The 139,620-nt window shown below is 42.3% G+C and overlaps 10 protein-coding genes and 3 long non-coding RNA genes across 54 annotated transcripts in view; 6 read left to right on the top strand and 7 right to left on the bottom strand.

Annotated features, from left to right (window-relative positions):
- Positions 1-6,439, top strand: part of znf462 (zinc finger protein 462) — a 28,801-nt gene extending 22,362 nt beyond the window's left edge. For all 3 annotated transcript variants that reach the window (XM_037264977.1, XM_037264975.1, XM_037264976.1), the window contains exons 5-13: positions 1-157; positions 961-1,079; positions 1,209-1,409; positions 2,331-2,559; positions 2,627-2,781; positions 2,909-3,129; positions 3,379-3,712; positions 3,792-3,921; positions 4,105-6,439. The exon at positions 1-157 is cut by the window's left edge. In XM_037264977.1, coding sequence (XP_037120872.1) covers positions 1-157; positions 961-1,079; positions 1,209-1,409; positions 2,331-2,559; positions 2,627-2,781; positions 2,909-3,129; positions 3,379-3,712; positions 3,792-3,921; positions 4,105-4,684 — 2,126 coding nt within the window. In that variant the 3' untranslated portion in view covers positions 4,685-6,439. The remainder of the gene's footprint in view (positions 158-960; positions 1,080-1,208; positions 1,410-2,330; positions 2,560-2,626; positions 2,782-2,908; positions 3,130-3,378; positions 3,713-3,791; positions 3,922-4,104) is intronic.
- A 1,138-nt stretch (positions 6,440-7,577) lies between these two features.
- rad23b (RAD23 homolog B, nucleotide excision repair protein) lies at positions 7,578-11,238 on the top strand. 2 transcript variants are annotated; one of them, XM_037265980.1, is made up of 10 exons: positions 7,578-7,787; positions 8,326-8,407; positions 8,706-8,785; positions 8,936-9,162; positions 9,238-9,287; positions 9,684-9,811; positions 9,903-10,023; positions 10,087-10,214; positions 10,418-10,594; positions 10,781-11,238. In XM_037265980.1, exons 1-10 carry the CDS (start codon positions 7,722-7,724, stop codon positions 10,892-10,894), a joined length of 1,173 nt encoding a protein of 390 aa, XP_037121875.1. In that variant the 5' UTR covers positions 7,578-7,721; the 3' UTR covers positions 10,895-11,238. The 2 variants fall into 2 exon arrangements, with proteins under 2 accessions (XP_037121875.1, XP_037121876.1); XM_037265981.1 differs by lacking the exon at positions 8,326-8,407 and having other exon boundaries at positions 7,584-7,787.
- On the top strand, positions 7,794-8,282 carry LOC119131492. The gene is made up of 2 exons (XR_005099677.1): positions 7,794-8,056; positions 8,149-8,282. It is a non-coding gene; the product is annotated as an uncharacterized LOC119131492 (long non-coding RNA).
- A 1,002-nt stretch (positions 11,239-12,240) lies between the features above and the next one.
- On the top strand, positions 12,241-13,294 carry LOC119131363. Its single transcript, XR_005099644.1, has 2 exons — positions 12,241-13,024; positions 13,085-13,294. It is a non-coding gene; the product is annotated as an uncharacterized LOC119131363 (long non-coding RNA).
- Positions 13,295-13,459: 165 nt separating this feature from the next.
- On the bottom strand, positions 13,460-19,794 carry klf4 (Kruppel-like factor 4). 3 transcript variants are annotated; one of them, XM_037265737.1, is made up of 5 exons: positions 19,719-19,794; positions 17,981-18,089; positions 15,516-16,350; positions 14,999-15,169; positions 13,460-13,981 (listed from the first exon to the last, which is right to left on the bottom strand). In XM_037265737.1, exons 2-5 carry the CDS (start codon positions 18,065-18,067, stop codon positions 13,806-13,808), a joined length of 1,269 nt encoding a protein of 422 aa, XP_037121632.1. In that variant the 5' UTR covers positions 18,068-18,089; positions 19,719-19,794; the 3' UTR covers positions 13,460-13,805. The 3 variants fall into 3 exon arrangements, with proteins under 3 accessions (XP_037121632.1, XP_037121630.1, XP_037121631.1); XM_037265735.1 differs by lacking the exon at positions 19,719-19,794 and adding an exon at positions 18,183-18,431; XM_037265736.1 differs by lacking the exon at positions 19,719-19,794 and adding an exon at positions 18,183-18,431 and having other exon boundaries at positions 17,981-18,085.
- Positions 19,795-20,758: 964 nt separating this feature from the next.
- Positions 20,759-42,818, bottom strand: LOC119131547. Its single transcript, XR_005099683.1, has 3 exons — positions 42,714-42,818; positions 40,090-40,215; positions 20,759-20,923 (listed from the first exon to the last, which is right to left on the bottom strand). It is a non-coding gene; the product is annotated as an uncharacterized LOC119131547 (long non-coding RNA).
- Positions 42,819-60,629: 17,811 nt separating this feature from the next.
- On the top strand, positions 60,630-65,217 carry LOC119130924 (alpha-synuclein-like). 5 transcript variants are annotated; one of them, XM_037264902.1, is made up of 6 exons: positions 60,630-60,772; positions 61,093-61,247; positions 63,109-63,138; positions 63,504-63,646; positions 64,624-64,695; positions 64,768-65,217. In XM_037264902.1, the coding sequence occupies exons 2-6, from the start codon at positions 61,127-61,129 to the stop codon at positions 64,780-64,782; spliced, it is 381 nt and encodes a 126-aa protein (XP_037120797.1). In that variant the 5' UTR covers positions 60,630-60,772; positions 61,093-61,126; the 3' UTR covers positions 64,783-65,217. The 5 variants fall into 5 exon arrangements, with proteins under 5 accessions (XP_037120797.1, XP_037120802.1, XP_037120801.1 ...); XM_037264907.1 differs by having other exon boundaries at positions 64,624-64,684; positions 64,766-64,937; XM_037264906.1 differs by having other exon boundaries at positions 60,679-60,697; positions 64,768-65,154.
- A 392-nt stretch (positions 65,218-65,609) lies between these two features.
- Positions 65,610-71,504, bottom strand: nop14 (NOP14 nucleolar protein homolog (yeast)). 2 transcript variants are annotated; one of them, XM_037264884.1, is made up of 19 exons: positions 71,388-71,504; positions 70,753-70,935; positions 70,367-70,501; positions 70,149-70,290; positions 69,738-69,886; positions 69,527-69,664; positions 69,099-69,221; positions 68,830-68,961; positions 68,431-68,752; positions 68,131-68,261; positions 67,988-68,073; positions 67,775-67,910; positions 67,439-67,540; positions 67,170-67,326; positions 66,944-67,097; positions 66,707-66,854; positions 66,349-66,467; positions 66,116-66,271; positions 65,610-66,038 (listed from the first exon to the last, which is right to left on the bottom strand). In XM_037264884.1, exons 2-19 carry the CDS (start codon positions 70,933-70,935, stop codon positions 65,942-65,944), a joined length of 2,610 nt encoding a protein of 869 aa, XP_037120779.1. In that variant the 5' UTR covers positions 71,388-71,504; the 3' UTR covers positions 65,610-65,941. The 2 variants fall into 2 exon arrangements, with proteins under 2 accessions (XP_037120779.1, XP_037120780.1); XM_037264885.1 differs by having other exon boundaries at positions 66,944-67,094.
- An 849-nt stretch (positions 71,505-72,353) lies between these two features.
- Positions 72,354-86,647, bottom strand: add1 (adducin 1 (alpha)). Of its 16 annotated transcripts, XR_005099561.1 has the most exons (20): positions 86,495-86,647; positions 83,915-84,126; positions 83,467-83,629; positions 83,220-83,371; positions 83,067-83,147; positions 82,827-82,976; positions 82,580-82,723; positions 82,414-82,512; positions 81,919-82,092; positions 81,503-81,847; positions 79,097-79,192; positions 78,931-79,023; positions 78,245-78,331; positions 77,567-77,723; positions 77,080-77,310; positions 75,819-75,905; positions 74,772-74,805; positions 74,341-74,356; positions 73,744-73,797; positions 72,741-72,757 (listed from the first exon to the last, which is right to left on the bottom strand). XR_005099561.1 is itself a non-coding variant. In XM_037264887.1 (19 exons), exons 2-18 carry the CDS (start codon positions 84,110-84,112, stop codon positions 73,746-73,748), a joined length of 2,325 nt encoding a protein of 774 aa, XP_037120782.1. In that variant the 5' UTR covers positions 84,113-84,126; positions 86,495-86,647; the 3' UTR covers positions 72,621-72,757; positions 73,744-73,745. The 16 variants fall into 16 exon arrangements, 14 of the variants coding, with proteins under 14 accessions (XP_037120781.1, XP_037120788.1, XP_037120782.1 ...); XM_037264887.1 differs by lacking the exon at positions 74,772-74,805 and having other exon boundaries at positions 72,621-72,757; XR_005099562.1 differs by lacking the exon at positions 74,341-74,356 and having other exon boundaries at positions 72,708-72,757.
- Positions 86,648-89,395: 2,748 nt separating this feature from the next.
- prrc2b (proline-rich coiled-coil 2B) lies at positions 89,396-104,100 on the bottom strand. 15 transcript variants are annotated; one of them, XM_037265027.1, is made up of 32 exons: positions 103,924-104,100; positions 102,176-102,354; positions 101,888-102,062; positions 101,700-101,802; positions 101,480-101,543; positions 101,264-101,407; positions 100,853-101,178; positions 100,654-100,778; positions 100,409-100,572; positions 100,024-100,111; positions 99,760-99,892; positions 98,707-99,037; positions 98,448-98,632; positions 97,993-98,197; positions 97,696-97,912; positions 95,600-97,591; positions 95,351-95,505; positions 95,148-95,263; positions 94,928-95,069; positions 94,775-94,854; positions 94,599-94,710; positions 94,423-94,484; positions 94,251-94,337; positions 93,861-94,053; positions 93,462-93,559; positions 93,259-93,377; positions 92,942-93,182; positions 92,681-92,866; positions 92,432-92,511; positions 92,262-92,346; positions 91,917-92,126; positions 89,396-91,124 (listed from the first exon to the last, which is right to left on the bottom strand). In XM_037265027.1, the coding sequence occupies exons 2-32, from the start codon at positions 102,288-102,290 to the stop codon at positions 90,957-90,959; spliced, it is 6,501 nt and encodes a 2,166-aa protein (XP_037120922.1). In that variant the 5' UTR covers positions 102,291-102,354; positions 103,924-104,100; the 3' UTR covers positions 89,396-90,956. The 15 variants fall into 15 exon arrangements, with proteins under 15 accessions (XP_037120922.1, XP_037120919.1, XP_037120920.1 ...); XM_037265024.1 differs by having other exon boundaries at positions 94,423-94,710; positions 95,600-95,638; positions 95,717-97,591; XM_037265025.1 differs by having other exon boundaries at positions 94,423-94,710; positions 95,351-95,502; positions 95,600-95,638; positions 95,717-97,591.
- Positions 104,101-104,597: 497 nt separating this feature from the next.
- On the bottom strand, positions 104,598-109,580 carry LOC119131275 (inactive phospholipid phosphatase 7). Its single transcript, XM_037265572.1, has 2 exons — positions 108,738-109,580; positions 104,598-106,445 (listed from the first exon to the last, which is right to left on the bottom strand). The coding sequence occupies exons 1-2, from the start codon at positions 109,261-109,263 to the stop codon at positions 106,057-106,059; spliced, it is 915 nt and encodes a 304-aa protein (XP_037121467.1). The 5' UTR covers positions 109,264-109,580; the 3' UTR covers positions 104,598-106,056.
- Positions 109,581-110,161: 581 nt separating this feature from the next.
- On the top strand, positions 110,162-114,858 carry fam78ab (family with sequence similarity 78 member Ab). Its single transcript, XM_037265573.1, has 2 exons — positions 110,162-111,141; positions 113,199-114,858. The coding sequence occupies exons 1-2, from the start codon at positions 110,798-110,800 to the stop codon at positions 113,722-113,724; spliced, it is 870 nt and encodes a 289-aa protein (XP_037121468.1). The 5' UTR covers positions 110,162-110,797; the 3' UTR covers positions 113,725-114,858.
- Positions 114,859-118,619: 3,761 nt separating this feature from the next.
- On the bottom strand, positions 118,620-133,066 carry nup214 (nucleoporin 214). Of its 3 annotated transcripts, none has more exons than XM_037266271.1 (36): positions 132,874-133,066; positions 132,082-132,277; positions 131,507-131,661; positions 131,049-131,247; positions 130,897-130,967; positions 130,764-130,827; positions 130,579-130,682; positions 130,102-130,208; positions 129,961-130,027; positions 129,738-129,861; positions 128,798-128,956; positions 128,322-128,712; positions 128,083-128,219; positions 127,913-128,001; positions 127,636-127,725; positions 127,371-127,520; positions 127,142-127,300; positions 126,424-126,527; positions 126,174-126,347; positions 125,856-125,944; positions 125,698-125,781; positions 125,299-125,613; positions 124,970-125,137; positions 124,537-124,648; positions 124,266-124,338; positions 123,940-124,012; positions 123,761-123,836; positions 123,635-123,687; positions 122,046-123,488; positions 121,887-121,951; positions 121,651-121,816; positions 121,433-121,585; positions 120,212-120,383; positions 119,024-119,172; positions 118,917-118,950; positions 118,620-118,766 (listed from the first exon to the last, which is right to left on the bottom strand). In XM_037266271.1, exons 1-36 carry the CDS (start codon positions 132,913-132,915, stop codon positions 118,730-118,732), a joined length of 5,844 nt encoding a protein of 1,947 aa, XP_037122166.1. In that variant the 5' UTR covers positions 132,916-133,066; the 3' UTR covers positions 118,620-118,729. The 3 variants fall into 3 exon arrangements, with proteins under 3 accessions (XP_037122166.1, XP_037122167.1, XP_037122168.1); XM_037266272.1 differs by having other exon boundaries at positions 123,940-124,009; XM_037266273.1 differs by lacking the exons at positions 123,635-123,687; positions 123,761-123,836; positions 123,940-124,012; positions 124,266-124,338; positions 124,537-124,648.
- Between the last annotated feature and the right edge of the window lie 6,554 nt (positions 133,067-139,620).

Raw genomic sequence — 139,620 nt, 5'->3', positions numbered from 1 at the left:
CGACGGGGGGCCACCCATGCGCCCAGTGCGACCGGGTCTTCATGTCCATGCAGGGTCTCCGTTCCCATGAGCGGAGCCACTCGGCCATGGCCATGATCATCAGGGAGGACAAGTATAGCTGCCAGTACTGCCATTTTGTCTCACCCTTCAGACACAAGTGAGTGGGAGCAACATTCCTATTGCAAGTTAAACAATCTCATTTATGAGTTATTATTTAAATATTTTCAGGATTTGGTTTAAATTTTAAGAAGTCAATACGATTTGAATTTTATGAAAATATTTTGATTTGGATTTTAAACTTGATCTCAATCATATAAAAAATGTAAACAATCTATAGAAAGTGTTAATTTCCAGGTGTTAAATATAGATGGATTTTAATTAAAGTTTGGAAAAAAAGTCCTATTCATCTTATACCACTCACCAAATGTAATATAGTAATTACTAGCAGTAATTTTTAATGAAGGATTCGTTTCAGCATCAAGTGGATTTTCATCTGAAATGTCATGGCTATAAATGACATCCATATTGAACAAGCTTTTACTGGTCAAACTAAAAAAAAAACAAATATTTCCTGTTGACCAGTGTTATAAGTGTTAATGCTGCCACAAAAACATTCTGTCAGTTGAGGGCTGGATTTTTTTTTTTGGTCAGACACTCAGCGATCTGGACTGAGAATCAGGTGTAATCCCTGCTGAATACTGTGTGCCCTGACCTAGAAACAGGCTGCACTCCCATGCCACCTAGGTAGGCTGGCATTCAAAACACAGCCAGCTTCCCCACAGGACCTCCCACCAGGGGATTGTGGGTAGATAGATGAGTTCCCCCTCGCCTCCTCCACCTCAGCTCCCCGTTCTGGAAAATGCACTTCAAAACCATAGCGATGCTTGATTCCATTTGTTTTATCTTCCATCATGTTTGTTTTAGTTGAAATGTTCTCTTGTCTCTTCTTCTCATCACCAGTCTGGACAGACACATGCAGTCACACCACGGCCATCACAAACCCTTCAAGTGCAAACTATGTCCCTTTAAGTCTGCCTACGTGAGCCGCTTGAAGAGCCACCTGCACAAGGCACACACTGGTAAATATACAATTGTCGCAATACTATACAAATAATAATATTTGCACAACTAGCGGCCATTATGTTGGGGATGTTGTCCACTTAATAAACAGTTGACTCAAATTGACACCACCGTATTGTATTCATCAGGTGAGCAGTACACGTACAAGTGCTTGTCCTGCCCCTTCTCCTCCATGACCATCAGCCAACTGAAGGAGCATTCGTTGCGAGACCACGGCGAAGCTCTAACCCTTCCCAAACTGCGAGCCGCCACGCAGGCTGCTCACGCCGCCCTCAGGACCCCCACCCGACCTACCACCAATGCGGAGCAAAGCCTCTTGACTCCGGACGGTATGACATGTGGGAAGGATTGGCGTTCGTAGATTGTGATGGTTCCTAATGTGGCAGAGAAATTCTGCAGATAGAACGTGCACTTCAAACTCAGAAATATCCTCAGGCAAAAGCTGTCCACTTCAAGGACAAAATCCCTCTGAGCAAACTCGGCAATGTTTATGCTGTGTAGTGTAGTGCAATGACCTCTGGTGTACATTGGAGAGACCAAGCAGCTTCTAAATACAGTATATTAGCAGTGCAGGAATTTTGATATTAAAATTTTTTTCCTCATTAATACTGCATATTTTTGCAAAAAAATATTATGATTCCTGTAGCAATATATCTTTGTGCTGAACAGATAGCAAGTATTGAAATGTATGATAGATCCTTATCCCTGCGAAGCATGCTCGATTCATGTGTTGAATTCCTCCACCTTAAATGCAAAAGCAAGGAAGCATTGTAAGAGTGAAGCGAAACCACAAAATATTTTTCCTGCATGTTTCGGCAAACTCCTGAGTGCTGAACGGTGGGTTTTTCAGGTAGATATTCTATTAGTGTCACGGTGGCTTATTTATTGATGTGTCTGAGCCTCAAAGTAGGGCGAGAAGATGAGCCCGCTCGCTCACATAAACACTCTTGAGAGAACGAATGAAGCACGTGCGCGTTTGCTTCGTCGCCGCTCTCCCGCACTACCATTGATTGAACACGCAAGTGAGATGTATGCATGTGGCTGATATTTAAAATGAGTATTAGGCGAGATTATGTGGCTTGTGAGTTCATTTGTTACAATGGGTTATAGATTAAATCCAAATGTCTGCCAATCAAAAAGTCATTGCCCATTATGTTAGGAAATAAAGGCTCATTTCTTCATTTCATTTTAATTCAAATCCTAACCTTTGTGAGCAGCATTTAATATCAGCGATTATGCTTATTTTTCAGATACCTCATATTGGGAACCGAGTGACGTCCACCAGCAGCTCAGCCACTACCAGATCTCCTCTCGCAGTCACACGTCCTCCGGGGATAATCGGCCCGACAGCATCCTTACCTGTGAGTTCTGTGAATTCAGCTCAGGCTACATGCAGAGCCTTCGGCGACACTACCGGGACCGCCATGGAGGCAAGAAGCTCTTTAAGTGCAAGGACTGCTCCTTCTTCACCTGCTACAAGTGAGACGCCACTAAGCTGACTCATACATGTTGGAGCTGATGTGAACAGAGCTGCTATTGTTCTTAGGAATACGTTCACCTTACACGTGGAGGCGGGCCACAACAGCAGCAGCAACAACAACAACGCGCAGGAGGATGTCCAGAAAGACCTTCGCTGCCCTCTCTGTCTCTACCACACCAAATACAAGAGCAGTATGATTGACCACATTGTCCTACACAAAGGTACACAAGCTGTATTATTATTATTTTTTAAAACTAAGACACACCACAAAGGGCTCGTGCCCAAAATTCTAGTGACCTCAATGATTAAGCAGATCTACTTATAGTCATGTGATTTTCTTTCCACCAGAGGAGCGCGTGGGTCCGCTGGAGGTGAATCGCTCCAAGCTGTCACGCCACCTCCGGGGTGTGGTCTTCCGCTGCCACAAGTGCACGTTCACGTGCTCCAGCGACCACGCCCTGCAACTGCACCTGCACAAGCACGAGCTCAAGCCCTACCGGTGCCAACTGTGCTACTACGACAGCCGCCGCCGCAGCCAGCTGGAGGAGCACCTGCGCCTCGAGCACAAGGTGAGGAATGTGAGAAGCCAGGCCAAAGCTTTAGCTTTGCGGTCTTCCACATGCAAGGAATGAAAAAGGAAAATCTTACTGAGAATTTATGCATGTATGATTTTTGCAACCTTGTCAAAGTTTTTTTTTTAATTAAATTTCTGAAGAGGCTATCTTTGGCGGCTGAGAAAGGGAAACAGCCAGGGATGATCAATTACTCATTCTTCCAGTGGCATGTCAAACTCAAGGACACATTGTGGCTGCACTTAGGTCATCCGGAACTTTGAGCTGATGGGCCGCGTCAATTTAGACCAGCTGGAGATGATGGAGGAGCAGGAAAACAGCAGCAGTGATGAGGAGCCGCAGCAGCAACAGCAGCTGGAGGAGGAGGAGGATGAAGAGCAGGAACAGGGCGACAGGATGGAAATGGCGGTCGACGAAACCGTGGCTTTGGCGGAGGAGGATGAAATCATGGAGGTGGCGGAGAACCCGAGAGAGGAAGAGAGAGGTGTAGTGGATGACGAGCGGGAAAACAGCATCCTAGAGGAAGAGCAGAATGAGGAGGAGTTCCAAGAGATGGAAGAAGAAAGGCCTGCACACCAAGGTTCCGTATTAAAACATATTTCACAATGAAAGTAATAACATCAATACCAAACTGAGGCGTCTGACACTTTGTTTCCCAGAAATTCTTGCTTCTCCAACAAGCAGCAGCAGCAGCAGCTGCTCTGGAGAGAAGCGTATTCCCTGCGAATTTTGTGGACGCTGCTTCACGAACAATTTGGAGTGGGAACGTCATGTCCTTCGGCACGGCATGTAAGTATTGAAATCTTTTTTTTCTTTTTTTTACCTATTCCGATTTTGAAAGATGCATATCGTGAATAGTAAAATGACCTACCTGTTTTTTCTTTTAATATACACATATAAGATATCACGTGCGATTCAGTGTGATCTTCTACCACCATACAATTCTAGTGTAAATATTATTATCTCCTACAGGACGGTGACTAATAGTCAACAGGAAACCAGCACAAACTCCAACATGGAGGCCTCTGCCCCAAACTCCAACACGGAGGCCTCTGCCCCAAACTCCAACACGGAGGCCTCTGCCCCAAACTCCAACACGGAGGCCTCTGCCCCAGACTTCAACACGGAGGCTTCTGCCCCAGACTCCAACACGGAGGCCTCTGCCCCAGACTCCAACACGGAGGCCTCTGCCACAAACTCCAACACGGAGGCCTCTGCCCCAAACTCCAACACGGAGACCTCTGCCCCAAACTCCAGCACGGAGACCTCTGCCCCAAACTCCAGCACGGAGACCTCTGCCCCAAACTCCAGCACGGAGACCTCTGCCCCAAACTCCAGCACGGAGACCTCTGCCCCAAACTCCAGCACGGACTCTGCCCCAAACTCCAACACGGAGACCTCTACCCCATCCTCCCTCTCTTCCACCTTTGTTGACACCGGACCAGAACTTTCCGTCAACCAAGACGAGGATCAAAACACGACTCTTTCGCCGGGTCAGCGCACGGATGATGGGGAGCCGCCTGATGCCAAAAAGGATCAACAGTTGGGTTGATCCAATTGGGATTTTTGGAAGTTAGGTTAAAATAGGATGTTAAAGGAAGAAAAAAAAAAGTGAAAAGCTTTTACGAGCTCACGCATCATTAGATTGTCGGTTTAGGTTGTGCTGCTTTAAAAAAAAAAAAAACGCAAAAAAATGCTGGCGGTCCCCTAGGACAGATTTTAATATATTGGTAACCAATAGTGAACTTTATTGCTGACATTCTGGTCAAAAAGTACAATGAAAGATGCCACCTATCTATATACAAATTTATTTATAGAGAATGTTGCCCCAAAATGATTATCCAAATTGAGCGTATTTGAAGCACCTTTGACATAAGAAAAAAAACACAAGTAAACAATGTAGAGAGCTACCTTATCTTTGTCCCATTCAAACCTTGTGTTAAAACGTGTAGGAAGGATCGCACCTTATCTATTTTACTACTAATCCTCATTGGTAGAAACAATTTTGTAGCGAGTTGCTGTTTTCAAATCAGTTATAATTATCATATTACGCAATAGACTTCAGTCCCTAGTTGTTTGGACTGTACTGTTTATAACAGTTGTTCAGTTATTTCATTTAAGTTATTTTCACCCTCCACCCCATACTTGTCATTTATGTGCTTTTTTCTTTTCACGGCTAAGGAAGAAAACAAAAAAGGCATAGATTGTATTTGTGTTCAAAGTTGCTGCTCGAACGCCCAAAAGCCTTATTACAAAGAAACAAAATATAGCAATCAGATTTTTGTCAAATGCCCAAATTAGCGATGTTATCGGAAGAACAATGAGCACGTTTGAGAGCACGTTTGAGAAGTTTTATTGTGCATCACCCAACTAGCTTGTCAAGCCTGCTATGTTGCGCTGCTGTGGATGTCTTTTCCGTTTGCGGACAAAAGGGAACTCCAGCTGGCATCCGTGTACAGAACTATTTGTTACATGTTTGAAATGTGTTCTTTCGGAAAGGATACGCTAAAACCTCCCCCTTTTTTTAAAAAATCTTTTAATGTCCTCCCTAAAAGAAATACAGTAGTTGAATTGCATCAGAACCATCTTAAAGTCAACTTTTGCTTCAAGCTACAAGACACTGTTACAGCTCTGATACTACCGCCAGAGGTAGAATATGGCTGGGTTGACATTGTATGTTCTTTCCATTCTTACAGCATAGCGGCTTCACAAGTCAACCCGTCAATCCCTTGAGATGTGGTTCCCGCTAATCCTCGACATTTGTATCAGTCACCATGCCCGTACTTGGCTAAAGGCGGGAATATATAAACCTATATGTGCTTCTCTTTTACCCGACTTAATCGTAGCGATCGGGTCGGTGCAGAGTTCTCATTTCCCAGTTGGACCTCCTCTCTTTGTGAAAACCAGATACCGGGACAATCTTGGAATCTGAGGCCCTTGAAACTTGATTTTTTTTGTGATTCTGTGATGATCTTGAATAGTTTGTGAATCTCCCTCACTGTGTGATCGCAGTCTGGTTCTGACTGTAAAAAAAAAAAAGAAAAGAAAAAAACCCCAAAGTTGAGTCCCTGCTGACAACACACTGGATATATACTTTGTACATATGTTTTTTTTCTTCTATCCATAGGTTTAATAGATTCTGTCCTTCTATGCCTTCTTGTTTCAATCTAAATCCCTGATATGGTGGGTTGTGATCGTTGCCTAGGATGATTGTTTACAATTTGATTCCATGTTATCTCTGGATATTCTGTACATATTGTAATTCATTGTCTTTTTTTAACTTGGTAATAAAGTTATCAGATAACTCTTCATCTTGTTTAAGTGCATATGTAATCTAATAATATGCTTGCTGATTTATTTTTTTGGGATGGGGTCGGGGTTGTTGAGACACATGCTCACATTTGATGTCAAGTCTTATTTCCAGATCGCAGAGGATCAGATTTTTAATCTCCCGCTTTACTGCTTCAGACAAGGGGCAAAGGAGGACATGATGTGAGGGTGTGCCAAAACAGGCGAGGGCGAAGATGAAATCTTACCACTGAAAAAGGAGTCCAGATGGATAGAGGTTTATAAAGATTGACAGATTTATGCGTTCTTTGCATGTGTGACTTTGCATGTGACAGATCAGCGATTCTCTGACCACTGGGCACATGTAGGACAATCAATAACAGACACATTGTTATGCGTGAATGGTTCTGACTTGATTCCAAGCATAAAACAAGAACTAAAACTGCTGATGATAGTAGGTTTGTATTTAATTACTCCAAACCTAAAAAACACTCCTTGCCCTAACAAATACCTGGTGCAAAATGGCCATTATTACTAGTACCCCCCCCCTAACAGTTGTTTACACAGAAGTAGTATGTCAAGCATATTTTTTTATATACGAAAACTGCACCGGGTGTGACGTCATCAACATGAGCAAAATGGTTTGTTTAAACTTAGTGGCTTTAAACAAGTCTGAATTTATTTGGGGTTTATTGGCTTAAGCGCACATTACGTGCAGACTAAGAGCCACAGCAACCCCCCAATGTACGTATTTACACTTTTTGTAATTACACAGCGAGACGACTATTTTGCTGTCTTTCCAGTTCACTCAGAGAAATGAACCAAATACACCGCGTTGACGTCACACTCCAAGGACCTCTAAAGAGCACACGCACAGTATACGTCACGAAACTTAAAGAATATTGTATAAAGACTTGCGAGTCGTGGTTATACTTTTGCCTAAGCAAAGATGAGCACATGAGTATTTAGATGTCCCGGTGCAACAGCGGGTGTTGAACGCAACAGCCCATTCAAAAAAATTGAAAGATAACTGAATAAAACGAAACTTTAAAGGTTTTTATTTAAAAATTATATAATTCACTCATACCGAGCATTAACAGATTTTATTCACGCTTTTATGTCAATTTCAAATTTGGCATAGAAAACCACAGAAGAAGAGCGCATGAACCGTAGAAGAAGAGTGGCGCCAAAGTGCCATGGCGGCTGACAGTTTGTAGCGTGACAGCAAAAGCGCCACAGAGTCCTGCAAGTTTAAAATATCACCTTTGCACCGTGTTTGTGGATTTAATTACGCCGCCATAATGCAGATCACTTTGAAAACTTTGCAACAGCAGACGTTCAAAATCGACATCGACGAGGAGGAGACGGTAGGACAAACAACATAAAAATCATGTCATGCGAGGTTCATGGAGCTAGAAGCAATGTTTCTTTTACCTTTTTGTGTAAACCGCCCTTTTGTATGGTTTAAAAAACGACTGGTGTCCATCAGGACTTTAAGAAACAATTTATCTACGTTTTACCTCCGTTTAGTGTACTGGCTGAAAAGTCATCAATGCTTAGTCATAGCCCACTACTATTTATAACGTGAACAAAACCCCAAACTAAACTCTCCGCCATAATGAACTCGATACAAAACGTTGAATTTCAAGCGACTATATGATATAAATGGTACACTCAATGTAATTCTACATTTTACTAACAAATGAGAGGCTATCTAGATGACAAGAGAAGAGTGACTTCAAGTTAGTTTTAGGTTCGAAGACTCCATGTTGAATGAGAGTCTTTTATGGCTACAAAGTAGTTTGGACCTTGTATTATATGCCTTTAAATGTTGTGGCTGGGCATATCCTTTTGTGTAAAAATAATAATAAAGCGACAATTTAATGTGTCATGTTTCGCTTAAAGGTGACAACATTAAAAGAGAGGATTGAACAAGAGAAGGGCAAGGACAATTTTCCTATTGCCGGGCAGAAACTCATCTACGCTGGTACTGTACTGTATCCTGTTTTTACCGTATTTTGTCCAATCACTGTTAGAAATGAATGTATTTTTTTTATTGTTATTCTTTAAACAATAGCTTGCCATACCTCAATATACAGTTGTGCTTTGAGATACAATTACTCAGTTGGATTGGTTGTGTATCTCCAAAAAACATCTCAAGGCACTCCTGTACAATAGACGTTTAACGAATCAACAAGAATACGTTAAAGTAGAGTATTTTTTTTTTTTAAATCTCCAAATATGGTTGAAATCATAATAACTTCTGTTTACTTTTTGCCGCATAGGTAAAATCCTCAGTGATGACTCTGTCCTCAAGGAATATAAAATTGATGAAAAGAACTTTGTGGTCGTCATGGTGACAAAGGTATCACAGCACCTTTGTTTTTCTCAGTTTGTAATAATAAATACTGGTCAGCAGGCCAGCATAGTGGGTTGGTTTCCTACCACATTCCAAAAACAAGTGGTATAGAAAGGGATGGATGTAATGTGGTGTTGTTTTTTTGTCCTAATTAAGCCTAAAAAGGCCCCTTCTGCAGCTCAGCCGTCACCAGCCACATCGACACCCAGCACGGCGCCTCCTCCTCCGACGCCGTCGTCAACTGCCTCACACAATCCAACCGAGCGACTTCCAGCGGACGGACAAGCCGATGCAAGGCGACCTGCCGCCGCCGCTGCTGCTGCTGCTGCTGCTGCTGCTTCAGATACGGCCGCCACGGCCGTTCCTGTTCCCCCCTCAACGGGGTAACTGTGAAAATGGCAGTAATTTCCTGGCTTTTGTGGCATTCATGATCCTGACTCATGACAGTCTGCTTTCAGGGTCTGGGAGACGTTTGGCAACTTAATGGACGAGGCAGGTTCAAATGTTGGTAAGTTGAATACAAACGGTTACATGATGTAGGTGGGTGTCTATTTTGTCTAGAATTGAAATAAAAATCCCAGTGAAAGCCAAATGTCAGCATCAAAATCACATGAGTTTAAAGAACCACAAGAACCAAATCAAGGTCTGTTTTTAGCAAAAAAAGCTGGACAATACTGGACCGGGTTGAAAGTCCCTACAAAAACAGGAAGTACTACGACTATTCTCGTGACACATAGCACTCGCTAACTTTATACAAGAGCAGCGATACAGTCAGTAGAAGTAGTTGATGCATGTTGACATCAAGCATTAGCCGTCTCCCAAAACAAGGTAGAACATTTAAGTGAAGCCATATCATCTCCAATATTTGAACCAACCACCAAAGTGTGCTTTGTTGGCGTTGCAGTGACGGGCTCGTCGTATGACTCCATGGTGACGGAGATGATGTTGATGGGCTATGAGAGGGAGCAGGTTGTGGAGGCGTTGAGGGCCAGCTTCAACAACCCCGACCGAGCCGTGGAGTACCTGCTCTCGGTAAGAGCCGACATTCGGTCGACAAGGCAATCATCCGACTTTGCCGCCCTGTTCAGTTTCCATTTCAAAAACATCATGACTCCTTCTGAAGGGTATCCCAGGCAGGGACCAGCCTCGGGGCAGAGGGTCCGACACGGCGTTGAGCGGAGCGCCAGCCGGACCAACGGGAGACCTAAATGACCCGGACAACATGGGCGCCTCACAGGGCACAGGTAGCTCAAGTTGTAACACAAACGACTTCATGTCCAATCCTAACATAACGGTTGTCCTGTCAGATAATCCGCTGAGTTTCTTAAGGAATCAGCCGCAGTTCCACATGATGCGCCACCTGATCCAGCAGAACGCATCACTGCTTCCCGCTCTGCTGCAAGAGATCGGTAGGGAAAACCCAGAGTTGCTGCAGGTGAGGTTCTATGGGCTCATACAAAAAATCCCTGTAAAAGCCAGAAAATGACCATATATTGTAAAATGTGAGCCGCTGTTTATACTATGACAAACCATCACCTACATTCCAATAACAGCCATTCTGTTCTATGGATACCGGGTACCCTTTTCCTAGTTTGTGTGGTGGCGTTCCAAAAAGAAAGTTAATTTCCCCTGCCGCAGGAAATCAGCAACCACCAGGAGCACTTCATTCAAATGCTTAACGAGCCTCTCCCCGAGTCACCGGGACCCATGGCCCAGGACTCTGGGAGCTCCGGAGGCGCGCCGAGCGACCCGCAGAGCGGCAGCAACATGAGCTACATCCAGGTCACCCCGCAGGAGAAGGAAGCTATTGAGAGGGTGAGGACAAGGGGGCGGGGTTGGAATTAAACAAAAATACTATGCTTGACTCAAACTACAAAAGTGATTAACTTTGTTTTTGCATACAGATTTTGCGCTTTCACAGGAAGGCATTGTTCCACTTTGGCGGTTCCACAAAGCATGTTAGAATATAATTACTGCATATCCCATTTGTGTGTGTTGCAGTTAAAAGCGTTAGGCTTTCCAGAGGGACTGGTCATCCAAGCCTACTTCGCGTGCGAGAAGAACGAGAATTTGGCTGCCAACTTCCTTTTACAGCAGAACTTTGATGACGATTGAGAGATGACCAACTTGTGCGCTTTTGTTTTATTTCTTATGTTTGATTGTCTCTATTGAATATAAGCCATTTGCATCACCTCAGCTTCCAAAAATGATTTCACCATTGAATTGATTAATTAGTAGTTAATCTTTTTTTATTTTCAAATAATTATATATTTTTTCTGTGTAAAGGAAAAGTATGACTTAAAATGGCTGTAAACTGTACACATACCCAATGTCTTGTTTTGTTTTTTAAATGAACCAGCTGAAGTTAAGTGCTTTACACACATAACAATACTTGTCTTAATCTAAAATAAATTTCCCATGTGCACTCCTGTGGGTGCCCCCCCATTGCAACAATTTAACCAATTTGTTGCTGTTTCATATTTGTTTGATTGTCACCTCCGTGCTTCCTCCACCTACATGTTGGCAAGAAGCAACATGTGCTAAATGCGTGAGTGTCATACCCATGACCCTGAAGTGGCCTGTAGACCTCATAGATGTATTTATTTATATTATATTTATATATTTAAATAATTAAAACGTCCATGAGGTGTACTTAATAGCAGGCCACTTCATTAGGGAAAATTCTTGGTAAAAGCTTAACTGCCCTCACCTCACCTCCTGATTGGCTGTTTCCTGTGTGACGTCATTCACGGACATTTCAATAGGAACACTAAACGAGGTAAAATAAAACCTAATAAATAAATAGGAAATAAACCATCCATGAGGTTTAAATACATAGAAAACAAAACATCTAAATAAAACTTCCATGAGGTGTACCTAATAACAGGCCACTTTATTAGGGAAAATTCTTGGTCAAATCTTAACTGAAACTGGAAAAACGACCCCCTCCCCTCACCCCCACCTCCTGATTGGTTGATTTATTTGTGACGTCATGAGTTGTACCTAATAACAGGCCACTTCATTAGGGAAAATTCTTGGTCAAATCTTAACTGCCCTCACCCCCACCTCCTGATTGGCTGTTTCTTTTGTGACGTCACTCACGGACAATTCAATAGGTACTCTACACGAGGTAAAAACAAATAATAGCTCAAATAAACAGTCTATAACACAGGTGTCAAACTCAAGGCCCGGGGGCCAGATAACGTGAACGTGGCCCCTGTTCCCTCATTAAGTGCACCTGTGGCAAAAGTTGGGCTCCTGCAGGACGTGAAAATGAACTGATCTTTTCACTCAGGTGTGTTTAACGAGGGTAACTTTGAAAACATATATATTGGAACGCGGCCCCCATTCCCTAATTAAGTGCACCTGTGGCAAAAGTTTGGCTCTTGCAGGACGTGAAAATGAACTCAACTTTTCACGCAGGTGCGTTTAACGAGGGTAACTTTGAAAACATATTGGAACGCGGCCCCCGTTCCCTCATTAAGTGCACCTGTGGCAAAAGTTTGGCTCTTGCAGGACGTGAAAATGAACTCAACTTTTCACGCAGGTGTGTTTAACGAGGGTAACTTTGAAAACATATATATTGGAACGCGGCCCCCATTCCCTAATTAAGTGCACCTGTGGCAAAAGTTTGGCTCTTGCAGGACGTGAAAATGAACTCAACTTTTCACGCAGGTGCGTTTAACGAGGGTAACTTTGAAAACATATATTGGAACGCGGCCCCCGTTCCCTCATTAAGTGCACCTGTGGCAAAAGTTTGGCTCTTGCAGGACGTGAAAATGAACTCAACTTTTCACGCAGGTGTGTTTAACGAGGGTAACTTTGAAAACATATATATTGGAACGCGGCCCCCGTTCCCTCATTAAGTGCACCTTTGGCAAAAGTTTGGCTCTTGCAGGACATGAAAATGAACTCAACTTTTCACGCAGGTGTGTTTAACGAGGGTAACTTTGAAAACATATATATTGGAACGCGGCCCCCGTTCCCTCATTAAGTGCACCTGTGGCAAAAGTTTGGCTCTTGCAGGATGTGAAAATGAACTCAACTTTTCACGCAGGTGTGTTTCACGAGGGTAACTTTGAAAACATATATTGGAACGCGGCCCCCGTTCCCTCATTAAGTGCACCTGTGGCAAAAGTTTGGCTCTTGCAGGACGTGAAAATGAACTCAACTTTTCACGCAGGTGTGTTTAACGAGGGTAATTTTGAAAACATATATATTGGAACGCAGCCCCCGAGGACTGGAGTTCGACACCCCTGGAAGCTAGGGTTAGGGTTTCAAACAACTCGTCTGATTTGAAACAAGTTACATTGACGTCATTTTAGCATGTTAATGTCGAAAATAAAATGAGAATAAATGAATAAAAATTCCACTGATTCTTTATTTGAAATACATTTTATTATACCGTAAAATACAAAACATTTAATAAAACAAAGTTTTTTTTTATCTACAAATGTACAAAGATCAAGATTATATTACATTTTTTAGTTTTGGCTATATAAAAACAAAAACAACCCCTTTTTTTTGTTCAGAGTCACTCATTCCATTATAAAAATAGGGAGGTTTCCTTATAAATTATTGCACTATGCGACTTGCAGTGCATTCTCAGATTGCCTTCACCACTCCAAAACCTGATTATTGAGAGAGGGGACACACTAGAAATATGGCACTTTGTCACGGCTTCTTTGGTACCTTTTTTGGGCAAAAGTCACTGAGCACCAGTTAGTATAAATTAATTCACACAGCACCTGAGGTGACAGGTAAAATGTGAATATGTATAAATATAGCTAGGTATTAATAATACAGTGTCATTGGCAATTTAATGAAGGTCTTTGGAGTATTTCCATGTGAGATTCCAGTTGCTGGTCCTCTTTGAGTTTGGTCACATAAATAAAGTTGACTTCCAGTTTTGGGTCCCGTTCCGACCTACGTTCGCAGGTCTCGTCTTGATTGTCTTTAGCTGTGAACGCCACAGCATGTCATTTGAATGTCTGTGTTTTGTAGTTTTGTTTTTTCGCTTTCCTCCTCATAAGTGTCTCTTCATGTGGAGGGCCAGGTGGTCCGATCTGGAGAAGGCCCGATCACATTTCTGGCACTGGAACGGCCGGTGGCCTGTGTGCTTCCTGTAGTGGCGCGTCAACTCGTCGGAGCGTGCAAACTTCCAGCCGCAGCCCTCCCAGTCACAATGGTAAGGCTTCTCTCCTAGTTTTTGGGACACACAAAATAGTGTATTATGTCAGGGTTGTCCAAAATTGTTGAAAAAAAACCCCAGGAGCAATTTGCGGCCTGTGGCAAATTTTCTCTTCACAATATTCTAAATTATAAAATTAAACATGCATCATAGAAGCTTACGTGTTTAATGTTACACGACTACAAATACAAATTGTGCACGACGCTGTCACAATTGCAGTAATAACTATAAAATACCACTAGGTGGCGGTATCACCATCAAACGTCAAATTCCCTGACCAGTTTGACAGGTGTCTTTAAAGCCTGAGTGTTTGCACTTTGTTTTTAAATTTGTTATACGGAGTTACTTTCTTTTTACACGATCAGGGCAGTCAAGAATGTTGAAATACGACTTCATAAAGGTTTACGATGGTAATGATCCATAATGTGATACTGCAATAACTTGACTTGGAGGGCTTTTAAGTGTTTAATTTTGCTTTTCATTTAATTTTCTCCCTGCTATTTCAAAACAAAAACCTTGTTGGAGCCTAATATATTTAAACCTTTGTTGGTACACGGCATATAATATAACCACAAATGGTTGATGGGAAAACTTGTAATTGAGCTGCAAAGGCTCAACTCAGCGTTTGTTTTGGAATAAAACGCTTGAAACTGTAACCAGTAATGTGTACTGCTTGTACAACAGTAAAGTACACAATATATTTTTAATCTAAAAAAAAATTCAAAATGCTCCCCGTTTGATGACTAAATGAAAAAAAAATTATAACTACATCAAGATCACCAATTGAAGTAGTTATGTGTTTGTATGATTTTTATGGAGTACAATAAGTTCTATCCACAGTGTTGCCGCAGAATAAAATACTCCTTTTTTTGTCAGAAAAACAACACAGGTTCATTTTTGTTCCCTATCATAATTTTCCAAAAGCAACATTTGGAGATGTTTGCCTTTTATTGGCTATACTACAGCATCAAGGTGTTGTGAAAGCATCTGAGAAGTACTCCACAAGAGCTCTGCGTTGGACTGCTTACCTGTGTGCGTGCGGTGATGCGCTTTGAGGTGCGAGCTCTTGGTGTACGTCTTCCCGCAGCCGACGTAATCACAGGTGTGCGTGGCGACGCGCTTCCGGGGCCACGAGCGCCGCCCGCGCTTAGGCTTGGGCTCCTCTGGTAAGCAATCACCGCTGGAGACCATGAGGGGGTCTGCGTAAAAAGAGGAGATTTTAAAGCAAGGTGGTGTACGTACAAACTACAGAGAGATCCAGTGGAAAACAAGTCATAGCCATACAAGAAAAACAATACGTTTCATTTGCTTCACATCTGGTCTGGTTTCTGCAACTCTACGATTAAGAGACGGTTCCACGTCCAAGGCCGTGGCATGTCGGTTTTAATCCCTTTCAAGCGCTTGTTTTAGGCTGTAATTACAACCCACCATGTTGTATAGGCTCTATTTAAAAAAAGATTTCTTTGACAATCTGGTCTTTGTTAGTGTCTGCATTTCTTTCCTTCCGACTAATGCACGGACGTTGACCATGGCGTGAGTCGCTACCTTGGTACTGCTGCATGGCGGTGGGCTGAGGGTAGGCGGTGTATCCCTGCGGTGAGCTGTGGTGGTATCCGTGGGGAGGTAGAGGAATCTGAGCGTGAGGGTGGCCCAACACCTGGTGCTCACGGCTGAGGGGGTGATCTGGGGAGAGCGACGAGGACGAGGACAGGCGGCCGCCACCCGTCATGGAGGAGCGACCCCCGTTTCCGGGAAAGCCGTGTAGCTCCAGCTGGCCAGGCCGCTGCCGGTGCAGGTCCATTGATTGTGAGATGGTACAGTTACTAGGGGCCTCCTGCTTTATCCGGTGGCACGTAAAGGGCGGCGACGCCCGTGAAGAGGGGCGGTCTGGCGCTGCGCTAACGCAAATCTTGGGGCTGTACTGCCCCAGGTCCACCGTGGTCTTGACCACGAACTTGCCGTGCAGGCTGGTGGGGTGGAGGTACGCCGGGTCCAGTTCGGGTCTCATGAGTTCCGCCACAAAGCCCCCGGACGGCGAGACGTCACTGATGTCCGGTATGGTGTAGAGCAACTCGGCTGAGCCCTGAGGGGACGGCGGCAGCAGCGGGTAGGAGGAAGAGAAAGAACCGGGCGAGCTGGGTGGCAAGGCTTGGATGGAACCGCACGCCATGACATCGTCCTGCTGTTGCTGCTGCTGCTGTTGCTGCTGCTGGAGCATGGAGTTGGACAGAATGAAGTCATAGTCCAAGTCCAGGTCAGGCTCACTGTCTTTCTTGGACATGCTGGGGCTTGTGGTGCAGGTGGCAGTAGGATGGTCTGGGTCCGAGCTTCCACTTGGCACGCTGAGTCGCTTAAGATGGGACAGCTCCTCCTTCCATCTCTAAAGGAAAGTTACAGAGGCATTAATGAGGGGTTAGGGTTAGGGAGCCGGTTCCCAGACATAACTCTTTGTTCCTTTTCATGAATCAGACCAGTTGCTGACCTGTAAAGCAAGTGTACAGTAGGGAAAGCCATTTGTGTACTCTTAAAGTACAACAATCTACCTCTTCCTCCCCGAGAGGTATAAACCTAAATTGTTTTCAAGATTCCTCATCTAAAAGTATGTATATTAGATTTGGTTTGGGCAGCTAGCTTTAGACACTGGTATCAAAGTTCCATGTGGATAACAGTTAATCTCTGGAGGTAGTAGATAGTATAAATCGATAAATCAAGAGATTATACCTGTCAAAAGTACAATAAGGTCCTGTTATCTGAAAGTCTAAGTCTAGAAATGCATCCAATCGGGTTGGAAGTTCATTTTGGGTCAGCCTCTTTCCTCGAAGGTCGAATTTGCTACCTCATCAGTCTTGATCATTTGAATCCAAGGTGGCGATCATTAAACTGTTCCAGATCCAAAAAATTGTCCTAATACCAACAGTTAGACGGTAGAAATGTATTTATAGGTAAGATGGCTGAATGAAGCACTAGCCTGCAAACTATCCCAAAAATACATCCAATTGGGTTTGAGTAGAGTTAAGTCCAAAAGTACTTGGACAGTAAAAAACAGACTTTCAGCTTTAATTTCAGATGTTTTACATAAAAACAGTGACAGATGTTTTTTTGGTCTTTTGGATAGAAAGACTCCAAAATATGAAGGCCATCAATGTTGCCAAATTGCCATAAGCATAGTCTATTGGCTTGAGATCAGGGTCATGACTTGACCATCGATCAATATCGAAATGTTTTGAAAACATTTTTCCTTCATAATATGTTGTGTCATTATCCAGAAAAATGGTTTTAAATCCATCTCACAGTTCAGAATGACATAGGATGAGGTTTGCTCTCCCCTTTCTATTACTGCCTCTGTGATACAAGTTGATATTTGTTGTCATTCCAGAACATGTCCTTTTTCCCCTAAAGGTTTAGTTTAATCTCGAGATTTACAAGTAAAAGTACTCATATTTAGGTAAATAAATAATAAAATAAATAAATATTTATATAATCCCCAAAATTAATTTCGGAGCAGATTTATCTTAATTAATGGTCTATTCAAATTGATATTATCCGGAATGACAAATGTTTTATGAATGCCATGCCTTTTAAATTAAAGCGGAACTGAACGTTTGCACTTCAATGATGTACGTGTTGGTTGTTTTCAGTCCAATTTCATTGTGTACAGGACAGGACATGTTGTTAGTATTTATATATTTGAGTACGTTTGTTCTTTACTACTTTTTCCAGTTTTATGTAAAAAAAAAAAAAAAAAAAAAATAATATATATATATATATATATATATATATCATAAAAGCATTTGTGGATATTGTGCAATCTCGTGTAATAATTATGATCATTTTGGCCATTACTGTCATTAGTGTTCTCATAAGAAATTTAAACCATGCTATAGTTAAATAAGTTTGTGTCACAGGGAGTGAGCTTCTTTTGTGTTTTGGATCTTGCAGACACTTTTATAAGAAAAGCGCAACTCCTCTAGAGTAGATTGTTGTACCCATCAGGTTGTCGTTGTACTCACTAGGTTGGTACTTACTATGGTTTTGGTCTTGACAGCGGGGCTGGTGAAGGTGGAAATGGATGGCAGCAGGGTCCCTCCTAAAGCCATCTCGACGTCATTTGGAGGCTGCCTACAGATAGACGACAAAACAAAAAATAAAGTGCCGGTCCTGATGTTGTAAGTCCTTGGTGGTGGTCTTAAAAAAAAGAAAAAAAAAAGTCACCTCATTCACGAAAAAGTTCTGATCGAAGTTGCAAAATGTGAGGATTGTTAAAAAAGTAGCCCCGTTCCGCTGTGTCAAGACATACTGCGAAATAAGAAGTCCCCCACGCGTGGGTTACTGATTATTTTTGTTGTGGGAAGACACGAAGGCGCCGGCCGTGTTGGTGGGGGCTGGGGGTTGGGGGGGATTCCCTCGCTGGCCACGCGCAAAATGAGCGGTGGCAGCGCGTCTTGGTGCGTGTGGACTGGGAGCTGCGCGCGGAGTCGTGTCTCTTAAAGCGCCGACTGAGGCTCCACCCCGTCGCCAACGGCAACCGGGTCCAAAACAAGAGCAGCGCGAGGCTGCGCGTTGTTTGTGTTAGCAACAGTTACCCATGCGCACTTTGCGCTTGGTCTTGTGAAAAGTGGCTGAAGACTTGTAAAAAGTTATTCACCGGAAGAATCGTTTATTGTGTCAAGGAGGGTCACACGGTCGCTTATTTATTTACACGTTTACAATGGGGCGCCATAGTATGGTGACTTTACTCGTAAGCGATGGCTGCCTCGTTGCATTTCTTCTGTTTGCCTTAAGAGGGGACAAATTCACCCCAGCCTGTTCACGTTGCGATTTAAAAAAAAAAAAAAAACATCGATACTATTCAATTTAATGTTCATTTAACAATATGGCAAAATATGGCATACTCACAAGAGATGTCGTTTATTAAATGTATCAATGCGTGTAGATACAGGTGTTTTTTTTAACCTGGCAAAATTGGCTGAAGAAAGTTTTCTGTGGCCAACCAATCAGAGGGCAGAGAAATGCTGACGCCTTTGAGGTCCAGTGAGGTGATTTGCATCTTTGAGTCTAACCCTATGCGAATTTAGTTTAGGTTACATGGGACAGCAAATAAATGCTGAAATCTCATTGGACAAAGAAAAAATATCTTACGTCTATATACAGTACTACCAAAAGAGACAACACGAACTTGTCTAAAATGTCGTAAAATTGATATTTGATACTCACTAGTGGAGCTTGAGGTCTGTGGGGACCCTGGACCGCCACATCGCGGGCCAGGCCAGATAATTGACTTTTGTCAGATTTTTCTGTAATTTTTTTCAAGACTTTTACTGTCCCCCATAAAAAATATATAAATATTTTTTTATATAAAAGGTTTTTTGAAGAATTGTTTGGCTTTATAAAAAATAAAATAAAAAGCATGTTTAGCGGACCCCCGGAGATATCCTTGCCCCGCCCCAAGGCAAACATCCTGGCACTGCCAGTGTTGACACTTATTGTAGCCAAAAATCACCATAAAATACTGCTGGTTATTACAGACATCGTTTTATTTTACTTTTTATACACTTCTTTCCATGTTTCCAACCACCTTAAAAGACAATGCTAACTTGTCATTGGGGTTTCTTGGAAATCAGAGAGTCATAGTATCGCTTGGGTATCGATACTACATCAGAAGAGGAAATTTCTAATTCCCACCACCTGCAACAACACAAGACTAACTCGAATCGCGAGTTATGAAAATCTGTCATGAGAAAAACTCACCCGGGCAGCTATCACAATGGCTGTGAGCGCTTTGCAGTGCTGCGTTTGAACTGGTTTTGAAGTGCTTGTGTTTGCTCAGAGCTAGAAAGCTAACACAAGCCTCTTTCTCTCTCTCGTTCGCTCTCTCTCTCTCACCCGATCGTCTTTTTGCGACACAATTACAATTGGCCAAGTTTTGAGAGCAAACAAAACTCTCCGCCACTCATCCTGCTTGCATCAGGATCTTGTCCCTTGGGCATGTCAACAAACTGCCGTCATTCCAACAGGACACACTGGAAGTGTCAATGTAGTTTTTTTTTTTTTTTTTTTAAGATTACCTGAGTGCATGCTCCTTTTTTTTTTTTTGTTGGCCAACACATGCAAGACAGTGGTGGGAAAGAAACATTTTGTGGAAGAGAAAACATATCCCGCGGGGATACACACGATCTATTAGGTAATCTGTCTAAACATCCCATTCGGATGTCTCCTGTAAACACAAGGCAATGGCTTTATCCTGGAGTACTCCCCAAGCTAGTTCAATGTGGGCTACGGCCATTGTAGCCTGCTTCTTTATGTAGCCGGATAATGCAATTTTTGAAAATGATCCATGCTTAGCATGGCAATAAGAAGCACAGTGGTGAGGGGGGAGAGTGAAAAGAGATAAAGACTGAGAAAATGACACCACTGTCTTGCTGTTTTCTATCCTCCTTTCAACACAATGAACGAAGGCTTAGTGTGTCCTGCTGAGTAAAATACAACGGAACTGTGGCATAAAGTACTATTTTCCGAAAGGAACTATCTCCTTAAAGTCAAGAGTTCAAACCCAGCGTCAGGCGTGATGTCACACGTTACCTCACGTTATTTTTAGTATCTTTTAGGGTGATTCATTTAATATTAGTAGAGCTGATAAGTGATATATATCCAAGCGCTTCACATGGCCACTGCAACTCCTCGCATGAGATGACGGCAACAATTGCTTTCAACACAAAGCAGTGTGGCCTGATAATTTTGAATGTGACACCAGCAGCTTACCTCCTCTGATACTTTTCCCGGCATTCACAGTTGCGAGGTCCTGGGTTAAATGTGCTGGGTTTTCTCCAAGTACTTTGGCTTCTTCCTCTTTCTTGAAAATATGCACGTTAGGGTCTTGGAAGACCGTACGCACGGTTCTTTGTCTTTTTTGTGCCTTGCGATTGTGACCAGGTTGTAGCCCACCCCCAGTTTACCTGCAAATGGGATATAAAAGAAGATGTCAAAAAAAGACGTGTATATAGCTCCACCTTTGTCATGAAAGTGTTTCATTGTTTATAAGCCTTGACACACATCAGGAATATGGCTTTATATTATCTTGCCTCTGTAATTAATAAAGGTTTCAACACGATGGCGGATTAATTTCATGGGAGAAATTCTTTTGAAATTTTACTAACTTCCTAGGGCGGAGTGTGTTTGACATATATATTACTATTATTAATAATAGCTGTTGTGACAGTCGACGTTATTTCATATGTTGTATAAATTCTTTAACCAAATCCAGTTCGCATGAAACAGTTTGCTGCTTTTTGAATGACATGGAATTAAAATCAAAGGATGAGATGCCATTTTAATTTGGATTATTGATCTTTGGCAGAAGTCACATCCTGGAAAGTAGTGGTCATGAATGAATTGTTACAAGATGATGATTATATCAATAATCCCAATTGGCCCAAAAGAACAAATGCGGCTTGCTTCATTAACGGGTTGATTTATGTTTCTTGTTGTGGTGCCTTGGCTCTATCTAACTTTTGGAATTCCGGAGCCCACCCAGCATGAATCATATTTTAAAGCACAACAAGCCAAATATTGATCATAAATTCACCACTCTGACGAGAGCACTGCGCAGGAATGAGATGTGGAGAGATTGAGATCATAACAGTATTATTACATTTGAATTGTTGCATTTACTATTACTCTTCCGACAGATTCATCTTTTTTTGTGGCCTAAAAGCTTTGCAAATTTGGCATGGGTGTGTATCCTGGCAAAAATGCATCTATTTTGGTCTTCCCTGAGCGATCCCTTCAAAATTTACTCAATGGCACCCCTGAACTGAACAGGAAGTCAGCCATTTTAGTTTGAAGCAGCCATTTTAGGCGAATACCAGGACTTGCGCTTTGGCAAACTCCTAGACAGATTGGTGTTGCTAAATGGCCACGTTTTTCCTTTTGCTTTTAGCGTCTAATGTGTCCAAAGGATGGCGTCAATATTGGACGATCATTTGGAAGATTTGTTGTGGAAAAGGGGGCGCAAGGGCCCTGCTTACGGCTTTGATTATTATTATAGTGGCATGAATAAGTTAAGAGGTGTAACATTTTCCATTCATTAGCTGTGACATGACACGAGCGCCCTTTTATCACATTATGTTAGCTCAGGTGTTAGCCATTATACTAATGCTCCCCGCTAATGCTTTTGCAGGTGAACTGTAAACAGTGTCAGTGGTCACCGAGTAAATTTGAGTAGCGGCAGATTAGGACTGAAGATATTCAAACGAGCGTTGCAGGGCCACTCCAGTCCGGATGCCGTTCAGTAATTATTAGAAATAGTTGTCATTCTTGCACTAATTCCTGAAAGCCGAGTCATGCCCCCTCCGCCACGCTATGTAAAGTGAAAAGAAAAAGTGTTTTTTCTACATGACCAAAATGGTTTTTAATAGTCTCTTGACTGAATAAAGAATTCAGTCCCCGCCTCAAAAAACTCAATGTTGTTTCTTTTTTTAAAAACCACTTTAACCCCATTGGAAATAAATGGATATATAAATAATCCATTGCAGGAATTAACTGTTGCCTATTTAACGCTCATTCAAGTGTGAAACTAAGTTAAGCACTGTAAAACTCATTTGGCAACTATCCAATCACCCTTTTTGATCAAAATGATAAAACACTCATTCTAATTGAACTTGTTGGCCTGTCTGATGCCTTTAAAATAATTCTCTTACATTTTGTCATTTTGGTGTGTGCGTGGTTGACTAAAACATTTCAGGAAATGCGCAATTAAAATGTGGAATGACTTGTGTCTGATGTGCGAGCCATATGAACGAGGTTTATGGTGGACCACAAGGTGCTGTCACGTCTAACTGACTAAGCGCTGTGGCTTCCGTTGGCATTGCAGGACGTCGCAGGGCGAAGGAGCTCCCGCCGGGCCGCCGGCTGTCCGGCCTCTGCCTGCTCCGGGATTCCTCGTCTGTCTTAAATATGCCGGTTATTTTTAACTGCGGACGTCACGGATCCCAGCGCCGCCCTCCCCCTCTCCAATCCCTTTCTCTGCTACATTAATGTTTCCTCTCTGCCAGGAGGGGAAATGAAGGGGGAGCAGCACTTCCTGGTCACATGACACAGGCCAGGCAGCAGGAGGAGAAAGTTTATGCAGGCTTGGACTCTCTCACCGGGCATGTTTGCGATGCATCATCGAGGGAATGAGGGTACATCAGCAGACAGCGGGGGTGTGTGGAGACAGTGGTGATGATGGTGGGTGGGTGGGAGGGATGGAGGGAGGGGATGTGGCCAGGATTAGAAGCCTCTAAAAAGCAAAGCCCCCGCGACTCCAGCGAGGCAAACGCTGTCTGTCGGACGTGGGAGAGTCAGGGACTTCCCATGAGCTCACCTTATTGATTCAACTTGGACGGCATCAAGGCTCACGGAAGTCGCAGAATTGATTTTTCTACGACTTCCAGCCTGCTTTAACCTTCATTTGTAAGTGAGAGTACTTCCCGTTCCTCGGCAGTGCTACGACACTCATCTCAAGGTGTGCCGGGATTGACGAATCACATTTGGGCCCGATTAACATGTTTTTCAGGCCAGTGATGATGAAACAAAATGCAATCGGCCAGGGAGATTTCTCTAAATCTGTGGACGCTCAAGTTGAAATGTGCCGCAATAGTAATGATAACAACGATGAAATATGTTCTTTTTCCAACCATTTTTTTTTGCCACACTGGCTGACTTCCAAGTTGTTCTAATTATGAAACAATTGGTCCCGTAGGAAGTGATGTCAAGCGAATACATTTCTTCCAGGCTCCAACTGTTATTTAAGCTTTATAAACTGTACAGCCGATGTTTTAGGTCATATAAACATAGTTGTGGCAATGGTTAGCACATACATGTGCTCCACAGCTGAGAGGTCACAGGTTAGAATTTTGGCTTGGGCCTTCTTGTGTGGCTGTTGCTCCCGTGGTTGTGTGGGTTTTCTGCAGAGGCGTCAAATCCAGGTCGAGAAAGTAGAAACCTTGCCAGTTTGGTTTTAGAACCTGGATTTGACACCTTTGGTTTTCTGGCCGCTTTCCAGCCACCTCCACATCTAAAGATTTTAATGAACGTGATTCTTTCCTCATGAGGGAATTCAATTTCTTTACTTCAGCTCTATGCTTTTTGCAGCAAAGCCTCGACAGAACTCAGGAAGATCTAAAAAAAAAAAAAAAAAAAAAACTTTGGATGATATTTTTTTCCAAGTCAGCATCTGTTTTGACACAAAAAGTGCAAAAATGTTTGGATAAACTATGTGAGTGTAGATAAACATCAGGTTGGCTGGTTCGCGCCATTCTGGGCGTAGTTCTGCACTGACGTTGCAGTTACAGAAATAAACTTTCTTCAGTGGCTTACACGCATACCACTAATTAGCCTGACCTTTAGCATTTTCTCACCCTCCAATCAAGCTCAATAAGTATTCAATTATTGGATGTCTCTAAAAGATTACCCAGAGTGATTATCTTGTGGTGTGAGATGTGTGAAGAGCAAGTATTTTTTCCCGCCATGATCTGATGAGGAAAATGCGAGGAATGACAATAGTTGATGTTAGACCTCTTCAATATTTTTGTACGTTATCAACAAGCGAGCCCCGAGCTCCTTGATTGTGACGTGAAATAGAACGATAGCCAGTGAGGAAACGAACCAAACATAAATCGAGGCGCCGGAACAAAACTTCGCCTTAAATTGAGGGTCCCCTAAATTAACGACCCTTTACAAGCTCATTAATGGCTTCTCTCGCCAATTCAAGTCACCGGCTAACAACAAAAACAGAAAACGAGACAATCACATGAGGCCTCTTTTAACATATCCAGCCATGTGACTTGGCTATCCGGCAACTCAATCCGAGCGGCGCCTGAAGCCAGCAAAGCGGTTATCGTTCGTTAAATGTTGCCATTATTCTTCCCGGGGCCAGCATGCATGCTTCCATTCAAAAAAAAGTTTCCTCCAGAGCAACATATGAACAATCCAATTTGAAAAAAAACAAACGATGTTAAAGCTTGCCAGTAAAGCGAAACCACAGCTTTATGACGTTAGCAAGGTTCCTATGGAAACATACGAGGATTCAAGTTGTGCTTCTGCAAGAGATCACAATTCCCAGATCCAGAGGCGGGCTGATCAGGTGTCGACGTATTCCCGATGCAGCTCTGCTGTTACGTTTTGACTTGATTGATCGGAGACGTTGGAATTCTGGATAGTTTTTCCAGCTCCAAATCATCTGCGGACCATCTCCAAGTGGCATTATGATATGCTGACATTCATGTGATAATTGTTGTCAGATTGCGGCCTGCGTACGAGGCCCTGCACGTTCCAGAGCAGGCGCGGCGGACTTGCCTGTTTTCCCGTTGGGAGAACTTGGGAATGTGTGACCTTTTTCATCTATTCCCATTTTGTTCCAGGTTTGTCTGGAAACATGCCGGCAAATTGGGGGCGACCACTCTTGGGGATGAGGTGGCACGTGGACAATAACAACAGAAAACGTGGGTACGTAATGGGAACATGTTATGAAAATTTGACTTCCTAATTGCTTGTATACAAATAGTTGAGTCCCTGGAGTGACTGCCCGCCCATTAAGTGTGAAATTACATAACCAAGTCATCCAGGCCAGAATATTTGCAGTGCATGCTGATAACTGGGCATTTTCCCTCTTCTAATTAAAGTCAGCAAAAGCGTGATTATCCTCAACTGTCTTAAATATGCTATATGTTATTTTTAACTGCCTCATGAGATTTGAATGCGCTCGACAGTTTAATGTAAAATTCCAATTCAGGCTTAAAACATTAGAACCCAAAATGCGCAACTATTAGCTACTCCCGAAGTGCACACGCTGAAGTTAAGGGGGGTCAGTGTGATTAAAGTTTGCTTGGCACAGAGTGCCCTGAAAAAGACTGATTTCAACAGGACTGTTTAGAGTGTAGGTAAAGTGTACTGCACTCTAATTTACTTCACTGGTTCTTCTATATCAAACAAATTTCTTAGGTTCATTTACCTGACATGTTTCGGCGGGTTCTTCCGCCTTCATCAGCACACTCTAATTTGTGCACATTTTGGTTATTTAGACCAAAGCATGTCAAACGGATATTATTAAGACACCAGGGACCTGCTTTAAATGGTTAAAAATAATGGCAGAAATAAATACTGTCTCCTTAAATGTGTTGATGCAGCAGAAAGATCTACAGTTTAGACCTTGCAATAAATCCGACGGTCAATAAGAGAGCCGAAACATCAACAATATTTCTTCCAACCACTAAGGTATAAAGATTAACGTTTTCACATAAATCTGACGTCTAAATCTTCACTTTTCATTCCCCCGTTCCATATTTATTACAGTACAGTATACCTTCAGTAATGGGCTAGCGAGCTCACTTTGTACGTAATAGGATATGGCATTTTGCGGTAACCTTAATCAAACTACAAATTATCTCAGGCGGATGGTCCCCGCTGGAACGTTGAGCAAAAGGCAATCGCTTGACAGGCTCAATTTAAGTGATTGCCTCTCCGCTTTGACGTATTATTGACATCATGCGGAGGAGGAGGATAGGGAGTTTTAGGGGGGTTTTGGGGGTTATTCAAACCAGATGGGCCACCAGTTAGTGAACTCAATCGTGGTGTCGCAGAGTTTTGGCTCAAAGAAATACTTAAACATGGAATACAATGTCGTAAAATAGACCTTCCTGGCGCAACCTATACCACTTATAATCATTTGATACTTTTCCAACCGTCGTTTAAAAATGTGAAGCTAATGAGAAAATATATTACAATGTTAGGCATCCTGATCACTACGGAATCAATTATTTTTAACAGAAATCTTTATCCTGATTTTAATTAATATTTTCCTTGCTTATTGAAAAAAATACGACATCATTAAAAAAATACGATTTTTGTTTTCCTTCTGGGATTGACTTTATTTCACCTAATGTCAAACAGGCTTTTTATCGCTTAACTAAATTTTCCTACAGTTTTATCTTAAATCAATGTTCACAGATATAATCAAACATTTGATTTCTTTACTAATGTGAAAATAAGTTTTCCCCTTTAACAAAACAAAGCATATGTATAAATTAAAATTTTAAATATTCAACAATAGTCACATCCTAACCCATTCCTGCTCTCACGTTCTTTTCTCATGCAGCGTTCTGAGTCAAGATGACTAACATGTCACTCTTGCAACCTGTAAACGGCCATTATCTTTGGAAATGTTCAGCGCAACAGATTTTTGGATTGCCTTCCACTGTGCTCCTTTCTGGTCATAATAGTGAAACAATATCATTGTCATTCGTGACTTTGTTGAAAATAGTGGCTTAAGGGATTGAGAAATTCACTAAATATAAAGACAAGACACAAATTTGGCAATTCTGACGATAAACTTGCTCGCGGCTATGTTTTTAGTGAAGTTCTAATCATCAGCGGATGTGCTTTGAACTACGGAAATTACTAAAATACATCGTACAGACTCCACACCAATAAACCCAGTTTAAAATCGATTAACTGCCAGCCCGAGATCTAGTCTAGTTAGAAGTCTACTTTGAGCAGGGTTTCATTTTTATAAAAATAAAAGACAAACTTTAGTTTGGCGAATGGGCCAAGGTGGTTAGTGGGTAGCAGTTAGCAGCGGCAGCGAAAACCCTGATAATAAATTAAAGATGGGTCATAGCGGTGCATCTGATGCGCTGCCTTGTGGCTGGCTACCAGCGCCTTCGGGAAATTTGACATGACATCTCTCTTATATTTGCATGCTAAATCTTCCAACGCTAGCCAGGGACTCGGGATTGCTTAGCTTAGCGTTTGGCGCGGCGGCTCCAGACCACAAACAAACCAAAACTGCTCGAAAAACTCGCCAGCGTTGTCATAGCTAATTTGGAAAACTGCATTTGAACGTGTTCAAAGGCTTTGACGGCTTTTGCTACGGTTGCCATGTTTTGCAATGTTGATGCTAGGCTAAGCTAACAACAACTCATCAATCTTTTAATTTTGAACTTTCATGTTAAAAATGTCAAACTATCGCTACTGACTTTTGAGTATGAAATAAATTAAAAGATCACATGGAAATCATTAGCACTGAATATGCAAATACCATCAAAAGACAAACAGATGGAAGAAGCCAAGCACAAATCAATATAAGTGTAATGCAGCAGTGAATTACAGTAGAAATCTCCTCGCTCATAAATGTTCATAAAACACGACAAACCCATGGCAACCGTTACCAGAGTTGGCCATCGACTAAAAAAAATAAAAAATAAAAATACAATTCATCTTTAACATGAAGGTCATGACAACCCTTGGAAGATGTAAAATTATTTTTTATTATTCACTCTAGAATTGGAGACGTTAGTCATTGTTATTCAGATCATGGAAACTGATGCAACAAGCATGTGACATCAGTAAGTGAACAGGCGTGTAAAAGAAATATTTAACTTGTGCGTGGACTGTTTTATTAATAAATATCAACATTCAGTCATATTAACTTTATTGCTCTGTTGCATCACACCGGAGTGACTATAGCATGCTGTCGAAATCAAAATCAGAGCGATTACAGGACAGCCGATGTGTATTGTTGTTATTGTGTTATGACGACGACATGCTAAATACTGTACATGTGGCAGCATAGTATCTCACAGCTAGCACGTCAGACTCAGGTTCTGGGCTTGAATCCTAGGGGTTTTCCAGGTACTCTGCTTCCTCCCACATTCTAAAAAAACATGCCTGGTAGATTCATTCACGAATTGAAATTGTCCGTAGGTGTGAATGGTTGTTTGTCTATACTGTATGTAGCCTTAATAGTTATGTTGGATCTGATGCTAGTATTGAAGCAATTTTGTCTTTTAGTCATTTTGTTTTTCAGCGCCACAGCAAAGTTCATACAAAATTACTACGTTACGTTAGCTCTGACGTTAGTTAAGTGTTGGAACAAATATCCGAGACAAAAACGAGGACGAGTATAGTTGCCTATTACTGACTGTTACACTGATTTTAAGTTGTGATTTTGCAATGAGCTCGCAAACTATCATCTCTTAGCATCATCACTGTGCTGCTTCACTGTAACTTTTACTTGTAAAAGATTTATTTTTTTTAACACCAATTACGGTTTCAGTTTGAGTGACACGTAAATGAGGATAATTACAACGGAACACATCCAATGTTTTCTCATGTTACTATTACAAAAAAATCTATGCACCTGACTTTTAAATGACGTACATGACGACGTGACCCCGTCGCACTCGGACGTATGCAAGCTCACGTCTTCGTTCGACGTCTTCGGGGAGGAAAAAGTGACGACGTGGAGATGTGTGCTAGCCGGTGTGTTAGCGTAAAAACACTCTGGCTCTGTGTGTGTGCCACGAGGGGAAAAATACAACTTGTTGTTTGTGTTGGACCCTACGAATGACGCTGTCACTGCGTTCGGAGTAAGAAAAAAAACGAAGGCGACTATTTAAAGTACTGGACGCGCTATCAATGGAGGCTTTTATTCATGGCTGCCTTTTATTTGGGCATAATGAGCGTCTTTGGGCTTGTTTTGTCGTGATGGACTTCAGGAGTTTTGGCAATGCAAACAAGCATGTGCGAATGAAGCGTCATTTCCATCACCTGTGTTGTACCACATCCTACGTACGAGTCCGCTTCAAACACCTTCCAAGGTATTTTTAGAAGAAAAAAAACTCTGCTTCATACGTCAAACCCTTTCAGCTCATGATGGATTTAAAAATACATAATAATAATAATTAAAACTGCGAGCAGCATTTTTTTCCTGGCGAATCGTCAAAATGATCATCAAACTTTGACATGATATAATTTTGGGCATGGGTCCTTAAGACTTTTTTATGCGTCCTGTTATGATAGGTATGGCCACCCAATTTTGTGTCCATCAGTGAAAGAGGTGTTGGGGAGACTAATGTTTTTTAACCTTTTAACAAGAATCCTCAAACTAATCATCTAATTTTGCCGCTGTGCTCCGCCCACATTTGGCCAGGCAAAACTGAATTATCTAAAGTACCTGTTTTTGATAGACGTTTAACTGGATGAAAGTTTTCAAATTCATCCCATATTCTCTGTTTCAAATAAAAATAGTCAACTTCCTTGTTCAATATGTCTTGGGGTCCTCTGTTCTGTTATGATCAACACGGTGAGCAAGTTTTGTGTCATTCATTAAAATTGGCGTCACAGGTTTATTTTTCTAACTTTCCGAGAATCCTAGAACTTTGACGCCATACATGCGCCCACATTCGGTGGTGTAGGCAAAGAAAGCGCCACAATTAAGCGTTGCCCATCTGTCTTGTACAACTGCTTCCAAGTGGGCCTCATTTGCTTTATTCCCAATAGGACTTCATCAAGTACGAGCCCTGGAGTTTGTCTCAAAAAGCTGCTTCAAATCAAAATGGTGGATGTTTTGTTTACTTTTTAATGTATGAGGCCTTGAGACTTTTTCACACATCCTGTTGTGATAGACATTTTTCATTCAAATCAAAACTTTATTAGACAATGTTCAATTAGTTCAGGATGCCTGTTGTCCTTGCATTGGCTCTGTTTTAGGATCCAGTGCAACATTTTACAGTCATTTCCGTATTTGGTGTCATTTTATTGTCTTGCTAGGTCAGAGAGGTCAGCTGACCGCCTTTTAACTCAATGCCTTAATGTCCCTCACACAAGATTAAAAACAAAAGGCCTTGCAGACCATTGCCCTTGGAATGTACTTCCCTTTGAACGGGCTCTTCAGGGATTTTTTTATTGAAGACAAGTAAAACACATTGGTGTATACTGTAATGCCAGTAAAATTAGATTGTTTTAAATTCTATTTATTTGAATATAAATCGCTTATTTGTACTAGACTGTCAAATGTTACAATTCTGTATTTTTCTTCTCTTCTATATTATCTGTATTTGAGGTCATCTCCAAAGTATTTTGGCTGTGGCAAGCTAAATGCAAGCATTGGGGTAGAGTCAAGACAGTCAAAAGACAAATACACCGATTTCACGGCAACCAAAGATTTTTTTAAACTTGATTGGGAAAAAAATCACACCCCAAAATGTCATTTTATTGTTTTGACTCGAACCAGTGATTTCATCATTTTTACACAAAAGTTGCTCAAGTTTTTGATGGCAACCGTTTCACCCTGTGACGGATTATTTCTATTTCCACAACTTTCTCTGGGAATAACCAGGGCTAAAACATTGCAATCTCAGAGGTTATGCTGTATTGCTAAATACACTGAGTGATTCTTTGGCCCATTTAATCAGATCTATCTAAAGAAACTCTACACATGCATCCCACGCTTGGATCCGGCTTGTGTAACTGCCTGTCAAACTTCTTTTTTTTTTTTCTTCTTCTTCTTCCTCGCCTTTTTTATTTTAATGCGTCACCGCAAAGTTGCAGAAGGGCGGGAGAGCCCGTCCGTGTGTGTGCGTAAGGGGGTGCACCCTCCCCTCCCTGTGTGAGTCATTGTGATGTGTGCGTAAGCAAACCGGAGTAGTATTCCATTGCTCGTGCCATTATGATGCCGCTTGCGTGTTTATTGTCACCGCGCCGCCAGGCTGCCGTAAACCTTGGCTCACTATAACTTTTGCCTCGCATTAACTTTTGAACAAGATTGGCACATTGGCCCAAAGAGAAGCATGCGTTGGAAAGAGAAAGACGAATAATTTGGTACTCGGTCGTTCGTTGAAGGGCCGCTTGAGTGTTTGGGTCTCTGTAGTATTATGTCAGCCCTGAAGCCTTATTAAGCCCGCAAGTAGGGTGTTAGCTCCATTATAACGTCACACTGCAGCCATGCCAGCACTACAAAACATTCTAAATCTGACTGTGGAACCCAAATCGAATGTGGTCCATGTCTAGCTCAGAGTTCTGAGGTACAGGGTTCAATGAAAGCAGTGTAGTCTGCCTCACAGCCGAGAAGCTCTCTGTTTGACTCTTTAATAGTCAAACAGTTTAAAACGATGAAAATGTCACCGCTACGACTTTTACACTTTTACGTGTCATTTCCAGCAGTAAGAGCCGCACATCCAACAGTCCCCCCATAAATATGCACTCCATTTCAAAATGTGGCCAGCATCTGAATAATTTTGGGTGACTGTAAATTATTGTAGCCCACGCTTAAAAAAACATTTCACGGGGAAAAAGTCAAAACGAGGAAGTGCGTTTCATGCTTTTTCCGAGCTATTTCATTCTCGGACCCTTGTGTGAAGAAACTCTTTTGAGCTTTTATGGTTCTGCAAATATGGCCAAGCCCAATAAAAATTCAATATAAAAATGCTCCACTTAAACATTAAACTCATACATATAAAGCAACAGACTTGAAAATATAGCCCACGATTATTCATACGACGGCCATACACTAAAAGTTAAAAGTGATTTTTTATTTGATAATATTCTGTATAAAAACCGAAATAAGGTGTCAAAAGATGGTAAGAATGTCAGACAGTCATTAAGAGATTAACCTGCTGAGTCCATTTGAACGCCTTTTGCTAATAGATAAATAGACCTTCAGAGGGATCTAAGTTTTTTTTTTTTTATCGGTCTTTTCTGCATGTGAATATGATTTTATATTTTTATGAACCCCTCCAAAATTACATATTTTTACAAACTATTAAAATAGGGGAAGATTTAAAAATATGATGGTTCATTCTGAAAATGCACTTTATGCTAATAGATGCCCATTCAACACATTAAAAAAAACTAACTGGAAATCTGCTTGGCTAAAAAAATGCAGTTTTAGCATTTTTATTTTCTTACACGTCTCTCGAAACATCAAAATTAGTATTTGTCATTCTCTGGGCCAATTAGATGTTTATCGCTGTGTTCCTGTGCCACTCGTTCCATGAACGTCACCAAAACATGGTCAGGACCTCATGATGCTAGCCCGGATAATCAGATCAACTTGTAAAAGCGCCACAGTGACAAAAAAAGAAGAAAAGTGCACCTTTAGTCGCTTCTCAAAGCGACCTTGTGTACCCGCCGTGTAAAGGTCCGCTTCTAAAATACACACTGGAGTGTAATCATCATGGTCAGCGGCGTCTAATTGACTCGCTACGTGGCGTACCGGGCCAGTGTGCTCATTATACGACCATTTCCTGTTGTGGGTTCACCGATGAGTGATAAGCACAAAGATAGAGTTTATGTCTTTGGTAATTGCTGGCACCCATTCCAACAGAGGGAAAAGTGTCTAGGGATAGAGGCAGCTTTTGTGGATTAAGACTGTCTGCAGGTTGTACTTTTTCATGTGAACCTGAAAATAGGGCAAGAGAGGCTTGTTCTCCCTGAACCTAAACATTTGAATTGAGTTCAAAAAGCAACTTTTGTGACTTTAGTGGAAACCTGCTTTTGTTATATACTCGTCCCAGGACCAAAATGTTAACCTACTTTCGCCCCATATCACAGGATGCACTCAGGAAGGGAGGAGCCGGCTGGAGATTGAGCCCGGTCGGCTCACGTCGCTTATTGAGGCGGGAGACGGGTGACCTCGGAGGGGGCGGCGTCCCCTTCAACCTGATATTATGTAACCCGGTTCCCCGGTTGGCGAGGAAACGCCGAGGACAGACACATCTACCCGTCCTTCTTTCGCAAGGGAGGGCGACTGTTTAGACAGGTCGCAGCTTGGATCTGAATTAGCAGGAAGGAAAGCAAAAGGGAAGGGAGCGACGGATAAGAACGCTGCTACTTGGTTTAGTTTAGCCTCTTGACCGCGACTGAATCGTGCATCTTGTAGCAGCGGTCCAGAGCGTTTTTTTGAACAAAGGTTAGGTTTCACGTAAAGCAATGGAGAGACCAGGGAGTCTTTTTAGGCCTTAGCAGAGCTTCCTTAAGAGTCCATGAACATTGATTGTTCCCTGGTTGGAGCAAAAAAAGATAGCTCAATCCATAAGGATTTTCCTTTGGGCACTGATTTCAGACACCAGACGGGTACTTGCTATGGATCTAGAAATCAGCGAATCCAAGAACGTATTTCAAGGAAATTTAGAGTATTTACTTTTAGGCCCAAGAAAAATGTTACATTAGTCCAATAGTTACCTAACCGTACACTTCACAATGAAATCCCCTTTTGTTGTTTAAAGAGGATCCAACAAAAGGAAGTGAAAGTAAATGTAGTGTTTTGCTTTCTGCTCTTTTGATTGGCCTTGTCGTTGTGACATTGAAACATTCCTCAAAGTGCTCTGCCCGCTCCCATCTTTTGTTGTCTGCTGTCTAACAGGTGACTGGCAAGCACTTCTTGTTTGTCTGCCCGAGGCAAAGGGGTGGCTCAGTCTGGCCATAAAAAGATAATTACTGTAACAGGAAGTTGGGTTTAGACATCATCAAACAGTGACATACTTAATATCTGAATCTCTTCACCTGCCCTCCACCATTCACTCTTCAAAATGTCTCCCAAGTACAGTATGTGTGCCCTTGTTAAGGTCCCCGACTCCTTCTGGTACCGAACCACCAGACAGCACACTATCTATTCAGCCACAGTGGGATGCGGTGGCCATTGCCAAACATTTTGACGTGCGAATGGCAAGGGATGCAAATTAATTTGCATCTGGCACAGGATCAAACAGCACCGCCTGGCCTAAAAGTCTGTCATTTTCAGTTTCAAGTGAGCACAGGCTGAGCACCCCCCCTTTAGTCTCAAATTGATGTTTTGGTAGCTGTTACTTCATGCAGGTGCTTGACCTTCAGAGTGCAAAATGCTGTTTTTGCAGACATTTCTCTGAGCTCACCAAAACTGAAAGTGCAGTTCAGTGGTTTACAAAAAAAGAAAAAAAGAGTTAATAAATAATGGACGACTTGGTCTAACTGTGACAATAACTAGACAGCAATGTTGATAGCTGGGGGGGATTTAGGACCTGGTGGCCATGGAGGGAGTGCCTGAGCCTTCGCCCCTTTCTTCGCATATTATTTTCCTTTACTTTACAAGCCAGCACAGAATCGGTTCATAGACCATAATCCGGATTCATTCTCTTGGGTTCATTGCAGGAGAGTAGTCCAAACAATGGGAACCACCATCATCTCGCAAATACACAGTCTGAACTGTATCAGCAAAGCAGTCCGTTTACTGTAACATATTTTTTTGATTTTTCTGAAGGCGTACATGAGATTGGAGAAAAACATACAAGTTTTAATCTGCGCAGACTCACACTGCAGGCGAGACTGTCTCACTTTCATATAAACATTTTACCATTGTGCTGCCCAGCGTTGTTTTACTGATCTGCGCCAATACTGGCAGTTATTTTTCTTTCTTTGACGCTGGGCTCCTAAAGTGGAGGCTTATAAAAGTCAATTACACGTCTATAAAGCTAACTTGTGGGGTTTGCGAGGCCATGTTTGCGATTGCGTCATCGCGGCAGGGAAAAGAAAATCCAAATTATGTAACCTAACGTAGTCGCAGTAGGCAGGCTAGCCCAACCTGCTTGCTTCCCACGATCTAGTTATCTCGGCTGGATTTATTTTGCAGGTCCAAGTACGCAATACTGATTTAATGCTAAATCTAATATTTTTGGCTGTTGACACTTTTTTTCTTTTTTTTCCCAATTGGGTGGGAATTTTCTTGTGGAACAAGATGACTTCTTCAAAAAGTGCTGTTTGGAATGTTGAGCATTTTGAAGTTAGTCTGAGTGAGCACAGACGGAAAAAAAAGATGTTGGTATTTTTGGTATTTGTTAAATAGGTTTCTATGAACCTGGGTATTTTCTCATGGAAAATGCAGACTTTTATCAAATGTAGGAGGATTTGAAATGTTGAATTTCTCCAATGTTTTTGTCTCGTGAAAAAAATGAGCTGAATATTTAACAAATTTTATTTAATCTATTTAGTCTGGACTTATTCTTCCCCCTTATTGATTCATAAATGAGGGTAACCGTGACATTCATCCACTAGTTGTAATCAAAAACTACTTTGTTGATTTAATGATGGCCACACCTATGATATAACATATTTCAACCTTGCTTTTGCCGTGCTTTGGATTTACGACAGGCGTTTTCTAAATGTTTGGTTTTCTTTGGCCTGACGTGCGTATGCGTCACTGATCGATGTACTTTGTCGTCGTCAAAATTGTATTGACAAAGAATATCCAATGAAGTCTATCTCTGACTCATACATTTACACTGCAGTCGCATTGGCACAAGTCAAATTCATACCGGATTTTGATCCACATTTGGAAGATTCCAGTCCGAAGATATCAAATTTCATTCAGTTTTTTTGTCCTCTATTCATTTTGCCATGCTGCATTGTCCTGCTTGCAAGGAATTAATTTATTTTGGCCATGCAGTGTCAATGTAGCCTGAGAGACTGAAACAGGAAAATAAATACTACCATAATTTAATGATGACTATTAATGATCCTTTATTTCCGAGTTCTCTCACCGCCTGTTTTAAACAGCAGCTCTTTGAAACAGCAAATTTGTTGGGCCTGACGTCTACACCTGTATTCAAATTAATTCGTGATTTAATTGTTCCAACAGGTATTAGCTACTTAATCGAACACTTCCCTAATTCCGATCTTAAAATAGCCAATCTCCCGTGTTTTTTCTTTTTATGCTAACATAACACATCCCAATTGTGTCACTTGAGAGCAAAAAAAACACATGTAATACTTGGTTTTGTTTAGTTTGACAGTATCCTTCAGTTGAGCTCAATACACGTTGGGAAACACTGACCTAAAGAATGCAATGTAAAAAAGTCTTTTTGTCCTTGACTTGTACCACAACATATTTTTTCCCCTTGTCACTCCTTGTGACAATAAAAGTGATGTTAATGATGACCTACTTATGTGCTTTCACCCACTCGTGAGTCACCGGCAATCCTAAAACAGGTTTCCCTGTTCTTCTGCCGTGACTTCACCCACATCCGACATGCCGCTATATGCCCTTTCTCCTACAGGACGGTAAATTACTCGCTCTATTCTGAGCAAGCACGGCACAGTATCGTCGTGTCCTACGTCACACGTGCACTCGGCCACCTTCTTTTGTAACTTTGTTGTCTGCATTGCTATATCTCTTGAGGTCCAATGGACTGCGTGGGAGGATTGGGCTGCAATTTACTGCCACAAGGAGGCTGATCAAAGTCCAAGAAACAGAAGCAGCACCTTACCTTTACAGGGACGGGACAGTGGAAAAAACATGTTTGCGGAATCTACTGTGTTTCGTCATTTTATTGCAGACTCGCTGTCTGGAAGTGGCACTGAAGTTTCCGTTGACCTACATTGTCTGCATAGCAAAAGAGATGCCCTTTGTACCTTAAAGTGGAATTATGCTCAATTGTGACATCCCAAGAGGGTCAAGATGAAGAATTTGAAACATCTTTCGGACTTCAGCCATTAAGACCCTGTTAATTAAGGGTAGCACTCAGTAGGACATACCTCGCCCGAGGCTAAACTATCCAAGCCCTCATCATGTGACATGAAAGAGAATATGTTAACTATGATGAAAAGTGTATTCCTGGAACTGAGCCACAATCAATTGGCACACGCACTTACACTCACTATCAAAAAATGTGAAATTTACTTAAGTTTAAGTTTTTCCGTTCAAAAATTCAAAGTAAATTTTACGAGGAGAGATTTTGAGTTGGTAGTTTGTTTGAAAAAAATATGTTGAGCATTGTACCCACACATCGTGGTCGAAAAACAACCACTCTACCACCTACACGATGCCTCTCCTGCTGTCTGATAGTAGATCGCCGCTGTCAGGGTGACTTTACATACCTCCCAAACAAAACGTTTTGGGTCTTGGAGACACCAGGAGTGGAATACCACAGGTGTTAGAGTGGCCGTCTCCCAACATGGTCATGGATTCCATCCACAACACGTGTCGCTTTTTTTTTTTGGGGGGGGGAAAAATTAATAACATTTACTTACTCACTTTAGCTGCTTACTTTTCTTTCCTACTATTTTAATTTTCTGACTAAATTTCACCCACCATTATTTTAGTGATTTTTCATAATTTTGCATAGTAAGTTTTGCATAACCGTGCTAACAAGACAATGATTACAACATCGCTTGGGGGAAAGAAAACCTCTTTAGCACCGATGTAGTATGTATATATACATATACACACATATACACACATATACACACGCGCGCGCACACGCACACACACACACACACGCACACGCACACACGCACTATTTGGAATTTTACTATTTAGTACTCAGTTCAGTGAACAGTGAATCAATAGTACCTCTGTTGGTGGCAGACCCAAATTTCATCATGATTAATCAACTCCACACAATGAAATGAATTTCTTTGATGGATTATATGTCCACCCAGAGTAGCTTGTTTTGTTGTTAGCAACATTTACTCGAATATAGTCTAACTTTTGCTGCATGTTCAACTTTTTCCCCTGGACTTCCTTCGTCTTTTCCTCCCACGACACAAACGTAACAGCGAGGGTCCGTCCAAACATCTGATTGAGTGCACAAAGCCTCAGTGGACTCACTGCATACTTGCGCCCTGCCCTAACACACACACACACACACACATACACACATACACACACAGAGGCGCACGCACACACAAACACACAATAAAACATTCCCCTTCTCAGCTGCTTGTCAGGCTGCCACGCCCGACCCTCATGACATCAGCCTGTGATGTCATCAAGGGACCAGCGGCATCCAGTGCAACTTCATCATCAACAGCATCATCACCATCCTCATCATCATCATCCTTTGGCAATGGTGGACGAGCTCGGATGGGAGGCAGCTGGATTTTAATGACTCCTTCACACATGTCAGTGTGTGCGCGCATGGGCGCATGTGACATATGTGTTTTGGATTACAAGGACGTATTTTGGGGACTGGTTGGTCCCGATAATAACATTTGCAGTTTGTGTGACTGTGTGTATGCATACATGTGTGGATGTTCAGGTATTTTTAGTCTCATGGGGACAAAGTTTGGGGACTGGACTCTGCCTTCTTTTTTTTTCTATTACACTACATCTCTTCCATGTTGCACTGAAGGCTCAAAAGTTTAAATTTGGACTTACCTGTACACTGTAAACCTATAAGAATTCACGATAGGGTGCAAGTGATGATCCATGTGGTGCACTGTTTATTTGTGTGAGTGTGTATGCCTGCGTGTGTGCGTCAAAAAGGGGCCAAAAGGCGCAATTAGGCTAATTCTATCAACATGAGTGTGGCTTTCCTTTGGCTATTTAGTGTTGTTTATAGTTGTAGTGTGCTTTTTGGACACATTCACATTGTGCTGATCTTTCCGTTTCCAACACAAAGTTATTATTGATTTGGCTTCAAGTGAGAACGAAGGGTGAAAAGGAGAACGGATGGTCAGAGGAAAGGGAGTCCACTGAATGGCATCCGTGGGATGGGATGGGGAAGGATTGTGATATTTACAAATTATTTTGAGGTTTAATAGTCACATGGAATTCCAAGCATACCGAATAGGAAAGTTGTAACCAAGAATTTTAACAAAATTAAATGTTAGGTCCACCTACACACACTAATGTAGTAAGCCAATACAAGCATGGTATTAAAGAAGTTAATTACATTCACTTTAGTGTTAGGTTTGGATGTATTTTTGTATTCGTATGTGCCACATTTGATGTTATTATTGTATACTTTTTTGGGCTAAAGACGGAACTTGCCTTGGAACTTAATTGGATTGAGGCCTCTTTGACACATAGAGACTTTTGATTTGATTTTTGCTGTGACATTTCACTTTAATGCACATTTCTAATTGAGTTCTTTGCGCACTCAAAATTTAGACTTTGTCAACCCCTGACAGTATGTGAAGAGGGAATATTCTGGCTAGGTTGGGTTTGCCTTCTGCGAGGTTGATTAGGTTCCATGACCATGTGTCAATCACAATATGGCAAGCAGGAGTTCACTCTTGCTGTTCTTATCAAATGTAAAATGTAGTTTAGAAAATGTTAACATGTTATAAATATAAAATCAATCATCAATCTAGATACTCTTATAGTAAAGCTACTTTTTTCACATTTGCATGGATGTCACGGAAAGTGCGGCTCTCATTTGAAGCGAGTGTTTATCAAAGCTTATCATGAGCCTCGCGGCGAGCCTTGGAAACCACCGCAAAATGCTTGCAAACACGCTCATGGCACTCATCCCAGTTCCCCGTCAGACAGACAGACAGACAGACAGTCAAGATAGACAAGACAAGTTTCAATGAGCAAGTCACCAACCTCAAAGCCGGTGACGACATCCTGATTCTTAATTCGCCGCTCGAGTCAACTTAACGCCACAAGCTCTGGTCAAATCTTCTCCAGATGTTGTTGAGATAAAGTAAGAATATCCTTCATGCTGTAATCCTGTAATGTGACAGATAAACAACACTTTTAAGGACTATTTGCTGGCCCTGCTAAAGCAAACTTTACACATACGGATAATGGAGCCAAATTTGAATATTTTTTGATTATCGTAGGTCGGTATGTGTGGACTCAACTTTGAATGATAAAACTTGTCAACATCAAATTTTAATCTTGTGCGTTTGGTGTGTAAATGGAATTTTCCTCCACAATGTGTTTTGGAAAAAGGTCACAATTTGATGGGAAGAAACCTAATTATGTGTGCGAGACCACACATACTGATTTCGAAGGGTTTCTCCACATCAAAAAGATGTTGCCGTAATGAAATTCAAGATTAAGCTAGAGATCAATTCGTGGTTATGTATAATACAAAAAATTAGCACAATAATAACCGTGTGTGTGTGTACCCTGCGTGTCTGGCTCTAGATGTCAAATCGGTATGTGTGTACCAGCTTTAGATGTTAAAAAATGCTACGTATGTACCCGCATTTAAGAGGTGTACGTGTGTACCCAGCATTAAACTTTGCTGTCATCGTACCCGCGACCTCTAGCCCAGTTTAAAGCATAGCGTCTTCTACCTTGCATGCCAAATATGCAGAACCTCAAAGGGGAAATCCTGCATTTTCAGCTGACTTGGACAGCAGGAATCCTCAGTGATGGATGTTTCGCATTAGGGCAATAAAGTGGACTGGAAGAATCCACATTGGATCAATAGCAGCAGGGGCAGGCGGCACGCCAAAGCGTGTCGTTAGCCGCGTATTCATTTTGGCAGCGGCCGGGCCGGCATTGTGATCGCAGCGGTTTCTATTGGCGTGTTTACCAAAACAAAGATGTCGCATTAGTGGTTCCAGAGCTGCGTGCTGACGTCGGAGAAGGCCTCCACGGAACGTACACATGTGGCGATTCGAGGTCACGTCACTCTTGTGAGTGCGCTTCGCCATGGAATGCTTCCCAAGAACCATTCCGCATTAAGGATTGCGGGCGCAGAAAAAGCCTGACGATGAAGCCGCCATCTGGACTCTGGATCCGATGTCGGCGATATCTCGCTCCAAATACAAGACATGTGTCAAAATGTTCCTCGGCCATTGACCCTTAATCGCATTTACTGAACACACACACGTTGACGTCGCGGTGTGGGCGGGCATTGCGCCTCTGACGGACGTTGGTGTCGTGTTATCTGTTTTCTTTACAGCTCACAAGGAGTTTATTGTATCCCACCGGGATACCTTGGACTTCATGTCAATCCTGTGGAGAGTTTGCGTGAGTGCGTGGATGTGTTGAAAACTGTACTTGAGATCTGCACGTGAACCAAAATCGGTGTCCACGGATCGTTTCTACGTTTTGACAGTAATAAAAACACTCTCACTCTCATTCTTTCAACCTGGAATTTCCTAAAATGAACCAAAATACTTACATAAGAATTCTTTAAAAATGTCATTCTTCTGTAGTGTTGGGCCTAATGATTTAGCGTACACCGAGGCTGTTTCAGATCAAATTTGCCTGACTTTAGATTTACAAGTTTCACACTAATATTCTTTCAACGGAAACTGTGCATTCCATAAATGTGCCGATTTTTATGGGACGGACATTGCGCAAGAGGGAGTTTGAAATAATCCCAAAAAGTGTCTGTATCCCCGCTACATTTGTTCACACGGAAACATGCATCTGCTGGTCTTTGAAGGGTCACGGGGGAATCTTGAAACATGGAAAGAGTAAAACATCATAAGAAGGATCATACATACGTATGACTCATATAGAGGTCAGAAGGGGCCTTTAGATAGGCACAAGATCTGCACCTGCAAAAACAAGTGACTGTGATGTAGTAAATAAAACTATAAATGACCTTTTCTCTAAAAGCTTGAGTAACGATTAATCGTCTATTTATTAATGTCAGTCATTCCCTGTCAGACATTAATTCAATTTTGAAAAGATTTTAATCCAGATAATTACAGGGAGCCTATTTCTGGACCTGGTCAAAACTGACCTGAAACATCGTGCAGGGAATTTGAGCAGTATGAAATCTTCTGCTCAAATCATTATGGTCACAATCCAAGGTTGGCAGCACTTGGTTTATTAAATCAAAGCAACACAGATTGGTTCCTATCCTGACCGTTCTGAGTGATTATGGTATGAGGTCTTTTGTTTTGGACTAAAATCAAGCTTTTAATTGTCTTTGCCTCCGAGTTTGTTTTGATTTATACAGTAGTCACAATTTTTCCCATCATGAGTGCTCCTGATTTTATGAGGTTTCTTTTAAACTGAAATCAAACTTTTATTGTCAAGCACATAACACAGAAACATTACGCTGATTATCCATGGTTGTTGCCATTTTACACAATTAATTAAAGCAAAGTAAGGCTGATCTATTTCCTTTGCTCGTCGTCAAAACAGTCAAAGCCTGAAATGAAACCTTGATCATCAATCGTGTGCAAAACTTTCTGATTTTCCAAAGTTGCCACCGCCTGGTTTATTAAGACAAAATAACTGAAAGGGGTACTCACCTGACTTGTGTGTGGGCAGCGTGGGTTCAAGTCCAGCTCAGTGTGCATGCAGGTACGCCTGGTTGATTGTCTTTGTATATGCCCTGCGGCTGGTTGGCACCCCACACATCCCTGAAAAAGATAAGTAGTGTTGAAAATGGATAGTAATCATCTCTCTTTTTGACTGCCTTGAGTCAGAATTTTATTTTGGTGCATTTGGAATGCGATCCGGGATACGTTCTGCTCATGTCTGACGGAGCAAACAAGAGCATGTCGGGTTATCGCGAGAACATCTCTCCATCGATGAATAATGTTATCTTGTACGATCCCTTAGATTCCAGCCGACGGCCACCCGAGCCGTGAAGCCTCGGACGGCCGAGGTGAGAGTTCACGTTGACACTTATTATGTGCTGATTAAGATGTACGATGACCCCTCGACCCTCCCCGTAAATGGAAAGCACGTGTGGGCAAATGGCAACACTAATAAAAGTGTGACGAGTGTTCATACAAAGTCTGTTTGCTCCGGATTACATGAAAAGAACGCTTTGTCTTCTCTCTGTTTTCCCTCCTGATGCTTTTATTGTTTATGTCTGTAATACTCTCTTGTCTTGGCGTCAGTGAGCAGTTGTTCTTGTTAAATCAATGAATGCGAAGACAATATTGCTGACTTTTGATTGGCACTCTCCAAAAGTCATTTACTGCCAGCCATTTTCAAAGCAGTCTTTCCCATATGGCCACCCATTTGAGAGCATTTGGACTCATCTTTCAAGATCTAATGAATTTTACGTGGTTTGACAAAATAAGAAGCGAACCTAACCAAAGGAGAGAGGAGATGTGGCGGGGGCGAAGGCTCTGTTCTTTAGTAATCAGCAGTCAAAGTTTTTTTGTATGAAACAAAACACGTCAAGTGGATAAGTGACTTGGACCCTTAATATTTTATTATTTAGTGACACCTCAAACTATGACATTGACTCAGTAACACATACTCCGTTCGAGTGTCAGGTGCCTAAAATTGCCCGACATTCTGCATGTTGGCATTTTGCTCCCTCGTAGTTGATGTGACAGTCACCACTTAGTTTTTATCTTCTACTTAAAAGTGATGCTGATCTCAACACTGTCATGACTGCCGTTGTCTACAGGCAACCGTTACAGTGGTTTACAAATGTACATTTCATTGAGGAGCAAATTGGATGGATGTGTCTATCATAACATAAAGCATGAAAAAGTCTTAGGACAAACAAGGTTGTTTGCCCAAGAGAGCCCCAATCAAAAGCTGGCATCCTAGAAACGTAAGGTGATGCTAAATTGTGTCATTTCTTTGCCTGTGCTCGTGATTCCAACTGACACCAGAATGACCGAAGATATTGTTCTATTCCTTCCCATTTCCAGTTGAGTAAAAAATACCCGAAATACCATACTCTGTCAGAACTCATTGTGGGTAGAAAGAGTGAATATTTTCTTCAGGAAGCGATGGCTGTAATTTTGGAGGAAGGGTCCGTAATCGTCGACCGCCTCTCATGTTCTATCTTTAGTTAGCGTTAAAGCATTGGTGAAGTTCTCCAACACATTGAAGGGGTGTTTTTCCCCACCACAGCAGCAGGGTTAGCTGGAGGAAGGAAGAAGCCGGTGGTTTTTCGTGCTGAAGCAACATGGTGGAAAGTGAGGGTGTTGTGGTTTGGGGAGTGTGGGGGGGGTGCTCAGGGGGATGGCAGCGAGTGCGGCCTTAAACTCTGGTGACCCCCGGGTTTAATTCCCTGCGCATACCAAGTCGTAATCCACCGCCAGAGACGTTTCCGTCCAGCTTTATTATTTTCTTTCTTAAATGTTCACCATTGAAACATCTCAAACCTTCATTTGAGATCAGAACCATGTTTTTGTTTTAACAACATAAGGTATATGTTTTTTGAAGTTGTACTCGTACATTTATTTAGTTAGTTTAACCGCATGACACCACGTATCATTAACCGTCACAGTTTCACGCTAACTAAAATATCGCTTCGTTTTTGTCTGTGGTCTAAGGAGGAAGTACACGTGTTTTGACGGACAGCTTTGGCGGCCAATGGACATAAACATTGGTTCATTGGTTATTTAGAGACATACTTTCAACAGTAGAATGTGAACCATCTCATAAACAGTCAAAATGGTCACAAAATGGATTTGACAATACAGCGCCTCCAGAAAGGAGTCACGGGCCTGGCCCTTTTCCACATTTTCTGCCTGATTTGAAATTTTTTATAAATTGATCCCACAATTTCACAGCTGAATGACAAAGTAACATTTTTTCATGTGGTCATTAAGGGGTGCTGTGTGTACAATTTTGAGACAAAAATGAATTTAATCCATTTTGGCACTTGGCTGTGATATAACTCAATGTGGAAAAAGGAAAACCCAGTGAATGCTTTCCAGATGCACTGTATACTTTTATCTGGCATTGATAATGGATTTAATTATACTGTAATTTGTTATTTTAAATGATAACGTTACGGAACACCATCCATCCATTTTTATACCACTTATCCCCATTAGTGTCACAGGGTCGCTGGAACCTTCCCAGATGTGAGTATGCATCTCTATGCGTGTATGTTTATATACTGAGAAAATACAGTGTTTGTTGTTGTATAATTATTATGCAAATATTTCAAAATGGTCATAGTCAGACTTTCTTTTTCTCCCTGAAGTAAAATGATATCAAGCTATTTTCACACGGTATCGATAATGAGTGGAGGCAGGTCTATATTGAGGCAAATTGCTCTCATGAGGCAACCTGAGTGCTGTCTAACCAGCCATACAACCAGTTGAACCGGACTGATCAAACATCTTTTGTAGCCTGAGCGCATTGCTTGGTCACGTGGTAACATCACCACCAACTGCAGTGCTGCGATGACGAAATAAGAGCGTTCGGTTTGATTGATGTCAGTCAGACGGCGGCCGAGGCAAATGTTGATATAAGCACGATTCATTTAGACGCGTTTGTTGTCCAATGAGGTTGCGACACTGATTTATGCCAGCGCTTGAATTCCTCCACTGTGATAATTTCAGTGCAATCTGCTCTATCTGAAACACTGCTCTAGAATATACTGTAGTGACACATTTGACAATAATTATGTCCCCCTGGAGAAGGCAATTTAACAAAAGCCTATGAATCCTTGTTAACTACGACTGGCTGTGTTCTTTTGAAGCTAATGCGCTGCAGCCTCGACCGAGTTCTTCTTTTAGGACATAATTATAACACAGTCTGTTCTGTTTGTTAAATTTCAAGACGTTCTTTTTCGTTTGGAAATAATGGTAAGTCAATTCATTCCTTCTGTCGCCATCATAAAACCTTTATTAACTGTACAGACCATGTTTGAACTCATATTTTAACATCACTGTCACACGAGTGCAAACACAACTTTACAATAAAGATTCAATGGGAAAAATGCGGTGTGTGATTTACTCAATTTTATTTCACCAAGTGGTTGCATGAAAAAAAGCATCTGGATCCAAATGCATTTTAAAGTAGACTTATAAAATATATCTTGATCCAGATGATCCCTTTCATGCAACGACTTGAAGAAATGAAACCAAGTAGATGCAATGCCATAAAAGTGTAGAAACCTGATAACCACCGCATTAAAAACGCTATAAAGTCAATATATTTCTTGTCACCTTCCCTAAATCTTTTATAGGTCTCTAAGTAATCCATAAGTTTTGTTTTTTCATTGCTATCTGTCACAAAAGTGTTAAAACAGGCAGTTAATTACCCTCTTTTTGAAGTGACAACAAAAAAGACAATTTCATCCCTAAAAAAATAATGTAACGTCAATTAATTCCTAACTGTCACACAAGCATAAAACATCGCTGTATAATGAAAGAAAAATAAGTATAACTTTTCTTAAGTGCGCACAAAATGATTTAATGTACCACGACATTACATAACTGTCATGTGTTCATGTAAAAACGAGCTCACCCCACCTAAAATGGAATAAAACAAAAACATATTTTCATTGTGTTTGATTATGGAGGTTCCCTCATACTGTATGTTTTTGAGCTTCTTTTCTAATAGGATTCTGGATTGTTCTTCAAAAATGCTCCCCTCCCATCCCCCCAATACAATTTATAGTCGGTCATTAGAGGACTGACCCGATCATCATGGAAGATGAGCATCAGATCCAAATGTTGTTGTGACTCATTGTTCACATCCACCCTTATTTTGACTAAAAAGAAAGTTTTTTGCTTCGGTTCTGTTACCGTCCTAACAACGGCGCGAGGACTTCCCGTAACAAGCCTCCAAGAAAGAACGCATGGTGTTCTTCAAGAATTTTCACCCCTGTTCAACTTTTCAAAAGTCTCATTTCATCATTATGGCATTTTTTTGGGGGGAGGGTTAAATTTTGCAATTTTAAACCATTAAAAAAAAAAAAAAGTTAAATTGTCAAGCTGTACAAGACTGAATATTTCTCAAAAAAAAAAAAAAAAGCCCCTTTTTTTCCTGATATTTACTATACTTTGGTATTTGGTATACACAGACGACTAGTTTCCCAGCCAAAGGAAACCACATTGACGTTATAAAAGCAGAAGTAGACTCACTGGTGTCTATGCAGAAAATTCTCTGACCCTCAATCAACCTAGTTAGTCAGCAGCCAAGGAGGGTGATTTTAAACATACAACACCATTAAAGATAATAAATAATGTAGCATTGCAGACTTTTTTCTGTTATGTAATATTAAAAGTTTATGTACCGTATTTGTGGATGTCTTGACATATTTTCCTCAGTATTAGCCCCGAGGAGGAAGCAAAATGCAAATTTGTCTCCAGAGCTACGAAATTTTGGAAAAGCCACATATTGGACAATCACTTGGTTCTTGATTTTTATGTTGCGTAAAATCGAGCAAAATGTTTATCGCCGTGATGATGCCATTAAAAGTATACAAAGCAACAGTGAGTGTAGCCTGGACAATGATTTACAACCAGAATGGGACTGCTTCCCAGTGCGCTCGAGTGGCAGTAAAAAGTCTGGGATGACACCAATGCATTTTTAGTATTATTGTTATAAAATAAACACACAAGCGTCACTATGGCGCTTGGAAGATGAAACCTATGTATTTCCCAGAAAATACATTTTTCCCTAAATAGTAATTGCAGAAGGCTTGTATAGCGTTTTAGCTACACCATACATCACCCAAAATGTTTTAAATAGCTAGATATTTAAATATTTGAAAACGTATTGACGCACTGCGGCCGTCTTGTTTTAACTACTGAATTGTGGCCAACAGTAGAATCTGGGACGGAAAAATTGATTTTATGTTACTAACAACCAAATAAATTATATAGCGCAGACATGTCATTACATTTGGGGTTACTTTTAAAACATATGCAGACAACAAAGCATTATAGCGTTTCATGAGTCTCACTATTTGGCAAGTTGCAGGTGTTTTTGTGTAAGAAACTCAAACATTGAAAGTCTTGACCTAACACTTCAAAGCCTTCATTAAGTCTCATCATAATTTCAAAGTGTTACTTGATTATGTAGCGTTTCACAATAATTCTTGCCATTACTGAAAAACTCACGTGAACTCATCAATTATTCCCCATGAACACACATGATTATTATTAATGAATTTAGTGGTTCATGAGCGTTAAATGTAGCTGAGGGACATTTAAACAGTGAGGAATCAGCATAATGAAACCTTGATCTTGGCCATTTGTTTGCTTTCTGTTAGCATAGCATCAATTGCCACAAAATCATTGGCAACACCTGCACTGCCTTGTGACCCATAAAAAGTAAATGTAAAAATAACCACACTAATGGTTTTATTCAGTTTTCAACAAGGGTGTGATTAATTCATTTATGTTGTACTGTATAGTACTCCTATAGATAATAATATACACACACACACACACACACACACATAAATTTTTTTAAATTATTATTATATAGAATTATTAGGAAGCAACTCATACAAATTATTGTTTCAATAAGAATTTGAAAAAAGTCAAAATATTGTTTTTGGATTAAAACTGAAAACGGTTGTTTTTCGGATTTCACAAAATGTTGCTTAATTTTTTTTAAAAAGGTTCTTTGGATGAAAACAAATAAAATAACAAAAAAATCTAATGAAAATGTCATTAAAATGATTTTTTTCTGGTCTATCTTTTTAACTCACAAATTAAGGTGTACTGTATTTTTTTTCTTGCACAGCAATAAGATTTACTTTTGGATTAAATCTTGCAGCGGGCCATTTAGAAGTGATTAGCATCCATACAGTTATGACGATGTGCAACACAGTCACACGAAAACTTGCACTTTTATCATTGCGCTTTTGTCCACTTGCATATTACAATACAATGCAAGCAACCCCAAAATGTCCAGCGAGATACATTCTGGCGGTTGCAAAATCAGCCGAGTAATTCCGTGGACGTAAGCGCATGTGTGCGCGTGCGCCGCCATCACGAGGGAACGGGATACTGCGGAATTCCCAATGAGGCGTGCTTAATGAAACGCAGTCCAATACAAACACACCATGGTCCTATTAAAGTGATAACGCCTGGCAGGCTTTCCGCTGTGATGAAACGCAGGCCTGCTAAGCGGAGAGGATCCCCACCTGCCACGCCCTGCCGCCTCACGCACCAATGTGTGGACGCACGCTCCGCATTCCGAGGAAATCTCTCGCAATTCCAGCTTTTTACTTCATCATGATTTGTTTGTCCCATGGTCACTCAACTTGTTTGGCTATGTCACCAGTGGTGGAGTCCGTAAGGCAAACATACGCAATTGCAAAAGATCGCCCCCCCCCCCCCTCCAAAAATGTATTTATTGTTTCAATCTTAATTCACACGCTTAACACAGTACTTTTTAGCAAAACGTTTTGCAGATTTGGTTAGCTACTTTTAATGTCTTTCAAGATTCTGTTTGTAAATGCTTTTAGATGTTATGTGAAGCACTTTGAGTTGCCTTGCGGAAGAAATGTGCTTATATACATAAATAAAGCTGACTTCCATTGCTCGTTAAAGATAGTGATAAAAATTACAGTTCAAAATCTTTGCGCTCCTGCAGGCGCAGACAAATGAGGAGGTTTCCCATGAATGGGTTTGTCATGAATGGGTCCCAAGGTGATATACGGTGGTGAGGTCGGGACAATGGTGTTGAAGGCTGAATCGTACTGTCGTCCAATAACTGTTGTTGTTACATCTGTTGTTTTTCTTATTGTTTTCCCAACCCTCCTAAGTCGCTCGATCTATCCTCTGCCGGCTCTTCCTTTACCGTTTCTTATACATTTGATGTATGACGAATGTGGTTCTTAAACTTCTGATTGTATAAAAAGCCTTGAAATAATCTCAGTTGTGAATTGGTGCTGTGTAAATAAATGTGACTGTACTTGACTCACCATTCGGTATGAAACAAGGATAGAGCGTCGCGGAGCACATGCCTCCTCCCGAGTGAGCATCTGCTTTTCTTTTCCCTCCTCTTCCTCAAACATGGCTTTTGGAACACGTTTTGGGCCCAAAGCAGCATGACACAACTCTAAAAATATGCAAAATGACAAAAGTCAGGTTAGCCAAAGAATTGTTTTCTTTGAATGTTTTTTAAGTGTTATAAATGTGACCTTTGCTAAAATTAAGGGTCATATATATTACATCCACTTTAGTTAGTGAAGTGGGGCATTAGTGCTGCTAATTTGAATGCAGATGACACTTATGGACACCAGGCAACCTTTGTTCATATCTATGAATGTTTGTAAATCTGTACATAAAGAATTTTAACACGATACAACTGTATGACATGCGCGGTAGCATTTCCGCCATAGGGTCAGAAATTAACGTGAAAACGCCACACAAAAAAAAAATGTACGCATCCAAGTAAGGCTGGCAATGTAATGGATAGACTTGGGCTCACATTAACACTTTGGTTAGTGACCTAAGTAGATAACCTTGCTAAACCCACTAGCATCTCGGCCAGTGATGATGTTGTATCCATGTGCTGACTCAGAGCAGTATACTCGCAGGCCATTAGGCGCCGTCTTTTTTTGGCAAGGTCGCGGACAATGAAGAAGGTGATGCGGACATAGCGGGCACGCCGCCATGTTGACGACAGCAGGTCACACACGCGCTCATGTAAACATGTACGAGCGGCGTGCTTTACATCAACATGATTGTGCCAAACGGGACAACGAGATGACTCCCCTGTCAGTTTTCCATACAACATGTCCGCCCTGCACCTCAAGTCTTGTCCAGCTCCATAAAAAAACACACACACACACACACACACACACACACACACACACACACACACACACACACACACACACACACAAAAGTGCGTCATCAAGTAACAGATGTTTTTGCATTGCTTCACTCTTGTCTTCTTAGACACACTGTATACACACACACACACACACACGCACACACACACGCGCACGCACACACAAACGCACACAGACCAGCTTGATTTCAGTGCTCGTCCAGAGACATTTACAAGGCTTTCCCAAGAGCATCGCACAATGTTAGCATTTTCTTGTGCAAGATGAGACGAAATGTAAACAAAAGCAATGGGGGAAAAAAATAGTCATGGTCAACCTTCCATTTTTTCTTGTAGTAAATAGAAATAATCTCTTCCTGGGTCAAACTGTGGCCATCGTAAAAACTTTACCTGTACGGGCAATTCTCTAGGTGTAAAAATCAGTGAACCATTGTTCATATTTTGTTTAAAATGCTCCGTTTTGGCTTTGAGTACAACAGCAAAAATGCACAAGTGGGCTGCATCATTGTCTGGCTAGTGTAATAAGAAGTTAACATAGGTTATGCTATTTTTTTCACATGACCATCTAGCACTACAATGTTTTTAAAATAATAAAAATTAAAGTTATTGTTTTTTTCACACCCGCAAACTTGTTCATCTCCATTAGACCGAAAAATCATACATGAGAATAAATTTAAAAAAAAAGATTGTAAAACAACATTCCTGTTAATTTTAGTAACCATTTGGGAAGTGTTTCCCGTTTTTCTGAAACGTAACCAGAGCAGCCGATGGAGCCGCTGTTACAAGACACCTCCTTGTCCCACCCGACGAGGACCGAATCTAGGCCTTCCAACATTGCCTGCACGCTATCCAGGTCTGGAAAGCTTCGGTTACCACCTTCGTTTCTTTGTCTGGGTGCTCATCTCCAGAGAAAAAGCCATAACTTGAGCTGCTTCGGGCCCCTGAGGCGGGATTAGCAGCATTTAGGCACCAAAGTGGCTCATTGTGACGACGAAGAGTTTTCTGTGAGTTAAACAGATACTCTTGTGAATGCTTCTCAAACTTTTTTTTTTTTACATTTCTCATGGCTAAAAGTGGAGTTAAAGTGGGCATTTTGATGAATGTGAAGAAAACGTGTTCTTTCAAGACGAGCGTGTCAAATTGGTAGCTCTTTCCATAAATCAGCTCCCTTGAAGTAGCTCTCAGTTTCAAAAAGGTTGAGGACCCCTGTCATATAATGTACACTACTAAAGAGACTTCCATAAAACACCAAAGTTTGCAGTTACTGAAATCCAAATGAGCCTTGGGGGAGGTATGTGCCAAGTGCCACTCAAGTAAATCATGTTTGTTTTAGGCACAGAGTTGGTTAGATAGGGCCAAGTTACCGCATGAACCCCCTCAACTAAATACCTGGGGAATTGAGGAAAAAAATGCAGATATACTTTAGATAGTTTCCAGGAAAAATATTTGCCCAGTTGATCGTTTCCTGAGGGGCTTGCAAAGACAAACGATCATCATCAGAAAGAATTGCCATGATGAAATGTCAGTCAAACCATTCACAAAGAACACATTCTTTCCCGTTTCTACCAAGTGTTTATAGCCCAACGTTTTTGAGTAGCATTGTCATTTTGCGGCATATCTTGCAATCAACGGACAAAATGTGCATCTCGTTTGGGATGGGTGTGCTATTACATTTCTGCTTCTTGATTCAAAAACATTGGACTCTTGGCACTGTCGTATCCTAGCAGGACTTTAAACAAGTGTCTCCAATCGGACAAATGTGAAATGCTGTTTTTACTAAATTCGTCAGCTCTCAACGGATTATCTTGCGATCAAGGACATGTTTGTGACATGTGCGAGTGTTCAATGTCAAACTTTTTTTTTTAATTATTATTGTCAATACAAGGACATAATGTGTGTCTCATAAGATGCGTGCTTTTACTCTAGCTCTGTCCAAAAACTTAATGATTCCAAAACATTAGACTTTTTCTGTAGCATATTGTATCCTAGCGGGAGTTAAACAAGACTCTGCAATCAACATAGATTTTAATAGAGCTGTCGTGTCTCAAAAGACTTGAAACTATTCAAACCTTTCATGCAGCATGTCATGTTGTAGTAGGATGTTACCTAAGAATATACGAGCTATCTCGAGCTCGAGTGCTCAAACTAGGCCTTCACACAATGCTATTTGTTGGGTCATTCTATCTTACCGTACGCTATTTAGCTAAGCCTGCCTCAGGGCATTCTGTATACAACACCTGTTGTTTACCTCTCGGCCATGGAAAATGACACTTGTTCCTAGGGAAATGGCGATGAAGAATTTGAATGTCCTCATTTTTGGATCCTTCCAATGACAGCTGTGAAGTGGAAAGCAGCCTGTGGACATCTGAGGGGGTTAAAAAAAAAAAAAAAGTATTGTTGAGAGGAATATAGTAGCAAAATACAAAGCAAAGGTGGCATAAAGTGTAACCTGATCAGGCCAGCCTAGCATCTGTCCTTTCATTACTTTCAGTTTCAGTTGGAGGTCCATTTGTTTGTTTCTTGTTTCTACTCTGCATATGCATCACACCATGATCAAATGCTGTACTTAGCTAACTATGGCTAACAACGGAAAACACTTTGAGGTTACATCGGCCAGTAAAATCTACCGAATAAAGGTCTTGGCTAAAGTTCACGTCAGATATGTGCTAATAGTCCACCAGTAGAAAATTATTCTTTGAGGTTTTCCGGCTGCGCCATTGCAACACCAGGAATGACAGAAACTTTGCAATAACAGCAGTTTTCACTATACAAATCTTAATTACCCACGAGCAATCACGATAGCGAAAAAAATCCAAACCACCACCCAAAAATAGATTCTTTTATGAGATTATTCGAAAATGTTGAAATCCCATCATGTCATAAAATGGATAATGTGGCAAAACAGCTCTGTGTTTCATTGGGTGGCTTTATCGACACTGAGGCTTAAAGTCGTCATTGTGGTCAAGCTTTGCAGCTTTGACGCAACAACGTGGCAGCTATTCACGTTCAAAGCTAAACAACATAAAAGCAATTAGCTTCTTGAAAGACTTAAGCGTGCCTTTCATTGTTCCAGATCACTGTGAAGAGTTTTAGGATGGCTCGAAATGCAAAACAAGCAGGCTTTTTTTCAACCCCATCTTTCGTGAGGAGTCTTTTCCTGCCGCCTGCTGCCTCTGATCTTTTTCTGGAATCACATGTAATGATTGTGGCTGACTTTGAAATGTGCAAACACGCTCTCCGGGAATTCTACTGCACGACTTTTAGTCTTCGGAAACGCGGTGGCTCTTCAACATTGTAAGCTAGCACAATAGCTTTTGAGCTAGAGAGTACATAGCCACCAAAACACTGCACTTTTATATTCCGCAGTATGTTTGTTGAATCAACGAAATATCCCACCCCACCCTACAAAAAAATCTGATAATAGTTATGTCTGTCAAAGCAATTAAAAGCAGTGGCATGTAGTCAAGGTCTTGGCTGCGCAGCTTTCAGACATTTGTGTTGGTTTCTTTTTGTTGGTTTTTTTTTGGTCCAATCAGATTTCTATGGATTGGATTAAAGGATGAAGACTCAGAAGACAGAAATTGGAGTTCCATGCTTGTCCTTGAACGAAACGATGCTTTGATTGAAGTACTTGTGTCCGAATTTAACATTCAAGCGCTCCTCAAAGCGCCCAGCTGTCCCACTGGCAAGAACCACAATGGATTTCACAGGAGCATCCCTCTTGGGGCGGCCATAGTGGTGCGCACACTTGGATGCTGTCCCCCTCTCTGTCATTTACTCCGACGTCACACGAAGCGGCGGGCGAGATGGTTTGCAGCTGGCCCGCGTGGTGTCGTGCAGATATGTATCCACGCTAGCCACCTTGGTTTACGTCCAACGTGTAATTGGAATAATTGCAAGGGCCCGAGCGCTTACTTACGGTACTTACATCCATGCGGGAATATGTCTGTCATAATTGGCTGTAATGAAAGTTGCATATTTTCAGTGTTAGCGCGAGCGGTGTTGGGTTCCCGGACACCCACTTTGATTTGGAGTTGCGTAAGGAATGTGTATTGATTTGAAATGCCCCGACCCTGACAGAATAGTCCAACTTCACCTGAACATGCTCTTCTTCCCTCTGCAGAGGCGTTTGTTTTACTAATTGGAACAGAGTAATAACCTAGAACAGAGGTTCTCAAACTTTTTGGCTCCAGGGACCAAGGTTGTTATAATGAATGAAAATTAATAAAATAACTAAAACTAAAATAGAAAAAAAACAATCTGTTCACAAAAACAAAAGTGCTTGAAAAAAAGATGAAATTACATTGTATGTTTATGAAACTAAATCTATAACTGTAGTAAAACATTATTTGTTAACAATTTTTTTTACACGAGCTTTTGAGGTTTAAATGGTTTTATTTTGGTATTATTGTACAATGAGGTCGAGCAGTCGTAATTTACTCTGTCACCTTTTTTAAATCCTGCAATCTACAAATCTTCCAATATATCTTCTTCTGTGTTTTTGGTCATGACAGTAGTACTTGGCGAGCCAAGTCATTTTTTTGGAGGTGGTTCTTTGTGTAAAACTTGAGAACCACTGTATTAGACAGAGGAGCAACGCAAAATTACGAGAAAGGAATTTCCGTCCTTGCATTTATACGTTATATTTATAAACCCTTAGACAGTGATTTCCATCACATTCGGTTTACTCGCATCTTTATCCTCCATTCTGTCTACTTCTCAACTTTAATATTAGCTTTAAAGTGGCAAGGAAAGCGTGGCGCAAGTCCCACCGGTCCGCAAATGTACCCCGAAGATGCTGACTGCTGATATTTGTGTTTGCTTAAACTTTAAACTCACAGTCAAACAACGGTAATTTGGGGTTTTTGCGGCGCGATGTTTGGCGGCGGCAGCTGCCGAGAGTGGAAAAACCTGTTTGCAAAACACACACAAGCAAGCGCCGCGACGCGTCTTATTTGCTTGTCTGATTGACGGCTGAGAGACGGCTGCTATTTGTTCTGTGTCCTGAGCATTTGTTACGGAAAAAAAAAAAAGTGGCCTTGCGCGTTTGGGGTGAATGCAGCAAAGAGTCCGTTCCCACTAGCGTCTCAAAATAGTCACTGAGGGCTTTTCAATTATCCGGCCGCGCTGTAAGAAGGGGCCCAATCATAAAACCAGACTGTTTACCTCCTCTCTAAATCTTGCGCCGCCTTGATTGAGGGGGCCGAGAAGAAGGCGGCCTGGGATACAAAGCACAAGGTCGGTCGGGATGGGTGGGAGTTGGGAGATAATGCACAAGTGCACCGTGTGTGACCCCCCTCTGAACGCAGGAGACAGGAAGTGAAAACCAGCAGGGTCAGGGAAGAGGCAACTGTTAGGCAGCTTAGCACACGCATGTTCTGGAACATACAGTTGACTCAATTGATGGAAAATATCTGGAAAAATCTGCCTCTAAAGTCACGCAAAACGTCTACCCGCCTTGCATGGCTTTAGCGGCATAAGAAGTTAGTTCAGCAGAAGAAGTGGATGGTCGTCACCTGCTATCAAAGTTTCACCCTTTCACTTCAACTGTCATTTTTTTTCTATTTATAAAATTCGGTGCAATTTCTTGTGACTTGTGAATTAAAATTCGCATTTGCATTTGTTTGTGCTTGTAAAAACAAATATTCCGATTTTGTGATTTGAGTGTACGTTTTGTGCTCGGAGCCATAGCATAAATATTTTCCTGCCGTGACTATTAAACGTGTTGTGCTAGAAAATGAAAGAAGGTTAACTAAGGTAATTGTTTATTTGCCGCATGAATCAAACGAATACTTTCATAGTATAATGACACTCCCTCAACAACTCATTACTTTAATAGTTGTTGGGACGTCACTCTTTTAACCACAGCTTCTTTCACCGATTGAGCCATCACATTGGAAAGCAAACAGTACTAAATATTCCAGAAAGGTGCTGTATCTTTTAAAATGGGATTATTTCGGTATAAATCATTAATAATCATTCAAAGGTAAATTTAGCTGATGTTTAATTGAGCAGGTCAACCCCGGCATAGGACCCCCGTCTGATGTGTTTCCCCCGCCCGGAGTCTCAGGGGATTATGTAGATTTTTTTTAATCAATATTTCAGCGTTTATATTAACATTAGCCACCTTCAATGCCGTCTTGCTCAACTGCAAAGGTCACGTGATGTTTCCTGAGGACACCATAGGAAGACACGATGTAATATTGATTTTGATAATCATCATAGGAAAGTCTTTGTTTACTGATGTTCAAATTAAATGTGTTCATTTCCATTTGAAGGTGCCACTTGGCCTCCTAAGTATTTGTGTCCCAACTCCAGACTAAACCTTAAATTGAACCCGAACACCTAATCCAACTTAAAACCATGTTTTCTCACAGGTTCTACAGAAGAAGAACTCCTCCTCGGCATGACTCAGTGGCTTGAAATTCAAGCGTTGTTGTTGCTCTCGCAACATTCGACTAGCTTTTCCCTACTTTGCGCTCGCGATGAGAGCGTGTCCTTGGTGCACTCTGGGCCTGGAACACTTCCACCGCTTGCAAGGATGCAAAGTGAGCAGATTTCTCACATGCGTAAAGAACGGAGCCAAACGAATAACATTTGTCAGATGAAGCACCTGCCGGTTCGGATTTTGGCTTTTGGGAATGCGGGGGATGAGCGCAGCGTTTAACCCTTGGAGACCAACTCGCGTTCATTTTTTTTTCTTTAACGTTACGTTGATTGACAGCCAGATTACATCCACCTGTGTCAACTGCCTGGTGTTGTTAAACACGCGCAATATGGATATCAAAAAACGATTGTTAGTTAGCGTGCTACGTTACGCAATACCACCTGGCCCCCGTTCCAAAATTCAGGAAGCTTTTTCCACACGTTTCCCTGCCATGTCACATCAAATGAAAAAAAAGTTTGTTTTTTCTTTGGGTTTAGTACAGTGCTTGTTTGAAGATTTTTATTTGTCAATTGGAAATTCAAGTTTAACCTTACTGTGAAATTGACAGTTTTTTTAAGGTGATACTTGGTGCACTTCAAACTTCAAGAACCACACTAGTGCACAGTGAATGACACGCAGCTCATTGATGAACGTGCAGCACGTTGACTAAGTGCTGACTCACAGCTTAAAGCATTAGGACCATTCATGGAACCACCACGCACGCACGCCAACACTCGGGTCACCATAGCGACGCATACACACCGAATGGAAGTGTAACACTTTAAGGTGTGTTCAGAGTTTTTCATTCCTGCAGAGCAAACCTTTGAACCGTGACATGACGCCAGTTCGACAATGTCAGCAAGATAAGGGAATTCCCTCCCGAGGGCGCCCCCACCCCCTGCAGTCGCCAGGGCAACCGGCAGACAAACAGCAGGCTCGAGTGTGAATCGGCATGCCAGAGGACTCCCAGGAAGTCCTTAGGGTTCCCTGGAGCGCTTCTTCTACTTGTTGTTGGTGTTGCTATAGTAGTGGCGGGCGGCCGTACAGGTGAGAGCAGGTTCCTTCTTTACAACATGACAGGGATATAAATAGAGACGGCAGCTTTGATTCGCACGCCTTAGTGAGATGACAGCTGTGTAACTATTTTTTTCCATAACACAAATCATTACCGTCTGCCGTGTTTGCATTGTCAACTACTGCAGAGCAACATAGCAACTGCTAATTGGCAAAGTGAACAGGGCTGTTTTCACGTTTTAAAGTTTTTTGGTTTTTTTTGCTTACAATTTTAGAATCTATTTTATTCAAATAAAAAAAACTCAGAAGGCTGATAACTCATATCACAAGGCACCAATGTCATACATTTACAATATTTCTACCCCCTTATTTAATGTACCGCATATTTGCCTTCATTATTATTTAATCAAACTTACTATTAAACATATGGCATTTATTTAGTGAAAAATGTGTCTTGTCAATTTAGCAATACAAAAAGCACACATTAAATTACCAAATTTACCCAAGAATATTTCTTTAAATTGTATCATTTCAATAAATATATAAATAAATATAATAATTAATATCACATTTTCTTTTTTATTTGATAAAAATTATTTGTATAAATGTTGTGTAAAACTTTCTGATTTCAGTGTAGTATATTTATGTTTGTCCTCATTTATTTTAAATATAAAATTTACTTTTTATCATTAGCTTATTTATATATTTTTTTATTAAGTATCTTTTCCATTCAGTAGTTTCTTAGCCAACCAGCTTTTTACCTAAATCTTCAGCTGGTCAGTCATTACCTTGCTTGGCCTCCTAAACTTTCAGCTAGATAGCTAACATATGCAATCGAATGTTCGAATAAATTGTTTTCCATTTTCTGTTTGTTTCTTCTTTTTTGTTTCCATTTTATGTTCATTTCTCTCTTTAAGTCTAACCAACAAAAGAGCAAAAACGCAGACGTGAAGACTGAAAGCAGGAAAAACAAACACATGTTGACGTCATGGTGGTTACGTTCTCTTCTTTGATGGAATGAAGTGAATTTGAAGTCTTTTGGCTAACATCAAAAGAACGTGTGGCGTGCTGGCATCCCGCAGACATTTTTCTGCGTCCTTCCTGACCCTTGAAGACTGCACAATCATGTGTGTGTGTCTGCGTGTGTGTATGTGTCGAGAGTGCACATGGTTTAGTCATGGCCGCCAGGGAGCCGTGAAGCGTGCAGTCACTAGCTGCAAACACAAAGCAGCGCCATCTGCACGCCTGGAGCACCTCCAACATCAACATCACGCACGCGCACGCACACAACACACTCCCCTAAGGTTGTATGTAGCGCCTCATCTGGTCACCTCAATGATGACGTTTGGGGGCCAGAGCACATGTGTACATTGTTCTCAGACTTTTTCATGACATTACATTTAGACGTGACTAAAACTGTGTAATGAAGAGAAATAAAATTAAATTAAGTATGCATGAGAGAGAGCGGGAGAGAGAGAGCGCGTGCGAGAGAGAGTTGCAAAAATAGAAAAACATAGAATAAGAAAATTAGAAAGCATAGGTAAAAAAAATAGAAAGGGGGAAGTGAAAATTTCAAATAAGTTGTCAGGAAAATACGGCACAAATATAAAAAGAGGAATAATAACAAAGAAACTAAAAATAAGGAACCAGAGCAATTATGATTGTGTTCAGAATAAAATGAGGATGGGGGCAGAACGACAAGGTGTGTGAAAGAAGTGTAAAGTGGGTTTAAAAAATATTTTGTGTAGTATTACCGTTATTTCCAGACCGTGCAATGTATCTATCATTAACACTTGACAGTATGTGTCGTATATGCTGTCCAATATATAAAATACTGATGAGAACAAGTATTAGCTCTATTAGCATGTTAGTTGTTATTGAAGGTGTCTGTCTGTTTGTTGTGCTCTGGCTCCACCAAGTGGCCATTAGAAGTATTACACGTCACACTATCATAACAGAAAGCCGGTACAGTATTTCATTTGAAACGTAAGGACATTTTGAGGCATTATTTTTCTTTCATTTTTTATTTTTCATTTTAGTGACGATTTCATGATGGGCCGTTCAAGCTATGATGTTTAAAACCGAAATAACGATACTATTCTACATACAATCTCAGCTAATAATATGCTTTGATAGCAGTATTTTAATTCCAAATCAATAAGGCTGGTCCTCTCGATGTCTGCTGCCTCTTTGCGCCTGTGCGACGCACGAATGTGCGTGTGCGCGCGTGAAGCATCTAACCAACGAGGCGTGTCTTTATGCGTGTAAAATCTGCACACACGGGCGCGCACGCACAAAGACACGGACGCGCACACACTCAGCCGAGTGAGTATTGGAGTGAGCAAACAGGTTTTTCGGGGGATATACAACCCGGAACCGAGAGAGGACCTTAACGCACAAGTGGGTGATTCGTGACACCGAAATCGCTAAACATTTATTATTGTTGTTTTAAAATATCGTTGGCTATTTTTAGTAAATCACATTTCTTATTTTTTTTGCGTCTACTACGTATATTAAGGATAAACGTAATTTTAAAGAGAGAGAGAAAAAAAGGGGGTTCCCTGTTCACGATTCTACAGGTGGCAAGGGTCTACATCCGCGGTAAAAAAGTAGGGCGTCGTCTTAGTGTTTGACAGGCTGCGCTCGGCACGCATCTTGTGCAAGTGACATCCTAGCAGCGGTGGTTAAGCATTATTTTTTCCTTTCACTCTTTTTTTCAGTTATAAAGAAGGAAAGTGCTTGGAGAGGACAAAAATGGATGCGTTGATGAAAGGACTGAACAAAGCCAAGGAAGGAGTGCAGGTGGCGGCGACGAAGACCAAGCAGGGAGTAAGTGGCGCGGCTGAGATGACCAAAGATGGGGTCTTGTACGTCGGTGGGTTCCAACTTCATCATTGATTAGCTCATTAATGTTATCATTGATATTCATCGCCGTTCAGTTGCACTGATCGGGATCACGTGTCACTTTGAAATACTCAAGTGTTCCCCCATTCAACCTTGAAAAGCTCAAATTTTTTGATTATTTTATTTAATTTTAATAAATGCTATTTTTCATTGGTTGTAGTGTCCATGATAGTTAGTAGTCTTCTAATACGTTTCAATTTTGATACTATATATGGAAATTATTTTCAAATATTATTGTTAAATAAATTCTTGGACACTTTGCCTCCTTTTAACCTTGACGACCTGACCCAAAAATGCCAGTAAATTTGACGTTAACGATTTCTTATTATTAGTATTACCAGCCTGGAATTACACTTCCATACAAAAATAATGAATTAAAAAAAAACAACTAAATTTTAAGTTCTCTTTAAATAATTTTCATTATTTACAAATTAGTTTTATGAAAATATTGCTCAGTAGTTGCATCAATGTAAATAATAAAACCACTATAACTGTATCCATTTTTTAGTGTCTGTGCTTTCATAGTGGAATAGCACTTATTTTATGTTGTGTACTTTAAAAAAAAAACTAGACATTTGGTGTATATTTTCAATTCCCTAATCATATGAATGTGTTTCGCTGCTATATTCATACTTCATAAATATATTAGTTTACATTTATATTTACAACTCATAGTAGTATTGTAATAAAATAATCAATTTATTTGCAACATCACGTACCCAGCAATCAACGTGTCTCAAGATGTCTCAGAATGTCTTTAGATGTCTTGGACATAATGTCTTAGTGTCTTATGTCCTAACCACTCAGTTAAATTTAACATTTTATCATTTTTGTCAGACCTACACAAAATTGTATGTAACATAACCACAATGTGTTATCAACAGACACACGTCACATTATGTAATGTAACAATTGAAATGAAGTGTACATTTTTTAAATAGATTTTATACAATCTCCTAAAATAAATTAACATCAATAATAGCACTTAATAATAGCTTACTGAGTACTTGCTGTAGTATGCGCTAGCGTAGCGGTTAGCCACTCGCAATTATCGTTAGCGAGATGCTAATCACCAATTAGCATCCTCTTCTACACATTTAGTCACAGTAAAACATGATACAACAAAACAAGAGTGTTCAAAACTTCTAGAACTCCAAATGGTTTTAACCAAAGACTTTACCAAGACATAGTTAAGCTAAAACAGGTTATTATAGCGGATTAGCATTGAGACCTAGCCTCTTAGCAAGAAGACGACTTGCTTACCTGAGTTCAACTTGAGGGCTCATTCGATGGAGAACAGCTCCACACGTCAATATACGCGTACATTTCGTTGTCCTAACAAGTAAGCAACTTATTAGATATTGATATGAGTGAGTTAATCGTTGTTTTATGTGATTTTCACCTGAGGTTGCTTGCTCACACGACGTGTCACTTCGACCAAGTATTGGAATATGTGCCACCATGTGGCGTAACGAGGTATTACCTATCAGTGGCAGACAGATTTTCCAACCATACGTTTTTTGTCTGATTTGATTTATAAATAATTTACATTTTAACACTCGAATAATATAATTCAATGTCCAAGACAAAAATCTGTTTTGGGGAGCGCCCCATCATCTATTAAGAAAGGGGTGGCGACTTCAAACATGTACCAAAATGTCTTGAGATGTTTAGGTTATGAAGACATCTTAAGACATCTTGAGACATGGTGATGACTGGGTATGGACCTACATATCATTAATTTATTATGAAATATAATTTATTATTAAATATAATGAATAATTATTGTTTCATTAGATTTCACCTGTCATTATTTTCTCTTCTACTTTCAGGCACCAAAACAGTGGATGGAGTCACAACAGGTATCGAGCAATCTATCTGACACAAAACGATATACAAACGCTTAAGGGTGATCCGCGAGGTGCTATATTTCCATACACGGACCCCTTGGGAGGGGAAAATGTGGTTGTCACAAACAAGCATTGGCACCCATGGTGACCTCCTGTGAGGCATCCCGGGAGCTAAACGGTTCACGTTAATAGGTTAAATGCAAAGAACGCCTTTGCCACGTAAATGAAAGGTGAAGCAGAACAAGACCGGCCGGATATGCAAAGGCACAAATTGCACAATGACGACAGACAGTAGAGGGTGTGGTCGTGTAATCTTCGAGTGAAAGCCATACAGCAATCAAAAGTGTCTGATGTCCCCTTTTCATCTTTTTCAACAGTCGCAGGTAAAACTGTGGAGGGGGTGAGTCAGGTGGGCGGAGCAATGATGACCGGGATGAGCAACGTGGCCCAGAAAACGGTGGGGGGGGCAGGCAACATCGTCACCGCCACTGGATTGGTCAAGAAGGATCCCGCCAAACCGGTGAGAGCAATTACTTGAATATAGAACGACCCGTAACGTGATAGCGCTGACCTCGGCCAAGGCCAAAGTTCTGGTGAAATGCTGAAGAGCCTATAAAATTAGAAGTGTGGGAAGATTGAAAAAATTCTAGGAAACCCAACTCCTCTGAGCATGCCTTCATGTGACAATGGAGGTCTGCTTTGTGGACTGTAGCACAGAAACGGACCTTCCCCAATTCTGTCTTCATAAAAGGAGGATTAACAAATCCCGTTGACTCATCCTCGTCCTCCATTTCATTCACGTCCACTCAAAATGGCCGTGCGACCTTGAGCCATTTGTCATCACCATGTCTTTTTCATCGTTGTTTGCTTTGTCGTGTTGCTCCTCAGTCAGGAGGAAGATTTCTCCCCTTCTAATAAATCATTAGCATCATTGACAATTTACACTTGATGTTACATGTCGAACATGTCCGGAGATGACAGCGTCTCCTCAATGAGTCACAATGCATCACCATCAAGTGAGAAGATTCCTGGGAAATGACAAGAAACAAGTCCTTTTCTCCTTGCAAATGTCCTTTAACGCTATTACACACGCACAGACGCGGCGTGTAATCAGGCTAACCACCCCGAGGGATGCGACACACCACCTGGAATGTGAGCCCGCTTCTTGTGACGAGATCAACTGAAGCGCCAGATGGACCGACTGACAGTCGGAGCGTCATACTTCAGACGCCGTAGTCGTTTATCAGTGAAGATCCCATTAGAAAGTGACATCGTGTTGACAGGCGACTAACAATGCAGAGGATCGATATGAAATGCTTGGCAGCGGTAATCAATCAAAGGATGAATGTCTTCCAAGTTTGGTTGGAACAGATCATTATCCAAGAAAATATCAAAGATAACCCAAAGTCAGTGGCCAGCTGTCATTTTTTTGCCAAAGTCGGGCTTTAGTCAAGTTCAGAAGTTTTCATTAAACTCTGTTTAATGTCCGTGTTCCAGGACAATGACAACATCGCCGCGCAAGATGCAGCCGAGTCACCGGTGGATACAGACACCACTGATGCCACAGAGGTGAGAAGCTAATAAAATGCAAACAAACCCTTCCGGTGGTTGCAAACAATGACGCTCGTTCTCGTCTCACAGGATGACACGGACTGAACACGTTTTGAGACGGCCGATTTGAACATTCCATGTCTCTCTGCCAAGTCCCGTCGTGCCTCGTCTTCGTCCTCTATGATGTCTGTATGGATCAAATTGTTGTACTGAATGATGTTAGGTTGTGTGTGTTTGTATTGTGTCTTATGCACATCAGCAAATTGACCTCAGGTGTCTTGTTTGTGACAATGATATTTTTAATTTATCACTGTGTGTGAATTTGCGCATATTTTTCAGTGGAACATGGAACTCGGCCACAATTAACCACCTAAGTGTCTCTATATGAACAATGACCATGATTATATTCTCTATTTTTTTGGTATGGCGTCTGTTTGAGTATCCATATTGTATTTTCATCACCAAACTGAAAAGTATGTACCTGTATGTGTGTATGATGTCATATTGGGATTTAATGTGGAATAAAGCATATCTAAGAAATTTCTGTGAAACTGATTTTTTTTTTTTTCTCACACTGACCATCACAAAATAACTAACGTAACATGAAATAATTATTCAATTAATCATAAAATATTATAAAATAAAAGTACATAATTGTTTTTGTACCGATTGGGGGCAAAAAAAGAGAGAACATTAATTTTTGTATTGAATCTATAACTGTCCTTTATTCCTTTTCCATAAATAGAAATTTCACCCAGTATATTTGTGCTATTGTAAAAGGTTGTTCTTAGGAAATATTTTCGAATTAGCGTATTTTATACTTTTTAAAATTGTTGCATTTTTCATATGCATTATGAAAAAAAATGTTAAATGGATTAAAATATAAATTTTCATGTGTGGCATTTCTTTTTTTCAAGAGATGAGACGAAGGGTTTGCTGAGATGCGTTAATTACGGCATACAGTTTTTAATTTACATGTTGGTAGTTATTATGCATCGTACATTAGGCATATCTATGTCTATTACAAATTTGAACCGACATAATACTCAACCAATTTCTACCTGCAAATTGCATATCTGCATATTTGCAATGTAAAAAGTATATACATTTGTATGTTGTTCTTAAAAAGGCATTTGCTAATCAAATTGAGCGATGTGTATTGTAACATGCCTAGTGTGTCGTGCACATGTCAAATTGACATCAAAAGTGAGGTCATTAAAAAAGGGAAAAAAAGTACAGAACCGTCCATGTGAGTCAGGAGGGCTCATTTCCTCTTCTTCCTCTTGAGGGCCTTCCACTCTCCCTCCTGCGTGGCCAAGCTGCCGAAAAGCTCCTTTACCTTCCTCTTCCGTTCCGCGTCCCTGTGGGTAACATCGAGTAGGTTGAGCGTTAGCAGCGTCCTCGAGCTCCCGGATACTCGCCTGACAATGACGCATACCTTGTCATGACTTCATTGAGTTTCTCGTGGGCCAGGAAGCGAGTGTCCTTCCTGATCTCCCTCAGCGCTCCCTTGAACTCTTTCTTATACTTGTGCTGCAGTCTGTGATGCTCTTTCTGCTCCCTGGTCGTGCCACGCTTCTTCCCGTAATCCAACCTGCAGGAAAAAACACATAGCACTGACTAAAGTTGTACACATGCTCCTTATGACCACTGCTTTTTATGTCCACGTACACCTGCACGATCTTCGGTGTAAACAGTTTCAGAGGGACAGGCTTCTTCTTATCGAATACCAGACGACTGCGAGCTAGCGGAGCACCGCCGAGGACCTCCAGAACCGACGCTTGAAGATCCTGCAGCACAATTTAAGGACACAAAGCTACACATCAAAACCCATTTGGTTAAATCAGTATATGAATAGTTGAGTGGTTAAACATTTCACCCATAATATTTCTGGCATCATTTTAAAATGACGCTACTTATTTCGGAATATTTCCAAGCATGATAATATTTAGGTTATTCTTAAAATGAAAAGGTAATTACTCAAATTCTGTCCAAACATACAAGACAATATGAGTTCAGGACAACCCACCGTTAAAGACTCTGGTAAAAGGTTGGAGGAGAGGTGTCGCGAGAGCAGCGCTGTGATTGGCTGAAAAATATGTGTGAAGGACGGCAGGTCCTTGTAGAGCACACAGCATCTCTTCACCAACTCCAAGCACGTGTACAAGCATGTCAACCTTTCAATAACAACAGCAAAGTGATGTTTTAGTAACATTCCACACTGTCATACATGCGTCGAGTAATATTAAAAAAAAAAATGAGTTACCTGTAGTGATCTGCGTCCACATCATTCTTTAACGTGACGTGGCGAGTGGCAGACAGCGGCAGGGTTTTCCTACTCCAGCTCTTCCAGGATTCTGGGTCCGACAACACCAGCAGATTGCTGTATTTCCCCGTGCTTCGAAAAGGTGGAACTACTACTAGAAAGCAAGATTAACATCAAGTTTGTTGGCAGTCACCACGAGACGGCTTGAAGATGAGACGGTGTCAACCTGCGGAGGAGGTCTTGTCCCGCGCAGCTAGGTGCAACGTTCCGGATAGGAAGTTAATGAGCTCAGGCAGGAAGCGCTTGGAAAAAGAGACGTACTCCACTGCTAGACAGCACAACACTAAACCTGACGTCACGTCCTCTAAGGACTTCACCGAGCACTGCGCACACAGAATTTGGAGCCTTTTAAAATATAGCTATAGATATTAAAATATAGACATTTTTCAAATCAGCATTACAAATTAATTGTAGGGATGTAGTGTGACTACGTACCTTGGTGAGAGCTTGGCCAATGTAAAGCAGCGCTGGTGTGGTGACGGGATGTCGGAAGTCAGACGTAGGAAACAGCAACGCTGTCACCTTCAGGTGAATTAGCTAAAAGCACAGAAAAATAGACATGAAGTGACACCAACAGCAAAAACAAAGCTATTTCACTCCATTGCATAATTTTGAAGTGACAAGAACATATTTAGTACTCCCACAGCGCAACGCAATTTCGATTTAAGAATGTTTAATTCTATTTTAGATTAAATGTAAGGCCAATTTCACAATGATCTCAATGTCCCATGTTGGCCAAAGTTTGGACTGCACATAAATAATTAATAATACCATGTCTAGTGTTGGGAAGGGAGATTTCCCTTTGAGTTCGACCGCTTCCTCCATGCTGTGAGCGGCATCTCCAATGATGGTCTGCATGGATCTACAGGCTGCTTCTGGAAACATCTGGCACAAGCTGTACACCTCTCTACACAGATGATAAAACAAGCAATACTTAATTGATTGAATACAGGATTTTAATTTGCAGGCTAACAATCAACTCACGGGATTAGCTTGTCAACAGTGGTGAGTTCAGGCGGACTCCGACAGGCCAGTATTCCAAGGTACTCCAACAGAAAACCCAGCAGGTTCTGGCACACAGATATTATTAATCCATGATATAACGCAAAATGAATGCACAATTGTACCTGCAGTTTGAGCTTATTCCCCTCAGCCACACTGGGGTGGTTGCACTTCTGAGTTCGGGCTACGATGAGGCGCTGGTTGTCAGGGGTGTGACCGCGAAGCAGCTTTTGGAGATCTTGGAAGCTTTCTGGAACTGTCATGATAAAACAATTCAAGCAACATTTAAACCATAAAAGATGCTAACATTATTCAGGCTATTACAGTGCTCGTGCTAATGGTTGTTAATGAGGCATTTAAAAAAAGCACCTAACAGACAGCCAATGTAACTCAATGCTAACAAAGCAATCGAAGAGTTTTGTTACCGGCGAACGTGTACGGAAGTTCCACTTTGGCTGCTTCCTGCTGCGCCTTTCTGTCCTCTTCGCTCATCTTCGGTTTGATCTCCACACCTTCCTCCTCTTCCTCACTTTCTAACGCCGACTCCAAGTCGGAATGACCATTCTCTTCCTCCTCCCCCTCCTCATCCTCTTCCTCATCTTCTTCTTCCTCATTGTTGCCACCATGCCCCTCTTCTTCATCTTCCTCATTGCTGCCACCATCACCTTCCTCTTCTTCCTCAGATTTTTCCTCTTCACCTTTTTCTCCATCTTCAGCTGGCTCCTCGCCAAGGTTCCATTTGCCATCCTTTACAATAAAGCAAACGTGTATAACATACATATTTCCAGTATACTGTCGTGTTCATGTACAGTATCTCGTTTCACCTCATAGGCTAAAGTTTTCTTGTCATCTTTGTCCAGGATGAATCCGTCATCGATGTCGTCGGCCGATACGTGATTACGGCTCGGTGCTACTGCCGCCTCGTCGTCACCCATCATCCTCCTCAGTCGATCAGCCTTCGAAAAAAAATCGGAGGGGGTGGGGTCACCACCAATAATATTTTGTTTTTTCCAAATCACATGACTATTTTTCCATTTTGGTCCATTTCCTACACACATGTATGCTCGTTACCAATGGCATTTTGCAAACACACCTCCAGTTTCTGCAGCTTCTCACGCTCCTCCCTAGCGAGTTCCTCGGGGGTCTTCATTTTCTCCGAGGGCTGCGCCTTCATCTCAAAGCCCAGCTCCCTCACCATCTTGTCATACTCCTCCATCTGCGTAAACGTAAACGGCCAAGTCGGCTCAGTGAGCATCTGCAGTGATCAGCTCCACAATTATGCTCAATAGACAGATTGAAATTGAAAAAGGTTAAGGAGCACTGTGCTCCAAAGGTTACTTTGGTTGATCATTGGATAATGTCAACTCTGGCAGCGATTTATATAAGTAAATTGTTGCTTTATGATATTGGTCGGTTTCCTAATTATGATGAGAATTCATTTATAAGATCAGTGTCTTCTCATAAATGAATATAACAATGATGTTTTGATTAAAATGCTCTTGGTTTTTCTGGTGCTCCCACCTTTGGTTTCTCCTTTGGCATCTCCTCCTGCTGAGCTTTGGGCCTCTTATGCACCATGAGCGTCTGGATGCTCTTCCACTCATGGTCCAGCTTCTCCGTCAGCTCCTGCGCTTCCTCCTTTAGCACCTGCCGCTCCCTCTGAGCAGAAAAAGGAGGTTGACGATTTTATTTGTCATACTTCATGGCTTGCAACGGCGAGAAGGTGGCTCACCTTCTCCTGTTTGGACTTGCGGATGAGCTCCTCAATCAGTTCCTGCCTGGACTTGGCCTTTGGGCCTCCCTCGTTGTCTGGGTGCTCCCCGGGGGTCTTCTTCCTGAGAAGGCCCCCACCGCCGCCAAAGTGAGAGGCCGTCAGCTCGGCTGAAAATATGCCACAGTTTCTAGCCTTTATTCAACCTTCTTTTTTAACAAGTTTTTGTCATTCTTTTTTTACATTTCTGTTTCTTTAGTAAACTGAATTGATTTTATAATTTGTTATGGGGGGAAAACAAGCCCCTGAATAAAAAAAAAAACTTCACTGGATTTTTCTTTTCTTTTTTTTAAGTTCACTTGGGTGGACTTTAGGAAAACAGATCATAAAATGATCCCTCCCATTTAAAGTAACACGAGCATTAGTTCTTACCCGACAAAAGTCCTTTCTCATCCGACTCATCGTCGCTGTTCACCATGTCAGTGAACTTCTCCATTTCGGACAGAGATTGTCCGTAATGAGTCAGCTCCTCCTCCTCGTTCAGGTTGAACATGTTCTTCTTCTCATGGGCGCGCTGAAATACGTCATTTAAAAACCATTCAAGAGACTTCAACACACTTAAATGTTCGTAAAATGGCAACATGGCTCACCTGCCTCTCTATGGCAAACCTCTGCAGGATCTTTTCTTCGGGCTCCATTTTGGTGTCATACTCCCCAATGCGCCTGTCAATGAGTTTGTTGCTCTTGTTTTTCTGCTTGTACTCCTTCAAGAGTGTCTCCTTCCTCTATTGAATGTTAAGAAACATCATCCCATGAGACAGCTGCTCTGTGAGCCTCGAAAAATATTCAATGTATGTTTTGATTTTGGTGTGACATCACACCCGAGACAGCAAAGGGGAAATGTGTGACAATACACATAGAACAAGAAATGGAAAGGGTAGGCAGATGCTAACATCTTTTACAGACTTATCCTGGAACAGATTGTTTCCATTGGAATGATTCTCTTTGGTGTACAGGTGTTGTCTTTTAGTCTCACCTTGTTGATAGCCTTGGAGCGAGACACTCCAGGGAGGCCGACATCATGCTTGCTTTTCCTCCCCAGCACATCGAATTTCTTGCGATTAATTTTCACCTCAAATGGGTTGTTCTTGATCTCGGTGGAGGTCTTAACTTTGCGAACTTTGTCAGCCACGCTTCGCTTTTTGGTCGTCTTCCCCATCTGGAATGGTCATATATTATTAGCATTTAATACAAACCACCATTATTGACTAAATGCTGCGGAGTACGTTTGGCATTGCTCCAAATTCTAATTTTCCAGTTCAAACTTCTCAAATCAATGTCTCAACCAAGAACTCTGAGTTTAGACATTGAAAAAACATCCAATGAGTGAGATGTTTTATCATTTCACATTCAAATTCACCATTTATTTCAAAACCATGTCAGCCCAGCAGTGACACGAAATGCTTACAGAAATATATTTTAAACTCATTATAGTACATGTCGCTGTTTCTGAACCCCACAAAAGTGTACCGGTAAACAGGATTAGCTTTGGTAGCTAAACTATCATCAGAAACCTAAACAAACCATCACTTGAGAGATTACCGTGAAGAGTCAATTTATATAATCCACCACGTCGAAGATATTTAATCACAAAATGGAGTGGACACTTACATTAACGACTAATAAGAACTTTTCATCCACTATCCACGCTGTTTTACTTCATGTTAACCTAAAGAGCACACGAGATGGTGTGAAAGTTCAAAAGACAAAGGAAAGCCAGCAGAAAAGAAAAAGAGCTACCTTCCAGCTTCCCTTTTTGCCTGCAGCGCCACTATAGCGTTCATTAATAGAATTACATGTCTAATACGTCAGAAAGATGAGCAGAACATTTTTAAATTATATTACTTATGGAAGGTACACAATAACAAAAAAAGTTTCTTCTCTAAAACCTTTTTCTTTGCCGATGTGAATATTAAGACTTTATGAACATGTTTTGTATGGCTAGCAAAGAAATAAGCATTGTTGCAAAATGTCACGCATTAATCAGGCAATGTAAAAGGATGAGTCATTTTACTTTACTGTAGATTTATTAAAAGAAATTTGACTTGTAACATGATTATTTCTACGGCAGATACATGATCTAAAAGGCAAATACATTAAAATAGTTTGCAGTGTGGTTAAAGACAAAAAGTGAAAAAGAAACAGTGGTTCACGGTGCTCTCTCACAGCAAGCTAACTATGGCTCGTCAATAGCGTGTGACAAAATAAAACATGGAATATTCAGAAAATAACGTATGCAAAAAATCAATGCTTATCTTTGTACACATTCCTTCAAAATAAAGCATCCGCTGGAATTAAGCCCAGGTTGTTAATTAGCTCATATATGGTTGCTGCAGTCACTTAATTATTAGTACTTTTGCAATTTTAACATTGAAATGAGAGAATTTATCCTTCTGCATTCACTTGTTTTTGTTTTCAAAAGACACTTTTTCTATCGTTATACAATCCAAATACATTCTTGTGGTTACAATAACTGGCTTTGCTTTGCACTGGGTGCTTCTTATTAGACATGCATTTAAAAAAAAAAAGGCCTGCAGAGTGGACAAGGACAGAAAGCATCACACCCTAAATAATGACTTTTTTTTTTACAATGTATACAAAATTGGCACGCGCTAAAGAAAATTGAAAGATTTAAAAGCCGGCAAGTGTTAACGTTAAAACAAAAAAGGGGTAAAAGCATGAGGAAGCTCGTATTTAGGACTCGGACTTCTTTTTGTTCTTCTTCAAGAAGGAAGGAGTGCGGAACTTCTTTTTCTTTTTGGAGGGGGACTTGCTGGGAGACTCATCGCCGTCTGCGTCGGCAGCAGCGGGTTCCTCCACGTCGTCGGTGGGTTCGGCGGCAGCAGGGGCGGGGGCGGCGTCTGAATCCTCGATGGGAAGCGCTGGGGCGTCGAATGGGTCATCGGGGGTTAAGTCAGGCAGGGTCTGTCTCAGGGTCGCGGCGTCACTGTCGTCCTTAAATGTCAGCACTGGCAAGGTCTCTGATGAGGGACAATGGCAACGGTAAATGACAGAAAAGGGGTCACTGCCGAGCCCGCACTCACACCAATCAAGCCGCGGGAAGAAACAAGCACCTTGGAGACTTCCTGGTAAAAAAAAAAAAAAAAAACCATTTCCCCCAAACGCACTGACACGGAACGAGGGGACCAAGATAACTGTGCCACTTTCTGCCTGTGTGTAAATCCCCATTTCACACTTCCAGTAAAAGTAGTCATTTTCTGCCATTCACATCCCCAATCACTGTTCCGTTTAAAGCTACTTTCTGCCTTTGGAAGTCGAATCACAGCGCCAAGAGCCTGTGTATAATCCCTTTTTAACGTTGCCTGTAAAAACCAGCTTTCCTCCCAGTTGATGTTGTAGTTAAATGCACCGCAACACAATATGGGGCAAAGTCAACCAAGCAATTTTACCGCTTCTGAGGTAGTATCAGAGAAAGACCCCTATAAACCGACACGGAATAGTGGTGGATTAAGTTAAACGGGAAATTTTTAAGATGGCAATTTTCTGCCTTTTTCGTGTCACTGGTTCTGTTCATACGGTACTGAATGGAAATGAGCGACAAAGTCAACCGAAGACAACAAGCGACTCACGTCAGAGTCAAAACAACACTGCTTATTATCCTGCCAGCATTAAACAAACACTTTTCCTCAAACAGTGGCCTCTTGCTCTAACACATAGCGCACCTTAGTTAATCGCTACACAAATAGTGTTTCTTACTCCATGACGTGGGCGGTAATTAACATTACTAGTGGCGCCAACAAAGTCTGCAGAGCAGACGTGTGATCTGCTAAGTTGATTTTTCTTTTTTGTGTTGTGAAAAAAAGAAAAAAATGCCCACAAAATTAAAAATGGGGAATAAAAACCTAATAAAATCAGAGAAGAGGACAGCGTAAGCAGAATTTGCAATTGAGTAAACGAAAAGGGCCACTATATGAGGAAATGAGTACTTTCCATCAATTTGTTTTACCTTTATTTAAACAGCAAAATCTTAATAAGTGCCATTCCTTTGATCATTTCCACCCTGTGTATACAAACAAAAATATGTATATTATATTGTGCTACAAACTACTTTGGTGCTTTCAAAGGTTTTAAAAAAAGCAAAGCCACACATGTGAGGTCACAACACCACACGGCAGCATTCTTAACCTCCTGAGACCAAAAACTCCTGCTTAAACAGAAATGATCCGAATCTGAAAGTATCATCAAATTTCCCTTGAACTTAGGAACTACTCACGGGCGCAAAGTTGGAAACGAAATACTGTCTTATTAAAAGGGTCGCAGGAGGATAACTGAATCTGAAACATTGCTGCAGGTTTAAATGAAACAACCGGGGGAGCCAAACAAGTAGTAACCAGTCACAAGAAGCTCATCCAGCTACCCAACAATGTTAGTCTCATTTTATTCAGCCTACGCCGCCACCATTCCTCTCCTACACGCCCACACACATATACACTTAACAATACGGTGACAGCGTTGGCCTTGGAGCAGCGTTTCCAAGCGCAACAGCATGAAAAGCCAACAACGGGAAGCCACACACGCACACTCAAATCAGGCACTTGTGTACCTGGTGAAGGAGGCATCTGTAATATGAACAAATAAAAATAAAAAAAAAATCAGGATTTCACCTGACCACTCGGAGAAGGAAAATGTGATTACTTTTCGACAGTGGCAAGGGAGTAAGGTTAGTCGATAACAAACAGGTGGGTGGTGAGGGTTACTTCAACTCATTATTTACCGTTATATCCCTGCAGGGTTATTAGTTGCCACAACGTTTGAAAAGCGATTTTCGTGGTAACTAATTTGAATTAGGAGATGTCTGAAATAAACCTCACCCACATCCAGAAGGAACCAGAAGAGGGGTTAAGAGTCATGGAGCCATTAGTCCATATAGCACTAGCGCTAGAGGCATGCAGCAAGAGAAGGGGCATGTCTAAAGACAAGCATGGAGATGGGTCATAAAATGGGGGCATGGGGGTTGGAACTGTACGTACTTACTATGGTAACAGGTACTCTTTTGCATTTCCATCTCCTGATTGTAATCGCAGCCACAAAGAAGAAAAGAAGCACAAGTAGAAACAAATGTCGATGCAGATCAAACCACAGGCACAGTGTTAAAATTAAGAGGGGGGGGAAGAGAAAAAAATTTGGGTTGGGTGATTGTAAGAATGGCGACCCCGCCATTCTTGGTGGAACCCAATGAGATGGGCGATGGAAGGCGGAGAATCAAAAGGGGAGATGTAATCGAGCTCACGTGTTGGATTACAACCGACGTCAAAGCTGCATCTTGATTTTAAATCGAGAATTACCAATTAATTATCACTTTGGATGCTGCAACGACGTAGGTGTAATCCAACTGTAATAAAGACCAAGAGGAAGGACACACTCGATTTGATGATCTTGAGAAATTATTTCAGTTCATGCTTTTAGCAGTTTCTCCTCAAAATCATGAAAAAGGTTTTAGAGTTTAACTCTATAAATGGAATGACGTTTTGCCTCCTACAGTAATCATTCAACAAGCATAAGTCGTTTCTTTGTAAATGAGCAAACTAACAAGCAAGGATTGCTGACATCACAATGTGACGCCATGCAGTTTGAATTCCAAATTATTTTGGGGTATTCTTCTTCGCAGATGTTTGATATGAGCAACTTCTCCGTATGAACTTAACTCAGTAAAATTAAATACTATCCCAGCCTTTTTGTGTACTTGTTTAGTAACTATAAGAAAAATAATGGGGTCTTGCTACAAGGGATTTCCCTGCAAGTTAAAAATAGAATTCACTTTTTTGCCACCGAGCTAAAAAACAGAAGTAAAGGGACATTCAAACGTCTTTTTGAACGATCATACTAATTTTGCCTCTTGGACTGTTATTACTCCAAAACAGCACAACAGCAATGCAATTAAAACATTTAAACAGCCAAACAAATGCTTAGGAGACTCCACGTTGCCCTCTGGAAGACCACCGGACACGGCATCCATCCAGCCATGTTTAAACTAAGTGAGGCTAGTCGGAGTCCTGGGACCTTTAAGTGGGCCAACCTTACCTTCCTCTGCCCTGACTGGAGTGCTGGGTGGTGTACAGGTGGCCTTTGGGTCTTTGGCCTCTTCCTCTGGTTCCTCCAACTCTTGATCTGCGTTGGATTTAGAAAAAAAAAAAAAATGACTACTTGACAAAACAAAGAACAGAAGGGATTGATTTTAGACGAGAAGGCTTCATCCAATAAGTCGTAGTTGAAATCTCCCTTAAAAATGTCCCAAAAGGGCAACAAATTTGACACATGGACAAAATCATTGGTAGAAAGAAAAACCTCCATTCATCACCGACAACAACTGACAAAAGAAATAAAGAATGAAAATGTACACAAATTTAGCCGATGGAAACCAGGCATTGTAGAGAACTTAATAAAAAGGTGCCTTTATAGTCTGGCGTATTTATTGTATCTGGCACAAATTCAATGTGACGATTACACAAAGCAGTCCCAGAGTCTCAAGACAATCCAGTGCTGGATAGCGCAAAGCAGTCCCAGAAGAAACCAGAACCCTCTTCCATATCTTTTGTAGTTATTTATGAGTCATTGTTTCTTTTTAGAAATGTTTCTATGAATATATTTGACTATATACACCGGTATATTATTATTAATTTTATTTTTTTGACCATTTTATAATGGACCAATGGGGGTTTTGCTTCTTCACCCCAACAGGATTTCTAACACTGGGCACCACATTTCGGTCCACATTGCCTTGGTAGTCTTGAGATTTTATTGAACCATGCACAGATGGAAAAGTCCCTGTGCTGGATGCAGCAAAGCAGCACAACAACATAACCATGTCTCAAGACACACTATGCCAGATACAAATATCTACAGATCCAAGTTTACATTTCAATTGACTTTTGCCACTGTGCTGAAGACATGGCTAGGTTGTCTTCTTTTAGGGTACCAACAAATTTGTCCACGTGTGTAGCTTTCAAGTTATTTCAAAGGTGCAGGAGAGAGTGGACACCACCAGAATCAATCCAGGAAAGGGTTAGCAGGAAGAAGCATCACCTTTCCAGTCCAGATCTGAGCTGCTCTGATTGGAGAGGTTAAGCACAGCACACCACAGCAAAAGGAACGTTTGGATGCGAGGAGCGAGCACCCGGGCGTCCTCGGCTCCTCGTTCCAATCTGCGGAATTCTCGGATGCCTTTGACATCAGAGCGAGGGGTTTGGGGGGCAAAAGGGAGGGGAGCAGCAGATTCGGGACCCGCCCGGAGAGGGCAAAGAGGACGGGACAAGGATGATCGCCTCCGCTTGGCCTCATGTACCTTCAGCCTGATTCGCCTCCATCGGCTCCTTGCTGAGGGCTCGCAGCACGGCGCAGTGGAACTCCTTATGGGGAGAGTCCGGGTGGACTGCATCCACAAGGCCAAGGGGCGGGGGCCCCTGCCCGGAGGCTGTTGCCGTGCCGGGTTCAGATAACACGGGAGGGGGAACTGGGGCTTCGACGCTTTCCAGCTTGGAGGAGAGTGCGGCCTTGCAATCACCTTCATCCTGCACTGTGAATCCATGTTGGCAGTGCACGTGGAGGTGGAGAGATATCATTACCTAGTTTTCCAGTACAGCATATACCAGTCTACCTCCATTCGAACAAATAAGCTCTCCCACAATTAGATGCTTTCTTATTCCTCTATATCTGTTCACCAGAGTCAGTTTTAACTCTGTTGCTAACCAAAACAGCAGCAACCACAGAGGTGCGTCGTAAATGGTCTCTCGTCATCGTGATTTACTGGAGGGCTTGCTGGAGCTATTTACCTTCAGGTCCTTTCTGCTTCAGCTCTACCTCTCGCCGATACTCGTCCAGCTCTTGGTCGGTGAGCTTGTTGAAGGGGTTGGGCCCCTGCTTGCTGACAATCACCTTGGGCTGGTACTCCTTCTCAATGATGGCCTTGGACGCGGTCACCAGTTCTCCCTTTGGGACCAAGACAAGGAGGAAAGGAGGGGGTGGAAACAAGAACGTACCTCAAAATGACGCTAAGAGATCAAAATAAAAGCTGAAATATTGTCATTTAAATGTATTTTGCATCTTAAATATTTTTCGTGAGCAATCACAGGACAGATTTGACATAATCTTACAATTTTCATGAGACAGTGAGACAATGGCGGGAAAATAATGTCCTGGCACCTCCGCAGTACGTTCACAGCTTTCTAAGCATCCAAACAAATTGTTCAGATGTCTATGTTGCTCACAGTCACCAGGGGTATAAATATATTTTCGTGGCCTCATAGGAACTGCATGTGTATGCGTGTGTGTAATATTAAGACCATGATGTAAAGTTAAACACTGGACATTCACTTCACCCGTCCTGACATGTTAAAAGCAATTGCCGCAAAAGTCTCTTCTGCACAGCCACTTTTAGATAAGTCAAACAAACGCTAGGCTCTTTCGAGGGACGATGTGAGGAACAGATTAGTGACTGGAGCTGCAAGTACCTTTCTAATAGATCTAGCAGGACTATAGGACCCCTCCGAGGCATCGAGGCTGTCAATAGTGTCTGTACAGTCAGACAGAGGGGCGTCCTGCAATAGTAAACCCAGTGAGGGTGGAAGGAGGTGGGAGGGGCAGCAACGGGGAATTGCGATCCACGCATGCAGAGACGGAGCGGTTTTGCACAAGCAGCATCATTGCGCCGTTTACTTTCGTGTACTCCGTCCTCACCCAAATTTGGTGCAATTACACCAACTGCAGCAAACATGCAGAAGCATGCAAAGTGAAGCAGTACCGTGCGTCAAAGCGGCAGTCAATTTTAATATCAACAAACTCGAAAAATAGCAGTTCTGCTGATTTCCCTCACGCCCTGCTCTTGCTTTGATTTTGGAAGCGAGAAAAAAACGATGAACGCATGCACGCAAAACCTAAAAGATGTTTTGTGCTCAGCATTCCATGAAGCCCGCCAAAGCTCATCCAAAAATTAATACAATTATAATGGAATGATATAATGTCTATGGTATCAGGGGATCCTGACCTGGAAATAATATATTTTAGCCCCATTTCCAGTGTATATACAATCATATTTGGTCACTTTGGTATGTATAAATCAAATTGGGGTAATTATACAACCAAATAGGAGCCACTATTTCTCTCCAGGTCAGGACAGAAGTGACATTGCAGCACCGACCTGCTGAAAGTTGCGCTCCACCACTGAGCCAACGCACAGAACCTGAGACTGAGGCCCGGCAGTCTTAATGTCCTGCAGATTCTGCTCGCGGATCTACAAAGACATAAGAAGAATGGATATTTTATAGTAATAAACAGGAATGAACAGGAACAGAATCCAAAACTACCTTATTCCTCATTTCCAGCACATCTTTGGGATTGGTGTTCAACGGGATGAACTGATTGGCCACGGCGGCCTGTCGCATTCCATCCTCTTTAGTCCACTGCGAACGCCACACAAAAACAAAGTCAAACCAAAAGAGAAGCAAGAAGCTGAGAACCAAACTGAAATGATAAACAAACACTTTTTTTTGCAGGCTTCACTAAAACTACAATAACCATGCTCAACAGAAAAAAAAAGACCAGAATAGGTTGGTATGAAAAAAAAATGATTTGAATGAAGTGAGTCAGTGATGACCAAATTTTTTTGTTCTGCTCAATCACTATCCAGCAAAAAAATTGTCAGCGAATAGCAAATATTTCTATACTATTTAAATGTATAAAAATAATCTCTAAAAATAAGGATGTTCCTTTACACCCTCGAGAACATCTGCTATATTTTGCAGTTATTACATAAAGTCTAGCGTACGATACAAAATTAGTGTTGGTCTGTTATCGCTAATTTGAAAGACCACAAAAAAAAACGCTGACTGTTGATATAACTCATTTGCATGATGAGTTGTAAGGACCTTATATGGAGCTAAATTGAATTGATGCGCAGCGGCTATTTTGTTCCCCAATTGTCAGTGTTATGCTGAGTAAAACAAAGTCATGAACAAAAACAAGCTGATGAAGGTGTTAACATCCCAGAACGAGGATGAGTAGTAGAAGAAGAAGAGAGGGATGGGGTGAGGAGCGGGCGGGCGGGCGGGAGGACGATGACGCTTACGAAGCGAGTCGGGTGGGCAGTGAAGGGTGAGCTGGCATCACCAAAGTCGTTTTCAAAGCTGATTAGACAACAACATCAACATGGACAAGAGATAAGGAGAGAGAGAGCAGCCCTGTTTTGGAAGTGGAATGCAACTTTTGGGCATTGAAAAAAGTCTGATATTAATTTAATGTATTTTTTTGCATTACAATAATTCACTGGATTTATTTTTCTCTGCCAAGCACGGTGTTGCATTGCCTTCACAATATTGTGTCCAACAAGTCCAAGTACTGTGAAGTATTTTGCTTATTATTTTGAATATTTGTGCAAATGAGGGAATGCCCCCTAAAAAAAAAAAGATAAAAATCATCTCCTCACATCTGTTGTTGAGTACCGACCGGTAAATGAAAATGCCCCATCAACGGCATTATTTGCGGAAATACAGCTTTTGTAAACCTGGTAATGCTCAGCAGGGATTGTAATAAAATTGAATTATTTTCAACTCAACAAGAAGAATGAGCAGCAGCAGGTGAAAATTCTAGCGGTCATGCAAGAATTAATTTCTTATTAAAAAATTGTGCCTGCGGGAAGCTCTTTTTTTTTTTTTTTAAACACAGTCTTGGCGTTAAATGAGGGAGAAAGGAAGGAAGGAAAGTGGGTGGAGCATGAAGATGGACATGTAAACACGATTGATATACTCACTGAGGAAGAGCCTCACAACACAACATCACCTACTTTTCCAACAGGAGATAATTCATTTTTATAAGGCCAGGTCAAATTAGTCCCCCTCCCCCTGCCCTGCTGCCAATCATGCAGATTTAAAGAAAATTATAATAAACTCAATAAGAAGCAATTGCAATTTGATTTCCTTTCTTTTTTTGGGGGGGAAACGCAAATCATAAATTCAAGCTGCATAATCCTAAAAAAGGGGCATTCAGCCGGTCTGAAGTATGCAAGCGATTTACTTGTTGGGCTTGATAAAGAAATATATAAAAGAAGGAGTATAGCAGAGTGGTGAGCACCCCCTGCTGCTCGCTCCTCTGGAAAATACATTCTCAACAAACAACAACAACGACGACGACGACGACGATGCATTTCAGGACCCACACATGCAGTGGGGCATGCGGTGGGGCAGCTGGTCGGCCGTCATGACGCATTCAAGGACTGCGGGGGAAAACAATAAACTACACGGCGATTAAGGCGAGCTAGGAAGAGCCTTTTAAAAATTAAAGAACAAAAATACCAGTAAACAAGTATCATTAGTAGGGACGACTATTTGGATATATTATTTAGAGGGATGTTCATAAATCTTGTTTTTATACTTTATCTTGAATTCTTGATTGGCAACACAGATTCATTTACATTTAATTTTTTGCCTTTTTGCAAATAAACACTATGAAGAAAAGTATTTTCCGGAAAGAGCACGAAATCAAAAAAGATCAGGGGGAAGAAAAAGTGTATGTAGTGGAATTACTTGTGAACCGTTCATTCGAGGGGAAGTGGGCCTAAATTGGCTGTAGTGCTCTCATTCTTTTTAGTTTGCAATAAGGCAATACGACTTTTCCCCTCACAGCCAAGCACACCAAGATGTCGACCAACTGCCGCCAACAAATCAGCTAGGGTACACACACACACACATACTATGAACAATAAGGTAGGCACAGACCAAGCAGTTGGTTATACAGCTTGGCACGCAGACACCGGACGAGAGAGACTGCAGCAAGGGTTTGACGTGATCGTGTGTTATATTCGTCCACACCTTAGGCTTCGACTTGGGGCTTCCGCCGTCGGGCCCGTCCTCGCCGGGCTCGTCGGGCCGACCGCCGGCATTGAGCCAACGGGTCTTGTCGCGCTGGCCGCGCTGGAAGCTGTGTTTCATTGGGGAGCGAGCGCCCGAGTCGCTGTCCTCGCCGTAAGTGTAACCGGCCAAGTGAGCGCTCTCCGCGTCACTGTACTTTTTACCTTTGTCTCGTAATGCCGGACAACGGTAAGGGTAGCCGGTCCGATAGCCCTGATGGGGACCAGATGGTAAGGATTAAGAGCGTAATCCTGTAAAGAACCCCGTGATTGAGGTTGACGTACCAGGTTGTCGAGCATTCGCATGAGAGCCTCAAACTCTTGCTCCCCTACTAGCCACTTGGGCTGGGCGGTGGACCCGTCGCCGGCGGGCTCGGGAACGCGAGGACGGGACTTGTACTTGCTTGGGTCAAGCATCACCAGGTTATCTGGGCCTCCAGCGCTGGCCAGTGTTCGCACCTACGGAACAATAAAAGAATCAGGCTATTATTCAAAAAAAAAAAAGAAAACACTCGTGAAAATGAAAAGATTGGTTCATATACATTAAGGTAATTTTCAGCATTTCAGCCCTAGTCTGTGTACCACCACGAAGGATTAGAAACGGCACAAACAAGATGTGCTTTGGCCCTCAATACATTTTATAACCCATTTTCATCTCTTAATATGAAGTCCAAAGAGCTGTCACTATCACTGAAGCAACTTGTCATTAGGCTGCCACTTGGCACAACCGAAAACATAACAACAAATACTTCATCGAAAAAAAAAAAATATCTCTCCCACCTGAATCTCACATGCGTTGACCAGGTTGTGGATGTAATAGAAAGCTTCCTCCACAGTTTCGCCAACTGATAACAAACCGTGGTTCCTTAAGATGAGCACCTGAGGTGGTACAAGAACATGGATGAAAACTAAAGAAGATTAACAACAGCAGCTATTGAGAAGGTACCTTAGCATTTTTGCCCAAGTTCTTCTGAATGTCAACTCGTTCCTCCTCATCCACCACTATGCCTTGGTAGTCATGGTAGGCCACCTCACCGAGAGCAAGAGCCTCAGGTGAGATGGGTAGCAGGCCGCATTTCATGGCCGACACCTGGAATTACATTGAATAAACTTTTGTGATAAGAAGCTTATGTTTTGTTGTCTGGAAGGTCATAGTCAGAACCCCAGTCACAACATCTTATTTTCAGACTCACCGCTGCGCCGGCAGCCGTGTGTATATGGACGACGCACTTGACGTCCGGCCGCGCAGCATAGACGGCAGCGTGCAGATTGAAGCCGGCGCCATTGACGCCGAGGTTAGTGCTTCCCCGATCTACGATGTCACCTGACAAATCTATCTTCACCTAAAAAACAGGGGATTTAAAAAAAAAAAAAAGATAAAAATAGAGCAAAAAATATATATAAAAGCAGTAGAACTTCAGAACAAGACTCACCAGGCTGGATGCGGTGACTTCACTATACAGGAGCCCAAAAGGGCAAATGAGGAATCGATCTTCCTCGGAGCTCACCCTTACCTGGATGACGAGGAGTAAGTGGCATTACAACAGAGATTCCACCAATTGATGTTTTGCTGTAAATGGTCTTACTGTGAGATGGTTGTAAATGAGTTGCGACCAGCCAAACAGGTCAGTGAGCCGGTAGAACGCTGCCAGCTTGCATCTGAGGAGCTTCTCGCCTTTGTCATACGAGATAGAATCCGATCCACGTAAATCGTTCACCGGTGTGACCATACCCAAACCTAAAGAAAAGGGGTTCATATTGGAGGTGGGAAATCAGGTGGTGCTATAGCAATTTTCAAAAATAGTGTGGCAAAGGACAGAGAGAAATTCTTACTCATGTTGAGCGCTGCCATACCCCCCTGCGGCGCAGCAGGACACATGGCGGGCATGCTGGTGGTCATGAAGTCGGCAATCTGTTGCAGGGCCAGCAGGCTGGTGGGTGTCTTGCCTTTCTTCAGTTGATCTTGGATCATGGACTCCAGCTCGTCGCAGAACACCTACAAAGAGGAGCCATTAGGAAAAAGCACATTACTCCTCCACAGAAGGTGTGTGGCAACAGAGATATCAACCAAGATTAATGTTGAAATGTGGAAACTAATGTGTTAACGTGCAAGAAGAAAGTCAAGATTAGCATACTTTGCTAATCAATTCTCAAAAGATTTGATGATGACATTGCTAGATTGTATTTTCAAATCAGTGGCATCAACTGGAAATAGCAAGTAGTAGATAAAGAAAGTTGGTCAAATGAGTTGTGGTGTTTGTCAGCTAACTCTCCCACGAACCGGGCTCTGGAGGATCATGGAGACTCGCTTCTTCTGTTCCATCATGTTGAAGTCCTGGCGCAGAGCGGGCGCCATGTTTCTTTCCCGCTGGTACTCGGGGCTGCTCTCGTCCACCGCCCGGTCAAAGTAGCGCTCCTTGTGGGGGGCGGTGGCGGGAGGGTGGGCCGTCACCACACCGGCACCTGAGTCGCCGTTCATCCTGGCCTGGCCTCCTGCAAAAGGCAGTGAAAATTCCTCTGTTTTTTTTTTTCCTCACTTACTACTCACCAATAACAAGTACGCATTCCACTTGTAGTTTTAATACACAAATTTTGAATTAACACGACACAGACTATTGGATGATGATTGGCTGACTTGCACGAGTGCAAACATACGAGCATAATGGGGTCGGTCCGACAGCGGGGTATCAATAACAAAAAATGTTCCATGACAATGCTGCAGTGAGCCAGAACAATCCAATTCTGTCTGTCCTGACTCACTTATTAGATTTCTACCCAAGCCCGGGCACTTTAGAATCCTCACCCCCTGCCCTCCGCCGAGCCCAGTTAACCTAATTTAATTTTATTTCACAATTGGTAGTTGAACTACAAACCTAACTTCTGCATACAACCTTTATAAAGTCTTTTATCTGCAGGCTGGTCGTTAACTGAGCCCTGAGTGTATCACTCTTTTTTTATTTGACTTCCTCTTTAAATAAGGACGTATCGGTACTTCAATACTTTTTGCTTAGTGTCAGGAAAGAAAGGAAGCATTCTTCCAAGCACGAGGCAGATGGACTGTGTCATCTCACAGCTCCTCATCCCGCCTTGCAAACGTGGGCGCCGGGATGGCGGGTGGGTGGAGGTGATGGTGTGTGTGTGTGTGTGTGTGTGTGGGGGGTGTTGTTTGCACATCTCCAGTCCTGTTTGAGGGTGGCATCTCTATGGAGACCTAACACATTACCATGGTAACAGGACAGTCTTGTAAAGATTACTGTTACGTAAGAGCAGCTGTGGGCTAAGATCGTAGCAGTACAGTCGGTATTAAACGCCACACACGGCTAACTTCTGTAACTGAACATGCCAAAGGAAATAAAGGCACACTCAACTGTTATGGCTTCTGATTAAAAGGAAGGGTGCGGTGAAAAGCTCCGGCTGATGCACCAGCCTGCAAATCAGGGCGGTTTATGCAGGTTTGTGTTGCCATCACTGTGATGGCAACACACAGTCAGACTTACTCAATCCTGTGGGAGGTTGTAGCCATTCTGTAAACTCAATACGGAGAGACCAATGAAGGGCTCTTCTACATCTAACATGAAGAGGGGCTAGAGAGGACTTAACAAAAATAAGTGTGATGATAATGATAGAGCCAGTAAACCAACATAGGTGCGCTAAAGTGTCTGGGAGCTCAGTAGGAGCAATATGCAATGGGGAAAAAAACATTGATTTTTTTTCTCCCCCCCCCCCAAGTCAATGCTAACGCAAATAGCAGGAAGCACAACGGCTAATGATTGGATTCGAACGGTGTACTGTTTCCAAGTAGATGTTAAGATGAGCATATAGCTGGAAGCACAATGGCTCAAGACCAGCAAGAAACAAACAGCTTCATGTTCCCATGATGCTAAAGTAAATAGCATAGAGCTGGAAGTGCATTGGTTTATGACCAGCTTTTCTTGTTTCCAAGTAGATACTGAGGTAAACAGCATGTGACTGGAAGCAAAATAACAAATGACTAGCAGAAAACAAACCCTTTCCATTTTCTTACATGTAGTCTTATTATATACTGCAATCACCTACACAGAATATTTTGACCAAGTTGACAAATAGATAACAGGGAGGATTAATTGGTTAATTATTTGGATTGAGCAGTTTCTTGTCCACAATTTAATATGATGAGGGCCGTTTTACTTTTTTGAGTTGTATTTATCATACACACGTTCACTTCTCTTTCCACTTGCATGCAGTACCTTGAACTTGTCAAACACTAGGTGTTTAACTATTTCAAATAATGTCTTCATGATTCATTTTAAAATGTACGTACGATAGGATGTTTAAGTAGGATATGGTTGATGATTTGGTACGACAAGATGTACATCATTCCATCCAATTTTACAAGTGGACAGACATGATTTGTAACTAAATAAGCTTATTGAAATGAAGACTTAAAGCATGTGGTAACACTACAAAAGCATGCCAAACCTTCCCTGCATCCAAATCAATCTAAATAGAGCATCAATCGTTGCAGAAAATGCAAACATACTACGGGCGCCGACCCATGCAGCTGTTGAAATGCACGATAAGGCACCACAGGCCCAGCGTTAGCTAAAGATAGAATGGGCTAAACTTAAAAAATATAAACCACTGTTCCCCTTCTTCTAAAAGGTGATCAGATGACTTTTAGAGCAAAAACAGCTCAGCATTGCAAAAAGAAAAAAAAAAAAGTGCACACCCACTTCCCTGCAGCCTCCATTGATCAAGCAGCGACACATTAGCAAAACAACGTTAGCTTGTTCGCATTCACTTTTAAAACATACGGCGCTGGCAAAAACAAGTCAGGAGCCATGTTGATTCAGGCAAACGACAAAAAGCCCTCGAAGCTTACCCTCTCTTAAACGAGGTGATGAAACGTAACCCTTGACAGTTGAAGGCAGGCAGGCAGGCAGGCGAATTCCGCTATTTTTGTCCACAGAATCTGTCGATAGCAGAGTGAAAATTCGCCCTCCCCTAGCGTTGGTCGTCCCCCTAATTTGGCTCCTCCCTCTCCACCATCATCCAGACTTGGGTGCGGCCAGCTATTTTATCTATCTTATAATTGGTCAAATAGCAACACGTGACAATACTGGAACACCCGATTGGGTGACGATGCCGTAGCCCCACCTTTCGCGTGGAAAGAAGATTTGGGAGGAGTTTTATTGGTAATACGCGATGTTACTTGGACGTCTGATTGGACAAAGCGTCAGCCCATTGTAAACAAAACCGAAAATATTATGAAAGTACAAGTATCTTAACAGACAATAACTCAAGTGGAGTTTAACATCAAGTATTTGACATTGACTGTAATTATGTATGTAATATAATGTTTTGATCCTGTATGGACTTAATTGGACCTTTGACTGGGCTGAACATTGGTGCTTATGTCTGTCTAGCACTTAAGTCTGCATGTAAAATTGATCTCAGCACTAAAATTCATCCCATTGTTATTTTTTCATTGTCATTTATAGGGAATTGTATTGTCATTTTATAATAGTTTGGTGTACTAAATGTTATGTCTAGTGAATGTTCATCTCATTTGCACACAATAAAGATCACAAATTCAAATTGGCGATTCACGTTATTTTGTAATTCGTATTTTCTTACTACAACTAATTCATGCAATGAGATCTCAGAGGTAACAAATATTTAGGTTTACACAAACAGAAATGTAAAGTCATGCATCAAATATAACATATAACAATGGCAATATGCAAATAACTTGAATGAGAGATGAAGTGGGAAGATAGTTCTAAACGAAGAGGTCAGATATCCTTCCCTGTGGGAGGTCACCAATTACAAGACATCTCGGAGGCGGCGTCACTGTTCCTGCGTGTGCGTACGGGCGACCAACATATCTCGGACTGCGCGTCATCGGCTGGGTGAGCACGCCCCCTGCGGAAGCCGTGTTTGGAGGTGTGCCTCCCTGACCACACGCGAGGCTTCGGGTTCATCTGATGAAGAAGCCGTCATTGGTGGATGAGATGTGTCATTGTTATGCCCTTATTATTACCTCAGTCAAGCCCATACTATTGTCGGCCAGAGGTTATGTTGTTTTCCACGTCACTCAGTCAGTTTGTTGTATAGACAGAATTAGTAGGTATGTCAGTTGGTTAGTTAGACAGTACCAAGGTGTGTACTTGCTGTCATGTCACCATTTATCGTAATCTTACCTGAACAAAAACCGACGTGTTCATATGAAGACTCTCCACACGCTCTGTCAAGTGATTCAACCACTCCACATGGTCACTCAGTGACTGAGAAAGATCACTGTTGCCCTGCACACAGAGTAATATTGTATCATAGATGACATGCATAGAGTACTACTGCTGTATGGACTGCCTCAATCACCTCAGACAAGTTGTCCTTGAGCTCAACTGCAGCCAGGCGGATGTGCTCCAGTTTGTCAATCTGCTCTTTGAGGCGGTCGTCGAGCTCCTGCATCATCATCAGGCCTTCGTTGGCTCTCCAAGCCACCTTAGCCATGCTGCCTTACACCACAACACCCTGATAACCTGTTAATATTGCATATGAACATGATTCATAAAGTGTGGCACGTGGCCCCGTAGTGGTACACAAATTACTTATTGATTTAAACTGGCCCCAATCCAATGAGCTACAATTTTTAGGTACAGTCCAATTGTATTTAACCTTTAAGTACAATAAAACTGCATTTACTCTTCAAGAACTGTTTTCAAAGGTTTATTTAGGTGCAACTATCTACAATGCATTTTACTAAATTAAGGATAAAGCGGTTCAGATAATGGATGGATGACTTCATTGAATCATAACAAAGTTGCCTGCCGCAATGTAGTTTGGATGTTTAACACTTATTCGGGCCTACCACACTATTTTATTTTAATGTTGGTCATTGTGTAAAAGTGTAGAACCACTGTATTAGATAAGATGTAAAAAATAAAAATGCATTGGGTGATACTATGAGCTGTTCCTAATATTTTGTCCTTTTCATAAAGCTGAATAAGCACTCGAAGGTATCGCGTCCAAAACTTGATTTGGGCAAGTTTATGTTCTTTGTCACTGCCATGCTTTCAAATGCTGCTAGAAAACTTTTTTTTTTTTCTTTTCAAATGTAATGTTTGATGACAAATATTACGTGTTGTGGTTTACGTCGATATAGTTTGCATTAGTCTACTGGGCCACTTTCGACGTTTCTAGTCCCGGTTTTAACTTATTTTGTCAAGTTTGTAGGAAAAAAAACCTCTCAGAAGAGGGTTTGTTATCGGTTTAAACTCAAATTTATCAATTAGAGAATACAGTACAACGCGTATAAACGTAAACAATTCGCTTCATACCGATGCTACTCCCGACAAGCCATTGTCATTGGCTGGTAGCTAGCTTAAAACGGTGTACTTAGTTTAAAAACAAACAAAACAACACTTACCGTGTTTTATTTGAACTACATAAAACGTTTTAGTCCACGACGCCCCCTGACAGTTACAGTGTTAAAGTGGGTCTTCGTCCAGACAAGTTCGGCAAAAATGTGAAGAATGTCACTTGTGACGTCACACACAAACATTGTAGTGCGTTTTCGAGTATGACAGTAACGAACGAAAATAAAATGATTTTGAAGTTATCACTGACACTTTAAAATATAAATATACTTTGTACACGTATATAAATGCGCACAAGCTCTTATTTGGCTTGTTAGTTTTACATTAAAAAATTTGCATATGGGTGAGGATGACACTGAATGAACGCAAATATATAATAGAATAGACTCAACAGCACATTATAAGAAACCACAACTGCTTTATTTCTCTCGATAAGCTCTTTGCTTTTCCTAAGTAATGAACACATTTTTGATAAGGTCAAAAGGTATCGGTCGGCTAGGATAAATACAATAGTGTGCTGGGATCAGCTGTGTAGAAAGCACTGGTCCTTTAGACAAAATTAAATATGCATATTTAAAAATACTCAATAAAAGTTCGGGTAATGTTTTTGGTGGTGATGAGCAAGCACGTAGCGCTTTTTTTTTTGCAAGAGGAAAACAACCCGGCCACACTAATTCTTACGTTAACAGAAATTCCCATCTGTGACTTTGAAGCAGGGATGGTAAACTTTGTCTATGAAATTCATTGAAAAAATGTTTTGTGGTTTAAATGTTCTCAGAATTGCTAGCCACAGGTTTCCCAGCCAGCAATTACTTTGTGGCTATTTAAAAACAAAAACTTCCAAACTAATTTGTCTTCAAAAAATGTTGATGGAAATATTAAATCATAATTGGACCCTGATTGCTGCCTTTATTGCTTGTGCCACACAGATAAGAAGCTGGTTGACCTTAATGGGGTCTTGAAAAACATGAGTGAGCCTTTTGCCTATCTTCCATCAGTTTAAGTCCTCCGAGGGCCATTGGGGAGACATTTGAATTCTAATTTGTCGTGATGGATTTAATAATTAAAAAAAAAAAAAAAAAGACTCAAGGGCCTCAGCGGATTTAAAACGGGATTCTGAGGAAGTACACATGACGCTCTCTGGGGTGAGAGTCCTTATTTTTATTATTAAATATTTTGAACGTTTTGTATCAAATGCCATCTCAGCCATGCCGTAGTTTGCCCACCCCTGCTTAAAATGAAGTGTCACATGTAACACTCAGAGACAATTGGATTTGTGACAAGTTTAACGTGGAAGCAACATGAATTTGGGAAAGGGAGGGGAAACAAAACAAAAACATCTCACCATTTTGTACAGCAGAGACAATAGTGTAAAAGCAAACTCTTTTTTTACTTTTTTTTTTTTGTAAGAAATAACATCTAGAAATCTACATAAGTGTAGCCACAAGTTCATGGCAATTTGACATCGACATGCAATGTTTTGCTTATTTTGTTCCTGTAATTATAAAACCCCCATTTCAGATGACAAGAGCTTGAGTTTAAATTTTCAACAAAGAGGGGGAAAAGTGCCCCAACTGGATTTGAATTGCTTTTAAAAATGTCCAAATGACTGTCCATAACCAGGCAGTTCATAGAGTTTGGCAAAAACAGTGTGCACAAATGAACCATCAAGCAGCCATTTACAGAGGTAGGGGGGGAAATAAATTAAAGAGAACTGTGTGGAGATCTGTTTTTAAAAGGCTGTGTCTATGTATATATTTATATATACAGTATATATATCTCTCTCTTTAGAAGTCTTACATTGGGGTGTGACGTCAAAAGTGTCCGGGTCAATTGTCGATGGTGCTTGTTGGAAGGCTCAGACGTTGTGCAAGGAGTTTGTGTTTGTAGGCTGGGAGATGACCATTCTCTTCATATTTTTTGTCTTTTCAATCTATTTTGTTTTAGGTCCACAACTGACGACTACGCCTTGCCCTCCTCCACTTTCACCGCCTGGGTTTTGATGGCGCCCGTGCGTGGCAGCTTGGGGTGCTCGGCGGCTGCTAGGGGCTCCTGGAGTTTGCTGGTCATTACTCCCGTTGGTGGCTGGCCCTCGCTCACGGCTATGCGCACCTCTCGCACTGTTTTGCACTGCGTCAAGAAGAAGGCAGAGTGAATAACAAAGCGACACTGTTTATTTGCATTTATTTCAATTAAATTAGGTAACAAATACAGCAGATATTCTGTGGTTAAACAACAGAATTAAATCTGAACATTGAAGGAAGATATGGTCAAACATTCAAAACCACTGTCATAATACAGCATTGTTAAAACTTTATTTACACAACTGCCTTTCACAAGAGATGACAAGCCAGAGGAAAATGCTCGTAATTGAAACAAAATGAATTTGACGACTTAAGTGCTACTCAAAATGAAACTAATTTCTTAAATAGTGGAACTGCAAAATATTTGTAAAATATACCTCTGAGGTCAAACTGAATGTCTGACACCCCCCCTCCAAAAAAACATTGCAGCAAAGTAGGGGTAAAAATTTTTTTTACTATATCATGGAGAAAACCACAATGATAAAAGTGTGCAATTTTAAATATAAACTGTGTTCCAAGCTAATATGCTGGTTGGCAGATTTGTTTAATGATTCTTCATCGTGCATAGGCAAATACAAATTGTTGTGCACCGACAGAGCAGTAGCACTACTTGTGGATTTTCATGATTTGTGACGAAGCTTGGTCCGCAATCCCCTGAAAAAAGCGGGGGGAAACTAACTTCAAACCCGACATAAAAAGTATTTGTAAGTTTCATGAAGTTCTGCGGCTCTCAAATACATACTACAAACACGTTTGAATTGGCAGCTTTGAGACAGTGAATATAGAGATAAAAAAGAAGATGAAATGAAATTACCTATATTTACAGTGGGTGGCTCACCTTCATGCCATCCTCGGGCCCCTTGATAGGGGGCTCGGGGGCCAAGGGAGGGGTGGAGTGGCAAAGGTCTCTGCCGGGATTGGGGTAAGGGGGGGAGCGGATCATGACGGTTTTGTTGACCTGCATGACTGGTCTCTGAATGGGGTTGGGGAAGGGGCCACTGGTGGGGGGGCGCATGTGCATCACCAGGCCACCCTGAGCAGGTGAGACCTGATGGTCATGGGAGCATGGTTGGTGATGAGATTGGGGGGGGGGGGGGGGGTCAAAATGGGGGGGGGCATAAAAAGAGTTAATCACCAAAATGTTACAACCGTGTATTAAGGAATTCTAAATCAAAAGTTGTACCTGCTGTGTATAATGATGGGTGGGCAATGGTCCAACCGGGCCTCCGGGACCAGAAGGCTTTCCACTTGGGCTAGAAGATCCAGGCCTGATGAAGAGCGGGAAGGAACAGAGTTGGAGCAGACATTCTTTTTTGATTGTCATCATTATGGACATAGTTCACCTGCACTCACCTGTAGGAGCCACCGGGCATTCCCGGAGAATGATTGGGCTTTTCCGAAAACTGGAAACCTTTCATTTCCATCTGGGAGCTCTAAGGATTGACCAAATGATAGACAAAACAGATCACAAAATGAAATGGAGATTTAATCCAATGGAATGACAGAATATATAGAGCATGTAGTGAATGTCAGCTTTGTTTGTTTTTTAGGCAATGGACTGGTTTAATTTTTTTTAGTGTGCGAAGACGAAGAGGGGCGGACCTCTCTGCTCGCAGACATGACGGGTTGCGAGCCAGGTGGCATCATCCTGCGTGGACCTCCCACAGAGAGATTCTGGCCTTGCTGTAGCTGGATGGACTGAGGGAGGATGAGGTGTTGCTGGGCGGAGCCGTAGCGCACCTGAGATCCAGGCAAGGGCATGGTCACCTGGTGAGAAGACGACAAAAACTTTTCATGAATCAATTGAATGAGTTGTTACTCGAAAATAGGGGATAAAAAAAAATAAAAATAAAAGCCCCACACCTGGATGAGTTGAGAGTCCATTAGCTGTGACGATCCCATGCTGGGCCCCTGGTTCAGCTGGCTATCATAGACTAGCTGCTGACTGCCGGTCATGGGCTGATAGTGCGAGCCCGACGAGGACTTGACAATGTCTGACGGCTGCATGCCGGGGAACGGTGAGTAGGGCCCCTTCAATGGCGCTCCGCCTGACAGCACCATGGGGCTGGGCTGCGACAGGTTGGGGTGCATGTAAACCGGCGACCTAAACAAGACAAGAGGGCAAATTAAGCGAGCTGATGCACAAACAGGAAACTAGTTAGTAAGGCACCACTTAATACCGAAAGGGGGCGATAGAGTTGAACATCTCCTGGGACTGAGACACAGGCAAACCTCCTCTAAGCCCCAACTGAGCCTGAAGAGATGTGTGCAACGAGATGGGGATCTGCTGGGCTGCCGCCTGAATGGGTGCACATGTCAAACATTAGAAGCATTTCAGAGACGGCACACACGAACGAGTCAGTGATTCTGTGCGTGCACAAACTTGTTGGTAGGTCTGCTGCTGAGTCATCGTTGGTGGAACCAAGCGAGGCTGGCTCGGAAAGACATGACCATCCAAATACAAAGGGGGAATGTGACTACCTAAAGAAATTGAAATGAGGTCAGCATTTTTTTTTTTTCTTCAAAACACTATGCACCTTTTAACTGTACTAATATGCACTCTAGCTAGCTACTCTATGCTAATTTATAAAACGTCGACTTTTTTTCTACCATATCATGTCTGAGATATTTTCATTTTTATGTTTGACCCATAAAAGCTTGTACAATATGGATTTTACCATGCAATGAAATTTATATCTTTGACATAAAATACAATGCTTCCCCCCCTACAACTCTTTCTCTTTGTTATAGGAACAATTCGTATTTCTTTCTTATGTTGTACCTTGCAAGGACATAGAGGGTGCTACGGAGGCCACAGGCATAGGCGGCATGGAGACCCCTCCAAAAGAGCTGTAGCTGACCCCGCTGGATGAACCCACGCTGCACGGAGGTGGCACGCCAGAAACCCCCGCACTGGGAGAGCCCTGCTCAGGAAGGGACTGGGAATTCTCCCACGCTTTACGCGCAGACTCCATCTGAAAACAGAAAAGCATTGCACATTCTTGCAAGAACGAAGCTGAAGGCGTCTCCCGCTGAAATCGTGTCGGCCAGGTCAACACCTTGAAATCATCGTGACATTATTAATCATTAATTCATCCAGTGGACATAATCATGGGGATGTTGTTGATGCATTGACCTGAAATGAGAATGTATCAAATATGCTTTATCGTACCTTAAGGGTCAGGTCAGTACTTGGAAAGGAAAGCGGGTTGAGGTTTATGCCAGGCTGCAGGTGATTGGAGCGGAGCATGGGGATAGTCTGAAAGAAGACAAGTTGCCAATTAGTTGGACAGGCACCAGTGAGGAATTTCATTCGGAACAATTAGTTCAAATTCACCACTCACATTGACGGTGAGGGGGTCTTGAAGCTTGTTGACGGGGTTTGACACAGGCACTGGGGTGGAACCTGGTGGCAGGCTAAAGTCAGAGTCCTTGGCGCTGACGCCAAACTCAATGGGGGGCACAGGGAGCACGGTGTCCACGTGGAGGTCCACGCCGTTAACCGGGGTGATGGGGCTACCTTCCAGGCGATCCACTGCCTCGGAACCCTTGCGGTGCTTCAGGGAGCGCTCGTTTCCGATGGGCCCCGGTTTGTGCTGCTCTTTGTTCTGCTCTGGGCCTGCATCCGAGTCCTTGGACAAAAAAAGAGGCTGAGCGATTCACTGAGTAATTATTGTGGATTCAATCTTGTGGTACCTCAGAGTTGGGCTCGCTGCCAGTATAAGACACTTGTTTAGTCCACGAGTCTCCCGCCCCTGAAGACTGCACTGAAAGAGCTGGGGGAATAAACAGAGGTCATAATTCAGAGCATTCATCCAGAGTGGCGCTGCCTGCATCAAACTAACTCACCGGAACTGTTGGTCTCCCAGATTTCCGTTCCCAAATTACTCGAGGAAAGAGTCTCTTCTGGTTGTTCGATGCTCATGCCTCCCTGCTTCTTAGCAAAGCGCGGCGCTATCTTGGACGCGACTGACCTGTTCTTCACTTGAACCTGATGCATGAATTTAACGAGAAATACTTGAAAACCCCTTTTCGCATCCTTTTTCACTCAACGGCAGTTTGAACTTACGGCGACTCCTTGATCCTTCCTGCGCCTATCGTCATCTTGCGGACGTCTTTGTTTTTTGGACAACGCATCATGGTAAGTGTCCGAATTCGAAATGGGTCCCCCGGCATCTTCCTCAACTAAAATATAGGAAGATTTCAATTCGAAATCTACCGCAATAAGGGAAGCGTGGATATAATTTAATCATTTTTTGGTTCAACACTCACTTGGGTAGGCACTGAGCTCATACTGGGAACGTGGTTCAACGATGTCAGGTTTGATAGGTCCGGTCTTATCAAAGTTCTTTCCGGAGGACTCGTTCAGCTCCCGCTCATCTGACTGATCAATAGTGTAGACAGGGCCCGACTCATCTGGACTCCTGCTAAGAAAAAAAAGGGTCCAAACATGGATAAGGTTTGTGAAGAAAATGTTTGACTGTGTCAAAAACTGGAAGATACTAGCAACTGGTTTCTCACCTCTTAGAAGAGGCCACTCCATTCTGCCAGGTGTCATTCCTGTTTGAGGGAGCAGATTGAGGGTTATCGGGTGCACGTGCCATCTTACTGGTCTCCAGCACCGAGGGCTCTCCTTTCCTGTTCTGGCGGTCAATCAGCGGCCTTTGGCTGGAGAAGCTTCGTTTGGAAAGCTCCCTCTTCTCGATGGAGCCCGCTTCACCGTGGCATGGGTCTGCGAGAACGTCAGCGTGCCCCTGCGTAGATGCGCCACCGCTCGCTCTGCGCTTCTCCCTCCAGTCGGCAAAGTCGCTGTTGTCCGATCCGGTGTCCCATTCTTCAGTCTGAGCTTGCTGGCCGCTGCGTCCTCCAGTGTAGGTGCCACTGGGCCAGTTGTCTTCCCCGGTGCCTTTGGGACGACCAGGCCAGGGGTTTGCAAAGTCTCCATTTATGTATTCGTCACTGGTCCACTGGTTGGAAGCGGGGTCACGCTCTTGCTGCAGGCGACGGAAGCGCGGGGGCTTGTCTTGACGTGGGGGGCGCCGCCGCCTCAGCACCTGTCTGTCAGGGTTGTCAGGGTCAAAATAATATTCCCCCTCACGGTCTTCGGAGCCATTTTCCATGAAAGGGCCGGTAAATTTTGTGGGGTATTTCAGAGACTCACGCTCAGCAAGCGGTTTACGGGAGAAAGACGCGTCAGCTCCGGGACCGTAACCGTTTTCTTGCATGGAAGCACCAGCGCTACCAAACTGATGACCACGACCCCTCCATGAGGACATCTCTCGAGAACCTCCGTAGCCTCTAGTATAGTTTCCGTTGTTCAGTCTGGGAGGCAGCATGCGGCCTCCAAAGCCTCTGCTCGCCTTGACTTTTTCTCTGTGATCGGCAGCAGCCTGGTCTTCCGCGTAGATCTTGTTGGATCGCCAAGACTCCCGATTGGCTTTGCGAGTTTCTCCAGACTCGCCTTCTCCGTTTTCAGAGCCCTTCTGTCGCCGTCTCTTTGGCAGCTCCTCATACTCGGAAGTTTCACTTAGTGTCTCGCTGACGTTTCGTCTTCGTGGCTTGCCTCTCTGGAACTCCTCCACCTTCAGCTCTCTCGGTTGGGCTCGGCCTCTCCCTGGACGCAGAGCCTGACCGGCGCCATTGTTGTAGGCACCTCTGATGTTGTCTCCACCCCGGATGCCGCGGCCTCCACCTCGCGAATTGAAATCCCTAAAACCTCGACTTCGGCCTCTTCCGGATCCCCTGACTGCACCAAAGGCCTGTTCTTCGTCGATGAAGATCCAGTTGTTACGGCGTGGTGCCTGAGGTTCCGTGTTTTCGAGAACATCTCTTGGCGGCTGGAATTTGCTGGTGTCCCAGACGCTCTCCCTAGGGGAATCATCACTATGGTTGATTACTGGAGGCCGCTCCACTTTAGCAGGACCCGGGGACTGACGCTGCCTTTCTTCAGCCTGTTTCTCAACCATGGGCGATCCAGAGCGCCTATTGCCGACAGCCTGGTTATCTTTCTTTAAGTCATAGACGTTGGTCAGGACTTCCTTCTCCAGCCGGTAGGGGACAGCCTTCTCTTCAGGCTCAGGTTTGGGCTTCTCATTTTCCTTGTCTTCCACTTTCAGAGCCTTGAGAACTGGTTTCTTAATTGGCCCAGTTCTACGCGTCAAAGTCCGGCCAGTGGTCTCTGATGGCTGGCTGACACTAGCAGCGGAATCAGACCACTGACTTTGAGCACTGATTCCTTCATCTCGTTTCCAGTTGTCTTTTGAGCCATCAAAGCTCTCATCGTGAGAATCACCGTCCTTCAGATGGCGGTCTCTTGTGTCTTGTTTTGGGGATTCGTTATCACCATGATGCTGGGTGTGAAACCGAGTGCCAGTCAGCAGCCCCTGGTCGTGGTGGTCTCGGTCCGAGGCTCGAGTCTGGAAGGCTTGACGTTGGAGGTCATCATGAGGGTGGGGGATGCTCTCGCTGGTCCTCTGCTCATAAGTGGCTTGCTGGGAGGCCATATCACTTCTGCTGAAAAATGTCAAAACGGAACATTGTTGCAGGATTTCGCCAACAACAGATTGTATTGTGGTATTGATTATATTATCTGTACAACTATGAATGAATAGAAATACCTATGAGGAAGTGAACTGTCATCAAGCTGACTGTTATCCTGGTTTTCGTGCTGCCTCTGGTAAGGAGGAGTAAAACTGCGCAGGGTGTAGCTGTCTTGGCTCCAGACAGGATACGGCTCAGTGGAAGGGGCTCTTCGCTCTTGCTGCAGGTTGGGATGACCTTCATCAGAACTGGGACTGTTCAGGCGATCTTGGTGCATCAGGGGTTTCATCATTCCTGCAGAAATAAAAAAAAAAAAACGTTTGAGAACCACAGAGCTAAAGGCATGAGGATCATATTGGGGAGTCTGCACTCACCAGGTGAATGGACCGGACCGGGATAGTAATCGACAGGAGATCGTCCTTGGCTGACGCGGGGGTCCATGAAAGGTGGCATCATCATCCAGCGAGGATCAAAGCCGAGGACATGCGGGGGATAGTAGCTTCGTTGTGCGTGGCTCGAGGTGGGTGAGGCTTGATGGCTCGACTGCTGCCAGTGCTGCATCTTGTAGACCTGCTCCTGCTGAATGGACATGACAAATGGAGTTACCTATGAACTTATGGACCAAAACAGGAGCACTTAAATGTGAATATTCTCACATATCCACAACAGTAACATTACACAAGAATTAGAACTTCTGGAGGATCAGTGATTGCTTGGACCAACAAGTTCTTCGTTCCTTGATAAGCTAGTATGTTTCCAGAACATAGAATGACCACTTCACTGATTCAAGTGTGGAGTCTCACTTTGCGGGAGTTAAGCTGGAATTTACCTGTTGCTGGTGCTGTTGGGGTTGTTTCTGAAAGCGGGGTGGCACAGGTTTTGGGGCAGGGCGTCCACTGTAATCCCCAGAGGGGGAGGAAGGCTCTTGGGCATCATCCTCGCTGCTGCGATAGGCGGGGAAACTGAGCTCTTCGCGAAAACTAGGGCTGGGGGAGTTGTCAGAGGAGCACTCATCTGGAGAACAACAATCCCATGATTGAAATATTTTATATTTAATATCTTAAAGTGACCCATCTTAAATTTGCTACCTTTTGCATTGTACAGGTGGTTGTCATGGGCTTTATTATGATTCCTGTTGGGAGACAAGGGGGCTTCTTTGCTGTCTTTCTCTTTGTGGCCCTCCTCCGTCCTTGAGGCTTGCCTTTCCGTCTTGCCAAATTTCTCATCCAACCTTTTGAGCTTCTCCGCACAGGCCGCCAGCCGTTCCTCGCGGGCGCGCCGCTCTTCCTCCTCGCGACGCCTACGGGCCCTCTCCACGGCCTCGGACAGCTCAGGCGATGCAAACTTTGCCCTTGCCGGGGGCTGAGATTGCCGCTGGTGGTCTTCGGAGTCAATCGCCGGCTCGCTTTGGTTCTTCTGCTGGGACCGAAGGTGGAAGAGATCTATTTATCAGTAAAGCCATTGACTAACCTTTTTCACATTATGATCCTGGAGAATAGCAGGGGAGCCTTTAAAAAATATATTATCGACCTTTCACGCAAAGTGACGCAGAAGAAGCGGGATGTTTAACTTTGTCAGAGTGTAAATGACAGGGTGGGAAAATTACATGTCAGGAATGTAACCTCTTCCCAGCACTGCAAGGTAACCTGACACACTTCCGCTAATGCGAAAACAATCTCGGTAGCCTTTGCACTAAAAAAAAAAACAAGGCTATGATATCAACTTTTACAGTCAGCGTTGACACTCCCTGCAAGGGTGGAAATTTGGTGGCTTAACTTTGTCCCAAATTCTGTACAACAATGCAACTTAAAACAATCCCAGCTTTTGCAGGCAGTAAAATAGCTTTATACACAGGCATTGTGTCAACTCAGAAAATACCCACAAAAGTGGCAAATTCCAGGGTCGACTTTGCCACTCTCCCAAAGAGGTGAAAAATATAGCTCACTTTTACAGCAGTGTAAAAAGGGACTAGTGATTGGAACAAGTGAATCATAATCTCTTCAAAAATGAATAAACAGGAGACATATTGAGTTATGGTAAGCGATGATGGGCTAAAACAGCTGAGACCATAATGAGTTCATCTCAGCCAAGTAAATTCAAGAGGGGCCGAGTGTAAAAAGGGCGTGTGGTGTGTCGTTCACCTGGGTGTCCGCAGAGAGATATCTGCTTGTCGTCTTCCTCAGAGGCTCCTGGTGGTGATAATTCTCTTCAGGGCCCTCACTCGAGCTGAGTGATGACTGGCAGTCGCGGCGATTCTCCCTTTCCCACTCAGCCCTGGAAAATTCAACACACAATCTTTTCAGGAAGCATAACAATGTGGAATTGTCCTGAGCTGCATGCTTGTTATATTACAGTAGAGGGGCGACTGGGTTAACTGAGGTGAAAAGGAATGCAGAGCGTCTCACCACATCTTGTTTTTATCATTGGCTGAGTGCTCGTCTTCATCGTCACTGAATTTGAGCTTCTCACTGTAATCGACTTCTTCATGGAGACCTAAAGTAATGACAAACACCATGCGTAAGCAAAAAAGAAGAATCTGAGGCTACGGGGAATAAGAATGACACAAACTACTTTTTGATGGATTGGCATACAGTGATGAGGGCAGTTTGAAATATTGGGGGGGATGGATGACGGACGACCCCTACAACATATTCTACCAGGCAGCAGCCCTTTTCAAAATGCATATCTACATACATACAAGATGAGCAAGCAAGTAAACAGACAGATCTTCAACTGGCGTCAACATGAATGCCTTCATTGCGATTTAAGTGGGATAAATGTAGTATATACCAGCCCATCCATCTTCACAGTCATTGTCGAGGTCATCCAGATCCTTCAGGTCCTCGGGATTGATGATGGCGGGTCGTTGTGGTCTGTCGCCAGGCCGACGGATGGGCTGGGATGAGAGCCTGGGCGGCACACGGACAAATCGGTTCTCTCGCCGAATGTCACCACTGGAGAGTTTAAAAAAAAAAAAGGATGCCTTAGCCTCAGGAAAGTAGACATGCAAACTGTCACACAGTTGATGTACTTACTTGACTAGTTCAGGTTTAGCATAAGTCGGTCTAAAAGTCGGTTTGCTGTCGAATCGGGCTGGTGGTGCTACTGTGGTAGAGACGTGGTTTGTGCCTGAAGTTTCTCGCGTCTCTTTGGAGCACATCTGTCCACAGCAGTATGATGTAAGTTGAAAGTACAACTAATCATCTCTTGAGAAGAAATGTTATTGGTCCTTACGAAAGCTGGCAACATGTCATGGTAGACAGCATTGGAGGTGTGGAGGAGCTGATGCTGCAGGGCAGACGGCACCGTCCTACGCAGAGGCTGAGCGGGACGCAGGGAGGGCTCCTTGGGGTCCACGCTCGGCGGCTGTGCAACTGCCGTCGCTGCCACGACGACGCTAGATGAGGCAGTGCTGGTGGCGGAAGAGGGGTGGGACGTGGCGGGAGGGGTGCCCGTCTCGCCCAGGGTGGTGGGCTTGCCCTCGGGGTCCGCTGGCAGGCCGAGGGTAAGGGATGAGGGCTGGAGGTTCTTGCCACCTCCCTCCCTCCAGCTGGTCACATCTTGAGACAGACAGTGTCCAGTTCAATAACACACACATGAGAAACAAATTCACTCCCAAACTGACGCAGCGAGGGCGAGACCTACTCTGCGGGCGGAGGCTTGGTCCGGGCCCATACGACGGATCGTAGCCGCTTCTTTCCTTGCCAGCCTTGTCCTGTTCTCCAGCGGCCTTCAGCGTGGGAAATTCCTCGTGAGAGAAGGGCTGAAGTTGGCTTAAGGCCCTTGAACCTGCAGAGTCGCCACATGCAGAAAGTTCAGTATGCCAGCGTATATTTCCAGCCCAAGAGTGAGCTGACTCACCATCTGGCTCTGCTGCCTTTCCATTTAGCTGGGCCCATTGCTTTGGTCCACCTGTTGTTGTGTTCTGTGGAATGGGCGTGGGGGGAGGTGAGCACTTAATGATTTGATCAAAATATATTGTTCAAAGTTTAAATGCAAATGTATTGAACTTCAAAGTCAAATACTGGTGAATTGCACACCACACTGTCAATCTCTGTGCCAGATTAGCAACTATATGTACCTCCTGGTTGGCTACTGGGGGAGGCTTCTGAAGATTGGAGACAGACTTCTGTGAAGCCGGCTGCAGCTGCGACTCCGGCAGCTGAGGTATTGATGCAACAGAACTACCAAGACAAGAAAAGGAACAAACCCCGTCGGACAACCGGGAGATAAGACGCCCCGGGAACGTTAGCAACGATACCCTCTTACCTCTTTTGATCGGGTTGTTCCGGCTTGTTTGCCCATCCTGTACCGTCTTTCGGGACAATAATCACGTTGGGATCGTTTCCTTTGTTTTCAGACTTCAAGCTCGGTAGGTGAGCGGGTGGGGGCATGCGCCGGGCTGCGGCCACTTTGCCAAGACTCTGCAAGCCATGTCGTGGAACTGATGGCGAGAGCAAGGCAGTTAAAAAGATGTTTGCGTGAATGAAACTGTTGCTAACAAGTGTAAACACAGCCTAAAATGCAAGGTAACAATATCAAAAATAAAAAAGGTACCTGAGTTTTTCTGGCTTTCTATTGATTTTCCCTTGTACTTGTCAAACAGGCTGAGTGAGGAGTACTTGCTTTTCCCATCCTTGGACTTGGTTATTTGCCCCAAACGATCGGACATTGCGATGTAATGTCATCGAGTATGGAAATTTGTCTTTGCGCCTCTTCCCAGTGCTTTTCGTATTCTACATAGAAGAGACATACAAGAGTGGAAGTATTAAAACAATAATAAACACCAACAGGAACACTTAAGACAGAATGTCCCATTGAGATAAGATTTGTCATGTCACTTGAGCAGCATATACAAAATCAAAACACAGGAAACATGATTACAGTGCTTGAAGTCCGAAGTTTAAATACAGCTAGATTCCAAATGAACAACTTCACAGCATTCATAGAAAATCACAATGTCCCATTACTGGTGAGCTAATTTTAGAAAAGGCTTGTGGGTGACCAATGTGTGTGTGGGGGGGCTACCTAGTGCCCACAAGCAATACATTTGTGAGCTCTGCTTTAGACAAATATTCACAGATAGGATCATTCAAGGTCTTCAATTAACCTAGTGTTTTGGAATGTGGGAGAAAGCCACAGTAGCTGGAGCAAAACACACAAGCAAGGAGACCATGCAAACTCCACATAGGAATGCCTTCACAAAATTTAATTCACTTTGTTTATATGTCATTTTTACAGATGACTTCAACGGGGCGTGACACAAACGCACACTTCTCTGCACTTACTATAGGAAAAACATATTTGAGTGTGTAATCAATCCATAACCAACGATAATGCTTTTCAAGTATAACAGAATAAGACAATGTGCAATATACAAGAAAACGTCGTCCATTTTGAGTCAATTAAACGCTTTTCTCTCACATTTAAAAATCTTTGCAGCGCCAGATAGCATTATGACGTCACATGCAGACGCTAACGTGATGACATCTCGCCCCTGTCAAATGCTTGACGTTTGGATCTTCATATTTAGCCTCGAATAGGCCAGTCTGTGAAAATGACAGCTTAGCTCGTTGAAATGTTTCAAAACAGCTAAACGAGCAGGCCGCTGAACAAGGATGTTTGTCAATCTGGCTAGCCAGCGCAAAGGAAACGAACCGTGACGCCAAGCCAGCGCACAAGAAATACAATGCAAATATTTATCTATATAACTGCGCGATGATATCTCAGTCGAAATAGAGAGAAATGTTTACTAACGATGGATGTTTTTTTTGTGACAAAACGGGCAGAAAGTCACCGTCGACCTATGACGCTAACAGCCGATGCTAACTTGGCGGCTAATAGAAAATGGCTATGTAAACATCCAAGCATCCAAGGTTATAACTCATATTTGGACAGTCAAAAATAAAAACACATGCCAAGATAAAACGGTGAAAAGAATCCAACCAACTGTGGTTATTTACGGGGATTATTGGAAGGAAATTATACGTGGGGAAAACGACAATCCGGTTGGATTTATAGTGTTTCAAATACAAGCCCTAAACACAGGCCAGGGACATTCGGTACAGCATTCAGTTGACCGCAAAAGACGACGATATTCCCGGTAAACTATGCGTTACGGACCCCGGAACGAGTCATTCCCAAGCGGGGAACATTTCCCGAGCTGGGGCGAAAGGCACCGAGGCCAACCTTCAGGACAAGACGATTAAAAATGGCTGCTGCCCAAAAAGAACAAAGCGACAATAAAACTGAAGCGGGTCGGCGAAACGTCCCTCGGACGAGGCTGACGACGGCCCATAACTTACGGTTTCGACGTCAATGTGTGCCTTATGTCCAGCGGCAAGGGTTTGTTGTCCGCAAAATATCGTCTTTTGGAAGGATGGATGGGGATTGTGAAGCCCAATGTTTCCTAGGATTCACAAGTAAGGGACGCTGTTGCTGGGATTGTACCCGGCCTGCAAATGAAGGCTGAAGCCAGTTTACAAGAAGGGAGGGAGGGAGGATACACAGACGACGCTCGATGCGTCATACGTCACCGGGCGACGTCAAGCGCCAGTCATTACGAACTCACGAAAAACATTTCATAAAGTATATTTCATACAGGAGCAACATATATAATAATAATAATAATAATAATAACAATAATTTAAAAAAAAAAAAATCACAAGCAACCCATGAATGAACTCAGGTCAGAAAGGACGCGTGTCCATGTCTTCTCCACTAGAGGGAGACATCGTCCTATCATTTGTTCCCCCGCCAGTGGAGTAGATCTGCAACGTACTTGCTGAGAAACCTTTTTGCTATCTTCATCTTTAAGGAAATCTTAGATAAATGAAAACATCCATTTAACTAAATGTTTGTATTGAATTTCTTGTAAAAATTGTGATTTTTATTTCCCTTATTTTTTCATCTTAACATTTTTAATTTATCCTCAAAATGTTTTTCCCCATTAGGTGAAAGGAGCAACAAACAGTTCTGATCAATATGCTTCAACGTTTATCAGTAGTGTACTGCTGTCAGTGTCAACTAAAAAGAATGCAGGAGACTTGACTTGAATAATCTTAGAAAATTAAATTCCCTCAACAGTGACAATGTTTTTCAAGTTTTTCCATATACTTGAGACACAACAGTACAAGTGTTGTAGCGTCTGCAGGGACCAAAAACACACACACAGAGATATTCAGGACATGAGCTCGACACGAAACCTTGATTTGGGGGGAAAACAGTACCAGATTGTGTTATGAGAACTAATGAGTGATAAGTTTTCTGTTCTGTTGTTACATCATCATTTCCTGTCAGGGTGTCTAAATGTTGCCACACAGGAAACATTCTCACTTGTTGCAGCATCAGAAACAACGTCGACACGTTTTACCGACTTCCATCTTTGTTTATTAACAAGATGGGTGTGAGAAAAACTGTAAAAACACATGTCGAAAAAAGCACTATATAAATTTGATGCATTATTATCATTCTCTTAGGTTGTTTTGCTACATAGTCCCAAAAACAGCAGGGTGGGTGCTATCAGAGACAAAAATATTGTTTTCAAAGAATGCGGTATTTTATGCTAACATGCATTCTGGCACAATAATTGTGGAACTTTGAACAGCTCAGCCCTTTAGTCTATTAACACAATAGCCAAATATTAATGACTGAAATGAAGAAACAGGAATACAATTCAAGATAAAGTTCAATGACGATGTAAATTGTCAGAGAATTCAGATAGCAGATAGTGTGTTTTCTAAATAATACAGTGCAAAGTAACCAGACTGAAAAATACATCACAACCTCATCACAAGGGAAGAAAGATGTAATTTTAAAGTTGTAATTTTATGACAAAAATGACTTTGCCATCAAACCCTTTGAAATTATTTGAGGATCAGCAGGTTATTCTGATAAAAGTATTTTTTAGCAGCCATCTTGTGGTATTTTTGCCATCAAATTATTTCAAAGTAGGTTGAGGAGTGTCAGTATTTAGACACAAGTAGTGCTTTGCTTCCATCATGTAGCATTTGAGAATCTTCATTTGGGGAAAAAGAGCTTTATTATTTAGACCAAAGTGTTGGTTTTGCTATCACCTTGGGGCCAAGGATTTACGCTGAACTAAGTTGAGGACCGTCAATTAGACAAAAGCAGTGCTTTGCCACCATGTTGTGGCATCTACATTACGGGCTATTAGGATCGTTATTGGAAGGCCGTAAATTATAATTGACCATTGCTGCAGACATTATTCCCCCCCCCCCAAATTTAAGTTATATTACTATTTTAGCCCCCAAAATACAATGTTTTTTTTACAATATGGAAGTTAGTTTAAGAGGATTAAAAAAAAGTGTCCTGAATGAAATGAAAGCAACAGTACATGTCTTTTTAAGGCCTTTCATGCAAACCTGCATTGAGAATGTGACAACTGCGACTGGTGAAGTCCTAGCGCAGCAGTACAGTCAAAAAAAGGGACTCCAGCTGAGGGTTCCGATGGAGATGAGAGTCTGACACGTGTTGGACGACAACCACACCGTCTCCATCAGGCCAAAGTGGAAGAGACCCAGGGCGAAGCCACAAAGCACATCTGTCAGATGATGCCTGCCCAGCAACACGCGTGACACCCCCACCAGGACGGCCCACAGCACCAGCAGGATGCGCAGAGGCACGGCCAGAACCAGGTGAGACAGCAGGAACTTGGACACCATGGCGGCACGGCTGGCGTGCGCCGCCGGGAAGGCGTACACGTCCATGGCAACGCGGTCCAGGAACCCCGGCGACATCTCCCACGGTCCTTTGCGCTTCACCAGGCGCTGCACCCCCGCCACCGTCAACACGTCCACAATCAGTGCTGCCGAAAAACAAAACAAATATGTAACTACTGCATTGATTTATTTGACATGATCACATTCTTTTACTTCAAGTTGGGGTGTAAAGAAAATGGAGTGGTGCTTTAAAGCACAAGAAAGCACTCTGTGGTACTTTGTTGTACTTTATAAAAAATAATAATATGAATTTGTTCATACATTTATTCAATGGGCCACCTCCTTGGCCACCAGAGGGCAGTATGACAAATATATAATAAATCCACAAAGACGACAGTCACATCTACAGAAAGTTGCAGCAATATTCAGGGCCCGACTGTTTTTTTTTTTAGATCGATGCCATTGTCAATATTTGACAGAATAAACTTTTCAGGCAGAAGGGAAAGTAAAATACAGTTTTGTGTCTTGAAATGAAAGCATCCAAAGTACTTCAAGTATTGACAAAACGTGACCAAAATTAATGCGTGAAGTTGCAATGACAAGTGAGCAAAATTAAGGCAATCTAGCACATGTAGCTTAGCAACATTAGCTTTGAGTGCACATAGCAGATGTTTCCTTTTTTAGCTGCACCAAAATATCACAGTCAGTAAAGCGTCATGGTCATGTTAAAAGTAGCCCGTCAGCTGTCTGACAGGTTAGCGTCTATCCCACGACACACTTTGAGCATGGACACAATATTAGGTACGCCTGACTCTCCTATATGAACCATTAAAAAAAATAAATAAATTGCTTTGTGAATGAATGGGGGTCAACTTCAGCTCTTGATGCTGTTTACTGACAGTTGAAAATAATCACTCAAGCAAAAAATAGGGAACTCAGGTTCTTTGATAGTGGGGAAGATGTGATGTGAGATACAAATGAACATTTTAATGCCAAATCTTTACACGTTTGTAGCAATTATTTTAAAAAAATGTACGTTAAAGGTGAGAGTGACTTGTATTTTTACAATACATGACATATTTTAACAACTTGTATGACTGTAAGGAATGTTTAAAGTGCCTGTCCAGTTAATAAAAGATTTTGCAACAGTTTGACCCTAGAAGAGATTAATTCTATTCCAATTAAACCGCTACATGTGAAAAAAAAGTTTTCATGTGTTAATCTGCTCCGCCAGCAATTTTGGTGCCAGGCTGCTTGTGTTTAGTGGATTTGAGCCCCTCAAACAAGCTTCCTACTGTGCAGTCACACACACAAAAACAGCAGCGAGAAGGATCAACACATTATGATGTTCTCTTCATGTAAAAATAATGCCACCTGACCCAATAGTTATTTCCGTTTGGTTCGGAACAAAAGCAGCGGAGGTGATAAAGATGGGAACAAGTACGTCAAGGACTTCTCTCACAGTCACATTGTCATTGTGTTGTTGTTGACGATAATAAGGAGTGTGTTGTCTTATGAGGTACAAAGTCATCTTAATGTCTGTTTTTCTTTGATAATGAAAAAAAAAAAAACAATATAAGTAGCGATGAAGAGGCTCAGCGTGGCCTCCAATCAGGGCGCCGTGTTGCTCCAATAAGCAGGTTTGTCAACCTTGTGGCTCATTAATCTGTTTTTGGCTCCCCACTAAGAAGGAGTGTTAGGGCCACATTGAGAAATAAAGCTTAAACTTGGTGACATTTTCCATGAGAAAAAAAAAGTCGGACTTTTTCCCGAGAATAATATAGAATAAAAGTGTTCTTGGGGCTGTCACTACCAAATGTTTTTAGAATGGATTATTGTATTTTATTTAAAGTGTATTGTAAAACCATTTCCCCAATGACTTTTTTTAACCAATTGTTCAATTTGTGGTGTTTGTTAGCACAAATTATGTTAAGTGCTTGTGTAATTAGTTTTGATTTTGCAGTAACGCTTAAGCAACAGCTAAAATGCTAATGGTGCAGGAACACACAAAGGCAAACAATCGAAAAATCACAGGCACATATTCTTTATCCTCTGTGAATAACAACTATTACAGCTTAGTTGTGATCGACTTCTGTGCTTCTGTGGGACTTTGACTTTTTAACTTCATGAGGCTCAAACTGCTTAATAATCGAATATCTGCTTGTGTTATCGTTGACTACGATACTGAATTAATGATCACATTATGAAAAATGTTGAGAGATTGGAACGAATTACTGGCACTTTCATTCATTTCATTGGGGATAGATGATTTAAGAGCATGGTCACAGAACTCATCAAGGTACCACTTCCAAGCTCCCATAGTCAAGAGCCAACTTTTGGTATATTCCAATGGAGCGTTTCCAATTTTTTCTGAATTTTGCGAGCAGACTCTAATTGTGCCCAATTAGTGGCGTGCGGTCGCCGGTGACCTCACTCACCCAGCAGCAGGTTGACGAGCACCTCCTGGCCGGCCAGGGTATTGCTGCGCGTGAGGCACACGACGGTGCCGATGATCCAGGTGAGGCCGTGTCCGGTGAGCGCCAGCAGGTTGAACATGGAACGGCAGCCGCCCCACGACGACCAGGTGTACGCGCACACGCTCATGCGCTTGGACAGGCTGATGTCGATGGCGAGCAGCGAGCTCTTGGCGATGCCCTTAAACGACGGATTGAGCTGCATGCAGTCTTCCTCCGGCAGCCGCTGCTGGCTCGGCTCGCCGCGCTTGCCAGCGTCCGTCTTGGGTGCGCCATCTCCGGCTTCCTCGCTCGGCTGGCTGCGGAGGGAACTGGAGCGCCTCGGTCCCGCTCCGCCACCACCACCACCACCGGCTCCTCCGCCAGCGCCGCCACCGCGGTTCTCCGGGGGGCCCCCGCCTCTCAGCGGCTGGTTGAGCGACATGAACTCGGGTCTGTTCAGGATGTTGTTCCGCTCCCGAGCCCTGGGTCTCATGCTGGTTGCGGGCATGTTTTTGTTTGGACCTCTTCTCCAACCGACATGCAACGGCGAAAATGGCTAAAAATAACCCCCTGCCCCGCTTTCCTCTCTTCCTCCTGTGCCCTTAATAGATATTTTTAGAGCGGGCGGAATGTGCAGTGGCCATGCTCGTCCGTCGTGAAGGTAATCCGACCTGGGAGCGACCACTTGACACTTGCTCACGAACAGCACCGTGCATCGCCAAACTGTTTACTTCCGGGTATGCGCCAGAAAAACACAAGAAAAATCGATCGCGAACCAAACAATAGCAGAAAAAAAGACATAAAGCAGTTAAGCCCCTCCTTGCCCTTTACGCAAGTGACGTAATGGTTCGACGCACAAAGCAGATTCCAGGTTAGATGCGCACCGGAAAGGAGTTGTCCAAGGTGCTTAACGAGAAACGTTGAAGGCTTATTATTTGAATAAAAGAAATGTATTTGGATGGATTTTAAAATGGGTCTTTGTATTCATTAAAGAAATGCTGATTGAACGTAAACCCAGCGGGGATCTGTGCAGAATTGGATCAATTAGTGCAGCCCAGAGTTGAAAGCAAACGTGGTGAAGCGGCACTTAGGTGTTACGCTGCACGCAAACGGCATAAACTGCCAACAGAAGTGAAGCCAGCCTCAAGTGTAAACATAAAATCCAGGTTAAAATATATTTTTTTGCTGTGTGAAAGCATGCAGACGTGACAATACAGAGGGGGGGGGGAGTCAAGAATAAAAGTACTCCTGGAAAGTATAATCATACGAGTTAAAAATCGTAAATCTACTTGAAATAATTAGTAATTTTGAAAATGTTTGATTGTGCCTACGTTTCCCATCATGCCCCACGCTCACACTAGGAAATGACGTTCTAAGCTCATTATAAAACCGCTTGCCAGCGACTGTCTTGGTTAAGCAGTCGGAGACATACGAGCGGGTGAACCTGCACCAGCACTCTCGCTGCAACGACAACTCGGACTCAGCCTCTACCTCCTTTTTTGCTCGGCGAGAGTTGACACCGCTATTTATGTATTTATTTTTAAGCCCACACTATCGACATTTTATTTGCATTTGTTGCAAGTAGTAGTTGGAACCGGTGGTGCCTTGCGCATGATGCGAGTTGCGGACGCGCAGTGGCTGCTGTTTCTTCTTTCTGCGTGGGAAATGAGTTGCATTTAAGAAACTGTATTTCGATATTAATATCATCATACATGAGAAAAGGTACGCTTTTTTATTTTTTTTATTTCATACCTTGACCGAGCCAAGTGAGGATTAAAAGGACACCATCGGCAGCTGCAGAGTATATTTTTTTTCTTCAAAATTGACGCCAAATTATTATGATGGTGCTAACCTTCATTTAACTCTCACGCAACTTTAACGAAAGCGTTCCAAGTTTCTCTTGGTGGCGTTTATGCGCAAACTCGCACGGCCACATCATATGATCTGGTTACCTCCTTCTCCAAAGTCGCACGTTTCCCCCATTTGAGCTCCAACGAGGCTTTTTTCGGACCCAGCGGCCGGTGACTTGTGCCGCCGCCCCGATGCGTCTCCCCCCTCCGCAGGCGCTCCCGTGGATCGTATTGTTGTGGACCGTCGTTGAGTGGCTCCCCGATGCGAGCGCCATGGGCTGCCTCCAGAGCATCGCGTGCAAGCCAAAAACCTTCCGGGACGGCGTCGCGGTGCTGCAGGTGAACGCGTCCATCGACCCCAACCCCACCAATATCGATGAGTCGTCCGCAGTCATTCTGCGCTACCGCACGCCGTACTTCCGCGCCCAGGCCCTGGTACTGGTGCCGCCGGTGGCCGCCAACGAGACGTGGACTGTCGGATGGATCCAAGCCTGCAACCACATGGAGTTCTACAACACTTACGGCAGCAAGGGGATGTGAGTATCACAAATGTGTCAATCCGCTTAATGTACTCAACTAAAGAAGGCACTCATTCTCAAACTCACACTGGTACCAATCAATTGTATTCAACATTTTTGTACAATGACACTATATTTACACAGTGTAAATAATATAGCGACATGCAAGATTATTTTTGGATGAACACTTAGAGCTACTATACTACTGTCTTTTAATACTGGTCATTACTTGGAGCGCTTTTTAAAAAAATATATTTTTAGGTGATACTCTGTACAAGGTTTGAGAACTGATGTAAGGCTTTGTTTTGTTTTGTCAGAATATAAAACAGCATTTTTGTATTTGTAAACCAAGCTTGGATAAAACTACCAACATTTCTCAATTTCATCATAGGAGTGGCAACATTTTTGCCCAATGTTGAGACACCAAGTACTTGCATTTGAGCTGACTCATGCAATTTCACATCCTCATATGTGTTTAAGTTAAAAACAAATATTCTGTCTTGACGAACATGAACCAGTTGCTCTTAGGAAGAGTTGCTCTGGGATTCCCATAACAGAATAGAAGAGTAAATTATGCATGTGCTTATAGAAAATTAACATAACACATAATAGTATTTATGAATAACAGGTTCAGCAACTAAGGATTTAAAAAAAAAAAATTATAAACTGCAAGGCATGATAAATTCCACGTTAGACAAGCTTTTATTGGTCAAACTTAAAATGTTCCTAATGTTAGCATGCAAGTGTTCTCGGTGGTGTCGCATAGGTGCTATTTTGTGCTCTCTTGAAAGTGAGGAACAAATGTGAGCTGTGACATCCTGTTGGGGCGACCACAAGTGGGCTGAAAATATGCCTTTATCATCTCACTTTGCGTCAGGACCAGCTAAGGGCTGAACGTTTAAGATTAGACATACACATATGCACACACCCTTGAGACGTATGGAGCAAAACACATGTATTTGCCCCCATTGGAGATAACATCAAGGGAATTAATTAGTTTTGTTGTTACTAAGTCTATACAGCAATAACCCAAATTATTATTATTTTATTATACCTATATATATATACGTATATATATATATATTATTATAATTAATGATTATAAGTATTTATGAAAATCTAACATTTTATTCTTGTAAATTGACCACTTTTTACTCTCAGTATTTCAAATGTTATTGCAATGTGTTGACTTTATTTCTATAAAATCATGACGTTTTTTTTCCATGTAATATTCTTACTTTTCCCTCGAGGAAATAAGACTGATTTAGCATGGGTTGAAAACATTTGTTTTAAGGGTGGATGTGTGGGGGGGAGGGGGGTGGTGAAGGCAAATTTGCTGAAACAAGACTGATCTTTTTTTTTGGGGTGGGGGGGGATTCTTCTTGCACACAAAGTATTTGTCAGCAGTGTCAGCCACCAAAGGCTCAAAACGCCAATAGGAATTCATTAGATGTAAATCGGAAATTTATCGATCTGCGGAGGCAGAGCCATGTGGTGAGCAATAATTGCCAAGGATCTTAAGTCAGGCGGCCTTGCTTATCACTCATGGTATGCTTTATTATTATATGCTGTCAATCTGTGTTTACAAAATTAATGCTCAGTTACTGAATGAATTTAATGTTTACTCATATTTTAATGGCAGTATTAATATAGAGGATGAGAGAAGTGTTCCATTTGTTTGGGTGGCATGTGTTAGGAAGGATGAAATGAGTTTTCATATACACACGGACAGTGAACTGCATACACGCGAGCAATTGTCATGCCTGATGTGATAATCTGGCCCCGTGGCACAAAACATGGACGTGAGGCCGAGCAGGCAGATAGTCATGTGGCTGCTGCTCACACATCTCTTCAGCACAGCGGGGGGGGTTGGGTTGGGGGGGGAACAGTATGTTTATTTGCCTTTTCCATCAACACTTTTAATTCCATCTCTACAAAACTTCTTTAGGTGCTTGCAATGTCTCTTTCTACCTCAAAAACCATAAACATACAATTCAGCGTCCACGACTTAGGATCTCAGTCGATCCGGCCCCAAGTATGGAAATCGAGTTCACCTGGTTCTGTCTGTCTTCCAGGTCGAGTTGGGAGCTCCCCGATCTTCGCAACGGCAACATCCAGGCCATCAGCGACTCGGATGGCGTCAACTACCCCTGGTACGGAAACACCACAGAGACGTACACCATCGTGGGCCCCACACGGAAGGACAGCAAGTTCACCGTCAGCATGAACGACAACTTCAAACCCAGCATCACCTGGGCTGTGCCAGTCAGCGACAGCAACGTGGCCGAGCTCACCGCCATCCGCCGTAACCAGAGCTTCACCACCTGGCTGGTGGCCATCAACAGGGCTACGGACGAGACCATGATCCTGCAGACCATCCGCTGGAGGATGCGCATCCTCATTCGCGTGGACCCGGAAAAGCCACTGGGTCAGCGGGCCGTCCTCCTGGAACCCATAGCGCAGGAGCAGCCGCAGATTCTGGGCGAGAACGAGAGCATCCCGCCCAATGCCTTGGTCAAGCCCAATGCAAATGACGCCCAGATGCTCATGTGGCGTCCTCAGGAAGGAGACCCTGAGGTTGTGATCCCACCTAGATACTGACCCCACACACCTTTCATACCAAAACAGTATCAACGTTAGCTCTTTTCAAACTGCCTAAAGCCAGTGTTTTTATGCCTTTCTTCCGTGGCTTTATTGCACTGAGATGATATCAGTAGGTCAAAAATAACCCAACAATGGGCTGAGCTTACTTGGGTCAATTTGATCCGACTTTTTAAGTTGAATGAATTTACATAAGAAGTCGGGGTGGCAATTGGTTGGTTCTGACCCATAATTGGGTTATTTTTGATCCAACTAACTTTGGTGTATCAGAGCCATACCAGAATTGAGAGGACGCCTGTGTGTAAAGCTTGCGCTGCACTGCTTCTAATAGATGGCATTTTCATTTTTTATTTTATTTCCAAGCAACTATTTTGATATTTGATGATACAGAGAGTGAAGAAAATGTGTGCTATTTGTGTGAGGTTGAACTCATGAGTATTTTATATGTCAAACACCTAATTGTCTGATGGCGGGATACTGTATCGGTGGTAAAGTTGTTACGACTCTGTGTGAAATAGGGTTGTCTATCCTGTCTTCCTGTTTTCAATAGAACTGCAGAAGCTGTGAAGAAAAAAAAACACCACCATTTTTATTGGTGCGTCGGAGGTTGAGCCATTTAAAAACCGGTTTGAACAAATCACAACATTTCTACCTTCAAGCTGGCTCGTGCTAAAGGAAGTCACAAATTTTAATTGAGTTATTCAGTGTGTAGTTTTAAGTATTTACTATGATTATGCATCGATTTTGTGCACGTGTGATTTTATTTATAGGCTGGGAGAGTGCATTTGTGTTTTTGTTGTGTTACACAATCCATGCTGCCTTACGTGTATGTCGCGTTCCGCTCCGTCCAAACCCTTTTAGCCTTAAAAATGAGTGCAAGGCAGCATTTTGCCCCAATGTCCTTGGTCTTCCTTTCAAGAGTCAAAATCTAGGACTGGACTCTTAAATGTTTGAGAAAAAATAATAATTGCAATGTATTCAATGGCAAAGAGCAGCTATTAATGTAGCAATAAAACATGCTTCCCTGCTTTTTTTTTTTTTTTACATGTTGGCATAATGTTGACAGTGATGCAAAAAGATAATGGATGGATGTTTTATTACTATACCCTTTTTAAATAAATGAGTATCTTTGCAGACTGAGCAAATTGTGTTCTAACTAAATAACTTTATTCTCATATTGACTTTAAATTTATCGGACTTTCCTTCCTTTCTTCAAAATATCCTTTATTCTACAAGTACTCCGATTTTTTTCAATTTCGAGATTGTATATTTGTTCTTCGGGATATATTTTTACTTTATGCTATTTTCAGGTCCATTGAAGAAAAAAAAAAACCAGTCCATTGATGCTGTGAGGCTAGTGGGCTGCATTAGCATGATTGCATAACAAGCTCATGCATGGCTGAGTGAGATTCATGCTGACTCAAAGGCCATCCTGGTGAAGCAGGGTTAAGAAAAGAAGGGCTAGCGGGGGATTCCCGACATAATGAGATCACTTGGACACCACACGTGGAGGCGACCGTGTGACTTTTGGGTGAGCGAGTTGGCCACGAGGGGCAACCAGTTAGTTGAGGTTGTGAAGTCTCGCAGACTTGCGAGGGTTAAGATGGGACTCAAAATGCTAATCAGAGTTGCAAATACAGTCACAATAGAACCTAAATACAGGAGTACCTTAGTGTAGCCAAAAGCAAGCTATGGCGGTGAAAACCAAAAACCAAATTAAATGTAGCTTGATGTTAACAGAAGGTAGCGACGGCCCATGTGACCCATTCACCTGACGAGGCTGCTGCAGGCCTTGGATGATTACTCAGTGTAGTAGTCAACTGGAGTACATGTAACCTAAACCTGAACGTGTGTGTGTGTGTGTTTTTTAATACCCCCGTTGGAGGGATTTAGGCCAACGCAAGTTTGACTGCTCTTATTGAATCATCATGCTCTCTCAAATGCACACCACCACCAAAGGTTGGTCATATCTGTCGTGGGCCTTGTTCATCATGCAGGACCACACGGTGCAGAAAAACATTCACTCCCTCTAACTCTCAGACACACGCATCTAGCGTGCACTCATTTACACACACTAGATTGTGTTTCATTGTAAAATGACACCCACGTTTCAAACACAGTGACGTCATGAGCGAGTAAAACCTGCAAGAACCTGCGCGATGGTGTCTTTACCTCGCTCGAGGCTAATTGCGCTATAGGTGGATGTGCTATCCCGACCATCAATGTCCTATTTCAGCAAGCTTTGCACAAAGGCACCACATTTTAGCCTTTAAGCGCTGAATTGAAAAAGGTTCCACGCATTATATGCACATGCCCTAGGCCACCTTCGCTACTACGCTACTATGAGCTTGACGATGTAGGGCACTTCTTGCATTGCTGGATAAGATGTCGACCGTTCTATTTGCAACTCCTTTTGTGCTGGAAAGATAGCATTCATGTAAGACAAATAGAGCAGAAAAAAAATAGATGTAAAAAAAAAATAATACTTTGAACAATCTAATGAGATCTGACACAAAAGCCGTTTTCACTGTCAGAGCAACATGACAATAAAACAGGATTATTAATTAAACGCTTTTATGCAAAACATTTGCTTCTAAGAAATTTGCATGATACATGGTTTGGAGTAGCGTTATCACACAAAATAGATCCACATACGTCCGAGACGCGTGTCCGAGATGACCCAACATTCACTTGGGAGTGTTTATGGCTTCCTGCTTAGCTGCTGGAAGCGTGCAGCCAGGGCTCAATGCTATCCTGGTGGCATTCCAGAGCATCACATTCTCACTTTTATTAGCACAGCTCACTTGGCCACCTGTCACTGATATTAATGCAAAATAATCACCACTTCACTCACTATCTTTGGCACCAGACACTGCTATTAATACCACAACGGTGCCAATGTCACCGTGACTCTCTAATGGGACCATTTGTCATTCAAGGACCGATCTCAACGAGCTTTGACATTTGAGTTTGTTGGAAAACATTTTGCTGTGTGAAATTAAATTAAAATGTGTACATTTGTGGAGTCTGTGTTGATTTCAAAGTAAATCCTTTCCTGTTTTTCTGCATGCTGCTTACAGCTGAGTGGTCATGCTCACTAAAACAGGGTAAACAGACATAATCCGGTCCAATTTAAAATTTGCTTCCACCCAAGGGCAGCAAAGGTTATCGGAGTTATCTAAGTATTATTTTGGTTAAAAAAAAAACATTCAGTCTAGTTTCATGAACTATTACAAGAATCAGAGGATGCTTATTGTTGAAAGGATGAAATCAGTGGATTTAGACAAATTTACTTTAAGCCATAGCTTTAAACGATTACTCGATGATTAATATTAGTTGTTAATTTTTGATAAGACAAAACAACCAACGGTGAAAAGCAATTATTCTGTGTTACAAGAATAACACCTCAGTGAGAAATTCAATGGTGGTGAGGGAAGAAAATTAAGATGGAAGCAACTCGTTTAGATCTTGAAATGATATTGAGAGGCTAATAATGGCTTGTTGGCAGACGATGAGGAAACGCAGTAATGGAGTTTAAAGTGGTGGTTGATCACGTTCACATGGAGCTAGTGGATGCTTTTGGCTGGCGCGTGGTGGGGGGCTATTTTTATCGGAATTCCATAATGACAGCTGTCATCCTCTCAAGTGTCTGTGAGACTTTCCTGCATTTTCCATCACAAAGTTGACACGGAGAGGGCGAGGATTAAAGGAGTATTGGCGGCTATAGATTAGTTTGCTTACATTTGAGGTATTATGCAAATAGAAAAACAAACAGTTTTAATACGGTTAAAGACTTTCGCTGAAATTCTAACACAGACAACGCATCTGATGAATTTCAATTATAGCAGTGAGATGTATCCAATTCTTCTTCTTACTGACTCAGCAAAAATAATTATATGATTGAAATTAAACTACAAGGCATCTCAGAATATGACAATCATTAAACAAAACAGGTGATGGTGCTCGTTCAGTCATCAGTTATTTTTACCCAAAATTGATGACTTTTTACACACGGCCAGGATATGAAAACGGATTAATTCATTCAGATATTGACTTTGCGCCAGTCTCTTCACATCCATTTGAAACCGTCTGGGAATGTGGGCGTCAACATTTTGGCAGGTGGCGAGCCCAGGTCGTATAATGACCTCGACATTCCCCAAATGCCAAACATGGCTTGGGCAATGCCTTTTGGGTAGGATAGCAAGGTGCGGTCGGACGCTCGGACAATGATATGCCACTTTTATTTACACTGCACCTTTGGAGATTGTTGCCAAGGTCTAACAGGTATTGTAATTTGTGCGTGTCACTGATGTGTTTAAACAGCACTGCCACAAAAAGGGAGGCTGAAATCAAACGACTAATATCCTCCCGTAGGAATGACACGGAATGGGGCGGGGTCAAAGTCGACCCAGGAATATTCTACCTTTGGGGGTAGTATCAGAAAGGCATGTAAAGCCTCTTTGAACTCTGCCTGGAAAAAGTCATTATTCAGTGTCACTGCTCAGTATAAACACCACCAAGGAATAAATGGAGAAATAAGTGGATCTTCTTACATGAAATTTTTGCCCTTCTGAGGTAGCTCTCTGGACAAAACCATTACTAAAAAAAAGTCATTATTTTAATTACATGAAAAAATGTTATTGAACATGTTCATTTCCATGTAAAAATATACGACAGTAAAAATAGTCCATTTCTTTGTAGACATTTTTCAGTTCAAAATACTGAACATTGAATAATCAGAATATTTTCTACCCCAGTATTACAAATAATAATGTAATTATTAAAAGGTTGCTTACCTTCAATGAACACTTCAAAGAGAATCAGAGCACACAGCATTATACTGAACGTGTAAGTAAACAACTGAATAAAAAAAAAATCAAATCAAACAAAAATGTTTTTTGTGTCGTGACATTTTTTAATCAAGGAAATTAATATAAAACTTGTTAATTTTCTTTGACTTTCCTTTCCAAGCAACAGGAAAAAAGCTTGTGTAGTGGCAGTAACACTAGCTTCGCCAACCGGCAAACGTTTGGGAACTTGATCTGAAAGAAACAAGACGTTATTGAAATGTCAATGTAAGAACAATTGTGTGTATATTTTTTATATACACGAGACATTTTTTTAAAATGTGAGGAGGGTTGTATTTAAAAGCAACGGAAAGCATTTAGAAAATTGTTCGTGTTAGAACTTACTGGTTTGTGGCGCCAAAGGTATTTCCCGAGAACCCTACAAACACAAATCCAATGTTATACAGTGCGCACACAAAGATGACGCAAAGACAAGAAGGAAAAGTTGTCACCTCCAGGTTGTGGCTGCTGTCCAAAACCTGCAAAGCCGCTAGGCTGCGCCCCAAAACCAGGTCCCTGCTGGGCCAGAGCCCCGAATGACGGCGGGGCACTCTGATTGGCTAGCACCCCAAAAGATGACGCGCTGGACGGCGAAGCAAAACTGTGGAGTTAAGGTAAGATAAAAAGGATTCAGACCTTCAACTAATGTTTAACAAAAGAAGCACTGAGTGAAGATGTAGTACACTTCTAATGTTAACTTATGGCACTAACTGGTGAACAGTTTGATGGGATTCTCAGCTTGCATTGACACACATTTTTGTGACCAAAGTGTTCTGATTCAAATCTTCTGTCTGGCCATCTGTCCAGCTATCTGACAAAAAGCAGTACCGAATAAAGACGGCGGTGTTAGCCTCTGCCATTAGCCACCCACTGGCTAGCCAGTTGACTCACAGATGAACCACTGTGATTTAAATTTTAGTCTACTTGTGTGTACTGTACGACAAGAAATAGTGCAGCTTGCTAATGTTTGCCCTCGCAAGCTATGGAGACGGCAAATGTCTGTTTGCTTATTTTGTTACAAAGTGTACAGCTTGGAGGGTTTAAGAGGGGCTGATGAGAAAAATCTTCCAAGCCTGGATTAAACCCACCATTTATTGGACTATAATATACAACATACATTTAGATGATTTTCAAACACAATGCTAGCAAAGTGTCAGATGGCGCATACAATGATGGGGGAGGAGTTAGGGGAAAAATATCAAAAGATAATCCCCCCCGCAGGACTTGTGCCCACCGACTCATCAGCAAGTGGATCCGCGAGTATGCAAAACCCAGAGAGTGGGACAGGAAGTGAGACGACTTAATCCGCCAGCAGCGTGATCCGCGAGTGAGATTATCAGAGGGGAATAATCTACTCCAGCACAAATTTGGGTTGTGGTCATGAAAACCGATCTAATGAAAATGGGAGTGTCGGTTTACTGTTCAACAGTGAGTGCAATTTGGTGTTCTTCATTTGTTGTTTTTTTAATTTATGTCCAAAAAGCACTTTTCATAGTAATATTTTCTCTATTAGGATTTTAGTGATGGACGTTAATGCACACTCCAAATTTGTATAAATTCTTATGTTGCCGCTGTAACAATGGAACGCCATCGTAAACCGAGGACTCCCTGTAAGAAAGAGCATAATTATTTATTCTTACCCAAATCCGCCCATGTTGGAAGCTGCCGTACCCTCTCCAAACACTTTGCTGGCGGAGGAGCCCATGGTGTTACTGAAGGACGGACTGGTGCCGAATGCTGCAGTGGCGCCGAATGATGGTGACGTGCCAAAGGCTGGGGGACTCCCGAACACCGGTGGACTGCCGAAGCCGCCTGAATTGCGAAGCGCAAACGCTAGTTTGTTACACTTCATAGGCTGATACCTTTCACCTAAAATGCACATTTTTGGAATGGTAGAAACAACACGCATGCACAGGAAGGCCCTGCAAACTCCACAATTTTATTCTTGTACAAACATGACTTTTTTTTTTAATTACTTTTTTTTGAGGATTTTTTTTAAATTTATTAGTCCAACTTAATTTTGATGAAAGGATATTTGGTGGTAATGTTCAGAGAGGGAAAAAAATACTAATAGATATTTGTTTACTGGTAGCGAGCCAGGGTGCAAACTTGTCAAGCGTCTCATGGCGTGAAATGTGCAAGTTGCAGCGGGCCTGACGGCGGGTGTGCTGAAATTACAGTGCGCCTACCAGCACGCCCCAGTAAATAATTGATTGCACTAATGTAACAAGATTACATTGGCTCCATGTAGCAGCGTGATCAGGCATTATGGCGTGGAGGCTTGGGGCGGATGCTAATATCCAGCTGAAAATGGAGGGGGGGGCTCAAGAGATGAGACCAACAATGCTGCTTTGGAAGATAACATTAAAAGATAGGCGCTCGTGTTGCAATTCTTAAATGAGGTTATTAGGCGGATTCTAATTGTAAGCATGTTTTGTTTGCTCGAAGCTATCAGAATCAAACACACCCTAGTGCTACTTAAGCGAGACATTTTGTGTGAATGATTGGAGAGAAGAAAAAACGCGTCCTGATTGGCAGAGGACATGGATGTTGACGTTATTGCCGTTTACGAAACCATTTTATTATTTGCGGCAGTTTGGGACAGAGATCGAGACTGGATGAGTCACAGAAAGGTATCGAACTGGAAATGTCTGTGCAAGTAATTCACATGTAGAATGATGCAACACTGCCTGACAGATGATCAGACTAAGCCTGCTTACGCCTGGCCGGGTTGAGCAGATAACACTTGCTGCAGCTCAGATGATAAACGAGGGGCAAGTGTTAAAAAAATGGTGCCGCGTGAGATGGCCAATGGACGGGTTTATCACTGTAACAGGACTATCACTGAATTCTTACAGTACCTGGTTTTGCTGGGCTAGCAAAGGATCCAAAGCCCTGGGAAGCAACACTCCCTGCACCGGAAGTGAAGGTCCCACTGGGTTTCTGCTCCCCAAAGGAGGCCTGTCCAAATCCTATGGGTTTAGCAGCAGTACTACCAAAGAGACTGGGAGCACCTGTTGGGAAAAATAGGTTGGTTGGAAAAAATTCAAGGGGACATGAGACAGCCAGAGCCTCATACCGGTCTGAGCAGGTTGTCCAAACCCTCCGGTGGAAGCACTAGGACCAAATGGATTCTTGTTGGCCGCGTCTTCGCTCGGCTTGCCTCCGAGGCCGCTGAAGAGGCTGCCGGTTGGTGAACCCGCTGCATTGGCGGCGCTGGAACCGAACAGGCCTCCACCCGACGGCTGAGAGAAAAGTCATACTCACTATGCGGTTTGAAAATTATTTCTTTTTTAAGAGAGAAAATAGTGATACCCGTCCAAATACGCTCCCCGTGTTGGCTTGCTGGCCGAACCCAGACGAAGCAGCTGATCCAAAGCCTATAGGACAGAAAAGTTAATAACAAAATCCCATCTGTCTATCTGTCTGTGTAAGATACCTGCTAATATATGCATACAGCAAGACTAAACCTACCTGACGGCTGACCAAAGCTGAATCCTGCAGATGAGGATGTGGTGGTGTTACTCCCAAAGAGAGACCCTTGTCCGAAGGTGGAGCTCTGTCCAAACGCGGAGGTGGTGCTCTGTCCAAACAGTCCGGCACCAGTGCCGCTGGACGTGTTGGCGTTCGTACTGGCGCCAAAAGAAAAGGAACTGGCATTGCTCGGCGTGGCTGCTCCGAAGAGACCGCCTCCTCCTCCGGTGGTGGCGGTGCTAGCGCTTGCTCCGAACGCGGACTGTCCGAAAGAGAAGCTGCTTGGCGTTGCGGTGTTGCTAGCAGGTTGGCCAAAGCCGCTGGGTTGGCCGAAAACAGACTTGCCGAAACCGCCTTCGGTCGATGTGCCGAAGGTGGACGAGCCAAACACCGAAGGGGTTGTTGAGACTGGAGGGGTTACGGTCGGCTGTCCAAACACAGTGGTGGCAGCGGTGGTAGTAGCAGCAACTGATAAAGTGGGGGTGGCCTCCCCCAGGGTGCTGGTCACAGGGGCTGCAGCCGGGCTGGCAGCAGTTTCAGAAGCAGCTGTCGTGTTGATGGCGGGCATCACAGCAGTAGAGCTGCTTTCCGTTGTTGTGGGTTGAGTGAAAATGGACCCGGGCTTCTCAGAAGTGGACACCTGGAACGTCGGTGGGGCTACTTGGGATGCAGGAACCACAGGGGTGGCCGACGTTACGTCTGGAGTAGTGTCTGCCGTGGCGATTGGAGCCGGCGGGGGTGTTGCCTCCGTTGCTGGGACTGAAACAGGGGCATCTGGAACAGGATCAGCGTCCTTGACAGTTGTCGGCTCCGGTGAAGACTTTTCTAAGGGTGCGACACCCTCGATAGAATGCTCTGGAGAAGGCTCTTTTTCATGAGATGATGGGAGCTCTGAAGGTTGCGGGGCTGGTTTGGGGTCTTCCGTTAGTTCCGTGGGGGCCGCGAGGAGGCTGCTGAAAGACGTGGGCAGCCCCGAGGCAGGGACGTTGGCCGTGGTCACGCAGAAGGTCAGCTTTGGGGTGGTCTCAGGAGGTTTGAACAAACTACCGGACTTGGACAAGTCAGCTCCCAGAGAGTCTCCGGCAGACTTCTGATCACTGCTGAAGTTGAACTGTCCCGCTCCTTTGCCGATTCCAACACCTCCGAAGGTGAAAGCAGTGTTTCCAGGGGTAGGTTTGGTCGAGGAATCTCTTGCTTCTTCTCCTTGACCGACACGTAGCCCAGAGAAACTGCCTAAAGTTTCACCTCCAGTTGTTTTAGGGAGTTGTGTTAGAATTGCAGAAACCACAGTAGGAACAGGTACGGGTGATTCAGAAGATGGCGGCTGTGCGGCTGACACGGCAGCAGTTAGGGAAGGAGAAACGGACTTTGACGGCTCCTCGACAGTCTGACCTAATATCATCTTGCCATTTCCTCCAAAGGAGAACTCACTCATATCCTTCACTGAATAGAAAAACAAACAAAGCAAAATGACACTCGCGGCTGCTGACATTAAATATAAATACAAAATACGAGTAGGCACCTCCTATACTCATCCCTTGTCGGCATGGCAACAAAATCTAGAATTGACCCCACACTAAATGCTTTACCTGGTGGTATTCCAACTGCTGGAGTGACTGATGCAAAACTGAAGCTTGACGGGCTGCAAAAGAACAACGCCTCATTAGAATAATAAAACCCTCCAAGCAATTTTTTTTCTTCCTAAGTGGACTTACGTTGAAGTGAAGGAGACACCTTTGTTGATACTCGGCTCAACTGAGCTAGCATGTGCGGCAGATGAGTCACGCTGACCTGAATGACACCGCCACAAAAAAAATTTCAATACAACAAAGTCAGTACGAAGTGGGAAGTTTTAATTCTCTGTTTATAACAAAATTGTACAGTATGAGCTCACCAAACATGAAGGTTGCTTGTGGAGCGTTTGTGCTTTCATTGGATGGCTTTTGCACTCCTAGGCCAGGATTCTGCTGAACAAGGTTTCAACAGTGATATTAAAGACCAATTTGGTGGATTGCTATGGTTTCATAAATATAAAAAAAATGAGGATTTGTCACTCAACTGCTTTTGTAAGATTGACATGTGAGAGACACAAAACTGTTGGTACTTAAGGGACATTAAAAACAAATGGGGGGGCTCTTCCATCAATAGTTTAATATCATTCTATAAATGTTGCAAATGAAGGCCTTGCCCTTCTACAGTTGAGTAATCTTTTTCTCTTACTCGTTTGGGCAGGATGGATGCGGTCGAAGCCGGAACCTGCAGCGGCACAGCGGCTGGCTCTGCTGTTGATGAGCTGCAAAAGAGAACACAGAACAGGAAAGTACGTGCAAGAGTCTTGCCGTTGTTTTCTATGTGAACGCGCACACTCTCGATCTGAGCGACCATAAGAAGTCATATGAGTGTTTTGGACCAAGAAAACAGCACATCATTTTCATTCTATTTCACATTTGCTTTATGTGCAGACCACTGTGTTATGTGTAAGGAAGAATACCTGATGATTGCGGGGGATGACACGGGAGCCCTTTTGTCCTTCAGTTCCAGGACATTGACCACTTGAGGTACAGTTTTTAACGTGGACTCTGTCAAGGAGGTGCTGACGACAGCTGCAACACAATTTATTTTGTTTTTTAAAAACGCAAACGCTCAAATATTAGTAAAGCTGATCCAATGTTTGTTTCGCCTGGAGGCCTCTGTCACCACCTAGTGACAGCAACATACATTACAACATCTTTGTGGATTTTAATTATGGAAAACTTTCTTTTTACTTTTAATATAAAACAAGTGCGTGTCTGAAAGGCATGCTTACTCATCAAGTGTGAAATAATAAAAAAAAATCTTAAATTTTGATTAAAAAAAAGCACGACAACTGGGAATAAATAGATTTGTAGTGACAAAAACCAAAGAGTTTTGCATGTTAGCTTTACCCGGTTTCTGATTGGCCATCAGCCTGCGAAGGGCAGCGCTGGCGGCGGCCTGTTGAGCCGGAATGGTGACAGGCACGGTCCTCTCAGCGGACGGTGCCCCATGCTTGACCGTTTTGGTGGCAAGAGCGGTGCTGTCAGCGCCACTGAGGTTGATCTTATTGGTGGGAACTGAAATGACAAAAATAGAAAAAAAACAATACATATACAGAACATTGACATATATAGGAAAAGGAATTTGATTAAAAGGAACTAAATATATATAATAAATAAATACATAAAAAATATATGTGTGCACGCGTGAAATGGTAACATTACAATATTTTACTTACTCGGGCTGGCGATAGGACTCAATCTGAAGCCCATGCCTGGCACGGACTGCATTTTGGCCAATGGTGTGGATTGGATGGCTCCAAAGCCAGGCTGGATGGAGGGGGTCCTCACCACGGTGGGGTGTCGAGGGTATGGAGGAGCGGCAGCGGCCGACATGGGGAGGCGCTCAGGTTGCAGCTCCTCTTCCTCCTCCTCCTCCACCTCCAAATGAGGCAGATGAGGCTCCATGGACTGAGAAAGGGACGAGGTTGAGCTCACGTCGTCCAGGTCTTCGTAGTATTTCGGCGACAGGAAGGCTGAGCGTGATAGGTTGGCTTGGAGAGAAAAAGGACGAATTCATGACAAAGTGTGATTTATCAGAGAAGTTTCTTAGTCCAATTTTTAGCCTGAATGGGTACCTGGTGCAGTGGAGCGAACAGGGGGCATGTGGCCCTTGGAGAGGAAGTTACGCAGCTGGGACTGTTTAACAGGCGATATCTTGACTGAGAAACACACATACACATTTTGAGCTCTTCCATTGTCAGTAATATACATTTAAATAGGCAATAATTTCTACCTGGTGATGGGCTTTTGGCTTTAGGAGAGGTGGTGTCCAGTCGGGCCTTCAGCAGGGCATCCCTTAAACTGTCAAGCTCGTTTTCTATACTGTAGTAAAAAGACAACAAAATATAACCTCAACTTCTAAAGGGAATATTTTTATTTTTAATACAGGTGAAGTGAAACAATTCAATTCACTTGCATTTTTTAAATTCAAAGCAATGCGCCGTTATATTCACAGAAAATACGATGTCATTTTGCATGAAAAAAAATTGTTCCCCTATATCATTTATGAGACTACATTTCTAAATCTGGATTTGAGAAACGCAAATACAACCTTCCAGAGGTGGCTGTGTTGCGGTTGGCCGCGGAAGCGTCCGTCTTGTTATAGAGGTGCAGCGAGGTGAGCTCGTTGACCATCTGATCCAGCCTGTTCTTCTGCTGGTTGATGATGTACAGGTTGTTGGCCAGCGTGGTGAACAGACCCTCACGCCCAGGCACCAGCATGTGCCTGCCGACGTGCCATGTGATGAAGTGGTAATGCTAACGCTAAGTCACTAAATGATAAGGGGTAATTTTTTACATACTTCTTCTTTTTCTTCTTCTCCAGGTGTTTCTCCCATTCCACATCCAGCACGCCGTTGACGTCCTCCACAGCAAACATGACGTACTGGTAGAGCTGGCGGATCTCCTACACAGAAAGCAAATGGGGAAAAAAATAAATAAAAAAGATTTGGATCTTCAGTGACTAATGTCGTCATTTGCATCGAACATTTTTGTGAACAAAGGCTTTTCATTTAGATCTGGTCTTTTGCCCATCAGTTTGTGCTGATTGACAAGAACGGGTACTGAGGGCAGATCTCGACTTCGAAAATGAGCTTCTTCCAATAGTTAGCCGGCTGGCTTTATATAACTTTCAGCCAGAGGTGGAATCAGCCAGCTTTTATGTATGAAGGACTTTGATTAAGATTTTCTGTGGCTGGTTTCAGCATTTGACTTCCTCTGTTTGTGCTGCTTGACAGGAAAAAGCACTGACTGCTCAGGTTAGCTTCTTGTGCTAGCCAGCTGGTACTGACATATGTTTGCGTACTTTGATTTTAATCTTTGCTGTTTGAAAAGAATTAGCACTGAGTGACGATGGAGACGACTACTGTTAGTGTGTAAGTAAGTACAAGTGGAACTTTTCAGCCAAAGCGTGGATATGGATGCTCTGTGACTGATGTTCGATAAGACGCTCTTAAATATATTAGCTGCATTATTCTTGATAGTTGAGGACTTATTTTGAATATGGTCATGTGTTTTCACCTTGAGCTGTTCCTCACTGCGTGGGTCCAGGGGTCTTTTGTACAGCAGTTGTCTGTAATTCCGATCTCTGCTGAGCTCGCTCTGGGACTTAACTTCCTCCGCTCCGGCAAAGCCCTCCAGTAAGGTGGTCTTCAATGTACCGATGTCACCGTGCAGAGACTGGAAAGAACAATTTTGTTATGGCTCCAACTATTCCGTAAAATGAAAATTACTATTTAAAAGAAATGACCTCTGTTGTTTCCTTAATCTCCAGGGTGAAAATATTCAGATCCTCTGACTCTTTCCTCAGTTCTTTCATTTCCTCGTTGGTTCCAACTTTGAAGTCGGTCATTGAGCTCCTCGTCTTTAAATCCTCCAGTTCCTTTTGGAAGTGTGAAATCTGACGAGAGCATCAAAAGGCATACAATTAAAAATCATAGACAAATTCCCTCGTAAGCGTCAAAAGGTATACAATATAAATCATAGATAAGTTTCCTAGAAAGATTCAACCATACCTCCTCCAGTATTCCAATCATGATGGGATCAGTTTCTTTCTTTAGCTGAGGTTGCGGCTTCTCCATTGGCTTTACTCCGACTCCAACTACCTGCAAAAGGAAGTCAGAAAATCAGCTGTTATTCCAAATTACTGACCAAGGTAGTATGGTAAAGTACAGTCGTGTACAGGACTGAAGAAAATAATAAAACATTCAGGTTTTTTTCTGTTTCTGAGTGTGCTATATATTTTTTTCATAGCTTGTACATAAATAGTTGATTTATTAAAAAATAAAAAACCTGTGGGGTTTGGATGCGGCCCTGGGGCGCTGGCGAAGGTTTTTGGAGTGCCACAGGTGGTGTGCTAGTTTGAACTGGACGTACCGGGGCTATGAGGAAAGAAAACAACACGTTATGAGATGAGGAACAAGTAAGAATAGGAAATATTGTAAGTTACGTTTTGTGCTTACTTGACACTGTGGCTGTCTTGGCGGTAGTAACAGCAGGGAGGGCAGCCACACTTCCGTTTGAGACTATACCTTTGGGCACAGATGTTGCAAAGGAGAAAGACGGCGGCGGGGCTGCTGGAGGTTCAACGGCTGAAAACCTGGGGAAGACGGATGTCATTAGACAACTGCTCCTGTCTCTAGTTCAATCGTATATATATATTTTTTTTAGTTTTGCCAGTTAGGATATAAGGGTACCTCACCTGTCACTCAAATTGAGTTTGACTGCAGGTACAGAGGGAGTGGCGAGGTTCTGAGGTGTCGGGGCTGTGACTTTATTCGAGGGGGTGCTGAAAGAGAATGCAGAGGGCGCCGCTGGGGCTTCGGATGGAGGCTTGGCGGTGGTGGCGAACGTGAAGCCTGAGGCCCCAGAGCCGAAAGGTGTGGACGATCCCAAGGAGAAGGCGGGAGGGGCCGAGTTGCCAATGACAGGCGGTAAGGAGAAAGCGAAGCCTGATGATGATGAGGTGGCTGTGGCACCAAGGCTAAAGGGGGACGCAGTAGATGACGAGACAGCCGCTGAAGTCACGGCGAGGTTTGGGAAGGCAGATGGGAGAGGAGCGGCAGATTTTGGGGGCTGCGTTGCCAAGGAAACTGAAGAACAAATAGTCGTATCAACATGCAGTACAACTCACTTTTTTTCTTTATTTTCTGTGGTGTGTATTTGTGACTTTCCCACCTGGCTTGGGGGGTCTCTCGCCCTCCGTTGGGAGCGCGACACAAGGTGCAATTAGTTGCTTGACACCGGCGTTGAGGTTTAACAGCGCAAAAGGGCAAAGCAATCCCTCAGTCGACAGCATGAGCAAAGTGGGAGCAGGGGGCAACGTCTTTTCATCGCCTTCATAAAAGAGAAGCAATTTAAATGCATTAAGAAACCAATCACACTTCTAGAGGGAAATAAAGTCTTACTGAAAATTAAACAATGAAAGTAAGGCGTTGCAAGAGAGAAAGAAAGAAAGAGTGAGAGCGAGATTAAGAGAGCGAGAGAGACTGATCAGCATTCCACAGCAAGGGCGTCTGGAGCCGCTTTGTTGTTTGTTGTGAGACATCTTTAATGAGCGCCTCGTTTACTTCCCCCATCTCTCAATGTGACGTCTCTCTCTTTTGTTGCACATTGGATTTTTATCGTGTCAACAATGCCGCAAGAAAGTCCAGGTTCTTTTCTTAAAGACAAGCGGGAGCGACGAGACGGAGTGCGCCAATATCTGTTGAGGCGGATGCTTATTATTATTCTCTACGTGAACTCTGTCGAGCACTGCAGTGACAAAGACATGAGGGATTTTGGCTCGGGCTCATTACAGAGGGTGTGTTGGGCGTTAAATAGAATTGACACACACGCTCGGCACAAGATTAAGCCTACTAAGTGGCACCTCTACAGAGGTCAGGTCAAAGTGCATGTTGCTTTTTCTTTTTGATTTTTTTTTTTTTTCCCCAGGAAGGCACAGACTTGACAAGTGATGTCGACAATATGTGATGAAAGAGTGAAAACAAAGGAGAGGAAAAAAGAAGAGCAAAATGAGGGGGGGGGGGGGGGGGACACTTCACATTGAATTGATTCTAATGAAAGTCAGTTAAGTCATTCTTTGCATTTAATGAGTCAGCTAGCAATAGACGCTTACTGATGCGGATCTCCTGCTGGCTGGTGTAGTCGATGGCTAAGCCGAGGGGCAGCGTGTCTTCACTGGTCTCGGAGACGGGCAATTCAGCCCTGCCAGCGTCCTCCAGCATCCATAGTTCCCAGATCTTAAAAAAAAAAACAAAAAAAAAAACATCCCACAATTTCAACGCCATCATGACTGAACAAGAAGAGCATAATGGTAAAATGGACACTTTATGAGGCACCTTGTCATCTTGTCTGGAGATGACACTGACTTCGATGGAGGCTGCAGACGCGGCCAAAACAAGGTTCCTGAGAAAAGCAAATCGTGTTGCAAAATGGTTGAAGTACATATTCTCTATATTGATATTCTGAGTCACTCTCACCAGTCTTCTATATGACTGAGAAAGTAGTGGTGCTGTCGCTCCGTGCAGCAGCCATACACAGTGTCACTGAAGTTCAGGTACTTTGTTTCCACCTTTTCATCCTTTTTCTGTTGTAAAAACAAAAGAATCATTTGCTCTATCTAGCATCAGCCATAAGTTAGTGATTGACACTTTTTGTGATAAATATATTTGACTTGATGCCAACATTTCATGAGTGGATGAGTCTCAGCCACCGTTTTTTTGGCAACTCAAATTTTGAATTGCAGTTTCACATTGTAAGATTTATATATATGTATAAAAAACATTTGAAATATTTGAAAAAATGTGCTAAATGACGCTTAAATACATGTAGTAACAGCACGTGTGAAACTGTTTCATAGCTACGAATGTTGAGAACAAAGCTGGCTTAAGAACCCTCCTCCCAAAAATAGTAATTCACAAACTCAGCATACAGGAGATAATAATTCATATACTCACAGGGATGGTGATCAACACGAGCTCGGGTGGGGTCTCCGGGGAGCCGTCGGCGGCAGCGTAGGCTACAGCAAACGAAAACGTCCTCAACCACAACACGTCAAGAACTGTGAGAAAAACAAAGAGGTTATGATGACTATTTTGAAATGACATACATGGAAGACACGTGTATATAGAAACTAAGTTACCTTTGACTGGGTCATCAGAGGTGTAAAAGTGGGGGCACGGAATTACTTTCTTTTCCTCAAGGGCCTTTTCGTCAACCAATCAGAAAGTCAGTTAGCAACAATTTTTTTTTTTTAATTCAATATTTTGACTTACTGGAGTATACTGGCTGACAGTGCCATTCATTTTCCCCACGGCGACCTGTTTCCCTTTGGGGCTCCAGCAAACTGGGGAATGACATCACAAAGAAGCCAAAACTAAGCAGCAGCCGTGTCATGGTCAAACGCAGCGCGAGGTGCCTTACTTACGGCATGTGACACCACTCGAGGCGGGGAGTGCGGCCTGAACTCGGACGTCGTCTGCAACTTCCAAGATGGACATACTGCCATCGGATAGACACACGGCCAACATGGACGCCTGAACAGGATTCCACTTGAGGTCCAGTACCAGAGTCTCTGAGGGCACTGTTGGCTGCCACGAGGCGAAAGGAAACTTTTGTGGTCGCGCCTGGAAAGAGAACAAAATAGCATTCAAACCATGACTTTACATACTGTGCAGTCAATATCCGCTATTTACAAGGGAAATGCAATTGACGCTGCCCTCCCTCCTATGTGTTTGGCATTGTATGTAGCATTAAGCTAAAGTGTGGAATTGTCTTTTGTTTTAGGTTTTACAGTGACCTTCAACCACGAGCAATGGGAGTATCTAAATTGTATGCCTTATTATTCAGTCTCCTGTCACAGTGTGTTGGTCTTGTGATGCTTACCTGGTTAACGAAGGTGCGTACGTCGTAAAAGCTGACGAATAATCCTGCCTCTTCCGAAACGGCGCATACAGACAAAGTAAGTTCGTCGCTGCTGAGAGCCAAGTTATGCAGCGTCGAATCCACCCTCACCTCCACCAATGCTGGTATTCCATCAACTAAAGAAAAATAAAAACATGTTGATTTCAATTAAGAAACATGCAGTGGTACCTTGACTTTTGGATTGCTCATCTTTAACCCCTGAGGCAAGTTATTATTATTATTATTTTTTTTAATTTTATACTTCCCCCTAGGAGTGCAAAAAAGGAGCAGCACAATGTGGATTTATTTTAAGGAAAAAATGTTGTCAAAAATCTTTTACATTCAATATGTTTTGGTACGTTACACTTCATCAATTTTTCTGAAACGTTATTAAAACTTGGCGTTGCTGGGAAGCTACATTGGTCCTTCCATTCATTTCAAAAGGAAACGTTGATTTTAAATACTTGTAAAATGATCTAGGAACAAGTTATGAGCATGTCAAGCAATAAATTAAACTCGTAGGTTTAATTTACCACAGAGGTTAGGACCATTCATACCTATCGTGTTGGAGTTGCCCTCCTGTTTGTCAACAGCGAGGATGTCTTCCGTGCGATAGACCTTGAACATCCCACCCGAGCCGACGAACGTCAGGCCGAACTTGTTGGAGACGGCCAGTAAGCTGGAACGCTCTCTCGGCATTTCGCCTGAAGGCTCAAAAACTTTGGCTTTCTTCATCTGGCGGAACTGAAAGTCCTGGAAGCAAGAAGTATACTTTCATAAAAAACAACTATTTTCTAAAGCGCTTGTCCTCATTTGGTTTTCATCATATTAAAAGCATGTCCAAGAAATATTTTTCAGCACTTAGGTCTACGGAAGAGGATTAGGGCCAGTGAAGAAAGAAAAACGAGGGGTGACAGGATTCTGACTTTATTCTCAGAATTCTGACTTTAAAGTCAGAATTCCGACTTTAAAGTCAGAATTCTGAGAAAAAAAGTCAGAATCCTGTCACCCCTCGTTTTTTTTCCTTCACTGGCCCTAATCCTCTTCCGTATAGGTCACTTTAGAAAAAGTCAAATTTCATGGGTAGACTTTTAGCATCTTTTTAAAAGGGAATGCGAAGGATGTAGCTTGAAAAAGTGTGCAAACACTAGCTAGCGAGTGACGAGTTTAATGTTCCCTTAAATACTACATGCTGCTTAATCTACAATAACAATAACTCAATAAAAGCTGTCGAGGAACGGTTCATTCATTACAACACAAAGTTAAGTCTGACTAACTGAGCGTTTCAATGCTAGCGAACACCAGCTAGCTCTTGCTAAGCAATCCAAGAAGTGCCGAAAGATGGTTACCTTCATCTCCCTCTCGGGAGGAGAGTCGGTGTCGTCGCTCATTTTCAAGCATGCAGATGAAAAACTTTCTGAAATAAGCCTCTAGATTTAAATATTCCTTTTCTTGGGTCAAAATATCGAGGGGTGCAACATTTGTTCGCCTGACAGATGCAAACACACCGCACCGTCCGCGCGATTTCAGAGGAGCGACGTAAACGTCACAGCGAACGCAGGATGAACAATCGATGCCAGAGATGATTTCTTTTTTTTTTTTTGCGGTCGAGACATATACACATAATAATGACAATCGTAACAATATACATTTATACACATAAAAATCAGAAACGTAAATAATGTAAAACTATTATTGATGATTATTTTTTTATTTAGAAATGTTTGAACAGACTTACTACGTGATCTGTTAAGGAGGCTGGACACGCTTGTAAGAAAGAAAAATTATAATAAAAAATGTGATTAATAACTGCATTTTAATGTATATGTAATAATTGCAATATTAATCATTGAAAACAAAATTGAAGGAATGTTTTTTTCAAGCTAAATAAGTAGGATGAACAATTGATGCCAGAGACGCACATCCGTGTACGTATATGGCCATATTAACATAATGTTGGAGTAAATAAAATATAATAAATATTGTACATTTCAATCCAACATCATTAATCTCTGATTAAAATACTGTATATCAAAGACATACATTTATTTTATAAATTTAATTTATAATTTTCCCACTGAATTCCGACTACATTAGTTTTACATGTAGTTTGTCAACAGGTGTGTAACAAAATACATGAATAAAATATGTATAAATGAAAAGAATATATATATATATATATATGTATATGTACTGCTTGCAGGTTTGGAAAATTATCAGAAAATTACTGAGAAATAGGAAGTGGAAAAAAACATTTACAAAAATGAAATTCAGTCTGTGGTGAAGGACTTTTTTATTAGAAAGCAGATTTTTCTGTATTGCATTGAAAGAAATTAGGAATCTTGGACTACACAACTGGTGATGAGACACACCATGATGGGAATGAACTCTCCATTTTTTTAAAATGCAACATCAAAAATGGCAACTTGCATTTTTAACTATATATATATATATATATATATATATATATATATATTATTGTTATTATTACTGATGCTGGAGTCAGAAGGCGCATAAACATTTTTAAAATGTATTGTAAAAGCAACACTGAAATTGTCCCATTCAAGATAGGTCCAAGCTGGCTAATGAAGAACATCCATGATTAAAATATGGAGTTGCATGACAAAAGTCTTCTTTTTTTTTTTCTCCATTGTTGAGGTCCGCCAAGTGGAGCTTTTTAGAGACTTGGTCCAAAGCACCAATCAGTCCCAATTCAGTCTGTGGTTTTCGCGTCCCTCCCAAGTATTAGATCGGCAAAAGAGGACGATGACTCGGCAAATAAGCGAGAGCACAGCAGTTCACGTCGTCGCATCCTCCGAGAGTGCATCCACACATCCTGATTGTCAGCGCTCGGAACACATGGCTTTAAAAAAGAGGTGCGATTTTCTCATTTTCCATGACACTCGTGTGTGTGTGTGTGTGTCTTTTTTGTTGTTAGTTTTTTTAATTCTAAATCAAAGCAGGATTTCTCAAACAGACACTCATGGTCCAAAAGGGGTCAAGGTGATTTTTTTTTTTTTTTTTTTTTTTTTAAAGAGGTTGATCAATTTCCAGAATAAAATACCATTGCATATTTAATAACATATTGAAACTTTTTTATTATTTCTGAGGTGACCCTAAATTACAACTGCCCAAAGTGAAGCACGGGTTCCAAAAACCTGTCAAAAGTATTTTTCTTTTTTGGATGGGGTCAGTGAAGCATAAAATACTTTTGATGTTAAATTAGGATTATTCAAATTGAGAATTAGAGATAATCATAAAAAATCAATGGGTCACAATACATTTTTAGGGGGAGGGGGGTGTCATTGTTTATCAAAGCAGAATTCTGTTGCATAGTTAATTGGTCCCTTTTTAAAATAAAGGAACCACAGGGCTGGTTGGTGGATTATTCATTCATTTGACCTAACGTTTGGGGTGAAAAAAAGTTGGGTCCGTCCTTTTCTGACCTACATTGGGTTATTTTTGACCAATCTATTTATTGACTCATGTAAGTATGCCTCAATAAAAGGTGTAAAAAAAATAAAAAACAATTGATAAACATTTCCTTCACAAGAGGACACTACAGTAAATTGGGGTCACCAAAACTGCAGGTTGGGGGCCACAAATGTAAAAATCTAATGTGGTGCCATTTCACGTGGTGTAAGGTCAACGATATGGGATTTTGTGTTCCCGGGAAGAAGCCCATCTCGAGCTGTTTGGGAAATCCTGCCTGAAATCACTCTAAAGTGCTGGTTCAAGGACAAATACATACACATTCAAACATTTTAGTGCATTCTTATTTTTTTCCCCCCCTCAAAAGTCTGCTGAAGGTTCAAATGCACCACCAGGGAGTTTCTCAACGTCTATTCCCTGCGCACTCTTCTCGCTGTCCACAAAAAACATTCACAAAAAAGGCTCAACAAAGTGTTTGCTGTGACGAGAAAAGAAGAATAGAGCCAGCCTGCTGCGACACTTCACAGTCTTGTGTTGAAAGTAGCGTTAATACACGGTGCATAAAAGGTCAGAGAGGTTTCATCGGGTTTGCTTTGAATGGCATGCATTTAGATGGTACAAGCGCTTCCTTGTTTTGCATAACAACTTTTTTTTTTTTTTTTTTTTGAAGCCTTATACCGACCACCATTTTGTTTGATGAGCAAGTGAAGTCTTTAGAGGGGAGGAAAGAAGGAAGGAAAATGAGCATTTGAGTGAATGGGGCTTTCTTTGTCTTTCCGTCAGTACAATGTTTGGCGTGACATTCTTGGATTATCATGACAATAAAAGTGAAGAAGTGTGATTTTAAAAAGGGACTCGACTGGATACCGCTTCACAATAAATGCATGCATGTGGGTTATTTTTTTGCTAAGGTTTCAACACAGTCAAAATAATTTCCAATATTCTAACAAAATATTTCAGTTAATTATGATAAAAGATGTTTTTGTATTACTTTGCTGCTGTGTTGATAACATCTAGAAATTATTTACACACTAGATGGGAGGAATTGTTTTATTCCTTTTTTAAAAAAAATATCGTATAAAATTTGTCATGTCAAATTTGAATGGTGATGCATACTGTTTATCATTTCCAGCCGTCATCAATTTTTATTTCCAAAGTCTCCCATTTAAAATGTTCTCCCAGCATGTTCATAACCCATTCATAATGCTTTAAAGTCAAGTGGTACCACAGCCATTTTTGTATTGATGACCACCCTCCGCATGACTTTTTTTCTTTTCTCGTTGAAAGAAAAAAACCAAATAAACCACATATGATCAAAGATTAAAATGTTGGGTAAAAAGGCCATTTCAGTGGCACAACTTTAGTTTCAATAAAAATTTAAATAAAGAAAAACAAATTGCATTTAATTCAGTCGTACAGTCTTGGTGCGCATAATTGACGCCCGCACAGTAAGGCACAGCTTCACACCCCTTTACCACAGTGTAGCATTTCCATAAATTATTTTTTCATATCCCATTCAATCATTTTACTTGGTATGACCGTCGACTAAAATGATGGTTGTACAAAAATGCACTCAACTAATATATGGCTCCCATTTTTCAACTAAAAGAACCTAAACTGAGATAAAAAGACGAGTCGTTTCAATTATTAACAGGCAATTGCCAGTGAATTACGGTATTTCCTCAAATAGTGGCCGAGGGCGTTTACATACTCAAGGTTTTGCTAAGGTTTCTAACAGAAAGATCCCAATGTTATTAGGGCTTTTTTTTTTTTGAGATGCCAAAGCAAATTGTCAGCTTTGGAAATATTCTCGAAAGCCGTTGACAGGCGCCTTTTCCACTGCCTGAATCAGCAAATATTTTACCCCCTATTTTCGGTGTTGGTGCAGTTTATACCGAAGAACGACAGGAAATAAAGTCATAGAATAGGGGGATGAAGAAGACCCGAGGAGTTTCCGTATGTAGAGGTAGTAGCAGAGCCGTAACAGGCGAAACAAGCGCGTAAGTGTAAAACCCTCTTCGCACCGCCTGAAGCAGACAACTTAAACTTTTTTTTTTTATAAATCCAGTACGAACTGAATTCAAGCAGACAATTTCCGGGCTATGGAGGTAGTAGCTGATGGATAATCGATAAGGTGGGATGTAAAACTCTGTAAAGGCAGTAATAGCCTTTGATCAATTATTTGGTTCAGTGTGACCATGGAATAAGATGACTTGGCAAATTTCCGCCTTTGGAGGTAGTAAGAGAGGCGGGTTGCCACCTGTCTGTAAAGCCCTATTCATACTGCTTGTAAAAGAATAATTTTCCTGCCCTTTTTAATTTTTTTGTTCAGTATGAAGTGAACCGAGATGGAGTAAGGGGGCGAAAGTCAACCTGACATTTTTTCCGCCTTTGGAGGTAGAGTCATAGCGGGGCGGGACTGCCCCAGTGTTAAAAGCCCCCTTTTTAAACACTGCTTATAGAAGCCATCATTTATTAATATTTCACCTTCAGAGGTAGTGTTTTTTTGAAATGTTTGGCTTTATTTTGTTTCTTTCAAAAGTTTGAGTGGACCCAACAAAGAGTAAGGGGGGGGGGCAAAGTTAACCTAGCAAGTTTCTGTCTTCGGAGGTAGTATCAGCCTTTGTTCGTGTTGCTCTTCTGTAAAAATACGGCACCAATACCGAGTGGGAACAATATTAGCTTGAAATTATTTTTTCTTTCGAGATGGCACCTGTGTACAAATTCCAAGTGATTTTTCCCATTTCTTTGGTATGTAACAGAATTGGGGTGAGGGGCTTGGGAGCAAAGTTGGTAGTTCCAAAGACATAAAAGAGGCGGAAAATTACTCTTGTAGAAGTGAACTCTGCAATGTCTGCACAGACGTGTGAAATTTAAAATGACAAGTGTTGAAAGCAATTGTCACTGTCGCCTGAGAAACCATTACATCTCTGGTGTCAATTTATTTTTACAGGTTGCTGTGTGAAAACACAATTGGGAGCAATATCACACCTTTGCTGAGTTTTGCATAAAGAAAGCAGAGAAACACTTTTGTTGGGTCTCTGCGTGAACACAAATTATTGTTGAAGCTTGCGCTTATGTTAAGTCTTTTTGTTTGAGATAGGTTTTTCAGAAGCCTATGCAATCAATGACTGAGTTAAGAAAGTTAGAGGGGAGGCCATTATTTGAGGAAATATGCAAGTGCATCTCAAATTAGACTATGGTAGAAAGATGAATTTATTTCAGTAGGCAAAATAGGTAATACTTTTCAGAACCCCAATTCTTAATTTTAATCATTTGACTTGTTAAGTTCATATTATAATTACATCAAATCTTCCATATGAAGTTTTTGTTAGCTTCAAGCTATTATCAATATTTTAAAGCCAAATCATATGATAATCAAAAGTTTCACTTTTTAAATTCAATTACCGTACTGAAATAAATGACATTTTCTGTGATATTTTAATCATTTGAGTGCACCTATACGTGTCATTTCTGGAGTGCTAAAAGCAGAAGCACCTCACTCAAACGTTATCGGATTGGGTGGGGGGGAAGCTGACGTTTCTCACTATTGGAAGACCGTTCAGGAATTTTTGCTAAAAAAACAGAGCTAACGTTTACATTCATTGGAGCCTCTCAGCCATTCTAGTCTAGGCTAGCCCTGTTGTGACATGTAAACAAAAACCAAAACAACTAAAAGAAGACACTGTAAACGTCATTTACATTATTACCTATAGTGCAATTACAACCCTGTACTCCCTGTGCAGGACTGTCTTAAAGCTCGCTTCCTAAAAACTTTTCAAATGGCACATCTTTTTGCAATAAACACATCTTCGGGGTATTACAATTGTTTTTGCACGAAAAGGGGAAATGTCAATGTTGTTTTTCAAACACTTGTTTCCTCTGGTAAGGTGTTGCGGGGGTGTAAATGAAAATTTCTCACGAATTGGGCACATGAATAAGCAAAAGAGGGTGGAAGTAGTTAGCACGGAAATAGATGAGCACAGGCTAACGATAAACAATAGCTCTTAATTTGATATTGCCCTCCTTTGAAAAAATATTTTCAGTCTCAGATTCAAGTCAATCTTTTCCAAAACCATTTCAATGTCTTTTAGAGTGCAAATGCAGTAAGCTAGTCGCGTGTCGATAATAATGTACCCATCCTTAACCATTCGATAGGATGGAAGGTGGACCATGTGGATGTGAACGTAGAACAGGGCTTTGTTCGAGAAATCATCTCGCAGCGCGCGCCGTTGATTGTGTCAAACACAAGTCACTTCTGGGTCACACCCAAGCGACAACACAGCGCGCCTAGCGAGGTAAGAGCTCGTAAGAAAATACAATTCAAAATCCTCCCTAAACAGTCATTCTGACGTATGATACTTGCAGTTCTCTATAGATTGGGTTGTTAATCATCAATCCTTGGTAGTCGTGCATGCAATGTAACATTTAGCGCATGTTCTTTTACCCCAAGACAAGATTATTGTACTACAAAAGCATCGCTGCGGTGCGTAGGTCTTTTTTTTTTTATTAAATTGCGTTGTCTAGCATTTATACTGAATGTTTTCACTGTGTGTGTGTGTGTGTGTGTGTGTGTGTGTGTGTGGTCAGGAAGCGCGGTCCAAAAGCTGACGTAGGCATCGTCACATTAATGAACCCCAATTGCATGGTTGTCTTCGAATTGT

This window comes from Syngnathus acus, chromosome 12 (assembly GCF_901709675.1).
Source record: "Syngnathus acus chromosome 12, fSynAcu1.2, whole genome shotgun sequence".
NCBI lineage: Eukaryota > Metazoa > Chordata > Actinopteri > Syngnathiformes > Syngnathidae > Syngnathus > Syngnathus acus.
Note: the sequence above shows the minus strand (reverse complement) of the source record. Positions and strands in the feature narration are given on the sequence as shown.

Coding starts and splice junctions, on each gene's coding strand:
- rad23b (XM_037265980.1), top strand. CDS start 7,722: ATGCAGATCACTTTGAAAACTTTGCAACAGCAGACGTTCAAAATCGAC. Junction 8,786..8,935: donor TGGTCGTCATGGTGACAAAG/GTATCACAGCAC, acceptor GTCCTAATTAAG/CCTAAAAAGGCCCCTTCTGC. Junction 9,163..9,237: donor CCTGTTCCCCCCTCAACGGG/GTAACTGTGAAA, acceptor GTCTGCTTTCAG/GGTCTGGGAGACGTTTGGCA.
- klf4 (XM_037265735.1), bottom strand. Junction 16,351..17,980: donor CCATAGTAAGTACCAACCTA/GTGAGTACAACG, acceptor ACTTTCCTTTAG/AGATGGAAGGAGGAGCTGTC. Junction 15,170..15,515: donor CGCCATGCAGCAGTACCAAG/GTAGCGACTCAC, acceptor CTTTTTACGCAG/ACCCCCTCATGGTCTCCAGC.
- LOC119130924 (XM_037264902.1), top strand. CDS start 61,127: ATGGATGCGTTGATGAAAGGACTGAACAAAGCCAAGGAAGGAGTGCAG. Junction 61,248..63,108: donor AGATGGGGTCTTGTACGTCG/GTGGGTTCCAAC, acceptor TTCTACTTTCAG/GCACCAAAACAGTGGATGGA. Junction 63,647..64,623: donor AGAAGGATCCCGCCAAACCG/GTGAGAGCAATT, acceptor TCCGTGTTCCAG/GACAATGACAACATCGCCGC.
- nop14 (XM_037264884.1), bottom strand. CDS start 70,935: ATGGGGAAGACGACCAAAAAGCGAAGCGTGGCTGACAAAGTTCGCAAA. Junction 69,887..70,148: donor TGAGAAAGGACTTTTGTCGG/GTAAGAACTAAT, acceptor GCATATTTTCAG/CCGAGCTGACGGCCTCTCAC. Junction 68,753..68,829: donor AGAAAACTTTAGCCTATGAG/GTGAAACGAGAT, acceptor TTTATTGTAAAG/GATGGCAAATGGAACCTTGG.
- add1 (XM_037264886.1), bottom strand. CDS start 84,112: ATGAACGGCGACTCAGGTGCCGGTGTGGTGACGGCCCACCCTCCCGCC. Junction 83,148..83,219: donor TCATTTACAACCATCTCACA/GTAAGACCATTT, acceptor CTCGTCATCCAG/GTAAGGGTGAGCTCCGAGGA. Junction 77,311..77,566: donor GAAGCAGAAAGGACCTGAAG/GTAAATAGCTCC, acceptor ATGGATTCACAG/TGCAGGATGAAGGTGATTGC.
- prrc2b (XM_037265018.1), bottom strand. CDS start 102,290: ATGTCCGATCGTTTGGGGCAAATAACCAAGTCCAAGGATGGGAAAAGC. Junction 101,544..101,699: donor CCCCAGTAGCCAACCAGGAG/GTACATATAGTT, acceptor CCCATTCCACAG/AACACAACAACAGGTGGACC. Junction 101,179..101,263: donor ACCAAGCCTCCGCCCGCAGA/GTAGGTCTCGCC, acceptor GTCTGTCTCAAG/ATGTGACCAGCTGGAGGGAG.
- LOC119131275 (XM_037265572.1), bottom strand. CDS start 109,263: ATGCCCGCAACCAGCATGAGACCCAGGGCTCGGGAGCGGAACAACATC. Junction 106,446..108,737: donor GCTCGTCAACCTGCTGCTGG/GTGAGTGAGGTC, acceptor GTTTTTCGGCAG/CACTGATTGTGGACGTGTTG.
- fam78ab (XM_037265573.1), top strand. CDS start 110,798: ATGCGTCTCCCCCCTCCGCAGGCGCTCCCGTGGATCGTATTGTTGTGG. Junction 111,142..113,198: donor ACTTACGGCAGCAAGGGGAT/GTGAGTATCACA, acceptor TCTGTCTTCCAG/GTCGAGTTGGGAGCTCCCCG.
- nup214 (XM_037266271.1), bottom strand. CDS start 132,915: ATGAGCGACGACACCGACTCTCCTCCCGAGAGGGAGATGAAG. Junction 127,521..127,635: donor TGATTGGAATACTGGAGGAG/GTATGGTTGAAT, acceptor TGCTCTCGTCAG/ATTTCACACTTCCAAAAGGA. Junction 126,348..126,423: donor GAGAAGAAGAAAAAGAAGAA/GTATGTAAAAAA, acceptor GCACGTCGGCAG/GCACATGCTGGTGCCTGGGC.